Source organism: Scleropages formosus, chromosome 25 (genome assembly GCF_900964775.1).
Source record: "Scleropages formosus chromosome 25, fSclFor1.1, whole genome shotgun sequence".
Classification (NCBI taxonomy): domain Eukaryota; kingdom Metazoa; phylum Chordata; class Actinopteri; order Osteoglossiformes; family Osteoglossidae; genus Scleropages; species Scleropages formosus.
In genome coordinates, this window is record NC_041830.1 from 13909240 (window position 1) to 14018568 (window position 109329).

The following is a 109329-nucleotide window of genomic DNA, read 5'->3' on the forward strand; positions in this document are numbered from 1 at the left end:
ATTGTACTACAGTACTCCATTGTGGTTAAACCATATTTAGATTTGAACATGCAAACCAGAGCTAAGGACAGTTCTAAACTGTGGTAATACTCCATTGAAGGGCACACTGTATATTTCTGCAGTAACTTTTCTCCTGAAAAAGCACCTCAAGTGCATTGTATAGTTACTTGAATTTATTTTTAATGTTTTAAAATCTGATTTCTGTTTGGTAGAGTTATGATATGATAGCTGTGGACACAATTGTGTTCCCATTTCTCATATTTCACTGTTTTAGATTGTTGGCCTTGTCTCGTTGCTCTAATTTTTTAACCCTTAGGTAGGTTTGACTCTTTTTTTTTTTTTTTTTTTTTTTTTTGTATACACTAGTTTTGCTTTAGAGCTTTTTTGAGGAAATGACTCGGGCCACACGCCTGTGGTATTGAAAGCAGTTACATGTTTTGAAAATGTAAATATTTGACCTCTGGTGTGTTTACATCTGAGATGTCATATTTTTTTTTGTTTATCCCATTCATGCTTCATTCCTGTAAAATACCCTGCTCATCATAAAGGGGGTTTCATTGCCACATGTAAATGCTGACCGCTCCAGCTCCAGGTAGTACACAAAAATAAAATAGAACAGAGTCCATACAGTGTATGAATGCAAATGACATCCGTGGGGCGGTTGACCGCGAGACGACGTGGCCCGGGGATCTCAACCGGACCCGTTTGCCGGCGTTCGCCGAGAAGCTGCGAAAACAGGAAATGAGTCACCGTGTCTGGCAAGTGATGCTAGTGTGATGAGAGGAAGGACGAGCGTCATCTTGGAAGAGCAAGAGGGGCGCAACTGTACGGCCCCGAGTCGAGGGTCATGGGTCGTTCCTTCCGAACAAAATCCACGAACGGTGCGGCGTGTGTGTGCGCGTCTCAGGGCTGCTACTGTCCCAGGCTCGAGGGCACGTGGTAGAAAGCAGACTTACAAGAAGCCGGAAGCAATGTCATTCATTTCATTTCTACAGCAACTGTTTCAGCACCGCTTGATGTCTGTGCCTAGTCCTCTTTGACCTTTGACCTCTGACTTCTAACACATTTATTCATTTAGAGATGCCGTTCTCCAAGGCGACATACATCTCGTAGAAAAAAAATACTGAATACTGAAAAATACTGAAAAAATATTAAGCATTTTGCGATGCACCTGGATGCATCATCAGGGGTGTAAGCGGGGGCTCTTGAGACATTTCGGGTCTTTCGACAGGAGACGCAGCCAGGGTTGATCAGTCTCCGCGTATGATTTACTTGAGCTCCTTGTGAAAGAAAGGCCGCAGACTCCAGGAGAACAACAAAAGGCCCTTGTTGAGTCCCTTAAGTACTATAGTTTGTTTGTACAGTAACAGTACAGAGGCGCTCAGGGCTACAGGATAACATGACAAGTCAAGATTAAATATTGCACTGTAACTACACAAAGTTATGACACGTTGCCTAGACACTTTTTTTGTTCCCATTTCACTTTTTCCTAATTTAACCAATTTAAAAGTCGTACGCGACTTTTAATCTTAATTTACTAAGGACGACATTAGGCACTAATCTAAACCGATCCAGGCTACTATGCTGTTTGATTCCAAAAGCTCCGCCCACATTTTTCTTAACGCGCCTCTCGATTGGTTGTCCCCGTCAGCCGCCTCGCTCGTGATTGGCCCGCGCCATGGCGACAGGCCCCGCCGCCTTGGTGAACGATGACGCGCTGGCGCGTCACGGGCAGGGCTTGAAGATGCGGCGGATGGCGAGAGATCGCCGCGGAGCTACGCGAGGCGTCCGGCGACCTTCCGAGGGCTCCGGTGCGGGACGATGCGGGATCAGAGCGGGGAAACGGAGCTGAAGACCCTCAAGGCGGCTGTAGCCGCGCGCCTCCTCGGCTGATCGCTCCCGCGCCCCGTTTCGCTTTCCTTTCTCCCCGGTTCGCGGCGGCGGCGGCGATGCCGATAATGGAGCAGCCGGAGGACGCGCGTCGCTCCCTGAGCCTCCCCAGGGGCCTCTGCTACGCCGTGGGCCACTTTCTGAACGACCTGTGCGCATCCATGTGGTTCACGTACCTGCTCGTGTACTACCACTCGGTGCTGGGCTTCCCCAACAAGCACGCGGGCGTCCTGCTGCTCGCGGGCCAGGTGGCGGACGGCTTGTGCACGCCGCTCATTGGCTACGAGTCGGACCGCGCGGCCGGGTGCTGCAGGTACGGCAAGAGGAAGAGCTGGCATCTCGTGGGTGAGTGACACGCGCACACGAGCGCGCCGAACAGCGCTCTTCTTCTTGGGCCTCGTCGTTTCCTCTCTCTGTTTGATCGCTGCTGAGTTATGACTCTGCTTCGATTCGAACCCGGCACTAGAACGACCCCCTCGCTGTCCCTCGGGAGGCCGGGCACGCACAAGGTCGCGCGGAGATGCGCCACACCAGACCCACGTGCTTCCTTCCTTCGCCGTGAGATCCGGCGTTAACCCCCACGACGCTGAAAATGTGTCTAGTGGCAACAGGTGACTCGGATGAGTCACGCGACTCGCTCCGCCGATTCGGGAGCAGAACCGAAAGCGGAGGGGACTCGACGGGCAGCGTCGCCCCGCTTCGGTCGGAGCCTCGATTTCCATTTCGGTTCCCATCTGCGGCTTTGCTGTGTTGTTGTTGTTGTTGTTGTTGTTGTGTTTTTTTTTTGTGTGTGTGTGTGTCGTGTCGCCATAGCAACGTCTGGACAGTTTTTTTTTTCTTTTCTTTTTTTTCCTCTTTATTAACGATACTGTGTAACAAAAATAAGTGACCTGTAAAACAAGGAACTAAAACAGATTATCATCATAGTCAAACAGACTGACTCGTGTGTGTGTGTGTGTGTGTGTACTGTCTATTCGGGACCACGTGGTGCTGGAGTGTGCTCTGGGGTTCGCTCACACACCTGGCACACACGGTCTACCTGCACAGCATGTCTTCGGACTGTGGGTGGAAACCAGAGCACCCAGAGGAAACCCAGGCAGACATGTGGAGAACATACAAACGCCACATGGACTGAGCGGGATCGAACCCACGTCCTCTCGCACCACCCAGGTGCCGTGGGACCGTGCCGTCCTCGATCCCACTTCAAAACCGTGATCGACCCCCCCCACGCCACCTTTTCACACATTCCAACATCAAAGGTGCCGAAAGATGATGTTACGGCCTCTCCGAGTTCCGTCCCGTTAATATCGTTCATCGTGTCGCCCTTCCAGGAACCGTCAGCGTGTTGCTGTCCTTCCCGTTCATCTTCAGCCCGTGTCCTGGGTACGGCGAGTCGTCCCCGCCCTGGGTGGGTCTCATCTACTTCATCCCCTTCATCATCATCTTCCAGTTCGGATGGGCCGCCACGCAGATCTCCCACCTGTCCCTCATCCCCGAGCTCGTGTCCAGCGAACAGGCCAAGGTGGAGCTCACCGCCTACAGGTAGGCGCTGCCCACCCGGACGGGATTCGACAGCGCGCAGCAGGAACCCTTGAGCCCGAGCCGATGGAGTGAAAAGTCCCCCGCTGCGCAAACGGGCGAATCGCCGTGACGTTAATTAACGCGCCGGGAGCGACGATAACCGTGGAGGGGCGAGGCGTTCGACGACCGAGGTCGTCCAGCGGGAGGCCCCGCCCCCGGGAACCGCGTGCTGACGAACGAGGACGTGAGGGGGAAGTCCCTCCGTCCACCGAGGACTTTGTCTCTTATTGTGCGAAAGGAGAACGAGGAAATTCCCTCCGCTGCCCTTGTTGTTGTTCTAGATGATTATTTTTGGATTTATGTGTTTGTTTAGTTGACCGTCTTTTTCCCAAGGTGACTCGGTGTGAGTTTTGTGCACCACGCTGCTTGCAGTGATTTACCCTATTACGCACATGAGTAGTTTTTAGTGTCAGTACCTTATGCTTACTGTGATTACTGCTCGAGTGGTGCGACACTTAGGGTAGGGTAAAACAGGGTAAGTCTATGTTGACCAAAGGCACCATGGCATGAGTGAGATTTGAAGGCAGAACCTTCCCATTGAAAGTGCCTTAACTACTGCGCCACCTGGTGGGTGCAGAACCTGTTTGTTTTATTTCCCCCCCCCCCCCTCTTCTCAGAATGGATGAATTGCAGTTCGTGCCACTTGGAAAGAGTGTAAATACAGGGTGAAACACTTGGTTTGTGGGGAGTGACTGTTCTCCGCACGTCTGGTCTCGTGTTCAGCCTTTGCACCGATTCCTGGGCGAGAATCGGTCCTTCGGTGCTCTGGGGGGTCGGGAGGGGGTGACCACTGACCACTTCCCTCTTTTTTTTTTGTGCGAACAAAGCACAGTTTGAGATATTAGGCTGACTATTTAGCACAAGTTTCCTGGGATTTTGGGTCGAGTTGCGTTGCGTTGCGTCGCGTCGCGTCCCTCTGGGGAACCGCTTTCTGTAAATCAAACCCGGTAACCTGAGCCCGGTCTTCGCCGGACCGGTTTGACTGCATTTCCCAAATCCCCCGTTTCTCCGCGTCGCGTTTCCGAGATCCTGCGGACCTTGAGCTGCACCGCCTCTCGCTTCGTACCTTTTATTGTTTGTTCGCTTGGGCCACAAGGTGGCGTAGCGGTTAGAGCCACTGCCTTGCGGTCGAAGGAGCTGTGTTCAAATCCTCCCTGTCGCGGTGGCACCCTTGGTCAAGACGCTTACCCTGGTTGATACGGTAAAAATGACCCTGCTCTATAAATGGGTGAACCGGCGTACGTGGTGTCCAAACCTCACCTTGTTAGTTGCGTTGGAGAGAAGCGTCAGATAGATGATGGATCGGTAACAGTTGCGCTCGCTGTCCGTGCGTCCGAGATGCGTCCGGATGAGGGGCGTGACTTTCGTTGCTCCTCTAAAACGTCGCAGCCCAGGTAGGACTCTTTGCAGAGCACCGTGGTGCCGCCGGAAACTCGCGCGGGGGTCACCGACTCGTCTTTTCGTCTCGGCAGGTACGCCTGCACCGTGATGGCCAACATCACCGTGTACGCCATCACTTGGCTGCTCTTGCACTTCCAGGCGGGACACGCCACCGACAACCTGAGCAGCCTCGACATCCCCGTGTTCCAGGTAAGGCGGTGGGTGGGTGGGGGGGCCGTGTCGCATCGCGTCGCGGCAGCTCGCGGGTGTGCCTCAGGGCCCTGCTCTCGGTTCCTCAAATTGCCACATCTGAGGTTTTTTTTTTTTTTCCCTTTTTTTAAAAGCTGCCTTTCAGTTAGCAATCGCTTGACATCCGGAACACAGAGGGATGTTAGTTCACATACAGTCACTTCCGTTTCACAACGGGCGGCACGGCGGCACAGCGAGTGGCGCTGCTGTCTCACAGCACCTGGATGGTGTGAGAGATGAGGGTTCGATCCCCGCTCAGTCTGTGGAGTTTCCTGTGTCTGCGTGGTCCCCCCCCCCCGGGTGCTCTGGTTTCCTCCCACAGTCCAAAGACATGCTGTTGAGGTTCCCCCATAGTGTGTGAGTGACAGACTGTTTCACTGATGTATGGATGAGTGACCAAGTGTATCTAGCAGTGTAAGTCACCGCGGTGAATAAGGTGTGAGGGCTGATGACGCTACATAGAGTTCATTGGAAGTCTCTCTCACTCTCTCACACACACACACACACACACACACACACACACACACACACACACACACACACACACACACACGTTGTCTGAAACTGCTTGTCCCTTATAGTGTCGCGGGGAGCCAGAGCCTAACCCAGCAACACAGGGTGTAAGGCTGGAGGGGAAGAGAACGCACCCAGGACGGGATGCCAGTCCATCACAAGGCACCCCAAGCGGGACTCGAACCCCAGACCCACGGGAGAGCAGGACCCAGTCCAAGCTGCTGCGCCACTTCGCCCCCCTTTCTGCTTAAATAAATAAATGTAAATGTATGTAAATCAGCAGGAAAAGTAGAGAGCAAACCAGCGCCCCCTGTGGCCACAGGACAGAACCGTGCGGATCAGCGGATTGCGGTCACGTTTCAATATAATTCATCCTAGAAGGATGAGATTAGTGTATATACTGCAGCTGCCATAAATACTATAAATTTTACTGAATTGCACAGCGATTACACAACAAAATTCTTTCAAACTTCTTAGTTACGTCGACTTTTTTTTTTTTTTTTTTTGCGTTGATTATGATTACAGTTTACTGGTTACAAAAATACCGCTTGTTATCCCAGAGCGTCGGTTTTAATTTGGTGCTTCACACCCTTGGAAGATTTTGGAAGGCACCAGAACATTCTAGAAAAGGTACTGGAATAAACTTACCAAAATGTGCTAATTTCAAGAACGTGGAATATTTTTCTAAAAACTGAAATGCAGCATGAAATCGTTCGTAACTGCGGGTCGTACGTAAGTCGGACGTTCGTAACCCGAGGACTGCTTCTCGTCGTTTCTCACTTGAGCCATTTAAGATTTAGTACGTCGCTTACTATGGTTTTTACACTGCTGGCCTCGGACTGATTGACACCCCCGACATGCATCATCGAGAAGAGATTGCGATTTTTAATTCATCTCTTCCTCACCAGCACCTGGCTCTGATTGTGCTGGGCATCGGGGCCGTTTTCTCGCTCATCTTCCACCTGGGCACACGCGAGAAGACCAACTTCCCCGCCAGCGCGGTGGATTCCGCGGGGGAGCGCGAGCCCCTGCTCGCATCTACCCGGGAGGCGCCGCCCGCCCTCTTGCTGCAGTGGAAGCACTGGCTGAAGGAGCCTGCGTTCTACCAGGTGGGGCCCTTTCTCCGACTCGGATGGTTTCCGTGCGGGCGGGACTGCGGTGGACCGGGCGTAGCTGGCATTTAGTCCCGGGCCGCGGGTTCGGACACGGGTTCGAATCCAGCTCGGTCCGCGCCGAGCGTCCGCAGCCTACCCGTGTTCGCATGGACTTCCTCTGGGTGCTCTGGTTTCCTCCCACGGTCCAGAGAAATGTGTTACAGGTGAACCGGTAACTGCAAATTGCCCTGTGTGTGTGTTTGTTTGAGATTGCCTTGTGATGGACTGACGTGCCCTCCAGGGTGTACCTTGCTTCACGTACGCTCTGGACCAGATCAGTCCTGCACCGCACTGCTGGTGCTTGATGGGGAAAAAGTGCTACTAATGTAGTATTTTTACTGCGAAGTACAGCCCCTCGTTTGAAACGTCCACGGTTTGTCTGCTTGGGCTCCAGGTCGCCGTCCTCTACATGTCCACCCGGCTCATAGTGAACCTGTCCCAGACGTACATCTCCATGTACCTGACCAACTCGCTGCTCCTGCCCAAGGTAAGAGCGCGCGCGTCTCGGGAGGTGCGTCTCGGTCCCGTGTTCGCCGCCCGGCGCAGCTCACGCGCGTGTCTCTCTGCAGAACTACATCGCCACCATCCCGCTCGTCATGTACGTCAGCGGCTTCGTCTGCTCCCTGGCCATGAAGCCGCTCAGCAAGCTGATCGGGAGGAGCGTGAGTGTCGCGAATCCCGTCTCGCGGTTCCGCCCCGGTCCGCGTCGAGCGCTTTGGCGACCGGGTGCGTCGCGGTCCGTCGTCGGTAACGGAAGTCGGCTCTCTCCCGGTCAGATGACGTACTTCGTGGGCCTCCTGCTCATCCTGGTCTTCTCCTACTGGGTCATGCTGAGCGAGCGCATGGGGTCCGAGGTGTACGGCGCCGCAGTGCTGCTCGGCTCCGGCTCGGCCACCATCCTGGTCATGTCGCTGTCCATGACCGCCGAGCTCATCGGGGATCAAACGGTAGGAGTTCGCCGACGGGAAGGGCTCGGTGCTCATGGGAATATCGTGCCTGGTCACATTTCTTTGCTTTTTTTTTTTTTTTTAAAAAAACACCTGTAAACTGTGGCTGGAGAGGATTAATAAATACGCTGTTTACACATTGGTAACTCGAGTCGCTTTTACCGCGAGGTCACGGTCAATAAAAGCTACGTGGGAGTCTCCACTTTATTTACAGCTCCGGTTTTTGCACAAGTGCCATTTATACCCGCTATATATTCATTAGTTTTATCTGATGCTTTTCTCCAGAGTAACTTAGAATGTTATGCTACTGACAATTATTTACCCGTTTAAACAGCTAATATACAATTTCAGGGTAAGTTAGTGATTTACCTACTTGTACAGGGTAAGTACACTGATCCAGGCTTCTACAGTTGCAGGGCAGTAGCTCTAACCCCTGACCGTGCCCTGACCGTGCCCTGACCGTGCCCTGACCGTGCCCTGACCGTGCCCTGACCGTGCCCTGACCGTGCCCTGACCGTGCCCTGACCGTGCCCTGACCGTGCCCTGACCGTGCCGTCTGTTTCGCAGCAAAGTGGCGCCTTCGTCTACGGTGCCATGAGCTTCACTGACAAGGTGGCCAACGGATTAGGCGTCATGATCATCCAGGGCCTGCACCCTTGCCAGTAAGTGTTCCTCTCCTCTCCACTTCCTCTTTCCACAGAACAGCCTTCTTTGCTGCCCCTGCAGGAACCTCTATTTAAAGAGCTTTAAGTAAAGCGAAGGGACGGAAAGGCGGGTTCCGGTCGAAGAGTTAACTGGAAACGGTGCCGTTTCGCCCCGCGTGACCACGTTACTGCTGAGGTCCTCTTCGTGTGGAGTGGTTTGAGGTTCCAGTGAGTGAGTGAGTGAGTGAGTGTAAGTGTTGCCACGTGGGTCTGTCACTGAAACATACTGTGGACCTGATGGAGGAAATTGATGGATTGGAATCTTTATTGCGGTGAGGAAACGGATTCGACCGCGGTAAAGTTCAGGGTCGAAAGGAGTTCCTGCGCAGGGTTTTGACGAGACCGACGCAGCGAAGATGGAAGCGCGCAACAGATAAAGTTATCAGCATGGAGACGCCGTTATCCGTGCGGCGCAGCCACTCCGCCTGCTCCTCCCAGCTCTGCGGGGGGGTCTGCCGGTGGTCCTTCGCACCCGACCCCCTCGCTCGCTCGCTCGCTCACCCGTCTCTCCTCTCTCGCCGTCGACAGCACGGCCGTGTGTTGTGACGCCTGCGTCTGGTACTACCACTACGTCATGGTGATCGTCACCGGGGGCGTGGCTTTCGCAGCCGCATTCGCCCTCTGCACCATCCTCATCTGGCCAATCAGGATCCGCAGCCGTGAGTACAAGCGCACCCCCCCCCACACACACACACACACACACACACACACACACACACACACACACACACACGAGCTCGTACCTCATCCATGGGACAAGAAGGCGCACACAGGAGTGAGGCCTGCACGAGAACCGGGCCCGTGTGTGTAAGAGCACGAGACTGTGATGTAAATGTAACTTTATATTGCAGGCTGCAATCCGGCTGTAGACCCTCCTGTCCCCAAACAGACGGATGGTGAGCCCCCCCCCCCCCCCAAAAAAAAAGAAAAAACCGTTTAAAGTGTCACTCAATTACCTCCAATTCCACAACACATTTCTTTTTTTTTTTGACATTTCTCATCCTGGTAAAGCGTGTTCTCTACGGCTGTTCTGATCTGATCCTCCACCCCAATAATCTCCCCGCTCCGGTGCTGATTTATGCCAAAATTCCCGTGATTGGAGCGTATGGTGTTGGAAGTGGAGTTCGGTGCTCTGCCCCCTACTGGCCGTCCTCTGTCCTGCAGCAACTGGCAACTCTTGAACCGTGTCTTTCTCTACCCCCCCACTCAGGTCTGCCCTGCATCGCGGGTCTCATGGGGACGGACGAGCTGGACCGCGGCAGCCTCAACTAGCGCGCGGGCGGACAGGTGGACGGACTACGCGGCGGAGGGGGCGGGCGCCGCTCGTGTCCCGTTTCCCAACTGAAGCGCTTGGACGGTTCCCTCGCCGCCCGGTTCCGGATCGGCTCTCCTTCGGCGAACCCGTATCTTCGTTTAGCCCCCCCCCCCCCCCCCCCCCCCCCCCGTGCGTCAAAGGGTTCGCGCGGGAAACGTGACAAATGTTTTCGCGCACGAGTCAGACGCGCGTCCGTTTGCGAAAGACGTGGAATTTGCGGAGTTCCTGCATCGGCATGGAGCGGCATCCAGGTGGCAGCAGTCGATGGGTTTGCGCTTCTGTCCGATGACCGTTTTTACGCTTCTTACGGAATATTTTTAGTTTTTAGGCTGCGTTACTTTTTACTCTCTTGGATCTGAGAAGGGAAGCGAAGGGGGGGTCCATGGGGGGAGGCCCCCCCCCCCCCCCGTGTTTACGGGAGAAACGCGCTCGTCGGGGGAAGCGGCTCGACGCACAAACGCGACGGCGGCCGGGAGCGGCGCAACGGCCCAGTTTCCCTTCAGGTCCTCCCGGTCCCGGATCCGGGGCAGAGCGGCCCTCGCTGGGCTTTCCTGCCGCCCTCCGACGCTCGCTCCGATTGCCACATTTTCGATGAAAGGAATCGAAATGAGGCGTGTGTGTGTGTGTGTGTGTGTGTGTGTGTGTCCGCTTTCCACTCCAGAAATTGTCCACATCCAACACGGAATTATGGGAAAAGTGCATGTCCCTCCTTTCAGGACCAGTTTGCAATAAATTTCCACTGAGCTGCTGGGAAAAAAAAGTCCAGGTAAAGTGGTCCAGGTGGAGAAACAATGTCTCGATCGCAGGTTTATGTTGTGTAATCGCTGCTTTTATGCAAACTTTTATATAATTTTTTTTTTTTTAATCGAATGATTGTCTGAGACGAACGTGATTTAATGTGACGCTTCTCTCTGGATGCTGCAAAGTCACTTAATTTCCTTTTGATGTTTCTGTTTTAATCCAAAATAAAGTGTCTGCGCCGCAAAAGGAATGCACTGAATGCGTGTCGTACTTCAACGCAGCAGCAGGTGGCGTAGCGGTTAGTGCCGCTGCCTGAGGACGGAGGGGACGCGGGTTCAAATCCTACCATCTGCTGGAGTAAACCTGAGTAAGGTACAGTGGGAATTGCCCAGCTTTATGAGTAAATCAGTGTAAGTATCTCAACACAGTAGTTTTTGCAAAGAGCATCACAAAAGGAATAAACCCCCCCCAGCGAAACCAAACTTAAACTGGACCCACAGGTATCGGGGCCGTGCCTCCTGATGCTCTCGGCTTTAGCTGTACGTGGCCTCGTTACGCAAAAAGGGCCCTTTTGCTGCCCGCTAAACGTCCAGGTGCCAAATCCAGTCGGCTGCGTGTCATTGGTTGACAGCCTATAAGGGCCCCCCCCGGTGAACGTGTCCTGTGCCGCGAAAGGGAAGGTTGTGTTATCCCTCACGGCACGTCTCTTTACGGTATATCTTTGCAGGGCCTCCGATTCCTCAGCTGAGCTCCTGGGACGGGGTACCGCGGTAATCTGGGTAACTGGGAGACGGGGGTCGTGGGGTCGGCGGTGGCCCGTGATGAGGGTGACGCCGGAGACTCTGGGTGGGAAGTGCAGGGAGCCAATCCTGTTAAACTCCAGCACTTCCCACAATTCCCTTTTTGTCAAAAGCCTCCGTCTGTCCGACGTCCGTAACCGCCGGTCCGGTGCGGGTTCACGGTGCTCCAGAGCCTGTCCTGGAAGCACAGGGTGTGACGCCAGTCCGTCGCAGGGAAAGGGCAGCGAGAGTCGATCAAACGACGCGCGGCGGTCCCCGAGTCCCTCGGAGCGCCCGTCGCGAGACCCGAGTCTCGGGGGCGCTTTGGAACGCCATGAATCGCACGGGTTCGGAGCCCCCGCCGGTGCCAGCTGTCGGTGCTTATCGCTCGCTAATTACCTTTTTCGAGCCTCTGCTGGCAGCTGAAAAGAAAAATCAAAGCTGTAGAGCAGATGTGAAGAAGCGGGGACTGGAAAGAGGTCCTAGGAGCGTTTCGTTAACCGTGCCCGCTGAGGCTCCGCCCTCTTAGGCTCCTCTCCCGCAGCCGCTCCTCGACGCCCAAAGCCCTGGGCGGCCCGACGGAAAAAAGCGAGGGCAGCGAAACGGAGCCGGAGGCCGAGGCCGAGGCCGAGCCCGAGCCCGTGTGCTGAGGGACGCTGCGGATCGGGAGGAGGCGCCGCTCGCCGTGTTTGGACAGCACATGTGAGCGACTCGCAGACCCGTCATTATAAGGGCCAAACCGCTCGATGAATGAAACAGGTATTGTTGCTGCAGCCTGACATGTTTACAGCTGCGCAGCCCTGATTGAAAACACACTTGGATGTTTCTGGAACGCGAGCCCCTCCGTCCCTCACGTCCAGGCTGACCATGTCTCTAACCCCCCCCCCCACCTCCCTTCGCTCCTTCCCTGTAAATAAACAGCCTCCCACCTGGGCGACCAAACGGTGATTTACCTGTCAAGAGCGCAGCGGCGACGACTACGCGCGGAGAGCCCTCTTCCGCTCCCCGGGTGCGACGGCGGGTGGGAGAAGGAGCTCCGCCCACCTCGGGTTGCGCGCAGCGACATGGCCAGCCGGCCTCCCGCGGACCCTCTAATTTCCCCGGCGTAAACACAGTGATCAGGCCAGCGAGACAGGGAGGGCTGCAGCAGACAAACTGAATTGCACAGATGGACATAATTTTCCTTAATTCACGTTTTTTTTTTTTCTTTATTTCACCAGCCCCCTGAAGTGAACGTACATGTTGGCCCTTCTTGGCCCGGTGCTCCTGCTGCCAGGCCTCCATTGTTCTGGTCCCGGTGCCTTAGCCGCGTCCCCGCAAAGCCCGTCTCGCGTCGTCACCGCTGTAGGTAACGCGTTCTTATTATACCTTCGCGCCGGAATCTTCCCCGATCCGCGGCCGACTCCGCTGCGACGCGACGGTAAGCCGATTGCCCACGCGAGGCTTTTGACGCGACACCTTAACCGCTACGGGTGGGCTGAACCCGTAGGCTTGTTTTCCCGAGCAAACCGGGTGCGACGCCCCCCCACCCCACCCCGCGGAACGTAAATAATGAAAAACACACAGTACGTTACTTTAAATCCACTTATTGCCAACATTTTGTCCGAGGCTGTTTACGGCGTCCCGTAAGCAGTTTTACAACGATTTACCCGTCGCAGCGTATTTTTGCTGTGTCAGATCAGTGAGCGCCTTTACCGGGGCGCAATAGCGGGAACGAGGGTTCCGATAAGAAACCTCCAGATTGCAAGGCTACGCCCCTAACCACTTGCCCACCTGCTGCTCTGTGTCGTCCTCGCTGCTTTACCCTGTCTGGTGTAAACACTGTAAAGGGGTTGCTGAAGTTGGCCTTAAACGTGGTTTTCCCTCATACAGGTTCCCAGACAGCAGAAACAAACGTAGCTTATAAAAATATACCCTAAATATACCCTTTTTTTCCCATTAGAGCCGTATTACTCAGTACAACAGCATTTTTCCACTTTTTCCTTCCACAACAGCTATTTTATTCTGTACAACAGCTTACATGAGAAGCCTCTTCCAGGCATTTCGGAGCACAGATACGGTTTGGTGTCTCAAACCGAAAACGGTACCGGACCCCCACTGGTGTCGGTCCTGCTTTTTTCTGACCGAATATAGTGCGTCGTCCTCAAAATTACGCTTGAAACAACTTTTAGATATAAATTTTATACATGTACATAGCAGCTCAATTTGATTGATCTTTCATAACATGAATATCCTTACACCAGAGTGAGTAAAGCATTAAAGTCGTGATGCATAGAAGATAAACGGAAAAAAATCTGAAATCAAAACACACGTTGGGATAATAATTGTTACCTGGGAATCGATTATTTTTCCCATCAGGAAATTTTCCTAACAGGGTGGTTTCACTGGACAATTTAACCACGGTAAGCGACCGAACGGCGCGTCCGCTCTCGTCCCGCTCGAGGCGGCGGCCGCTTTTCCCAACATCGGAAAGAAAGGTTAGTAACGTCCAGGTATTAACTGCTGGGCCTCCGACCACGCCCACCGTTGCCATGGAAACGGAGCCCGGTCGAGGCCGATCTCGGGTCCAATTCACGGCGCTGTGCAGGGGAGCGCAAACCGACGCAGAGACGCTTACGTACCCACGGTCCACGTTCGCCCAAAATTTCCCGAAGCTTGCCGAGGCCCGCAATTAAGGCCTGACCTGGTAAAGTACCATTTCGACTGGATTGGAATTAATGTTTGTTTATTGAAATTATTTTAGCCGAGAGCCCGGTTGGCCTGCATGCATTTTTAATGTTCTTTGCTTTGGAAACATGCGTTCCACTTATAGGCAACCTAGTTAGAACTTTCTATTTGGGCCAGAAATGACATATGTCTTAAATAAGATGTGAGAGGATGCTCGACGGAGCTGATTTTTGGGTTAACTCCATTGAGCTGAAATCAGATGGTTGTGTTTGTACGCATTGCAGGAGTTTGAGAGTGTGTGTGTGTGTGTGTGTGTGCGTCTGTTTACATGGGGCATGCTGCTGGTTAGCTGTAAAATTAAAAAAAAAAAAAACCTGACCTGGAGTTAATGGTTCGCCACGGGGGTGATGGTCGGGGGAATCCCTGGGATGGGACCATTGTTCCTGCAAGGGCAGCGCTTTCGGGTGGTGGTTAGGGGCTGGAACTTGTAAACAGAAGTTCGAGTGAAACATCAGAGTCCTTCGTTTTAGAGAAAGAATTAATTGGCCTTCGAGTCGGATTTCAGACCGACCGGCCGCGGGAACAGCCGACTTTTGACGTTTATTCCGGCGCTCTTTTTCAAAGCAGCTTACGATTTTAAGGTACCTCCAGCGGTTCACCCGTTTCTAGGCAATTCTACTGGAATAATTTAGGGTAAGTAACCTTGCTTAAGGATACTACAGCTGGAGAGGGGATTGGAACCTCTCATATTTTGGTCCAAAGGCAGCAACTCTAACCTCTGTGATACCAGTTGCCTTGTGTTTTTATTGGTCTCTAACTAGACATGTGGACATGAAGCTCCTCTGTCTCTCTTGAGGGGCTTTTAAATGAGCAGCAAGGAGGCTCGGTGGGGAGCGCCGGGGCCTCACGGTGCCCAGACAGTGCAAACGGGCATGGGTTCGAGGCCAGCTCGGTCTGTGTGGAGCTCTGATGCTTTCCCTGCATTTGCGTCAAGTTCCTCCGGGTGCTCTGGTTTCCTCCCGCAGTCCAAAGACATTTCTTTCAGTTGAACCGGTCACTCTCAAGTGCCTGTAGCGCATGAACGGGCGTGTGCGGTGACCCTGTGATGGACTGACGTCCCGTCCGGGGTCTACCCTGACTAGCGCCCTGTGCTTCTGGGACGAGCGTTCAGCGATGGTTAGTGAGCGGCGACCAAATCGGAACGTTGTTGCCGAAAGAGACACAACCACAGATATTTATAGCTCTGGTGCATTTGGAAATGGACACACTTTTTATTTGTTTGAAACAACTACACTTATTTTCTGGAAGGGTCAGCTCAGCTTCCCGCATGATCCGCAGTTTCATTTCCCTTCCGAAGGGGTTTGTCACACCGTTCCTTGTGGTTGGGTCGGCCTTCGGAAGGCTCGGTGAGCGTTACCACGGCGTTACCGCGGCGCTGCCGCCCATTTCGGGTCCGAAGAGCAGCCCAGCCGCTCACGACGCCGGGAGAGCGCGTAGCTCATGATTCATTGTGGACGCGTGGGATTTACACGGGACGGAAAGTGCCGGACCGTGGCGCGACCGGCTCCGGACCGCACCAAACTCGGCGCACGCTATAAACTTCCGGTGCTATTTCTGTGCGACACGATTCCAAAATATGCCTTACTGGAGGATGCGGTTGACCCTCAAAGACCGTCCTTGTGGACGCAGCGGTCCTGTTCACGCTCTCCATACTAAGTACCCACAGGCCCATCATCTACATGTGCCGCTGATGGGTATCAGACATGGTAAACCACCCACTTCATTGTGCCGTGTCATTCATCCTTCCTGCAGGCCATCTAGACTGTGCACTTACATTACATTCACATTTATTTATTTAGCAGACGCTTTTCTCCAAAGTGACTTCCAATGAACTCTATGTAGTGTTATCAGCCCACACACCTTGTTCGCCGCAGTGATTTACACTGCTAGATACACTACTTACGCTGGGTCGCTCATCCATACATCAGTGGAACACACACACTCTCTCTGTCACTCACATACTATAGCAAGTACGCTTAGCCTTTACCGGACCCCTCTGAGGTGCCATAACCATGACCATAATAACCATGACGTCATAACTGGTACCAATGTACAACCGTAACAATTAATTTATGCGAACATAAGATGGTGACGATGACAATTTTTCGATTTTTGCATCGTATTTCATTTACATCGGTCTCCTTGGGGAAAGGTTGCAGCTAAATAAAGAATAATAATACTATAGTATGGAATTAAATTGTCAGTACAGAGAAATTAAAGTGTGAAACTTTTCTCTGGGCGTCGCTTGTGAAACCAGCATCCGGCTCAATGAATTATTACAGCAGTTTGGTCGTGTAAAAATTCAGTTGTGTCAACTGAAATGCGGCAGGACATAAACGCTCGGAACGTATGATGGGTTTCTAGTTCTTCGTATGTTCATAAAAAGTGCATTTATGCAGGTTCCTCCGAACTGAAAAAAGGGGGGAGGGGAGAGGACGACGGTGGCGAGAAGTTTCCTCCTCCGCGGAGCTCTGTCCACGCTGCTTCCATTCGTGTGGGCTGTGTCTGCAAGGCCACGGTGGGAGGAGATGCCTCTGAAACATCTCGATTTGCACACGCCGTGGAAGGAAAATAAAGCCGTCGTGAAAAATACCGAAGGATGCGGCGCGAGGAGTGGGTTTCTTTCGCTTGGAGGGAAAGAAAAGAAATCTTCGAAGGGTCGCGTTAACGGACTCCGGCCGTGGCATGCTGGGATAGATTCCCGGGGCGCCTGGAGCTACACGTGTGTTCCTTTGTGAAGCGGAGCAGGTGACCCCCCCCCCCCCCGGTCGGTGAACGCTGTGGTCCAGCTGCGACCGCAGGGGGTCGTTCGCTCCTGAAGGCGACGACGGTCTCGCTCTTGGGCCGGACCCCGACTCCGGGGGTACCGGTGCAGTAACTCTGCGCTCGAGTTCCTTCGTTCTCCCGAACTTGCGGCTCCCCGCAACGTGTGAAAACCACGTGAGCCGCTTTGCCTCCGCGTTCCGCTCCACCGCTTCCCGCAGGCTCTCGGCAACACCGGGACTAGAGCAGAAAGTTGCCGGCGTGGATTCACCGGTGCCAAGTATGTGTGCGTGCGTGCGTGCGTGCGTGTGTGTGTTGGCACAGCTGGGCTGTCTGGCAGCCTCGTGGCGGCTCAGAGGTGCTGCCTCTGCTCTGAAGTGTGTGAGTGTGTGTGGGAGCTGTTGCTGGGAGCTGAACTCCCGCTTCTGCTGCTGTTCTGCTAATCCTCCTGCACCCCCTCGCTCTCCTCCTCTCTCTCTCTCTCCCTCTCTCTCTCTCTCTCTGCGGGCTGCCCAATCTCTCCCCAGCTAGACCCCGGGGAGGCGAGGATGAGAGGGCTAGGTGCAGAGCGGGGCTGGAGGGACTCTGTGCCGCTCTAGACGCCCGTGTCCCACCGCTGTGCCCCAGTGCCCGGCTCTCCATGGATCTCCCCGGCGTCGCGCACCTGGGCGCCAGGGCGGCGGACGGCGCCGTCAAGTGGCAGCTGTGCTATGACATGACGGCCAAGACCTGGTGGATGGTGAGTGTGTTCCCGAGCTCCCCCGCATGCTTCCTGCCAAGCCCCGTGTGTGTTCCGCGGTGGGTGTCTCCGGTGCTTTCCGCGACTCGCGGAGCCGCGTTTGTCCGGGATGTCCGGGAACCTGTGCGCGCGGCGACCGTTGATCGGTCGGGCGAGCGGCGCGGCCCCTCGGCGCCGCCTCATCTTCTCGACAAACTTCTGCAACTATGTAGTCCAGCGAGACGTCTTTAACTGTGTGTTGTACCAGGTCTCCCCCGCCGCAACCGCGACACATGTGCGTCCCACGCTCAACCCGTGCGGTGCCTTTTCCCGTCGACTCGCCCGTTTCTTCCCCCGGGTTCTCCGTGGGTGTGTTTGACGGAGCGAGGCAGCTGTGCGTCCTGCACGAAGGGAAGGGATGAGAGCGGACCTATCGCTCCGAGATGATTTTTCGTTTCTATTCTTCATCCCATCAAGGACGTGTCGCGTTAGACGTCCCGGTTTTTGCCGCTGGAGTGACTTGCCTCCCACGGAGGCTGGGAAAGGGTAGGGAGAATGGAAGGGGGCGATGGAATCGCCGGCCGCGACTCTCCGGAGCCTCCTCCACCTTGTGGGCCTCCGAAGAACCGGTTTCTTCGCCTGTAGGGGGACGGGATCCCACAGTGACATGGACTTCCTGTTTTTTGTTTTCCCTGAGCCCATTTTATTTCAAGGAGAAGCTGGCAACTCGGTCCGAGTCATCGTTACGTTATTTAACCGCTTGGCACAATCTTTCACCCGAATCGCTGAGTTTTACACACCGATTAATCCGAACGTTTGGCAGAGAGAATTCAAGCGGTCAACGGCCGACGTCTCCCTGCCAGGACTTGAAGCCGCAACCTTTTGGTGACGCTGTCTAAGGGAATACGTCCGTGTGTGAACTCCTAGCCAATTATACTGAGGGAACGAGTCCATCTTTTCACGTTACTAAGGCGACGCTTCGGTCGGCGATCCGACACGTACGACCGGAAGGTTGCAGGTTTGAGTTCCCGGTGGCGGTCCGCTCGGAAAGCGGTCCGGCCGCATAAAGCCCGGGACCCCGTGCGAGGGGAGACGGGACCTCGCTTTTGGGTCGGGGCGTTTACTACGGAGCTCGGTGATGGAGTGAGCTGCACGTGGTCCTGAAGAGAGCTGGCGGAGACATCATCTCTGTTTTGGGACCCCGGCTTGTCCTAATCCAGCCTTAAACCGTGGATTTGATCCGGCGCGATTCGGAGGCTCAGGGCAGAGGTTCGGCTGAACGGATTTGGAGTTTTCCCACATCCCGCCGAGGAAACGTCTCGGGCCGCGCCGGCTCCTTCGTCCCATTTCCGCCTCCGAATGCCTTCTTACACAACTCAAGTAACGACCCTGGGAAAAGCCCGGTGCCACAAACGAGCACGTTCTTCTACTTCATTAATATTTAAATGAAGTGATGGGACGCGGGAAGGGTGGGAGCGCAATGGCCGAGGCTGCTGGCCAGTATAGTCACCTTCATCGGGAATGGATCAACACGTGGAGAAAACAGAATGAAATACACGTCGAAGAGCAGCGAACCACGACGGATTCGCGGGAAAAGTCCGCTCGCGCGCTGCGTCCTCACAGCGAGGCGGAAGCGGCACGAGCTTCGCGCTCGCGATCCTGAGAGAAAAAACGGGATCGCTTCGCTTCGGGGAGGGTCGGCAATAAAACACCGCCGCCTTTTGTTCTTCAGACGTGTATATTAAGTATTAATAAAATGTTTAAAACGCGTCCGGCAGCACAGACGCCTGGAATGCACACTTTAACATCATTCTTTTATTCATCATAATTCATTTAAATGACACATACGTGAAATGTGAAGCTAAACGTGTCGGCTTCATTTGACAGACTATAAAAACCACAGGAGATCAAACAATAAAAAAAAAAAAGATGAAAACATATCCCAATATATTATAAAACCACGACAAGCCGCTGTCACCATGTTTAGTGAAATCTGTCTGCACCTTTATCGGTGGACTTTATTTAAAAACATTAAAATGTTTGAACATAAAAACCACTGAAAACAAAAAAAAAAAAAAAAAAAAAAAAAAGACTTGATATCGATATGACAAATCCAGGAAACGTTCAGCAGTTCTTTGTTTCCTCCAGATCTTACATTTACGCATTTCTTCTTACATTTATTTATCCTCTCACTCCTAAGTTCACCAGACACTTTTCTCCAGAGCGACGTACATCGCTGAAAACAAGGTAAAAATGCATTTTACACTTAGGACTCAGCGAGGTTCGGACGCAGACGCGCGATTCTCCAGTAGGTGCAGTCAGTGCGTCACGTACCACGGTATAAAGCACTGTACATTACACGAGTAACTGTCCGTAGGGTTTTTTTAATTGAAATTGTTCAATACAAAGTACACGAGTATTGAGCACATAGAAGATCAGAGGAGAAGTGAGTGTGAAAGAGTTTTGAGACCCTTCTGGAATGTTGAGAGGGATTCAGCAGTTCTGAGGTGCAGAGGGAGATCATTCTACTGCAGCGGGGCCAGAACTGAGAACCTTTTTTGCTTTTCATTTTGGACCTCTTGTGAGTGGGACCACCAAGCAGGGAGGGGTGGAGTAGCAAAACAGTCTGACTAGGGTGTAGCGAGTGATCAGGTCCTGTAGGCATCAGGGAGCAGGTCCATCGATGGTCTTGTTGGCCATAACCAGAGTGTTGAACTTGATATAGACAACTACAAGAAGCTGGAGAGAGACAAGGAGGGGGGGGTGGCTGGTCTCTCACCGCAGGGGACGGAAGGCGTGGAAGGATTCTGTTGTGACGCCACAGCTCTACTTTGGCACCGGCGTGGGGTCAGGTGCCGTTGCCTACGATCACGTGACCGTATCGCACACCGCTCTGATGGGTTTCAGCAAACATGTGCGTCTCCTCGGAGGTGCTGGAAAGGAACGGCAGGGCGCCGCAGTCCCGCGGTTCAGCCGTGCGCCTCCTCGGGAAGGTGTAATGCCTTCCATGCGTTGCTAAGTGATGTTTCTTGGCGGCCGCTGGGTGGGCTTGCGGTCCTCTGACTGTAAACACATGGCGAAGACCGCTGGAGGCCCATGTGGAAGGAGGAGGCGGCGGCCTGTTTACGGCTGGCCCCGGGGGCGAGAGCCCACGCCGGGCCTGGGTGCGCGTTCATGCCGGAAAACCTTCTGGCCCTTGGTGTATTTTCACAGCTTTGAACGGTCTAAAATAAACTGGCTTGAGATGCCGCACGTTTCCCCCTCCGCGCTCGTTCCCCGCAGGCGTGCGTGCGAAAGAGGCTCGGATGGGCGTCCGTGCGCGTCGCTCAGGCTGGCCCGGCGGAGGAAGCGGGGGAGCCGCGTGCGCGTCTCCGTAGGGCGAGGACAGGTGGGACGGGGCGTCGGAAGCGGCGAGATCTGCCGGGGGCAGGATTTCGCGGCACCCCGCCGCGTCACCTCCGCTCGGCCTCTCGCGCTCAGCGCGGCTCTTCTGGACGTCGCCAGGGGGTTTTTCGGAGCCACGCGAGGACGCCGAACTGCGTCATGGAATCGGACCTCCAATACTTGATTATACGGTTGGCTCTAATTGGGCAATTGGGTCGGGGAACGGCAGCGCGTGGGCGTCGTTTGGTTTGGTTCTGCTCGAGGAGCAGTTATCCCGTCTGCTGGCACACGTCAAGCTGCACCAGGCGCTGTCTGAACCCCCAGCCGTACAGCGGAGGTGCGCGTGCACAAGCGGGGGCATAATTGATCGCAGTCCTGGTCCTCTTCTAAACTGCAGGCATTTACTTTATGGAATGACACGGGGGGGACAAAAATCACACCGGCACTGCGGCGCGCTGCGTCTCTTTTAAGGATGCGGCTGGTGGCATAGTTGGTACGAGCCGCCGCCTTTGGCTCGGAAGTTTGCGGGTTCGAAACCGAGGGTCTTGGTTGCTCAGGGGGAAAGTGTCCCCTAAACGAATAAGTGTAACCCGTGGCCCACTTACTACAGCTTTGCATGTGCTGCAAGATGTAAAATCTACCCTGCTTTCCCATGATCTCCTGTTTCTGGCAAGAGGCCTTCGCTGAGCCCCTCTGTGCCTCAATCTGAAGTTGTGCTGAAACCTTCTTAGCGCTAAGTACGGAGAATCTGATTTTCAGAAATCTGCTGGAACGCGCCTTTGCGCTACTTTCTCAGGACATGTCAACACTCGGAGCTGTTAATGTTTTTGGGGCGGGGGGCCTCGAGGGATTAACGCGCCGATCGCGGTTCGACGTCTTACATCATTCTTTTGGAACTCTGATCGGTGGAGATGAGGGGGATGTTCTGCCACTTCATGTCAAATTAAACGTTACGATCTCTCTGATCTCATGTGTCGACGGTCCGGCAGGGGACACACAAGGTCACTTCCAAAGAGCTTTTTAGTGTCGGTCGGTCGATCGATCGATCGATCGAGGTCAACTTTTCTCTTGAATTTTCCCAGTTTTTCCATTTGATCAGCAGCTCGTCGCCACACAAGAAGCACAGATCGCTCAAAAACGACCTAATATTTCAAGTTTTCAATGCGCCTCTGTCACACAGACGTCATCACCCGTTTTTTCCCCCCCGAAGGCCACGGACACTTTACTTCCTCATGTACATCATCTTCGGTTGTATGAGATGCTCTCTGTGCGGTATGTCGGGCTAAAACCTTATTTAAAACCAAAAACGAGCAACGGACACAATAGAACAACGCCGTCGCCGTTCTGCGTTAGAAACGCCGGAACGTCGGACGTGGACGGGGAGAATAAAAACGAAACGTCGTAAAATTATATATTTCTTCATCCTTCAGATGCCTTTGAGGGCTCACGGCGACTCGCCTGCGGTCGCCATAAAAAGCCGGAGCTGTAAAAATCCGAGTCCTTAACGGGATTGGAAAGAAGTGGGCCTGGTGCGTGTTTTAATGGCGCGGAGGGCCGCGACGCACCGGCCGCCCGTTAATTTGCTCGTGCGCGAATTGTGAAAAATAAATAATTTTAAAAAAGCATTTAATTTTTATTGAGCTCTCCAAGGTAGAGCGAGTCGCGTCCGCCAGCGCTCCGCTTCGCGCTCGCTATGTTTCCGAAGGCTGCGTTGTTGCAGCGGCCGCTTTGCGTTCATCCCGCGCTTCGAACCCTGCGGGGTTTGCTGACGGTGGGATGTTCCGAAGTCGCCGGACTGCCCCCGATCGCTGCCGAAGCCCACCGCTGTTGCGCTGATTAAAAAATAGGACAAGAACACAAGGGTAAAATAACTTAATTGTGGATTCTGTGTGTGTGTGTGCGTGCGCGCACATGTCGGCCGAGTGATGCTCGTGTGAGGTTTATTGCTCAAGTAGGGGGGTGTAATAAAAATCTAGAATGTAAAATATAGTATCTAGTTAAATTAAATGAAACACGACAATAGTGGGACATAATGGACCCAAAAATGTCCCATCGGCACAGACGACGATGATGATGATTGAAGATGATGATGATGATGATGATGACGACACTAATAGCATGTATTATGCTCACCCGGGAGTGTCACACCTTGTCAGGGGCCGGGGACCAAAACGGATCGATATCGGTGGTGTTCACCGGGGTGTCCGTTATTTTGTGAGGCCTTTAAAAGGTTTTATGGAACCGACTGGAACAGGGAACAGACTTTTTACCCTGTTTTATTCTGTTTCTACTGAATTCAGCAAATTAATAAAATTGAGCACGAACATGTGCACCAATACAGTACCAGAGTGACGTGTGAGGGTACCTGGGCAGCACCTGTATGGGAGTGACACGGGTGACCTACAGCTCTCGGACCCGAGGCGTTGGGGCAGGGGGGCAGGGGGGCAGGAGGGCCGAGGAGAGACGGATCCTCATGTCCTCCTCAAGTTTCTTCTCCAAACATCTCATGGGGGGCGGGGGGGGGGGATGGTTTCCACCAGGTGGACTCGGGTATTCGACCGATACTAGATTTTAGAACAATTGGTCTTCTCCTGAGGTCCATGGGGGTCTCTGGGTGGACCTCAGGAGCACCATGATGTCTTGGCTCTGAAAACAGCGCTCTTTACTACAGTACGACCTTTATTGAACACTTTTCTGTAGGTGGCTGGGGGGGATGGGGATGGGGATGGGGATGGGGATCCTGGGCTCTCGTCACATTGTTAAAGGGGCCCGGTTCAGAAGCGGTTAAGGAGCCCTCACACGGAGGTTCGGAGAGACGCGCGCTCTGACCGGGGTCGTCCAAACGTTCGCGTACGAACGATTCTCCTTCTGATTATCCTGCGTTTGGCCACGAAAGATCCGGAACGCAGACCCCGACCCCCGTGGGCGCAGACGACCGGAGCCGCTCTTTAATTCGCCTCCCGCACTAGGAGAGCTGGCCGCAGGCGCAGCTCCGTTTGGGCCCGGAGGGAGGCGCCGTGCGCTTTGAACGCCGCGCCGTCTCCCGCTTGGTCTTCCGGTCGGCCCCCCGTGGCCTGGAGGGCTCCCTTTTCCCTGTCGGAGCGTCCGTGTTTATTCAGTTGTTCGTGTGTGTGTGCGTGTGTGTGTGTGTGTGTTTGCGCGCGCTGGGCTCAACCTTTTCCTCTTTCCCTGGCCACCCAGGTTTCTGTCCAACACGCCCTGTGAACGAAGGCGCTCTCTGCCTTTCCGCCGAGCTCTTCCACAAAAACACCAGTCTCAGCCAATCAGGGCTCTCGATTCAGCTAAATATAATATCTGTGCTGTAGCGGCACATTCAGCGATTGTATCGCTGCTCCTTAGTTTAGCCGACGCGTCCCTCCCTCCTAGAGCCGCTACTCCGTCCTTCGGTATTTGTATATTAACGTGCGTCATCTTTCCCCGCGCCGCCCCGGTGATTCCTCACGTCCTAGTTGGCAGAGAGCAGGTAACGGACGCAGCGTCCCGCCATCCTCTGGCGTCCTCCTGCTGGACGTGCGGCGGACACATGCCGCACGGTCAGAGCGAGGAGTGTTTTCCACCGTGGCCGAGACACACACGTCGCGGTGGGGTTGGGGCCCGAGTCCACCGACACGGCCAAAAGGAATGCCGGGTTGCCATGGTAACGCGTAAGCACGTGTCGGCGCGTGTGCGTGACCGGCGGCTTCCTGCTGCACATCTCCGGCAGGGATCATCTGGCGCCGGTGGGCAGGAGACGCGTCTCCCTCTGTGTTGTGGTCGGAGAGTTTCGACTACGGTTTGAAGTTCAGACCGAGGAGAGCGGTGACTTCCGTTTGCCCTCGCTGCCACTCCCCCCCCCCCCCCCCCCCTCCATTCCCCAAGCAGCCAAGTACTGACAAAGCACGGCAAAGTCCCTTCCGTTCTGGCTTTCCTCTCTGAAATCCCACTCGGACCTCATTGTGTCGCTGCTGCAGTGAGGAGGACTCATCCCAAAGGGCTTCGGAAGGAGGATTTCGTCACGCGATGGCGATGGTGACGGCGGCGGCGGCCGAGGGGATTAGTGGCACGTTCTCCCGAACGAGGAGGCGCCGTTTTCCAATTACACGCGTGTCCCCGGTCGCTGGACGTTCCCCTCGACCTCGCCGCCTGCGAGAGACCGGAGACGTGCGGACGCCTCGAGGCCTTTTCACATTTAGCGGTTCCCAGCGCGAGGCGTGAGGTCACTGGAGGCCATGAGGGTCTCTTTCGCGGGCGCCGGAAAAAGGAGAAAATGAGGACCTGAGCAGGCCGTTCAAAGCGAGCCCTCGGCGCACCATGTGTATTTTTCTTATTTTCTCCGGTCGTGAACTAGACCGTGGCGTCTCCGATGGAAGCGACCTTGCCTCCGCCTCAATCTGGGTTCTGGGCCGTCCCGAAGGTTCGAGGAAGGGGGGGATGGGGGATGGGGGTGGGTCGGGCCGCTGCCGCGGCAACGAGACCGAGGCAGTCGTGCTCCTCCGGTCCGGCCGGGGAGGCGAAACGCGGCTCGACGGGGCGTGCGGTTCGCAGGGGGTCGGCGGCACGTTCCTGGACCGCAGGGAAGCGCTCGCCGGATGCGGAGGGGGACCGGCTGCAAACGGCGCAGGGGCCCACGGGTCCCGTTGGGGTGCGAGGCTGGGCTCCCCGGGGCCTCTGCGGTCACAGCCTGTGCCTGCAGACGTCTGCAAAGCGGCGTGAATCATTCCCAGAACCGCGAGCGAGACTAAAATTAGCACACTTGTACGGTCAGCGTGTTCACACGCGGTTGAGAAGCGCTCTGGCACGTCCGTCAGCCCTTTGGACTCCTGGCACCTTTCTCCAGAGCCAAATATACGTTATGTGTTTAAACGCAAAAATGAAAATAAATTTATATCATTTTAAAAAAATGACAGAAATGGTATAATTTGTGAGGAAATGTAAAAATATCAGATTGTTATTATAGTAAAAATAGAGGGAGGAGCCACCGAAGGGTGTGTGTGTGTGTGTGTGTGGGGGCGGGGTTAAGATTCCAGCAGTAAACCTCATTATAGCTGCCATCCTCAGGGAAGCCGCTCATCTAATTAACACAACGCTGGGGCTCTGAAAAGGCCCCCGATCGGCTCCAGAGCTCCGATTATGGAGGGGAGTCTCGTAATCCTCCCTCCTCCATCTGTGCGGCACAGCGCATCCCCACCGCCTGCCGCTCGCTCCGCTCGCCCCCGCGTCCCTCTTCCGTGACGCCGAGCGACTGTCGCCTCCGTTCGTTGCTTCGGTCAGTTTCAGTGACCAGTTGTCCGCTGCGGGGTCTCGGAGGTCCAGAGTCTGTCCCGGAAACGTAGGGTGTGAGAGAGTGCACCCTGGACAGGACTCCTGTCCGTCACGGGGCAATCACACACACACACACACACACACACACACACACACACACACACAGCAATTTGGAGTCACCTGTTCACCCGAAACACGTGTCTATGGACTGTGGGAGGAAACCAGAGCAATGTGTCTGCAGTAAAATTGTGTAGCTCTGCAAATTTTATCTTTTTGTGCTGTATGTGGGGGGCAGGGGGCTGGGGGGGGGGGTGTTGCTTTGTGCAGATCACCTCCTTTAGTTCCTTTAGCTCCTCCTCAAAGCATTTCTGAGAAGAAATATTCGCAGAGCGGAGCTGCTGCTGGTAATGCAGTGTACATTTATGACCTCATTTACTACGGTGCACATACAGTATAGAGGTCACTTCATTTGTGCAAATTCCGATTTCTATTTGTATGTCATCCATTCCTGTTATGGTTCTGATGGGCTGGGATGAGCGGCATGAGAAGCGTCCTTGGAATGGGGAAAGTGCGTTAAACGCTACGCCCCCTGCTGTTCGGATCGCTGCAACTGCGCTTTGGGAATATGCAAATCAGATGGCGTGTTTCCACAGGTTGCGCCGCTGCTCTGTGCTGAGAACATCCTCTGCTGTCCTGCATTAGCTGAGGGTCTGAGCGCAATTAAAAAAAAGGAAGTCCTTATCCGCCGTGATGAGATTGCGGCGAGCCTTCGTCCGTTCTCCCTTCTGACGGACCTCTGGGATTAGCTGAGGGATTTGTCCCCGTCCGGACACGTCACGGAGCGTCCAGCGGCGGGGTGGGAAGGGGCAGGTCTAGGAGGACGCGTCCACATAGCGTGACCCAAAATCCTGTGTGTCCTGCTGGTCTCTCTTTCTCCCCGCTGGAGGAACTTTCCGGAAGCAGTTCCTGGGGCTGTGCGGCGTGTTTCGTTTCGGAGGCCTGATAGGAAGTATATATTCACTTTCTGGTTTTGTTCTGGAAGAAGTATGGTGTGTGTGTGTGTGTGTGTGTGTGTGTGTGTGAGAGAGAGATTGCAGGAGTGGAACATAGTAGAATAGAGGGGTAAGGAACAGAGTAAATAAAATACCTGCGACGGCACTAAAAAGGCAGCATAATGAGCGAAAAATGTAAATAGGGAGTAAGGAGTGTGCTGTATGGAAAAGGATATTATTTTCATAAACCATTGTAGAGGTTTTCTCTTGTACAGTAACCCGTTATATTTGGGCCGAGTTCCAGCCTAACGTGGTAAAGAGTAAAAACAAAATTTGAAAGAAAAAAAAAAAAAGCAGAGTTCTCAGAGGGAGCAGCAGTTAAAAGCCCGGTCAGTCGGTCAGTGACTTTTGCTGCCACTAGATGGCGCGACGGCACCGCGCGGCGCTAATTCATTGTACCGCAGGCGCTGCGCGTTTCCCGCTCTGTTTGCGCTTCGCTTCAAGAGCTTTTACTCGTTCGCTCGTCACTCTGCTTGTTCATTCTAACCTCTGCGGATTAATCACTTTTTTTAATTGTCAAAACTAATTTGGACATTTGCTCAGTTACGGTTAGGGTCGGGGTTATTGTTAGGGTTACAATTATGGTTATAGTTACTGTTATATAGTTCAGATAATAGAGTTATACGGTTAGGGTTATATAGTTAAGGTTATATAGTTAACATAATAGGGTTAGGGTTATATAGTAATATACTTAGGGTTCTATAGTTATATACTTAGGGTTTTAGGCTTAGGGTCCAGCGCTACAGCCTGAGTGGTACGGATGTGGGTGAGGATACCATGGTTTTGCAGGAGCGAGGGAAACCGCGCCGGCCGTGCGAACGGACCCCCCTAAATGGCGTCGTCCGCTTGCGTGTCGACACGGATGTTTCGGCGGCTTGGATTCCGGCTCCCGGCTTCCTGGCGGCACGCGCTCCAGGGCAGAAAATAGGAAAACCTGCACGCAGGAATAATAAGAGGAGCGGAAACGCGGCCCTGTTATTTATGCTGCGTTTTCCTACGTGGTCAAAGGACGAACACGCGGCCGCTCTTTAATTTGTTCTCCTCCGCTGTTTTTCATTTTTATTCTTCAGATGGGATTAATGGTCCCGCATGAAACGCGGTTCGCGCAAATATACTCCAAGTGGCGCTCGAGCGGGCCGCTGTGGAAACGGGAAAAGATGAATTTGCCCGAAGTTCCCTGATCCGTGCAGCTGTTTCACGGGGGGTCACCGCGCTCTGAGTTACGAATGAGCCGAGGAGCCGCAGGAAGCGCCATCACACGCATCACACACGCAACAGGCGAAAGGTGCGGCACGCGTTCGGTACGGCATCATCTCAGACCTTCCGGGACTTTCCGGGTTGCCAAGCGTGCAGCTAAGGCCTCATCCAGACCTGTGTGTGTGTCATTTTCACTAACATAAATGACCCCAGTCAGAGATGAACCTGTGCGCCCTGGACGCTCTCCACTGTGAAAGCCACACCAGCTCGTATTAATATTAACTTTACATTCAGACGGAATATTTAGTCCATGGACTTTATTCCAAGATTTCCCCTTTTCGTCCGGGGCGTGATGAGAAGTGGACGCAACGTAACGCACCCATTGCTAATGAGACCCCTGGATCTGTTTTGCACCAAATGAGCCAAATAAGTGGCTGTTAATTGTTTTCTTACAGCCATTAGTTCAGGGCGACGCCGATTTATGATAAATGAAGCCCCCACATTATGCCGATGCTCCCGGTGCGATCCCGGCCACGACGAGATGACTAAGGCGTTTCCGAGTGGCCGAGGGGAACTTAAATCCGCTCCTTCACGTTTTTATTCACGCTTTCTCTCGCTTCTGTTGAGCGGCAGAAAACACCTTTTTGCAGCGAACTTGCTGGCTCTGTATTACAGATGTGAAAAGTGACCTAACGCCCGGGCCAGCGACCCGTGGGCTCTTTAACCCCCAGCTCGTGTAAAGGCGTCTTCACAGAGCCGTGGAGAATGTGGTGAGATAAAATTAAACCTAGTGCCGTCCACAAAAGACTGTGTTTCGTTTTAGGGCCTCGCACTCGATTTATTACAAGAACAGAAATCGATGAGCTCTTCCCGAAATATCGTCTGCCGGTGAAGTCTCGCAGCGGGGACCTCTGCGTTTTAACCCGCTCTGCACTTGTCCTGTAGGGGGCAGCAGGGAGCGACATCGGCTGTCAACTGTCCTCTCGCGACGGACCCGCTTGGCCCGTCTGCGGAGCCGCACGTCCTCCTGGGTTGGCGCCTGGAGCGTATAAGCGGGACGCTGCCCTCCGGCCCGTTCGTGAGCGCCCGTTTCTGTTGGGGGTTTGACAACACGCTCTTGGCGCAGCTCCTGAACCATGTCTGACGTGCATCTGGCCAGAAGGGATGGCCCCTGGCCCCGGGACGGGATGGGACCGGACGCAGCGGACCGGGTTCCATCGGTGAGCACCGCTGCCAGCAGAGGCTTGGCTCGCACCTGCTGCCCCGCGTCTCGTGTCGGGACGCCGTCCAGAACGTCCAGCTGCCAGCAGTCCGTCCCGGAGCGCCGATCCGAGGGCCTGCGACCATCTGCTGACCCTGGACGGCTCTACTGTGAAGCAGCCCTCCCACGGCGCGGCTCCGCCTCGCACAGAACGGCACCGCGCTGTCGGACTTTTGTCGCGATTCCAGGGGGGACGTCTCCAGAAGTCCCTCTTCCCTTTCTGGAAGGCTCTCGACGCGGCTTCTCTCCTGATCTCCGTCGACTTCCGCTACGTACCGTACTCTCGACCCATTCTGTACACAGCTGCTTGTGCGATGCGCTACAGGACTGATGACCGTACTTCGCCGTTCACGTGTCTGCACCTCTATCTCCGTCCGCCGGTGAAATGCACATTTTTTTCCCCGGCGCTTCAGCAGAAGCCGAGGCCGCTAACCGCACCGTAATCCTCCAGATGCGCTCTTCTTGCGGTCGACGTCCCGTAGCTGTTCGGGCATCCGCTAATTGTGTTTATTTTGCCCCAGTAGCCGCCAGAAAAGAGGAGGGGAGCCTCGCAATTATTTAATCGACGTTTACAGTGGCGTTGGCGAGTGCGTGCACTTTGTTGTTGTTTTTGGGCACGAGAAGATGGTTCCCATTAGCCGCGTGCGCGGCCTGGTTCCGCCCGAATGCCGTCGGGCCAGATCTCCTCCGAAACGACGGCAGGCCGTTGGCGCTCGGGTGACGCCACGCTGAGTGCTCGCCGGCACACACTCTGGCTCTGCAGCGCACGAGCTAAGGTGCTTCTCCTTTTTAGCGACTGCGTAACTGACCATAAAAAGCGTTTAAAGAGATCGAAGGTAATAATGGGGGATGGAAGGGGAGGAAAACGGTCCTGCAGAGACCGAACGGGAGCAAATGCACTTCTTGGGAGCATTTACTCCGATCGCCGCAGGAACCGTACAGGCGTTTGAACACTGCTGCTGTCGGAGGCTCGGACAACTGCTGTCTTGGCGACAGCACGCTGCACGTAGAGTCCTTCCGGAATGTTCCCTCCTCCCTTTGCGTCCTCAGCGTTGAAAGGGGTGTGTCCGCTGTCGGCGATATCGAATCCATTCATGGGGTGACACCCGTCGTTATCGTCTTCCTCTCTTTCCTCACCTCACCTTTACCAAGCGTTGCCGTCTTTTGGCGAGAATCTTCTCTCGATGTGTCTGAAGTCGCCGACCTCATTGTCGCCGCATCGCGAGCCACAAGCGCTACAGTGTAACGCTGATCAGGTTCAGGGGTGTGTTTCCGCTTCTGTTGGGACATGCGGCTGCCCTGGCTGCGGAAACTGGCCATTTTAGCGCCACCCCCCTCTTGCCCAGGGATCCTGGCACCACAAGTCCAAAGTCGCACCTTCCGAGCCCCTTCCAGGCAGCGTTGTTGCGCGGTCGGTGCCAGCTGCCTTGAACCCGAGGGCGCCCGGGCGAGCCTCCGGCTGCTGGGCAGGAATGTTCCCCTTGCGTCAGGAAACAATGGCGCTGCATTCTTGCCCAGAACGCTGTGCTCCTGGCTGCAAAAAGCCGAGTGCGTGCGCGCGCACACACCCCACCCCGGCCCTTGTTCGTAAACGCGGGAGCGAAGACGTGGCCTCGCCACGCTGCAAATGGTTCGAGTTCTTTTTTTCCCGTAGCCTCCCCGTGCCAGGGTTTGGACTGTGTTTTGTTTCTTTTCATTGGTCAATTAGAACATGTTCACAAACACGAAAGCAGATCGTCACAACCGAGATGTAAGCCTCGTTACCTTCTTAGCACCGGCATCACCGCGCTATCAGAAACACTTCCCGAACAATCGTGTACTTTCACCTCTTGTTTACTAAGCTGGTAATGAGTAATCACTAGTAGCTCTTAAATAGCTTTTATGGTCTGTGGCTTAAACAGGCACTTGAAAAGGAGCTGGAAATAAAACAGGAGCTTTTTTCGGGATGCCGACGGCACCGCGAAAGGCCTGTGTTGAACCTTAACCGTATCCTGCGATAAACCTGATTTCCATGGAGACGGGAAAAACAACCACGCAAAACCAGGTGTGTTCTTCACCGGCAGCCCAAGAAGCAGAGCGGCAGCAAATTGACAACCCCCCCCCTCCCCGGGGCCTCTGGAGGGACACCTTACAAAAGGTGACGCGGGGTTACGGGGCCGGACAGCGTGTGCCAAGGTGTCGCCCGTGCCCATTTTACTGAGGGCATCTCCGAGACCCCCCACAGTTCCGAAATCCCACAACAGGGATGTACTTGTGTGCAGGTGCAGTAGCTCTGGGTACACCGGTGCAAAGGAAAACACTTTATTACAAACACAATTTGAACTTTCACAACAATCAACAAATAAAATCACCATTTTTACAGTGTTAATATAACACTTCATGTAGAATTTTTTACAGTGTTATGTCTCCATTTAGGGGGTGCGGTGGCGCAGTGGGTTAGACTGCAGTCCTGCTCTCCGGTGGGTCTGGGGTTCAAGTCCCGCTTGGGGTGCCTTGTGGCGGACTGGCGTCCCGTCCTGGGTGTGTCCCCTTCCCTCTCCGGCCTTACGCCCTGTGTTGCCGGGTAGGCTCCGGTTCCCCGTGACCCCGTAAGGGACAAGCGGTTCAGAAAGTGTGTGTGTGTGTGTGTCTCCATTTACTTCTGCTACAAGTCATATGAAGAACTTAAAATTAAAATCCCTTATAAATTGTGCCATGGCCACTTATAGGTTTCCTTAATCATTTACCCTCTGGAATAGATTGCATTTGAATAACAAATAACTGTCACTTTTTGGTTTGTTATGAAAGGGCCGCGCTGTCGGATGTTTCTGGCCGTGAAAAGGCTTATGAATTCGCATTTTCACATTTAAAACGTGCTCATCTTTGCCAATAACTTGCCTGTGGAAGTCCCTGTTTCTTGGATTTCGTAGAGCTCCTTCCGAGCGTCTCCTTGGCACGCGCTGCGATATTAAACACGCTGAAGGTCCACCTGCTCATCTGAGACACTGTGTGGACACATGAACAGTGCAAACACACCGTATGCGGTGAATCAGCTCCTCGGGTGACTGCGGGGTGTTTGGCCGCAGCGGCTGTGCGGCGACCCCTCGCTCCGTGCCGCTCCAGGCCGCGGCGCAGGGGCCGCGATCCGGCAGCGAGGGGGCACTTCTCCGCCGCTTCCGCCCAAGAGAAAACCGTACGAGAAAATCATGGCAGGTTATTGCCCACACCATTTCTATCCATTGTTTTTTCATTCCATACAGAGAAATTTGCCTGGGTTTCTCTCCTGACTGTTTGAGGTTAACCCTAACTCTCTCATCTCGGTGAAACTCCTGTGAAGTTTAATTCACTAAAACGAACGTTATTGTAATTGATTTTCCAAGCAGGACCCTGCGAGGGGCCCACCCTGTTCCCCGAACACCCCGAATCTGCTGACGTGAATCCACAACGCATCCCGAAACGGGTTCAGTGAAACATTTCCATTTCGATCACACATTTTAGAGGAAGGTGCTGTTTTTCTAAGAGTGTTATTCACTTTTTCCTGTGGCTGATTTAGGCCTCCTTTGAAGACCAGACCTGCCAAAATTAATTTAAATCGAAGAGCTGCATCTGAACCTAAATATTTATTTAGTGGAGAATTAAATAAGTGTGTTGTAACACATCTTACCATTTTTTTCTATTCTAGGTTCTGAATTCGTAATATAAGAGCTAAGGACGGTGCAAAGGGTTAATTTCACAGTTGTAAATAATTATAATTAAATAAATAGTGCCGCTGGACCAAGTGGAAAGCTAACAAGGGGAAGGAAACACTTCTTAATGCAACATTTAGACACACTTAACCCATGAAGACCTTTCTGCAAAGCAGCACTGGGAAGTATGTGTTAAATTGCAAAAACGTTGAAAATGACTTTATAACCTGAGGGATGTTAGTAATGTTACTAAAGTCAGTTTTTTTTTGTTTTGTTTTATTGCATTTTTGACCAATGAAATATGTGCTCGCCGTTTCATTACAAACCGTTGTAATTAATTCTGTTCCTGGATATTAGAGATATTCCATAATAATTCACATTCGGGCGCAAAATATCAGTTGTTTTTTTTTCCACGAATGTTTAGAGTAACAGATTAACCATTAATAAATGAACGTTTGTCGGGAGCTGAGTTTTGGAAGCGATGCGAAGTTTTTACAGTAGTATGTCTTGAATAATGAACGACTATTAGGTAAGATAAAATGAGCCGTTTCTAACGTTACAGTCTTAGCGGATCATGTGCTACTGAGTGACAGCTGTCGGAACGCGTTTATATTCCTTACTTTATTAATGAGGTACAACAGCGGGTGAGGGAAAATAAATCAGACTTTCTTAGACGAAAAAAATGACAGCTAAAAAAAAAATTGTTATTACAGGACACCGCAATTTACTCAAGATTGAGTTCAGTGTTTATGTTCATTGTTTTATATAAAAAGTGCTGTAGCTGTTAAGTTTGAAATATTTAAAATTAAGCTCTATTGGGCGATGTCTCTGACCGCAAGTAGAAATGCTTCTGGACAATGATACTTATTATAGGATATATATTGAAGAAGAAAACTGTTTTTCATTCCATTCCTCTGGGTGAAGTTCCAATGACAGCATTGCTCAACATTATTAAAAAAAACTTTTAAAAACATTATAATTAAACTTTTAAAAACATTGAAAAGCCGGACAGCATTTTGCAGTTTTAAAATTCGCACATTTGGCCTTGGGGTGTAAGAATTTTTTTTAATTATTTGTCACTTTTACTATTAATTTTTTTAAAAATGTCCTGCGCTCATTAAAAATGTGACATTCAATCAATAAAATTAACAAAAGCCAACTGTTTTCACTGCAGTTCGTTCGTATGCCTGAACAGTTTTTTAATATACATTTTTGACGGAGACCTTTAAACTGTTTTTATTAGATCTTGGCAGAAAATGTCTTATGAGATTTCTGGAGCGGACCAACATATTCCAGTATTTTTCGTCAATAATATGTCTGTTTCAAATTGTAGGCCAGTTTATGCAGCCAAATGAACCACATACTTGATCGGGAGAGCAGAAAGAAAGTTTAATGCAAAAAATACATTTAATCTTACTCTCTGCTCTTTGCATGCGCACAGTTTTTTAAATCAACTTGCAATATTCTCTTCCTCCTCCGAGTCCAGCAGAAAAGTCGTCCCAGTGCAGTTACCACCCAACGCAAGTAAAATAACTCGATTTTCACTTTGCATGGAGGACATTTTCTTCAGATAAGTCAGAAAAATCAGAAATAAGTCCTCGAATGACTGTTCTGTTTCGGTGTTTGTTTCGAGTTTGACACATATGTGACATATAAAATATTACAATTATATAATTAAGTAAATTAACCAGTAAAATATAAACTACATCTTATGAGCTACTAGTATTATTTTTGTGCTTACGTAAAGGCTGAAATTTTGTTTTAGTTATCATTCTAAACACTATCAGAGGTGACGCCTTTCTTTTAATCACTTTATTCGGTGGAAAAGGACTACATTTTCAGTTTGTATGTTAAAAAATATAGGTGTGTATCCGGAGGCGAACGTGAACCCGTGTTGTTTTTCCTGTCCGTTTACGATTTCCCACATTGTAACACATGATCTTAAAGTCGGTCTCTTGGGACAGCTATGTTTGCAGAGCGGCCCTCCTTCCGGCCTCGGTGCAGATGGAAATTATAATGTTTAATTAAGCATTAATTAAGGCGTAATTAAGGTTTGGGGCCGGAAGCGCTCTGCGCTCGACGCACACACCCACCACGAACCGCGCAGGTGTCGCAGGACCTGCTTTAAAAAATCCCCCCCGGGGAGGAGAACTGCGTGCAATCGACACGCGATAGGCTATAGGTGGGAGCGCGTGGGGAGGGGTCGGCGCGTGACACTAACAGGTATCGACCGTCTCACCTCGGAGGGATAAAAGAGAAACACTTTCTCTCGCTTTTCCTCGTGTAACAGTCACAGTGTCCCATGGAGCGCGAGCGCCCGGCGTTACCTGGGAGCGACAGACACGTTCATTCACCTCAATGCGAAGTGGATTTAACGCGTTTCCCTCATCGCCTCCGGTCCTCGCTGTTAGTGCCTTTTCGTTGAGGTGAAGCGCACCTTCAAGCGCAACACCAACACGCTCGCATTCACGCACACACACACATACACACAAAAGCACGCGCGCGCACTGGCACGGGCTCACTGACACACACACACGAGCGCGCGCACACACACCTCGGTCTGTGCTTCATCTCCTCCAGACGGTCGCGAGACCCCCGGGGCCGTGCGCGTGGACGTGTAGGAGAGAAAAGGGAAGGAAAGGAAAGGAGAGAAGATAAGAGAAGAGGAGAGGAGAGGAGAGGCGAGCAGCAGAGCGGCACAAGGGGAGGATGACAGAGGGACGAGGGCAGAAGTGAGAGGGAGAGACACGCGCGGGGAGATGACGGATGGACGGACGGGGAGATGAGCTCAGCGGTGCCGGGATGTCGGAGGCCCGAGGATGAGCCGCAGCCTGAGGGACGAAGGGGAGAGAGCGGACCGCGTCAGAGAGCGGCGGAGGACCGTTAGGGCTCCTTGCTCACACTGCCGGCTGGCACACACTCCGCACGACATGAACGTCGTCAGCGCCGTGTGTTTTTATTACTGTTACAGAACCTCCTGGAAGCGGCGGTTCGCCTCAGACTGACTGAGCTCTACTACGTCTCACACCGGACCCGATTCTCTTTCCCCTCTCGCCCGCCGTCCGCATCGCCAAGGATTGTTTCTCGACGAAGATATACGCACAGAAAAAAAAAATGGATTTTATATAAAAGCTGGAGAAACGGGAGCGGATGAGGAGGCGCTGAGCCGCGGGACCCCGCCGCCGTCCGTCCGACAGCTCTCTCCGGACACTGGCGCTCTATTCGCCGCCATGGTACGTGCTCTGCGTGTACACGAGCCGCTTCCATCCCTTCGGTGTCCTTTGTGGCGCGAGAGCGGTCGCGAGAGCCGTCTTTACCCGCGAAAGGAGAGCGGAGCGGCGCGAAACGGTGCGGCTCGAGGAGTTTCCCCCTTCCCCGTCTCGCGCCCCCTACCATGTACCCCCCCCCCTCCCCCCGCCCCGCACTTCGCTTCTCGACGCTGATTCTCGGCCAAAAAGCGCGAGGATGGTGTTGGAAAAAGGGTTAGGAAACATATAAATGGCGAAATCGTCGAGGAGCCAGGGCTGCTTGTTTTGTTTTATTTTTGTTCACACTGTTGTACACGTTCATCAGTGTCCACAAACACGATCAGTTCTCTCGCACATGATCAATAATGTTTATTGAAGTGGCCACGGGACCCTGCAGGCCGGGTTTGGAAGCTGCAACAGCGGGTGCAGCTGCAGCAGAAAATGGCCGCAGCTCCTCCGGTGTGGAGTGGAGCGGGAGGCCGGGAGGGGCGCTCCGTGGAGCGGAGCCGCGCTGCTCGAACCCGGGCCGTCCGCCGCTCGGTGCGTTTCACATTTGGGGGCAGTGGGGCGGTGCACCCCCACCCCCACCCCCCTACAGTGGAGTGCGCGGGAGCTCCTCGCGCCGCGCCGACCACTTTAACCAAGCAGTGAGGAAAAGTGGGACGTAGCAGAGGCAATTAGGGTAAAAACACAGTTCCATACCTTAATAATAAAATATCAATATTTAAAACGTACTCACCAAAACAAAAGGCCATTATCGTCCCAAAGTGATCTCAGATTTCGTCAAGTTGTCAAGTAAAAAGTCTGGTTGTTCTGGGTACAATTATAAATTAACTCAATAAATAAAAATGAATGAAAAAGTCTGACTTTGGTTTCCTAAATTAACTAAAGGAGCTTAAACCCTGTTTCATTTAGAAACTGTTTCCCGGTCGGAAACAAATGAAAAATAACTTTAAAAGAATGTTCATTATGATACAGAAGAAAGGAGAGAGAAAAAGAGGTTTTCTATATGTTTAACAATAGTTTCTGTATTTTTAACTCCTGTATTTATATATATATATTAAACTCCATAAATTTGATTTAGAACAAAACTTATGACTGTACTGTATAATTTTACATTATCAAACCCTAAGTTGAACTTTTCAGTGTAAATGTGGAGTGTGTATTTACTTTCCATACTGAAAATGTTTTGATTATTGAACTTCTTTTTCTCATTTACTTAAGTTATTTAACTTAATATTAGAGCAATAAATATGGAGCTGGAACTTTGGGATACACCTCAAAGTTTTATTTTAGCAGATGCTTTATTCACTTACATTCATTTATTTAAGTGTTTAAATAGACTTTCCACTGGATTCTTGAAGACGCAACACATTTAAAATAATTTCAATATTAAAAGTGATCAACAGCCAGCTTTTGTAGCAGTTTAAACTCTAAAAGTAGGCGAATATTACCTATACAATAATATTCATAATAATAATATAAGGTATAATATTACAACGCATAATGCGTCAATTATAAAATATTGTATCATGGAATTTCAGTTTGTTTTGAAAACCGAGCATATCATTACCATACGTAGATCAGCCGGTTGTCAAATATTATTGTTCATTTAGATATTCTATTTAACAGACTCACATCTGCACTATTCTAATATCATTGGCGCCCCAGTCGACACGTAGAGTCGTCAGTGTCATTTGCCACCACCCCCCCCTCTCTCCCCACCCCACCGCCACCACATTTGCACGCGCTTCCCCGCGCGCTGTGGTGCCGTACAGTAAAACGTCACTGCTCTTCAGCAGCCCACGCGCCTGCAGAGCGGCGCAGGCCGGCGCGAGACTCGCCACTTCCTAAGACTCCCCCGGCGTGGCTGGGGGGCTTCGCGTTCCACGTCCGTGCGTCTCGTGGAATTTGTTTTCTTTTTTTTTTTTGTCTCAGCAGAAGTGTGCAAGAGAGAAGTCGGTTGTCCGTCCCAACCGCACAGAAGAGAGAAAGATCGCGCCCGTGCTCTGGCACGAAGGGAGGGGGAAGTGACCGCATTTTTGTTTTGTTTTTGTTTATTCTCCGCGAAACGGTTGGACGTCGCGCCTGATCTGCGGGTGAAGGAGTCGAGCGCGCAGTTCAACGACTCTCACAGCGGAGACCCCCCCCCAACCCCCCCGCTCGCTGGAATTCGGACATACTGCATCTTTAAGCGTCTTTTTTTTCTGGGACGGGCTATTTTCATAACGTCACTCAATTCCTCCCTCTTTTCCTCTTCTCATTTTCCCATTCTTTCACTCTTTCACTCCCATCCCTTCATCCCTCCGCGCGCCCTTGTCCGAAATGGGCCGCGTTTTCCACCACCTCTCACTCCGAGTCCTGCAGATTTTTTGAAGTGTTCCCCTCTCCATTTGTACTTTTATATTTTTGCATCACCGCTCAGAATTCCACGGACAAGCGAAGCGCCACGCGGGCATGACGATGATGACTTTGACGAAGACGGCGATGATGATGATGATGATGATGCTGGTGGTGCTGCTGGTGGTGGTGATGATGATCCGCCGGGCTGACCGTGATTCAGTAACTTTTTGAGAGTGTTCGAGTCTCCGAATCGTTGAGCTACACCATGATGTATTCTCCTCTCTGTCTCACTCAGGTAACAAGCAGACCGCCTTTATTCTCCTCCTCTCCTCGGTCTTCTTCACCATATTCTTCGCCATCGTCGTCGCCTGTTTGCACATGATCCGCGAGCTCCGTGTGACCCGAAGTTAGCGCTGTGAAAAGGGCGGGACGAGCGGCGGAACAAGAGCCGCAGCAGTCCGCGCGCTTTGCCACGGCTCGAGAAAGTTACCGCGAGGGCACAGACTAGCAGGCAAACGCCTGAGTGACGACGTCGCGTCGAGTGTTTTCGGTTAAAAACTGCGGTAAATGTGCGGCGTCTGGTGACAGAACGCGGCTCAGCGGAGACCTGTAAACACCACGGTCACATGTGTCACATATGTTACATAGTTAGACGTGGAAATTAATCAGGAAATGAACTTAATTGGGACCCAGTTCGGTTCACGTGCGTGCGCGTGCTTCTTCGTGGACGGGGAGGAAGACGAGCTCGTCAGTAAAAATATAATTTTAGGTTTGGAGAAAAAAAGTGGTGTGTGGGGCGAGAATGTGTGTGCCTGTCACCATCCCCATGTGTCTTCGGTTCTCCTCGTGCAAAACTGGTTTAGTCTGATTTGTGGCTCAGTAACTATATTTTGTAATCGCAAAATTCAAAAAAAAAAATCCCGTGCCAAATGTTACAGTGCAAATCAAATGTTTATCAGACTGTCTTTTAGTTTATGTTGTGGCAGTAAAGTGTTCAAGTATCTTCGCAGGGTTAAAGCGGCGGATTTGCCAAATGACTTTTCAAGTCTTTTGGACGAATAAACTTGAGGGAGCGCGGCCGTCCAGCTGCTCTCATTTTAGCAGATAATACAGTAACTAAATCATCTTACAGGCAACGGCTATAATTATGTTTTTTTTTCTGACAGAACCGGGGGTTACAGCTGATGGCCTTTGGGTTTTGTTCTCCTTTGTAAAGAGGTCCTTTCAGACATTTTTATATCAGTTTTGTATTGCAGCACTTTTCAGTTTGAAACTTTTCTTAACTTCTCAGCAGTAGTGCTGTGTGTGTGTGTGTGTGTGTGTGTGTGGTGTGTGTGTGTAAGAGAGAGCTGCAGGAAAGTGTCGCCTCAGAAACACAGTAATTGTACAGGTTTAACGGGTACACATACCCGGTTCACTGTGAAAACTGTAGTATGTTGGTTCGAAGCCCGCCTGTTTTGTCGTGGCCTTGATCAAGGTACTTACCCTGAATTCGTGCAGTAACTCCTTCTGCATAAATAGGTAAAGCATGATTGTAATGTTGCTTATCTGACAACAGATAAAAACTGGGTTCTGGTCCTGTTTAATTCCCAAAAGGTGACATCTTGTGAATACTGAAATTTCAAGTCAATACATTGTACATCCGTTTTTTTCCTGCCATTTCGAAGGTGTGTGTGTGTTTGTGCACGCTGTTATACGCATCCAGCTAGACATTTGGATAACTTTTTTTCTTTGGTGTGAGAGCAGCTTCAAAAAAGTAGTCATTATTAGTGTTTTCTGCTGTTTTTTTTTTTTTTTTTTTTTTTTTTTTTTAAAGTTATTCCTGGCTTTTCGGAGCCTTTCAGAAATCTTTTCTTGCAGCACATGGTTCTGAAAGGGATCGTGGCTAAGTAATCCAGTTCAGTAAACTCCGGGAGACTAAAACACACTTCTTTTTAAATATTATACCATTTTATGTTTTTAGATTAAAGTGTAATTTAATCTACTGTAATTGGAACAGTTTTTTTTTTTTGCTACTGTTGTACATTCTTTGCTTAAACAAAATATTCACCTACAGTTTGTGTTAATTTGGACAGACAGAATTAACATTGTGTTTTGTATTAAATCTGAAAGAAGAAAGTTTTGCTTTGTGTGATTGTAGTTACTCATATGTTCAAAGAAATTTTTAAATGAAATTATTTTATGAATTTAAGTTCCAAGTATACAGTATTTAACTATATCAAGACTTTAGGATTTAGTATTTTCGAATAATAGAGTGGAAAAATACAGAGCAGCATGCGGACAACATATTTTTTATGTTAAAGAAATGACTTGCATTTTTCTCGGTTACTGTAAGATGTTTATTTCCTGATACAAAAACAATCCATAGTTTTTCCTTGTTGCTGAACTTAAGATAATTCAGGGAGAAGGCAAAGTAGACTGCAGCTCTAAGACGGAGGCCCGAAATGTCCTCACTTCAAACAGCCCCTGTGTCCGAACCCGGGTCCAACCTGTTCTTCTGTTTGTGTTTATTTTTACAGTGTGACACGTTCTAGACTGTACAGTGACCTCAGGGCCACGGGCTGCGAATGACTGTCTTTAAGTACAGCTCGTTTGTGCTAAACAGAGGGGAAAAAATCAATTCCCCTAACAGTGTATTTATTACTGACACCCTGCAATTTTGACATGTATTTAAAAATGTTTTGAGTATTTCAGAAGGAAAGCAGTAAAATCCCCAAATTGTTGAACACGGAGTAACAAAGTAATTTATAGTGTTAAAGTAAGTAAAAATGTACAGGAATTGTACAAAAATGGTAAAATTAGGATAAGTTAAATGAGCGTTCTCTTTTGATGTGAGACTCCAGCAGTTGGGCTGCCTAGAGAAAGTGAAAGAAATGTTCTCAGCTGCCCAGCTGCCAGGAGCGTGGGGGGTGGGTGAGGGTGCCGTTAACTCGCTTGGACCCCGCGGTCCTCTTGAAGGTGGCTTTTTAAGAGCCTTTTTTTCAGTCTGATCCAACTTAAACCCAGTGCTAGTCCCAGGGGTTGTGGGGGGACACCTGCGATCTGCCATCGTCCACTTTGGCTGTTTATCCTTCAGCTCCACGCAGGAAGCGGGCCTTAGCGAAACGCACGCAGCGCCACTCGTGTTAAACTCGAGCAGTGGGGGTGTTTTTGAAAGCACTGTGCTTGTTTTTTTTAATGGGGGACTGGTTTGGCAGAGGCCGCTGGGTGTGGGGGTTGTGGGGTAAGAGTGCTCGGGTGTTGGGGCGGACTGTGCTGCTGTACCGGTCTGCGCCTACAGGCGGTCTTGTTCTCTCTATCTCTTCCCCCCCGTAGTGTTCCGAGTGGGACGTAGCTAGAATCCCCCGCTCCTCCTCTTTCCTCTGTTTTCCGGCGTTCCCCTCTCTGCTGTTACAGGGTGGAGGCGAAATGCCGAAGCGATCTCTGAACAGGTCTCTCCGATCTTTAGCACCTGTTTTTGTTTTCTTTTTTTTAAATAGCCTTAGTTGGGAAATGGCCGCATTATGCTGATGGTTCGAGAAGGGCGATACTGCCTCTGCCTCTCTAGTGACTGCTGCAGCCATCCCACAGATGCATGCAGGCCCCTGTCCTGGTGGGACCACATGGGCTTGAGGGAAGCTCTGCTCATCATCAGAGAAGCCCTATAAATGCGGCCGTGCTCCGCCTGGCAGTGCCCGGACTCCACAGGCCTGCTGCTTCACTTCAGCCACATGCCTGGGCTGGTTACGCTTTAAAAGGTTGCATTTGGTAGTAATAGACATGAGTTGTGTTTTAAAGGGGGCAGAACCAAGTCAGACAGGGGCAAGCTGAGGTTAACAGTGCTGATGAGTAATGAATGGAATCAGGTACTCTTTTTGGCCGCTGTTCTGCAGCTTTAGGGCTGCAGTTGGCCAGCAGTCAAATTATGTGGTGTTTTGTGTATGTGCTTGTGAATTCCATATATTAACTTCTTATTTGTGTTAATATAAAATCTAGAAAACAGCAGTTTGCAACCATGCCTTGTTATTGAACTTCATATGCTTTTCTTGTTTAATATGAATGGAACTTGGGACACAGGCAAGGGGCAGATCTGATGTCTGTCCAGGTCCAGTGCAGCCAGGTCCACAGTCAGCGTGCAGCTGTGTGTGTATGTTGTGATGTGTGCTGGAACCTCAGCCGCTCCCGGGCCGCAGCTCGGGGGCAGCAGGCGACTCAGTGATTACAGCCCCTGTCTTGCACTTGAAGGACCCAGGTTCAGATTCCTGCTGCTGTGGAAGCCTTCACCAAAGTACTTTTTCTGTGAAATATGCCACTTAAAATTAGCACGACTGTATAAATGGGTAAATAACTGCAGGTCGCATAGATGCAAACCTAACATTGTCAGTTGCTATAGAGAAACGGGTCAGATTAATGATTATATGATGATGAACTTCTGTGAGGCGGGTGACATGTCTTTTCATGTAAACTTCAGAATTCTTGTCTTTATTCTTCATATTTTTGAAGAGCCCTTTGAAAAACATTCTCTTTAACCATGCAAAAATATGTGTGGTGAAGGCCTTCCCTGCTGGTATTATAAAGACCCCCTTAGAGGCCCTGTGTTAATGCAGCAATGCTCCCTTTGCCTTTCCCTTGTGGGGACTTGAGGGTTCAGTTAGTGGGGAGGGGTGGGTTGGGAGTGTGGGGGCTGCACACACGGCCCACTTTGCCCAGGAAGCTGTGAATGACAGTTTGGTGGTCTTGTCCTCTGTCCCGGATTGCTTCTGTCCTATAATAGCACCTCCCTAGTGTGACTTAGAATATTCATTAATGTGCTTAGTTGATTATTTATTTATTTGGTTGTTTGGCCTCTGAAAGAAGTTCTGGCATCTTATAAACTTTGAGATGTAGTTTATCACTATATCTTTCCTCCCCTCACTGGAGGAAAAAGCGGAAACGTGAAACTGGGACAGGCGTCCTAAGTAGAGCGAGGGTTCCAGTGTTTGCTGCTCTGTCCCTAGAGTATGACGGAGAGTGCCAGTTATTGAGTGGGTGGGTGGGCGGGGAGGGGAGAGATGCGGGACCAGTGGACCTTGATCACAGATATAAAACCCTGACAGCCAGTTGCCACAGTGTCTCTTCACTGAGCTCTATGTCCAGCATTGCAGATGTTTGGTGACAGCTGGCTGTGCTTTGTACCACACCTGGGCTCGCTGGGAGGAAACATGGTGAGACCCTCTGCGTGTTTTTACTTGGCGCCACGGCCCTGGCACCAGCCCGATCCCAGGTGCCTCAGGCACATTGCTTTGTGAGCAGGAAGGGGAACGGGTCTGCTGGTGGAGCGGTTCAGATTTTGGGTCCTGCTCTGGCGCTTCTCAAGGGGGAGCTAACATAGCAGGAGCCAGACTGGCGGAGCTCGTCGTTCCTGGATGCTCACTCAAGAGTGTGTGAAATTGCACGAGCCGCATTGTGACGTGTTAGGATCTTAAGATCTAAACACGCCTTTTCCAGCAAAACTGAGGTAATACCAAGTGATCTGCGAGGTGGTGTCACATCCTGCTTTTTCTGCTTTTTCCCAGATTGTCAAATTGTGACCTTTAACCTGGGATGTGGAGGTTGTCCGTATGTTCCTGGAATTCTTGTTCCTTTGTAGGGCTGCAGGATTTTGGCAGCGGTGCAGAGCCTAAATGAAACATTTTGGATGGCAGTCAATACTGTGTTGTTGTGGCAGCATGCAGTGTTTGATGTAAACATAAAAAAAAACATTTGTCTCATTGTAGCTATTGGCAGTTTCACAAATTTTTTTTTTATTGTCGAATCTGCATTTGTGTTAGTTATAAGTGACAGTACTAGAAATATTAATGGTTAACATGTTTTCCAAACAAGCACTATGAAAGAGACTAAAGCTACTTGGTGCGTTATACTGTTCTGTAGTTTAAGATGTGCTTTAGATTCCTTGGAATATTAATTTTGACCGAATAAAATTGAATGAATGCAGTTTGGCTTTTTAACGTCTGCAGGACGGTGAGAGCGCAGTTGAACTTTCTGTCCCTGCCGTTTGTTGGTTTGCGTTTTTGGTCGTGTCGGCGGCGATGACAGTGGCAAAGGGGGGATGAATTGCCCGTCTGTGGCAAGAGCTGCCAGGCATGCAGCCGCAGAGGTGAGTGGGAGGCACATCAATCTTTGAGCATAACTGACTCGTGAAGGAATTACCCTAGTAAGAGGAGATCCTGGGCTCAGTGGGAAGGGGTTGCCGTGGCTTGCAGTTCAGTTCTGAGTGGTTTGAATTTGTATACCTTAATAAATGTTTACACTGAATTATTTTCACGCACTATTTAACGGAAAGAGCCGTGATCAGGTGCAATTACATGCATGTGCGTGTGCGCTCGCGTGCAGACGAAGGTTCAACCAACACTGTGAACGGGCTCAGCGTTGGCATCTCGAAGAGCTGCGGTGCAGGAGACTTGCTGTAGGTGCTCCAATCTGCTGCATTCATTCTGGAGCAGCAAAGCCGGAAGAACACAGTTGGCAGGGCATGGTTTGGCTGACTCATGCTCGTGCCATGTTGTAGTTGTGTAGCAAAGTCCAGGAACGGGACCGTGCTCCATAGGACCATTGCCATGGTTGGTTGTCTGGGCCTGTCTTGCTGGAGTCAAGCCCCAGTGCTCCTCCGTAACAGCCACCGACACCAGGCTGAATGACACCTTGATGATCCACTCATGGAAGGAGGGCTTGTTGAGTGACACTCGGCCTGCGGTTGGAGAGACAAGGCCAGCTGAGAGCTGTCCAGAATTTGAGCGTAGGGAGTGGCCAAGGCCTTTGTTCCTGTCGAGCTGGGTGCGGCATCAGCGGCCTGCCTGCGCTCCATTCACGTGCTTTTGATGATGCCGCAGTCTGGCTTGGCAGGGGAGCTGTCTCTGATTGTCTGGTGACGACTTGGAGAAGAGCAGCTCTCAGAAAAGACTCTCGCTGGGCTGAAATCGAACTGGAATAAATGACGAGAGCAGATAAAACACGGATTTTAAATGGAGAACTAAAACCGAAAGGATCCGGTGACGCTGCCTTAAGTAATATCACGGTACTTGCAGTTATTAGCCGTGGAATGGGGGGGGTTGATGGAATGAGACGGGGCCGTATGTCCTCTGCTTGCACAAATGTCATTCAATCTTGTTCCCCCACATTTAAAAAAAAAAAAAAAACGAAAAAAAAAATGGAAGAGCACTTGGATGCTCTACCCCGCTTTCATACAATTTGAGGCCTGCTCCCTCGTAGTACTTTTTTTTTTTTTGGTCAGCAAACTAAGCACTGAAAAGCAAACAAATTGGTAGATGGGCTGAAAAGTTCCACATCGCCATTTTTAAAAAGAAGCGATTCAGAGAAAAAGCACATGCTGTGACATTAAATAACATTTGGGTGCAATGTGCAGTAAAGTGGAAAGTCTCCGTTTCTCAGGGATGCTTTTAGATTAATTTTACTGTGCTGAAACCATTGAGTATGGGTGCAAAATGTCCTGTGTAAAGGTTGATGTTGACACATTTTTACATCCAAGATAAATTTTGATACCAGGTTTATGTGCTGCAACTGGATGTTAACTGTCATTACACAGCTCTGCAGTATTTTCCATTCATTTCCATTTTGATCTCAGTGTTACACACAGCCTTCTTTTAGCACCTGTACGTGTGCTTAAAAGTCCTGTAGTGGTGAAAAGTATTAAAAAAAGGGGGAAGGAGAAGGCACATTGACATTGCTTCACTGTGGCTGCGAGTAGCTGGGAGCCACTGTGATGTGTATAAAACAATTTATGGCTGTCGTCGCAGCAGAAGGCAAAAGGCGAAACCTCTTCCATACGCACCAGCTGGGGACCAGGATCCTCTGCTGTTGCAGATCAGCCTGCACTTTGGATTTGCTGAAGTGCAATGAAACTCCCACAAGTATTAAGCTTACCTTCATTTAATTAATTAGTTAATAAAACACTCAGAGTTTTACCTGATGCAACATCTGTGTTTGTCCGGAATCAACTACAGGGACCTGCTGTGATCTGAGGCCCTGTTGCTGCACTTAAGGGATCTTTCTACACTTTTTGCTTGTGAGTGGTTCTGTTTGGAACCGCATGTATCTGTGGCTTAGAAGAATGCTTGTTTTGGTTGCAGAGGAGAGTTGTAGAGAGGTTGGTGGGGCACTGAATGGAAGCCTGGTGTCTTTACTGGGTTTTGATGCAATCATATTAAGAACATCCTTGTGATTCTTCATTTTTAATTTACTCTCTGCCCCCTCTTACTGCTGACCTTTAACCATTCCAGCGTAAGGCTTTATTTTAAAAAGCTCAGGGAATCTGTATCAGATTTTTTCTGCTGCAGCGTGTTCATAAATCCCCACCGGAGGTCTACCGGACCAGACATTTGGGGTTTAGAACAGCAAATTTGTCTGTGTGTTGCGTGTGTGTGTGTTCTCACATGTGGGTATGTGAGCTCTTTTGTGCTCCAAGCTCGGGTTTGGGATCTCCACAACTTGTCAGGATTTGGGCTTTCGCCCAGCGCAATTGCTGTGCCCGAGGCTGCGTTCTGATGAAACGGTGATCTAGAGCTGTTCCTCTGAATGCAGGTCTCTGAACATTGTTTTCTCTTTTTTTTTTTTTTTTTTTTTTTTTTTTTTTTTTTTTACATTTGACTTGTCGTCATCCCCTTTATTTCTTCTCTCCTGTTGCTGCAGAAGTTGGGGCAAAAACTTAATTTGAAACATTGCCTTCTTACAAGCTGCTGCCTTTGGACCTGAAGGTCACAGGTTTGAATTCCTTCTCTGGCTGTAGTATACTTGAGCAACGTACTTACCCTAAATTCCTCCAGTAAAAAATTCCTTCCAGTATAAATGGGTAAATAATTGTAAGTAGTGTAACACAAAAGTCTTCAAAAAATTCTTTAACTAAATCAGTGATTTTTCCATGGCATAGTGTGACGTGCGATGACCTCGCGATCAGAGGAAGCACTAGCCCTGGCAACATGCTAAGTAAATGTTTGAACAACACTTTGCACCAAATCCTGCCCTGAAAATAGGATTTCTTAATAGTCTGCCTCTGTTGCCCAGGAAGTGCTCCTTTCCCTTCTTCTCCTGGGCTCGAACCTACAGCAGGGCTCCATTATTTCCTCATGTCCTGCAGTGCTGCTTTGATGAGATCTTGCTGGATGTTGCACATTCAACAGCACTTTCATTTCTCCTCTCCTATTAATTACTTTACTCAAAGCTGGCGCTCCAGAAAGCGAAACCATATACCTGATATTTGTGGTAAATTAGAAGAGACTTACACCATTTTCCTCCTCCTCCCCCCACCAAGTTCATTTTTATTTTCTTCCTTTGAATGGGTCTTTGCTGAGTCAATGTTTTACTTTTGGGTAAGCGGTGGGTGATTTTATTACTGTGACTGTCAATGTGTTGACTGGACTAGCAAATATAAACCTGTTTGTCTGAACGGTGACCTTCAGCCAGACCTCTGATGCGTTTAAATTGTAATATTCAATCTCGTGGTCAGCGGAGGTGGTCAGAAAATACAACAGTCATGAAGAGTAATACACTGAATCATCAGCTTACAAACACATTTGGGACCAGGAGTTGTTCTTGTATTTGCGATTCTTTGTAAATCCAGAATCAGTTTTAATAAGTTGTTTTTTTTAAACTGGTCCCTTGATTTATTTACGGCTTGTTTTGTAGAAATCTTGAATAATAGCTCTGATAAATGAATGAATGTCTCTGTAAACTCTTGTGCAGTGCGATTGTTGACAGATTTTTCACAAGAAAGCGTGTAACACTCTCTTGTTGTTGCTCACCAGCACTCAGGAACACTATAAGCAATGTGTAAATATTATAGGTGAGCAATTAATTAGATACCACAATCCTCTTCTGTTTGGGTGCTTAATAGTGACACCTGTTGGTGTCAGTGGCAAAAATGGGTAACATTCAGTCTGAGCAGAAATTTTTCGAGAGAGATCCGCAGGAAAGGTGTGATTAAAAGTTAAATTGTTTTGCATTTTCAAAAACTCTCGGCCGTTTCTAACAGGAAGAGCCGATGCAATTGCTGTTTGCCTCTTTGAAGGTCTTTGCCTCCGCATGTACAGTAGTGATCACACTGGTACAATGACAGCAGTTTCCAAATGAAGCAGATGTTAATGCAGATCATCTGCTGTGGTTGTGCTCGTAAAATCACGCCAAGCTTTCAGCGTGTGTTGGTGCTATTTCATGTTTCAAGTGTTATTTCAGCATATGTTGCAGAAAGTGTTGATTTCGTTTCTGGTTGTGTTTTTTTCAAAAAGTCCTGCTTGTCGTTAGAAGCAATATTCTTGGCTTGTGTTGCCATTCTTTTGTCAACTGCTCTGCTATTTTTTGTAAAAGCCTCGCTAGATGCAGCTTGCCATGGCCATAAATCAAGGAGGTCCTGTTGTGTAGAAAAGTAAAAACATTAACATCTAGTTGCCGTGGTGGTTTCCCATTAAGTTAGATGACTTACTTGACATTTGATTATTTCTGCTCTTTGTGACTTAATTCCCAGGCCTTATTTTTCCAGGATTCCAACAGCTTTGCTTTCTTTGAACTTTCTGAATTCAGAGATGTTCATATGACGTAAAGCACACTGCAGATTGCACTGTATGCCTCTGGGTGTCTTTGATAGCTGCTGTTCATATGTATTTTTCATCCCGTTACTTCTGCCCAGTTCTGGAAGAGGTAGCATCAGCACCAGTCTGAAAATGCTGATTAGGCAGTTTGTCAGTATTTGCTTAATATTTTCATGGCAAAATGGAACGGAGAGTAAAGCAGCTGTCCTCCTCTGCATCGCAGCATCTGATCCGTTGTGTTCTCATTGAAGAGGGTGATATATTGGAGCCTCTGCAGAGGGCACATGGAGGCCACTGGTTCCCAGTCTTTGTGGAGGAAGTGTTGGAGGATAAATACATCGGTTTGGAATCCATCCATCCATCCATCCATCCATCCATCCATCCATCCATCCATCCATCAGCAATAACCTCTTGTTCAATCCAGGGTCACAGTGCTTTGCTGCCTATCCCAGAAGCATTAAGCATGAAGCATGCTACACCCTGGACTGGATGCTCTTTCATATTAGGGTTGTTACAGATTCGAAAGCCCACTAACTGTGTGGCACCAGTGTTGCATGCTGTGCTGCTCTGTTATGAGTTAAATATACCACATTTAATATAATGTACTATGTTTTTCTGCTTAAGGATCAATGATGGGTTCCAGTGATGTGCACATTGGAGTCTGTAAATTGAGTTAGTTTACATAAGTGAGGACATATTAGTAACTAATTTACAGTGCAAGGAAGGTATTCTGTATGTTGTAGCCTTGTTATATTGGTGTCCCTGCTGTTATTTTGTGCATATCTTTGTGTTACTTGTTTATCCTAATTGATTTTATTGAGAGAAATCCCAGTTGGATTGAAAGCAAACTGCTTTTGAAATGTGGATCAATCAACTCATGGGTTTTGCCACCCAAAATCTTTTTTTTTTTTCTTTAATAACTTTTACCTCTTAAAAGTTGAAAGCCCACGTTCCTCATTGTTTTGGGCTCATAAATTATTCATCCGGTTTGAATGTAGATTTAATTTGACCTCTTTAGGTCTGTTCCGCACGGTGGGAAGCAGAAATACCAAGTTAATTTTGCCCGGATTCCCCAGGATTAGAGCGTTCGTATTTGGGAGAGCAGGATCCAAATTCAGTTTTTCAAGAGGCGTACTAATTTGATTTTCTCAGCAGAGAGGAGGGGGAAGGGTGTGCTGGTGGGGGCTGGGAAGGGTTCAGCCAAACTGGACGAGGTTGACTGTCAGGTGGTCTTAAAGCGCCCCCATGTCTTCATTCCACATCCTGTCATCAATTTTGTAATGAAGAAAAATGACTAATCGCCTCTTTTTTAATTATTATAAACTGATAGCTAATTAGACTGTTTTCTAGATTTTTTCCCCCCAAAAGGTTTTGGTTTCCTAATTTTTTTTTCCTTGATAGATGGGGTTCAGAGGAATTCCTCATAAACCTGTCCTTTTTTCTTTTTTCTTTTTCAAATGAAGTGGTTTGGCAACTGATCTGGCGAAATGCCTCAGAAAACTTTCCCTCGTAGAAAACGTCGTAATCCCACATCCTAATTTTCTAATCCTGAATTTTGCATCACTTTGCTGCGTTTTTCCAGCCGTTCTAGGCGGCCCGTTTATTTGTTCCACATGCACATGTCGTTTCCAATGAACGTTGAAAAGCTTGGCGAGCTCTTGGCATTGTGTACAGCAGTGACTCGGATTCTCCAAACACTCACCATTTGTGCAGATAATTTCATTTAGGTGATGCTTTTCTTCAGGGTGCTTACAGTGTTAGACTTGTATACTGGTCAACTTCACTATCTTTTTGTGCATTTACATACCCATTTACCCCATTTATTTATGCCTAATGCGTTCACCAGCTACTTTGCTTAATCCGTACATTAGTGACATTGTATCAGGTCAATGGGATGTCAATTTATATTCTCCTTTCCAAATTCAACATCTTTAATTTTGATTACTTGCCAGTTTAGCAGCCAGAAAATCTGCTTTATAATTATTGAGAAAAACATTGTACTGCCCTGTACAGATAGAACTGTTTCAAAATGGTAAAAATGTTAGTTGTCATTAGTTTGTTGAAAGACCAGGTGTTTCATCTCTGCTTTGTGGTCTTTTGCTCTGGTACAAGTGCGGTTGGACCTGATCGGTGCTTTTTCAGCTGTAATTTGTGCCACAGATGAAGTCTTTGGGAAAACAGTAAAATGTGAACAACCAACCTAAGACCTTCAGTGGTCCATTGAGTATTGGTCATTAAACCTCAGGTTCACCTTGAGAGAGATCATGGGTATTATGGATAAATATAAGGAGAAGAATGGTGGTTGTGTGTTGTGTGTGTGTGTGTGTGTGTGTGTGTGTGTCCCTGTGCTTGTACATGCTGGTGAGCCCTGAACTTGACAGTAACCTGATCCCATTTCCCATGGACAGATGTCCAACACTCTTCCTCAAGCAAAGGGGATCTGCTTCCAGTCAACACGCTCTGGTGTGAGTGTGCGTGACCTGAGAATTTTTTTTTGCTGACCTGGAGGCCATGACCTTTGAACTCACCAAAGAACGAGGGCAGAGGGGCCATCAGGTTATTGACCGTGAAAGGTGCAGGGGAGTGGAGGGATGGGGATGCGGAGCCACACCGAATGCGCAGGCCTTTTGGGCAGGACTCCGATCCTTTGGAAGGGGCAGCCATTGTCTCCCAGCCTTTATTCCAAAGGTCAGGGCTCAAGTGTGCCGTCTGAGCACATTCAAAGCAGCCAATTTGTTCCACTTTGTGATGGCTGTAGAATGGAATTAGAGGGCGTATGGCTGGGAAAACACACACTACGGAGCTCAAGTGGCAGAAGTGCCCAGACAGAGCAGTCGACGTAGAAGCAGCACGTGCTTTTCGGCCATCCTTTTAAAAATGCGGAAGTGAAGCTGTTTTGATTTGTTAGCCTCTCTGCTTGACAGCTGAGAGGCCTCGTAGCGGTGCTGTTTGAAGAGAGTGTGCAGGATGGGGTGGTTTGATTATATGGGATGTCTGCGGTGGTGAGACAAGACGGGTTTATGTGGAATGCGTTCTGCTTTTGGGAGGCGCCGGGCTCTGGACGTGGGGAAGGTGCTGTCGCGGCCGGGTAGCACCGCTGTAGGCATGTGGGGCTCTCGGGAGTTATACATGCGTGTCAGGGAGGATGCAGGCTAGGCAGTCTCTCCTTTCTGGGTGTTCCTTGTAGTTATTGCAGCGAGATGTGTGTGGACAGATGGGGATGAATGAGCGCACGTGTTCGGTGCAACCAGGTAGGCCTGCATTGCCGCAGCGCCAGGCACAGGCTGAGTTCATGGAAGGGAGACTTTGTGGAGACAGAGAGCGACGACGACACATGGCTCAAGAAACTGGCTCAGTGACGAATTGCTGAGAATATTAGGAGTGTTTGACGTGTTTCAAGAAAAGTCTGGACTTTTTTTTTTTATTTTTAACAGGGGTAATTGAAATTGCTGTCCATTTTCAACAAACCCAGACCATTGTAACAAATCCTTTTTTCCTTTCCTCTTTCCTAACTGCAGATCGGTCTGTCGGTCATTGCGATTTCACTACCGCTCATTGCCAGCCCTCCCCTTGGTCGCGCTGCTTTGAATGCTCAGTTTTGCAGGGGTTTGACGTTTTGAGCCCCTCCCTCCTATTTCTTTCACACGTTCTGAACGCTTCTCCCACGACGCCCAGAACACAAAGTGACTGGCTCTCCCTCGCACAGCAGTCACTGTCTCAGCCCCCCTGTTGATAGCCAAACTGCTCGCATGCTAAACAGTTCCACAAAAATGATACCAGAGCCCACTGGACCTTGACAGCTCAACTCCCTTCCATGGTGTACCCACCCCACACAAACGACTACCGATATCTACTCATAGTTTCTCGCCTAGATGGCGGGTGGGAATTCTTTGCCCTCGGTGCTTCCTGTCCTTTTGTCCTCCCTGAAGGGCATGTAAATAGATTGTTTGATTAACGTCTTGAGGCCCCTGCTCCTCTTCACAAAGACCCGATATGGGGAAAGAATGTTATCGACTCGGCCCTCGGCCAGCTTGCGCCAGAGAGGAGCGCCGTTTCCGGTCCGCTCTTGTTTGAAATGGTGGAGCGGCGTTACTCCTTAGCGCCCTCGCTTGTCCTGGAGTAGGTTTGTGGTCGCAGCGGATCCAGCAGAAGCAGAAGCCACTGCTCTGTGAAAAGACTTCATCTTTAACGGCGCTGTAACTGCGAGCGGTGAAGGGCATGACGTTAAACTCAGAAGCACGTGATACGATAAGAGGTCCAGCAAGCACGTCCTTGAATGCTAATAGCTTCCTTAGTTACTTTAATTGCTTCTCATAGAGTTTACAGCCAAAGACATTTGGAAAAGTAGATACCATGCTTACCAGTGCCAGCAGGTACTACAAGTTGTAACCTACAGGCTTTGGGTTCCAGCCTCGACTCTGGATGATTCCTTAGCAAGATACTTCAAGGTCCTTGGCCTGAATTGCTTCTGGGAAAATATCTGGCTCTGTAAATAGAATGGATTCTTGTAGGAGCTACTACTGAATGTAAATTAGTAACAGTAATGACCAGTAACGGTAATGAGCGGTAACAGTAAGGATCATAACGGCAAATGAAGGCGTAGCAATGCTCAGTTACAGACCTCTCCCAACCATTGTTTTGATGCGATCTTATGCGATGTTTCATGTTTGGGAATGTGTTAGCAGGGAGCCACACCAGTGCAGACCTTATGTTGTTCCCTCAGTGGTGCAAAAGGGTTTTTTAGGCGACGCGTCGAGCTGAGAAGTGCTGCAGCGGCAGGGACATCTCATGCGTTTGTTGCGGAGAGACCCGTGCAAGTGCTCCTTATCCGCTGTCTCCCACATCCCCTCATTTGTCATACACCTGGCAGCGAGCTGACTCAGCGGGGGTGGGGGTAGGGGGGACATGCTGCTGAAATGGAGCACCGGGCTTCCTCAGACCCACTTTGCCTGAGCAGCCCTACCTTTCATGTCCCACTGAGGGTAAGGCCCTCCATGCATTGGAGTTGCAGAGGTGGGTGGTGTTGTCTCTGTTGTACTTTGACACCCTCCCACCCCTTTTGCCTGCTTTACTGCTCACATGCCATTTTCCCAGTGGAAAAAGTTCTCGCAGCACAGGGGAGGAGTTTGTTTGTACCACCCTACAGAATACTAGATCTCACGTTAAAAATAGAAAAGCCTTAAAGGTATTTGGCTTTATTGAGCAAAGGAATATAGCGGCATGTTTCCTGTTCACCACCTGCTCACACTGTCCGAACCAAGAACGGCACCCCTCCCACGCAGTGTCAGGTGCCGTGACCCAGAACGACCCCATGCGCCGCTCTCTTTCGGGAGGACCGCGGTAAGAACCCTCCCCCTGTTGGTCAGACACGGCGTTGCTCATATCGGTGTCGCACGGCCGAACGCCATTGGCCAGACCCCGAGGGAGGAGCTGACCTTTACTCAGGCGCTTGGGCACAGTAAAGCACTCCTGCAGGAGTGTCGTGCAAAGGGTGGGGGCCACATTTTGAGAACTGAATCCCGAGGCACCAGGAACAGCATTATTGTCACACACTGTAACTGCGGGGGAGAACGATAACACATGGAATTATTCTTTCCTTATTTCATTCTTGCTTTTTGTAGTGCGAGATTCTCTCAGTCGCTCTCAGGGTTCTCACTACGACACTATTCAGGTGTATTTTGTTTGGGTTTCACATCTGGTGCCATTCTTTTCCAGTGTGATTGCAGCCCCCTCCAAACCTCAGCTGCTCTGCCAGAGTAAAAGCAGAGTTAAAAACTGCGGCATTAAAAAGTACAGAATTGGTTTACGTCAAGTCGCAGGCACGGGGTACGGCTGCGGCGTCTTTTTGCATCCGACCGCAAGCCTGTTTCTTTTTCATCCCCTTCCACCCCCACCAGCAGCCTTCTATGACCGTCCCCCCTTTGGTTGGACAAAGACTTGAAAAAAAATCACCTTCCAAGTTTACAAAAAGAGAAACTGTATCCTAGCGACAAAAAAGGAATGAAAACATCTCTTTACTGCAAAAATATCGTGTATTTCCTTTAGCCATTCGATGCCGTCCGACTGGGTTGCTTTCAGGCCATTAATTCCCTTGGCGGCGAAACTTGAGATTACCAAAATTTGGATGCTGTTTGTTGTCTTCCTCACTGTTGCTCTTCGCGCTGTTTGTTTGCAACATCCCATTTCATGTCGTATCTCAGAAGGGCCCAAGGCTACCGTCAAAACCTGTGTTTTCTTTGGGGTTTGTTTGATTTTGACTTGTTAATGACATTTTTGCCATTGGTTTAAACTGATCTTCAGGTCGGGGCAGGTTCTGTATTATTTCTCCTTAACGTTGACTAGAACATTGTGTTGGAACAGATCCAGCTAAAATATGGATGGGAAGACGGGCTTGCTGGAAGCCTGCTGAGGGCTGGGTTCTGCACGGCTTGCTTTTTTAACTATTTAGTTACAGCACTGAAAATATGTTAGAAGAAGAAGAAGATGGGTCTTTGTGTTGAGCACCACATGTTGCCGAACTTTGCGCTGTAGTGGTCGGTGGTGGAGAGGTGGTTGTGCTGGGGTAGCAATGCGGATGGCTGGGTGAGATGGGCACGCAAGCACTGGAGGCAGGAGACACTTTAGGGTGGAGAGCTTTCCTGGAGATCTGGGGGGACTGAGGCACGTAGATGTATGGAACCATCTGAGTGAAGCCTGCAAGCTCTCAGTGGTCATGCTGGTGTCGGTGCTACAAACGCTCCCTGTTTCCTCAGACGAGTCCTCGACTGTTGGCGTAACCGTTACGTAGGAGGCTTTGCAATACACACACACACACACACACACACACACACACACACACACACGCGCACACAGGCAGACAGAAATTCTGGGTTTACCCTTGACTCAGAGGGTGAAGAAAGAGCACAGCTTTGTGCTCAGACTTCCTCCCAGTGCTCCAAGGCTCTTATCACTTTTCTTAGATATACTTCCTTAAATCTGTGACCTCACCCCTGGATTTGGAAATGAGACACCAAATTCGGGTGGGAGGCACATTGGCTTTTCTCAGCATAACTGCACATGTCATGTATGTATACACAGATAATATATGTACATGCATGCGTGCGCTTTCCTAGACTCCCGGAGGCCTCTTTGGAGCGTGTCTCTCGTCCAGGGCGGATCTCTGGTTTTCCTCACCAAAACGGGTTTGTTGCTCCCTGCGTAGGATCTGGAAATACGTGCAGTGACTCTACCGTCGCTTCAAGGCTCCGTCCTTTGGCCGGTCATAGTGTCCGTCACCCGTAGATTCAACACAGCAGCAAGTGCACGTGCGGGAACCTCAGAATTATGGAAAACTTGACCTGTACGTGTCCCGTGTCAGGAAACGGGCTGAGAAAATTGTAGGGGACCCTTCGCACCCCGCTCACTGTCTGTTTACCCTACTTCCCTTGGGCCGGCAATACAGACTAATCAAAACAAGAACTACCAGACACCAAGAAAGCTTTTTTTCCCGGCAGCCATAAAGATGCTAAACACCGTCCTATAACCTCAATCATCATTTGACTTTTTACTACTACTGTACCCTACCTGTTCAGCATTGCACCCATGTGCAGTATGTTCTTACATCTTTTGTGCAATATCTGTGCAATATGTTTCCTTATATCTTTTGTGCAATATCATATCCATGTGCAATATGTTTCTTATATCTTTGAGTAACATCATATCCACATGCAATATTTTCTGCAAACAACTGACAATCACTGCACTATAATGTCACTTTATGATACAGGTCAGCGCGTACTTTTCCTGTGCTTGGTCATTTAGTTGTATTATGTCTGTATGGTTTTATGTTCTTTCTGCGTTATACTATGTTCTTGTCTGCTGCATTATTGGTAATCATGTCTGTATTAATCTATGTCTAGTTCAGTATGTGCTTACGTAGTCTGTATGTGTGAATGTGCACTGTAGTTTTGCTCTAAACCGTCTAAACCGGAAACAAATTCCTTGTATACTCAGGTATACTTGGCCAATGAAGCTGATTCTGATTCTGAACTTTTTAATTTTAGAATGAAGTCAACTGGAAAGAAAAATATATTGCACCTTTTTTTTTTTTAAACCATAAAAATATTTTTAACAACTGTTTCCTTTTTCTTGACCCAGCGGAGGGTTTCGTTGTATGATTCTGGTTTTCCGGAGAGCTGATAAAGCTGTGAAAGAAAAGTCAGGATCACTTGGAACAAGTGACGGAACACAGCAAGTGTGTGTCTCTTTCATAAAAAGTGTTGAAAATGTTAATTGGGCAAACAGCGGTATTAGCTGTATTTTCAGCACTCATTCCCTTCTGTTGGGTTCCTTTTTTGTAAACCTGGTAGTTTTTTTTTTTTTTTTGGTGGAGTAATTGCTTGTTCTCCTCACTCACAATAAATTGCATGGCCCAAGTTTGCGGTAGGGGTGTTTGGGTGTTTCTCTGTGTGTTTGCAATGTGCAGCTGTGTTTGGGGGGCAACTGAGAGCTGTTAAAGTGCTGAGCTGCCATGCAGGTCGGTGCGTCGTTCGCGAGGCACCCCAGCACTCCTCGTTCCATCCGAGGTCAACCGGCGCTTGGCTTTGCATTCACTCAATCCTCACTGCGCCTCCGACCATTTATTGCCGTCACAAAAGCTCACGGCGAACTAATTCGGCAGCCCCCGGAGCAAATGGAAAGCCAGATGCTTGGTTCTTCACTGGAAGCCTGTCTCTTTAATGATAGTGTAGGAATACAGAGGCACAGAGTCAAATTTGTGGGCTGGGGGTTAAGAGTTGAATCCATGGCCTTTGATGTGTGCAGATTTATATAGAGTGCAGTGCACCGTGGATCACCCTTATTGGACAGACTGCAGTCCAGTTTCGACTAGAAACGATTCCCTTAACAATTGGTTTTGAGAAAGAGATTCTCTTTCCCTGCCGCATATCGTATGGCACTCATTAATGGAATAAATGACATTTCTTCACATTTTCTGAACGTAACCGCTGCGTATGCGGCGTAGCGAGGGAGACCGAAACAGGAGATCAGTGACAGCAAATTAATGTCTTTAAATGTTTGACCTCCTGGCTGCCGATCTTGAGGCTTTGTGGCAGGACATTTGTGCTGTTGCTCATGTCCTGCAAAAGACTGGACAGGACTGGGCTCGACTATTCTTGTAGACAAACTAGAAGTACAGTCTAGCCCAGTGTGTTTGGTATGATTTTTCACCCTTGTTGATCACTTTTGTTAATTGATTGATATTCTCGTTCACAGTTATCCATATCTGCAGACTTCCTCGTAGCCTTTCCCCTTACTTCTTCCTTGCTCTTCCTCCTCTGCAGGATGAGTTTCATCCCTTCATCGAGGCCCTGTTGCCCCACGTTCGCGCCTTCGCCTACACCTGGTTCAACCTGCAGGCTCGCAAGCGCAAGTACTTCAAGAAGCACGAGAAGCGCATGACCAAGGATGAGGAGCGCGCTGTCAAGGATGAGCTGCTGGGCGAGAAGCCCGAGGTCAAGCAGAAGTGGGCGTCACGGCTGCTGGCCAAGCTGCGCAAGGACATCCGGCCTGAGTGCCGCGAGGACTTTGTGCTAACCATCACGGGCAAGAAGCCCCCATGCTGCGTGCTCTCCAACCCTGACCAGAAGGGCAAGATGCGCAGGATCGACTGCCTGCGACAGGCAGACAAGGTGTGGCGCCTGGACCTGGTCATGGTCATCCTCTTCAAGGGCATACCGTTGGAGAGCACGGATGGCGAGAGGCTAGTCAAAGCTGGCCAGTGCACCAACCCCATCCTCTGCGTACAGCCACACCACATCAGTGTCTCCGTCAAGGAGCTGGACCTCTACCTGGCCTATTTCGTTCAGGAGAGGGGTGAGTGCAGAATCTTCCTGTTCTTGAACCAGCTAGAAACAGACCTCTTGCTGAAGGTCCTTGTTCTGTCATTGGGATCTTGACCGAATCCGGAAGTTCTCACAGCCTCATTGTTTTCCGGTCCTGTGGGATCTGTTTACAGAGACGTAGAACAGCTCTGGATAAACCACCTTAAGGCTCGAGAACTCCTGATCTCAGCCCCTAGAGACCCGTAACACCTCCAGGTTCTCTTCTGCGCAGGGACGAGGACACCGTGTTGTTCTTTTTTTAGTAGCAGAGTAGAACCAGCACTCTTTCAGCACAATGAAACATGATTGTTTAAAGTGCACCTTTCTTCGGTTCCGGGGACGTTCAGCCGTCACGTGCACCTCCAGGGCTAAAGTTGAGGTGCTGTCACGGAGGTCACCACGTCTACTGACATGGCGTCTTGGCCAGGTTGTCTGCAGCGAGGCTTGGCTCAGGAACAAACAAATTTTGTCTGAGATGAACGGCAGAGCCGAAAACAATCCCAAGAGAACGCTACTTTGAACGCCGGCTGCGGAGACGGGTTCAAACGGCTCACATTTTGTGGATGGCTGATCCCGGTCTGGCGGTCAGTGCTTTGGACTCAGGTCCTTCCTCCTGAAAGTTAGCGCAATTAGCGACGGAGGGAGATTCCCAATAAACAGGACACCGAGCACGTGTGTTTCGCAGGGATGGGGTGGCCAGCAGCAAGTGTGTGTCTGTGTGTGTACAGCCACGTGATGCACACATCCTGCTCCCCTCACATGTGTGGTGACTCTGCATCCCACTAGAAAAACTGTCACTTTTACTGTCACTGCGGGGGTAGGAATCCCGCTTCGCTAATTTATCTGTACTTCACTGTTATTGACAGAACCAGGTTGCTGCAGATCTGTGTGTGTGTGTGTGTGTGTGTGTGTGTGTGTGTGTGTGTGTGTGTGTGAGAGGGAAAGAGAGGGCATCCATCTCCAGTCACATTATTCTTGATGTTTATAGACATAATTATGTCCCAGTCAAGACCCCCATTTGTTTTTATGCTTCAAAAAAGGCTTTTCTTCCCAAAGTATTGATGTGAAATGAGTTTGTACTTTATCATTTCTTTAAATATGCGATGTTGGGAACCACCCCGACCAAGCGCCAAGCTTCTCTACGGCCTGAGCTCACTTAGGAGAAATGCGACACGGCCGACTTCCAGACAGGAAAGAGGAGCATGTTTTATCGGCGCGAGAGAGCAGGAGAGCAGCCAGGGAGGAGAAAATGAGGGAGGACGACTTGAGAGCGAGTTTTGTTTATTTGGTGGAGATTATTTCTGTACCCAGCTGCATTCTCTCTCTCTCTCTCTCTCTTTCTCTTTCTCTGTCTCGCTCTCTGTCTCACCCCCCCCCCCCAGCCACCTGACCCTGCCTAATGGCCAACAAACCGCTGGCTGTAAACACACCGATAAGAAGCTGTGGCTTTTCTACTTTCACCGGGATTCAGAGGGTGGAGGAGCGGGGCGTTGAGGGCAGCCAGTCAGCGTTTATTCTTAAAGGGACAGGCGCACTTTTGCACACAGGGCCGCTCCTCTTCAGCTGTCCGTTCCCCTTGCTAGTTCCCCCTCGCCTCCTCACGGTTGTTTGACAGCGCTCTCTTTGAGGGCCACCGCTCTCGTACCCTTGAAGGAAGCGACCTACTGGAACGACTCCATTAAAAACAAAAACGTACTGTAGCTGTGCTCTTTAAAAAGGGTGATTGTTCTTTGAGTGAACGAATCATCTGCGGTATGAAATGGCGACAGTGGCAGTTATGACAAAAGCAGAGGTCCGTGGCGCTGGGTGAAAAAATGGCAAGTTGCAGATCAAGTGAGGGGACAGCCATGGTCCAGTCTTTTCATTGCCTTATTTGGTCATGTGACTTATGACCCCTCCCCCATACTTGCCCTTCATCCTTTTCGATTCCACTGACCATATGTGAAAATCCCAACGTTGATGTTACATATCAGAATTTTTTGCGCTCGTGGTTCACAGTTGTCATCAGCAGTTACATCACTGGAGGCCTGAAGGCTGTAAATTCTGCTGACTGACCTGTTTTACAGGATGAAGAGTAAAGTTACAGTCATAAGCAAGGGGGTGTGGCCTATGTTTGGCATACCCCCTAACAAAGTTTGCCTTAATTTGGGAAACAACTCTGTTTTTTTCTCCTTTTTCACCTCTGCTGCAAGCGTGACCTTCCGCCGAACTCTCCCTGACATGTCTTGGTCCTCGTTTGCACCGGCGCTGTGCGAGTGTGTGATTACCGCAACAGCTTTCTTAGCAGATGACAGCAGACGAACAATGTGAGACACACGCGCGCACACATACACACACACACATGCACGCACACACAGAGTCAGGAAATGGTGGGCAACACAAAGACAGGAATTCACTCCGCTGCTCTAGCACATAAATTTAGTTAAGGGGGGGCCTGCGGCTGGCGGAGGTAATTTCAGGTCAAGTTCAGTTGAATTATTGAACTTGCAGCAGGGCGTGGTTGGTGTGCTGCCCACGTGCTGCACTCTCCGCCACGTGTTTCCAGCGAGGAAGCTACATGGCCTGTGTGCTAAACACTCCTGCTGCCCCCCCGCAATGTTTTACTGGAGGACTATAGCAAGCTGGTCTTACAGACACAGCAACGTTTGTTACGCTTCGAAACACAGTTTTACTGCTGTGTTAACTAGGGAACCGTCAGGTTTTTTCGAGGACGCTGAGGGCACTTGAGATTCGAAAGACCGATGACACCTTGAAAGTCATCACTAATATGTGACTAATATGCAAATAACATACACACACACAATATCTACAACTGCTTATCCCAAGCAGGGTCACAGCAAACTGGAGCCTAACCTGGCAGCACAGAGCGCAAGGCTGGAGGGGACACACGCAGGATGGGGCACCAGTCTGTTGCAAGGCACCCCAAGCAAGACTCGAACCCCAGATCCACCCGAAAGCAGGCCCCAACCAAACCTCCTGCGCCACCGCGCCCCCTTAATATGCAAATCTCTCAGTAAATTACTAAATAATGTTGTGAGCTAATTGGTCATTTTGTTTGTGACTGTTAGACGACTGTTGATTCAGGAAGGAAAAGCCCTGCTAATGATCTTGTGTTCTTGTAAACATGAGACACCCCCCCATGCCACATGCTGGATGAACCTCTGCTTCTATTTCACGGTGGGGGCAGTGGGGGTTAGCACCTGCTGGGAGCATGACAGGGTCGCTCTTCTCTCTCCCTTCTGATTGCTTTCATGCCAAGTGTCACGTAGTCGCATCTGGGGGGGCGGAGGGGGGCTGTTGGGGGTGGAGTGGCTGTGATGGGCAAGAAGAACAGGAGCAGCGGGGGGAATAGCAATAGCGGTGGTTGGTGTGGCGGGATGGGAGTGGGGGCATGCAGCTTAGCGGTAATCGATTTCCCGGATCGATGCAGTCTGCCCGTACCGTCTAATTGCGGGTGTCGCGCGCATCACATGACCTGTGGCGTGGAGAAAGGAGCACATGGCGGGGCGCGTGAGCCAGGCGCTACATGTGACGGCACAGAGCTGTGCTCCACTGAGGAGGTCTGGGCCCTGCTGTAGCCCAACAGAGAGGGGAGATGTAGCTGTAGATACTGGTACTCTTCCTTCAGTATGAACCGTCCCCTTGTTCATGGAAGATATTTCATACTGTAGGACCACATCATATTACTATTAGTTAGTATTTACCAGACTCACAGTGACAGATTCACTGCACTAAAGTACTTTGTTATTTGTCCATCTGCACAGCAAAGCATGTAACACACTCACGCAGTACACACACTGTGGACTCTTTAGTCACAGTCTACCTGGAACATGTCTTAGTACATGAACATGAGGAGAACATGTAAACTCACCAGTTTGATTTATGTGATCAAACCTGTGTCCGAAACCACTTCCTAGGAACTGCGGACACCAGCAAGAACCGCTGCACCACCATCCATCCAATTTCAGCAGCCGCTTATCCTGAGCACGGTTGCAGTGATCCGGAGCCTATCCCTGGAGCACTGGGTCAAGGCTGGGGGGTATCCCCTGGATGGGATGCCAGTCTATCGCAGGGTAGCCACATGTTGCACACACACACACGCACACGAGCAATCACTCACCCGTTCACGCACGACAGGCAGTTCCCATTGTCAGTCCACCTGAACTGCATGTGTTTGGAATGTGGGAGGAAACCAGAACACCTGTAAAAAATCCACGCAGACAGAGAGAACATGCAAATTCCACACAGACTGAATGAGGGTCCAACTCATGTCCCCTTGCGCCCCCCACATGCTGTGAGGAGGCAGCGCTACTATATGCGCTACAGATACTAAAACACGTCATTCAATTCAGATTTTCTCATAATTAACTATGGATTCAAGATATTTATTGTGAAGTAACAATAGTATTTGTTATTATTATTATTATAAAATATAATTTATTAAAACGGAAGGACCAACATGCTGCAGAACTGGTGTGAAGTTTCAGCTTCTTCTCCGATGAAAAACTGTTTTTGCCTGCAGCTCCTGCTGTCGGTCTCTGTGTCGTTCTGTCTCTGTTTACACATAGCAAGAGGGAAGCCGCTGAGTCCACAGTCCAAGGTATCGGCTGAACCGCGCTGAGCATTTCGGTGCTCACCAGTGTGTTCAGATTTCAAAATGAAGAGCAGCTAATGTGTTAATGTCAACCAAGATTTGTTGAACTGCTGTCAGTCAGAGAGAGTGTGTGTGTGTGTGTGTGTATTTAATGCAGGGAACAGTGCTGGGTAGGCAGAGAGTTGGCCAGCGGGTGAGAACGTGACTCCCTGCACCTTTCCACCCGGGGACTGCTCCGGACCACCCCAAAACTGGACGCTGATAAGGCCGACGTTTTGCACGCAGATGTACCAGTGACTCCCTCAGATAACCAAAACGCCTCACTGGCCGCTCTTCCCTTGTGCGGGTGCTGCCATCTCTATTGGGGGGCTTTGGTGGTGGAACGGCGATCTGGCGGAGACCCCGGAATGCGTGCCGGGCTGTCGTGGGCCTCCCCGTGCGGCGTTCCACAGCGAAGGCGTCCCGTGCTGGTCCGCCTCTGAGTGGGCCGCCGTCCTTCCCGTCAGCCGCCTCGCTAACCGGACAGTGACGAGGGGAACTGACCGTGCTGCTCGGCGCTGCGGTGCAGAACCAAGCCGCGCGACATTATTTATCAAAATAAAACTCTGCTGAGTAATATTAAAGAGGTGATTGAACAACGGCTGATGCATGTTTGCGTTTTCGGTACCTAAATGTGTCACGGGCCGAGCTGGAGAGCGGGTGTTTCTCATCGAATTGCGTCGGCCTGTCGCCTCAACGACGACAGAGGACTGCTTAGTCACCGCTGATCAACGCTCTGAGAGCGCGGTGGAATTTTTTTCGAAAAAAATGTTTTGTTTGCGCATTTCAGGAAACGCGTTGTTTATATTTGAAGTGTTAACCGCTGAGTCCCGGCTGTGTGCGTCAGCTGCTGCTGGTGACTTCATTGTGAAAGCGACATAACCAGATCAAAGGAGGAGCGTCTCTGGTTGCTCGCTTCTGGTCCGGGGTATGAAAGCAGGCTCACTCAACCCTGCCTATTGTGTGGACTGTGTCATGGGGGCGACTGCTAGCGACCTTCCTGCGCGTCCAGTCCATCCCCTCCCCCCAGCACCTCACGCTGCGCCGCTTCCACACTCCGGTGGTGGTAATGCCCCGCAGACTCGCCTGGCTGGAGGAAGCTCAACTTCCTTTGTCCAGAGGGCCACCTGCTGTTCCCAAAGAGCGGTCGCTCTGTTCGTGCACCGCGGGGTCCATCCGAATCCGCTGGGTGGGACGGGGATTCGTGGCTGATCACCAGGAAGAGCAGGGAGTATGGAGGAAAAGGCGGCTAGTGTCACTAGGCTGCCTGATGTTGGGGTGAGAGCCAAAGCCAAGGGGGGACCGGAGTCAGGGGAGAGGTCTGCGTTGGAAAGGTCACACGTTGTGTGTGGAGGGGATGCTGAGCTGTGCAGGGGAAAAACACGACAACCACCACCTGTCACCCGGCTGGGGAGTTTCCAGGTCTCCACTTTATCCCACAAATCTGCACGCTTCCCTGACAACCCCATGGAATTGTGGGAGGGCGTCAAGCAAAGCTCTAGGCACCTGGTTGTGACGTTGGACTGTCCTTCCAGCACTGATTGACGACTAGTGTAATGATACTGCTCTCACACCACCCCTGGGCAGCTTCGCTGGCACCTGTCAGCCAAGGCTCAATGGAGGCCTTCACCTTGACGCTCTGCGGTTCACGCACTCAGCTGGGTTGGTCTCTCGCCACGGAGCAAATCGATCGTTCTGTGGCACGGTGTTCGGGACCTGTCAGTTCCGTTGCCTCCGTTCCACTCGCCTGCAGCTCGGCCGACGACCGCAGGCCCAAAGTGCTGCCCTATTTCCAGAGGTTGTTCTCATACAGCTACTTGTACAGTAAACGCGACAGTAATCTGTGGAATGAAACTCCGGTGAGTCCCCGTCCCCCCCAACACCTTGCCACCCGGCTGCAGACGCCAAAACCGCCGTTTCGTTAGAGACTGTACTTTCGTGTTGCCGGCCGCACTGTCGACATGGAAAAAATGCGTGCGCAGTAATTGTAGCTGCGGCGGTTTCTGCGATGTGTGCAAGTTGAAGCGCGAGGAGTCCACCAGCGGGGCAGGACTCGCAGTTTCCCCCAGCTCTACTTCTGATTTCACTAAGAGTGTCTTTGTTTTTAATGGATTTCGATGTGTGCTGTGTCACTAGCTGGAAATGCGAGAAAAGGGGCTGCCCGGCGGAATGTACTGAGCTTCGATTGCCGTCTAAACAGTCGCCGCCACCACTCTGTGACCCCCCCGCCCCGCGTCACCCCTCCGTACTGCATTGTTACCCCCTTAGGCAACGGACCCACACTTCAGGTCTTGGACACAAGATTGTGTGAAAAGTGTGTGCTGTGCCAGTCAAAAATCAGCGCTTGTGCACTTCAAAGAGTGTTCTTGGCAGAACAGTGTGTGTGTGTGTCTCTGAGAATGAAGGCTTCTGATATTTCTCACGAAAAGGGAAATATTATGGACTTGTCAGGCTTGGGGTGATGTCATCCTGCTGTTGTGCTGTTATGAGTAATAACTTGCATTTAGTATTTAATAGATGGAATCTGTGCAGAATAATGTGTGGGGGGCGTTCTTTAAAAATATTTGGGTGAGCTGCTGTGTCCATTCGGAGAGGAAATTCATTGAACGCTCATTGATTTGTTACCCGAAACTATACAATTTATTAATTTATCTGACACTTTTCTCCAGAATAATTTACAAGGGGAGAAGAGATTTGAACCTGCAACCTTGGGGTCTAAAAGCAGCAGTGCTAACCACTATGCTACCAGCTGTTCCATGGATTCTGGGTGTGGAAGCTGCACATAGAAATATGTACATGAGTAAATGTAAATGTATTTATTTTGCCAAAAGTGTGATTTCTTGTTACCACCGCCTCCTCCCCCCCTTTTATACAATACATGTCAGCGTGAAGGTTGGTGCCGTGGGCTTGTCTGCTCTTTTAGCTCTTGGAAAGACACATTTGACCTGTACTGTTGACACCAGAAGGCAGGGTTTGGATCTCCTCTCGTCTCCTTGTTCAGGAGGAGACACCAGGCACACCTCTCTGGTCCCGCTGGTGCAGGAGGAGATGCTCAGAGATGCAGAGCACCACACCGGCAGCTCTAACGTTCAGCTCATGAAACCGGACCAAAGTGTTAAACTTCACATGTGGTTCTGCGAAGCCAGTCAGTGGCTGGTCAGGTGGTCCAAATCACCATCCGCATCTTACATCTCAGCCACATCAATGTCTGCAGGGCAGCAATCTGAGAAGCTGAGTCACGGGAGTGGCTCCATTACCCATAAGCCACCCATTCCTCTCTTTCCGCGCAGCGAAGGCGTTGGCATCATGGCGCAGATTCTGCGTTCGCACCTGAGTGTTTGCGGCGAGACCAAGAGTTCCTGTCCTTACTGTACATTTTCTACTGTAAACTCAACTGATTTTGCTGGGCGATCCCATAATTGTCTTAATTTGTCCCACCGTGCTGCGAGGTGGGGACCGGGGGGGGGCCCGGGAGAAGTGCTGCAGCCCCCGCTGCTCTTGGTTGATATCTCCTCTCTCATCTATGTGCATCAAACCCTTTGTTGCCCTCAAAGGAAGCAATTAAGATACTTCCTTATAACGGTCGGCGGTCGAAAAGGAGGCTGAAGTGCCGTTTGACAGCCAAATGAACCGTAAGTGGTTGTTTCGCAGACAGGCTGCTGGGTTAAATAGCGGGGTTGTGAGCTGAACTGAGTTAAAGGGGAGGGGCGGCGTGCGGGTGTGCCGCTGATGAGGGGGTGCTTTGCAGTTAAGTTGTGGCTCTTCCTGGCCCTACGTCTCGGAACAGGGCGCAGCTGCAGCTGCTGTTCATTGTTGCTGTCAGCATGTAAATAATCTCTACATGCAGCATGACGTTTAATTTGAGTATCACGCTTGTTCTCCTGTTGCACCCATGCAGCATCACCGTCGGCAACGGCCAATCAAGTGAGTCGACCTCAGCCATCCGTAGCCCAGCAGCATCAGGTGCCGGTTGTCCTGGCTGACGGACAGTGCTGAAATGTGGTACTGGCCTATCAGTAAGGAGACATGGTGGTCCCTCTTCGGTGTGTGTGTGAGTGAGAGATGGGAAGACTACAGTACTGGGGCACTGAAACAGCTGGTACTGTTGTGGTTAGAGCTGCTGCCTTTGGACCCAAAGGATACAGGTTTGATTCCCACCTCCACCTGTAATACTCTTGAGCAATGTACTTACCCTTAATTGCTCCAGTAAAATTACCCAGCTGCACAAATGGGTAAGTAATTATGAAAAGCTTAACACTATAAGTTGCTTTGAAGAAGAGTGTCAGCTAAATGAATAAATGTGAAACAATAATAAATAAAAAAGAATTCAGTCCAGTTTCCTTTCATCTGGAAAATTATATCCAAAATGTGTTGATAGCTCATCAGTGTATCAGTCCCATGTCTCGAGGTGGGTATTGCAGTATGTCTTTTTTTTTTTTTTTTTTTTTATACCCAAAAACAGCACAGCTACCCTGTTGTGTAACGGTGCAGGTTCTCGCCGCAGGCATTCGCTGGGATTGACTGCTGGAAGCGATCACCCCTTCATTTACACTCTTCCCTTCCCCCTTTCCCCACTGTGATGTCATTGTCACAGCTGTGTTGACTGTGCGGTGTTAACTGTACGGTGGCCACTATGGGATGCAGTTCAACACACCATAGTGTGTGTGTGTATATGTCAAGTGACAGTAACAAGACAGGCTGAGAGCCTCTGTGTTGTCACTGGCAGCCGAAAGGAAGGAACTGTTTGGATATCAGTTTGCTAAGAATCCTGATGACTAATTCCAGCAGATTTAATTTGTTTTCCATATTTTAGTATTTTATATTTCTTGCCCCTTTTTTTAAGCTTCCCTTGGGTGTTGGACACAGGAAGTTGAATGGATTTGGATGTTATGTGACACTTGCTGTTAGGGCTGCAGTCTCAATAAACCCTTTGTTATTGGTCCATTTGCCTAATGTTTGCACACTAAACGGTGCAAGGTTGTTTGATTTATACGTCTGGGTAACATTTACTGTATCAGTTTAGGATAAGAACCTCGATTAAGGGTGTAAGAGGATTTATAATTTACTCGTTTATCTGACGCTTTTCTCCAAAGCGACTTGTAGTGCTTTTGTACCTACAGTGATCTACCCATTTATACAGCTAGGTAACTTTACAGTAAGTACCTTGTTCAAGGATATGACGTCCGGAGGTGGGATTCAAACCTGCGACCTTTGGGTTCCAAGATAGCAGCTCCAACCATCGTATCACCTCATGTCTCTTAGAACACAGTTGACTCACTGTGTGAAAGTGGCCCAGGTTTTTTGCTGTATGGTGGGGGGGTGATCAGGTCACTCATCAAGGGTGACTGATGTCACGGTCTACACACACACATACAGAGCTGTGTGACCTACGGAAGCTCGTTCCTCTGTTTGGTGCTGGGAGGCTGGGGTTCTCCGTGTGGCAGCAGGTTTGCCCAGTTTAACATAACTTGGACCGCATGCTTGGGTGGAGCCCATCGCTCCGCACAGGTTCCCGCACTTTGCGTCCTGCTTTTACTACGGTGAAACCATCCTGATAAACCCGTGTCCTCCACAGAGCTGCGGCACATGTAGTCACTCAGGAGGCACGCAAACATATTCTATTCATTTAAATGAAGAATAGAAATAAGGCAAAGGGTTATTTTGCACCAGCAAGCTTGCAGGTTCAAGTCCAAGCATGTGCTGTGCGGTGTCTTTTGAGTAAATGCTTGGTCGGTTACATTTACATTTATTCATTTAGCAGATTTTTTTCTCCAAAGCGGTTTACAGCTCATAGAAAATACAATTTGTGCAATACGGTTGCCACGGTAAAAATATCCAGCTTCGTCAAAAGGGTATGCCAGAAAAATACAGACAATGCTAATTTTGCGGAAAAAGCAGCTGAATGACACAAACTCCGACTCGGACGTTTCTCCCAAACTACTGCTGCGGAGCCTTGACTTCTATGCTGCTCTTCCATGCCCTTACTTGAGTTGCGTGGCAGTCGGTGACCACGGCTCGGGTCACGTGACGATAGAAGGGTCAGCATGAGGTCACTGCACTTGTCCCTAACCTGCAGGAGCCACTCGCTGAGAACTCGTGCAGGAATTCGTAAACAGCCATCAGCCATGGAAGGCAGTCAGCTACGTGGTGCACTTTTCGGTCCCTCAAACTGAACGGCGGGCAAGCCGAAGAATGAGTGTGGGCTTAGTTTCACATGGCCCGGGTTTTTGTAGTGCCTCACACCTACGCCTTGCAGACCTCGCCAGCTAACACAGGCCGAGGTCAGGAGTCACGCGCTGTTAGCTGTGCTCCTCTGCGCTGGTCACCTTGTTCCGCTACTTCTGTGTAAAGCGGCAAGCTGTTTGCAGATGGTGTATGAATAACTATGGAGTTGTCAATGATGCCACAAAGCTGAGAAGTCTAAGGCCTGCCGAACGTATGTTGTTATTTAAAAGCGTGGATTGTCCTCAGTAAGGTGCCTAGGACTCAGTGTTGTAGCTTGCAAGGTTTGGGGGAGACGCTTAAAAGTATGCGTCCTCCAGAGTGGACAAAAATGAATTTCTGGTTCTCCAGATGATATGGGTTATGGTTTAAAAAACCTACATGGTTACGCAAAGTGTTCATGGAAAACCAATATAAGGTCTCTAAAACCAGATGGGGACCATGTATACGGCCTGTAAATGCACAGGGAAAACACAGATATGACATGTAAAACCATATGTGCGGTGAAGAGACACGGTCTCCAGAAGCCTACGGGAAAGCGACGCAGTCCTAACCGTGCCCGCTCATCTGTCGTCCATTAGGACCTCGTCTCGACACGGTGATGGAAAGCGTCTGGAGCCAAGCAGGAATTATGTTATTATGACTCCTGGCAGAATGTGTCTTTCGCAGTGTGTTCTCCTGCAGCCCAAATTTAGTTATCTTTCCCCATCAAAACCCATTAATAAGTGCGTGTGTTTCCCACACGCCTCCCGTGTTTTTCACTCCGTGGGGGGAGGGGCGGCTGGAGGGCGTTTCGCCAAACTTGAGGTCAGCAGGGTGAGCGAGTCGAGGATTCCTGCTTTGTGTTGCTGTGTTGACTTGTTTATACCGCGTTGTGTCCCCCTCAGCAGTGTTGGGTCACAGCTCGCCATCTTGTTGCCGCTCCATAGCATTCGCAGCTTGATGGAGCCTCCGAACAGCCGCTGCAAGCCGAAACGAGTCGAAGGTATCGTTCTCTTGGGGTGTGGCATCCCTGGGCCGTGGAATGCAACGGCGGGAATTACACAAAGTACCAAGATCTAACGGAGCCGATTTACTTTGTTCACTAGGTGACATTCACGCTCTCCCGTGTCTCGGCTGACTGGCTGCGAGCACGTGGAAAGCTAACGTTCATTTGTTTCAGTAATGTGGGCCAACACGTAGCACGTCGGTGACAGTGGCTTTCGCATCCGAAGATTGCGGTATCGAATCCCACCTAGTGTGCAGTGTCCTGGAGCAAATACTTAACCCTCAATTGCTGCAGTAAAAATTACCCAGCAGAGTGAATGGGTAAATCACTATAAGTAGGTTAACACTGTACGTTGCTTTGTTGGAAAGAGTCAGTGAAGTCCCTTGTTTTTAAGGCAGTGCTTCCCACTGTCTGATTCTGATGTAGTAAATAAGTATTACCTGGCTAGATAAATTACATTTCATATTTTTGTCGTGTTTAGCCTTTCTCCAAGTTGTCTTACAGTCACAGGTTTGAACATGAAGCTCCTTGCAATTATTCACCTAATTATACAGCTGGGTAATTTTTAATGTGTCATTTCAGGGTAAGTATCTCGATCAAGGGTGTTCCAGTACAAGTTTTCGCTTACGAAGTGACTCTTTCCACTACTGCACTGTTTCAGTGTCATTTTTCCAAGTTCCAGCTTTAAAGTGAGCTTATACTGCGCTACAGGTTTTCAGTGGCCTGTAAAAATGCTCGGCATGTTTGCCTTTGAGGAGGAGTAAAGATGGGTTCAAAATGTACCGTTGGGTATATCGAACGATCTGATAATAATGCAGCATACCGTCATCTTATGGTTTACATTTGTGTACTCTATTACTGTTTCTGGTGCAAAATTCAGCCCTGCTCCTCAGCATCCGGGTTTCCTTAATTTTGCGGGACAGACCCCCCGGAGAGCTTCTGCGAAAGCCGCCATTTGCCACACGCCGCTCTCTCGGGGTCGGCATAGGGCACGGCCACAGGCTTTCACTATCACAGCATTGTGTGGAGAATCGAGCCTTGTAACAAAAAACTGGTTGCTCGGGGAGAACTGCTCGTGAGTCAACGTTCGGTGTTTTGTGGTTGAGTTAGCTCTCCTCCGAGTCGTGTTCTACATGTAAGTGCACAACACGCCCACCAGTTGTTTGTAATTGTCTCATGAAACTCAACATAAGTGGTCAATGCGCTGAGGAGCTGCGTGACTCGACGATTGATTTATCAAACCAAACCAAGTGATTGAGACAGTTTCCGTGATGAGTGTCTTGCTCTTTTCTTGTCCCTAACAGGAAATGACTGTCGAGATTGCAGATTTAACAGTTAAATTTGATGCAACGGTTAGAGGGGCTGATGGAAGTTGGATGTCCTGACGTGGAGGGTGGGGAAGCTCCGGTGATTTGCACCTATCAGTCAGGGACAGGAGCTGGACAGCGAAGAACGTGCTGGAGGTGGTTCATCTCCATAACCTCTCTGTACAGCAGCATGTCTGGCATCCAGGGTACTCTAGGAAGACGTGCTCAATGGCTGTAGGTTCAGGAACAGCATCTGCCACACACACTCATCCTCTCCCCACCCACTGACTTATATATAATTAAACGTCCTTGTGAAAAGGCATTTCCAATCGATAACTCCTGTGCGTGTGAGAAAATCTCCTAGTTTTCCTGCACAGTTGCCTGAATCACTCATAAAAAAGATCTCCGTGAACAAACTATGAAGACGTGGAGGTTTTTCACTGTACCGCACTCACCTGGCTGCACTGGAAAGACAGTTTTGAAGATCAGAGGACATGGAATGTGCTGTTTACAGTGAGTAGAACTGCATGGAGCAGAAATGGTTCTGGGGTTGGTCTCTTCCACCATCGGAGTCCACAGAGCGCTGGGGCACTAGTAGCAGGTCCCTGGAGTCCACTCTATGTTCGCCCTCTATGTATTCCACGTAAAATGCTTCTCGGAGCCCAAACTGGAGCCAGGTGAATGGGAGAGCACTGACTGTCATCATACTTTGACTTCACGTGCTAAAATATTTACTATATAAGTGAAAAGTCGGAGTACCAGACCGGCCCGGGGGCAAAAAAAGAGAGAAATTAGGTGTTCGAAGAGTGCAAGTCCTTCTAATGGACCTGGTGAGCTTAAATATGAAATGCTGGGTTTAAGCTGTACTGTCCTGGTGTGCTTCCCAATGTCCAGCATGGAACTAACATACTCTCATAGCAGACTGTAGAGGCTTGTCATTCTGTCAGGGTTACAGCTAGTGGGGCGATCCTTCATCCGTCAGCATGATATCAACCTGAAGGACACCTGAGTTGTGCTCTCGAGAACTCTCGGAGGTGGGAGAAAGTGAAAGGCAACTCAGTCGAAGGATCTGGATGTAAAACTCTCTTAATAATAAAATAATGTTCGCTTCCTGGAAGTGTAGTGCAGGAACGTTTGACTGCTCCCGTAAAACTGTCTGGGGGAATCAAGGAGAGCGATGAGCATATGAAGCATGTAGAACCGCCTCTTGTGCACTTATCCTGGCACGGTCGTACTCCCAGTGGTGGCTCATATGATGAAGGGAAGTGCTACAACGAAAAGGAGCCTTGCGGGAATTCACATGAACCGAGGTTCTTACCCTCAGCTGATACAGTAAAAATGACCCAGCTGTGTCAATGGGCGAATAACCGTAAAGAAGGTAGTGCACAAACCTGATGTTGTAAGGCACCTTAGAAAAAAGTGGATCAATAATGGTTAAAAATAATAATAATCATCGGTTGGAATTTGCACGGTTGAGGTCGACAGCTGATGGCTGCAAACAGAAACCAATCAAAGAGCTTAATGGGTTAAAAAAAGACCTCATTCACAGCGACTTTTCAAAGATTAAAGTATGGATGGAGACCCAGGAAGGCACTGTTCCATTCCCATTCCCATACTGGCTGCTCTGCACCGCACTAAAATCAGGATACTAAGTGTTACTGGGAGCTGCAAGGAAGTTCTGTGTTGTTCAGCTTTTTCTCTCTTCCTTTTCACTCACTCCATTCTGTGTGGTTATACTGTCATCCTGTTTTTCTTGTTCCTTCAACAGGATGTGTGTGTAGTCTAGGAGCTCAGCCTCGTGTATGTGTTTTGTGTTGGTGAACGAACCTCGTTTCATCATCACCATTCCACCCCTGCAGTCCCCAGGACCACCGGACGCTGTCCAGTACTAGAGGGGTTTCTCCCAACTACCCCAACAACTGACCTGCAAAGAGGGATGTATAAAATCTCCCAAAAAACTGTGCCGAACTGGAACCTGCTTCTAGCACTTTCCTTTGAGGATGCTTCTTCCTGCGAGTATTTCGGTTATTTTGGTTTACGGTTGGATTATCAGACGCAGCGATATCAGGAGTGGCGTGGGCGGGGTACTGGCAGTTCAGAGGTAATGAGCCAGAATTGTGGTTAAGTTTCTCGGTGACTTGAAGTTTGATACCAAGAAAAATTGCCATCTGCCTTCTGAGAGCTTTCGTCTGGGTTGAGGAGAGGAAGCTACTAACTGTCGCTGGAAGAGGACGTCCCTCGACGAGAGCCATCCTGAGAAGAGACTATAACGGGCCCACGAACCAGGTTACGACACCGGTCACCCTGCTTCTCGTTCGGCTCCTCTGAGCGTCATCCGATCTCGTGGTCATGCTGCAGTCTGAATCGCTCCTTATGGGGCAACCGGAGGAGGGAGAACTCCAACAGGCCTCCAGTGCAGAACCCACACACTCTGTTCAGGTGGCGGGGAGTGTACCCGATGTCGCCCCCGCTTAACCACTGCCCCCTTATGCCTACAGAATATTTGACCAGCGCTTGTATTTGGGGCGAGAAGCACATGGAACCACATGGAAAAAGGGGTGGCAAGTCGAGTTATGCAGTGGTGCTCTTTCGTGAGGCTTCGGAACCCAACTAGGTCTTGATCTCTGTCATTCAACCCACGGCTGCCTTGTGCAGAGAGGCTGGGGGCACATGGGTGCCGGATTGGAACATCGGGAGCCGAAACGGTGTTGGCAGCGGATCACGGTGCGGGGGATTCTGGGTAATGACACTGTTGCCGCTTTACCTGGGACTGAAGAAGGTCTCCTTTGCTGTGTTTAAAAAAAACAATCCCTGGGTAACGAGGATAAATCCCTGGATTTACTGCCTCAAAGTCAGCCAAGTCAGCGTTAACCTCAGAGGATCAGGCGGCGCTGGCACTCGGGTGCGAGTGGTGCTATGCTTGCCTGCATAATTGATTTAGTGTTGACGCCTGTCAAACGATTGCTTAATCAAAACGCAAGGCCCTGCCCCCCTCGCAATGCTCCGCCCATCCTTGAATGGCAGGCATACGGGCCAATGAAACGGCTCGCACCGAGCCAGCTTTTGACCCCCCAGGGTCTCTGCTCGGCGCGGCACGCACTGTTCTCTTGTGCAATGTGGAGCTGCCATCGATTTCATCAATCGGCAAATGTGTTTGGAGTTTGCCCTTACAGCAAATTTCGAGGATTTGTGTAGGCCTGCCCCCGCCCCCACACACACCATAATTAGGAGTGGAAAAAACCCTGATAATTTCCCTGACACCATTAAATACAGGAGACACGGTGTTCTGATTTCTCTTTAATATGCGTGACCTTTTTTGCTTTTTCAGATATACAGCTGGCTTATTCAGCTTTCTCTGTTTTTGAAATTGAAGAGATGAGTTTTTTCGAGTGGACAGGTGTGCTCGTATACCTGTGTCGTATTTACCGCACACCCCACTCCCAGTACCACGAGGCTGGAACTGATTGGAGTCCCATCAATAACAGATGACTTTGAAAGGTATTACAGGTCATGACTCTGGTCGAGCAGTGATATTTGGCTTCAGATGGGATAAATCTGTCACTGCCCCTTTTATCTGGTTGATTCTGCTAGTTTGCTGTGGTAAATATCTAGCTGAGCAAGTGGGAGATGTGTTAAAATGTGTAGGGTGCGTGCCTATGCTTGGAGACTGCATAGGAGCGGGGAATACTTAATGTGATAATGTTACATAATGGATGTTGAGACTGCAGCTCTCTCTCCCACACACACACACACACACACTCAGACAGCATTCTCTGTTCCCTCTGTGGATGGCAGGGGTGAATTAAAGGCTCAGTATCACACAAGTGGATGGTTGAAATAGATATTGAAATCTGTGGAATTGCCTTATTACCTTTCAGCATCACTGTATCTGGGCTAGACAATGATGGACCGCTACAGGACCCAGTCAAACAAGACCAGCTGATCACAGGAGCCGAGATTCCTGATCGTGCCTCTCCCCTCATGCCTCCTGCTTGTCAGTTATCCCACTCTTATTTAGAAATAATCTATGGTGCCAAACCACCATCCTCGGGTATGGTTCCAGATTGCCTTACCAGCTGCCCTTTTGAGTGACTGCATTGTGGAGCAGCTGGTGGTATAGTGGTTGGAGCCATCGCCTTGGTTCAGTATCTCAGCTTTGCTGTCATAGCTTTGACCAAGGTGCTTAAGATGCATTGATGCAGTAAAAATTACCAAAGCTGTATAAATGGATAAAAAAAAAAATGTGAGTAGCTTAGTTTACAAACCTCCCATTGTGGTTGCTTTGAAGAAAAGTGTCGGAGAAATGAATAAGCGTAAACGGTCATTTGTTACCTAGTTTAATGTATCCAATTGCCATGACAACAGGCACCTGAGTGGCGTAAAGAGGGGCTGCTGAGAACCGGTGTAAATTACGGGCAGCGCAGGCCGGTGTCTGTTTCAGCCAGTCCTCAGAAAGGAAGGAGAAGTGGGTCACGATCTGCACAGCATTACGGCCCGTTCCCGGGGACTTATTTTTAATATTCATTTCAGTCATTTTTATTTAATCCCCATCTGTTGCTTTGCTTGCTTGGAGAGACTCCAGGAAACTGACAATCCAGGTCAATATGGCTGCGCTAAAAAGGCAGTGGGGGAAAGGTGGAGGGGCAGGAAAATGGAACGGCTGCTTTCTTTGATGAGGAGTCCATATGGTGCGGAGCTCCTTTTAATGTCGGCCGCATTGCTGAGCTGTTGCAGAAGACGTACTATGAAAGACGGGCAAAGAGTGAATGAGCAACGGAGCGGAGGTGGGGTGGGCACGTACTGAGTGAAGGGCGTCTCAGGACAAACGCGCTCTCTCTCTCTCTCTCTCTCTCTCTCTCTCTCTCTCTCTCTCTCTCTCTCTCTCTCTCTCTCTCCCCTCCCTCCCTCCCTCCAGCCTGGACACAGTTTGTTGTTGATTACATATATCAAACAAGTCTTTGTGTTCCTTTCCCTCCTTCTGGTGGCCGATGTTTTCCTACCGCAGGTCAGACTCAGTTCAGGATGTGGACATTAAAGCTGCAGGGACGCCACACTGGCAAAGACGGACGTTCTTGACACTGAACTTGGTCCTCGGCCTGTACGTGGCAAGGTGGCGCTTCTTCGTACTGTGGGCCTGCTCCCAGTTTTTCAGGCAGGAGGTGGGCCACCAACGTCGCCTGTAATCTCGGCCAGCAGCTTCCCAACGTGTGTCTGTACGTCCAGATAATCACTATCCCCCTGGCTACAGGTCGCCCCCCCCACTTGTTGGCCCCGTCTCGGCCCTGGCAGGGATTCCCTCTCCCTAGCTGGAGCAGCTGTTGGTGTGACCCGTGGGTGGACCTCCTCGGCAGCAGAACGGCAGTCTGGAGTCCAGTTTGGGCATAGGATTGCTTCATACTTGGTCCAGAGAAATCTACCCAACCATGTGTGTGAGGATGGGTTAATTTGTGGGGCCTAACCCCCTGCCCCCCAGATCCACATACCCCACCGGTGCACTGATACTCCTCACAATGTAGCATGGTTTACAGTGGATGGTTTATATGGTTTACTGCTCCTCACGCCCTGGTGACTGCTAATCGCAGCTTTGAGGGACACTACAATGAAAGAACCTCGACCCCCACCGCTTAACCCACAAAAAACGGATCTTATTTCTACTGGAGAAAGGGTTCGGACGAAAGAGAGGTGCATCTTGGCCCTCCGCAGGTTTGGCTGCGGTGCCCGTCGTCTCAGAGACCACACACGGAGGCTGTGGAGGGGAGAAGGAGCTGACTCCCATCGCTGGAGACCCGCTGTTTCGCAGCTCTGCAAATGAACACGGTCGGTTACCCCGGGAGCTGCTGTCTGACATTAACACTCTGGCAAACAGTTTTGTCATTCCAGTAAATTCTGCAGAAACTTAAGGTGAAATGTAGATGAAGGGCTGGGGGCAGCGGAAGCTTCCAGCCGCAGGAAGACAGGGATGTTGTGTTTTACTGAGGCCTTTTGAAACACATGTGGAGGTCATCCAGGACGTGGTTAAAGGGAAGGCATCCCATCTAGGTACATACAGTACATTCGGGTCCTGCCACTGGGCATGCAGTGTACTGCCTTTCATAAAATAATAATTTTTATTACTGTAGCACAGCACCATTTCGGGTGGGAGGGCTGAACACAGATAGCGCCACACGTACCGCAACGGTCTGGTCTTCTTGTAAGTACCTTAGTGTACGACTCCAACGCCGGAAGTCAGTTTGGAGGAGGAGGATGATGATGATGATGGTTGGGCACCTGGTAGTGTAGTGATTAGATATGCTACCTTTGGACCCAAAAGTCATAGGTTTGAGTCTCATCTCCAGCTGTAGTACCCTTGAGCACTGTACTTACCCTAAATTGCTCCAGTGAAATTACCCAGCTGTAAAAATAGGAAAATAGTGTAAGTACCTTAACAGTGTAAGTCACTTTTGAGAAAGGCATCAGATAAATGTAAAATAATGATGATGGTCTCTTGTCCTACCCCAGTGATTCTGTGATGCTGTTTTTTGGGATGATGTCAGTAGCAATGCCATGGGGGTCTAGGGGTCTCCCGCGCTGGAGGAGACCTCACGTACGCGTTGCCCTCACGAGGCCCTGCCCGGGACGCCCGGTGGGTGGCTTCAAACCGTTTTCTATAAATATATATTTTAGCTAGTTTATGAAATGGGTCCAAAAGAAACGTAAAAGGAACACTGCATTCGCATCTGGTATTTATATTGTGGTTTGCGGAAAAGCAGGAGAATAGCTCGAGTAGCTGGAGCGCGGGACTGGATGGGAGAGGCTACCCCTCGTGACAAAGCTCCGAGCTCTCTGTGTCTCTGACCAGCTTCACCTGGAAGTGGAAGGGTTTGCATGCGACCGGTGCTGTGAAATATTCTTTTATCCATAAGGCTGTGGGTTCGAATCGGGGCCCTGAGCTGTCTGCTTACCAGGCCCCAATTTTTGTGTGTCTCTCGTTACCCTGCTAGAGGTTGTGGTTTTTACTCTCCCCTGATCCAAGGGATGCTTGAGGGGGTAAATACTGCCCCTGCTCTGCATCCACCAAATGAGGGTCCCGTGTCATTAAAGTGCAGTGTGATGATTGGTGTGCCCCCCCCCCGTTATCGGCTGTCATCCCGCTGTCGCTTGGGTCGCGAGTCCGAATCCTCTTGTCTCTTTTCCCTCTTTGCCGTCTCGATCCACCTTGCCATTTTTCCCTCCCTCTGCCTCGTTCCCTGGGTTCGAGAACAACAGTATGCGGCATTCTCTGAGCTCTTCTGTGGCAGCGCTCTGTGGCCGTCGCTCTCTTAATTTATGGTTGCTGCTGCAGTTTTTCTCCTACTGTTCTTCCCGTGTTCAGCAGATTTTTAAGCAGTTCTGCCCGGATACAAGCTTTTTCTAAAAAAATTCTTATTATTATTATTATTATTATTATTATGTCTTTTGTCCATTTTTTAATTCAGAAGCTACTTAGCGCTTAAAAGGTTGCAAGTTTGAATCCCACCTCCAGCTGCAGTACCCTTGGGTAAGGTTCTTACCCTAAATTGCTCTGCTAGAATTGCCCTGCTGTATAAATGGGTAAATCATTGTAAGTGGCTTTGGAGAAAAGCATCACGTAAATGTAAAGTAGTCACTGGTAAAGCCAATGACGGCTCTGTCTCCTTTACTTTCTTTAATAAACGCACTGGCCTCTGTTTTGTTGAGGTCGTTGCACAAAGTTTAGCTCCACGAGGATCCTTTCCAGAACTTTGCGCCACTGCGAGCCTCTGCGCCTCTGTTTATTTCTGAGAGCTGTGTGATTGATGGCTGAACGGCACCCCCCCAGGACCTACCCTGCCAGCATCGCCTTTCTCTCCTTTCTAAATGGTAATGAGCGCTGTCCGCACATCTGCAGGGCCGTCGGGGATTCGGGGATCGATGACGCTCCTCGTCAGTCTGCGCACTGAGTGTGCGTCAGCAGGAGAGACGGCGCGGGCCAGGTGGTCGTGTTCTGCAGTCTGAACGTGTGTTCGGCGGAACGAGACCCGAATGAGCGCAATGCAGGGCGCAAGCAGCCGCCCTCCCGTTGCATGCAACATAGGGATCGATGAGCCCGGCGGCATGCTAGGAAGGAGACGCCGAAGCAAGGGGGAGGGGGGGGGCGCACTCCGTGTCCATGCGCTGTCTCTACATGTCAATGTAAAGCGAACGAAGAAGCGTCTCCCAGAATTCACAGCAGTGCCATGGCCTCCCTGCTTGCTGTAACAGCAAAAACACCCCCCCCCCCCCCCCCCCACCTCCCCCTGTAGCAGCTTCCTGCCAGCATGTCTCTTGGTCAGGAGGCAGAAATGTGTTGGGAAGAAGTGGCAGAATGTTTGTCCTGAAATAGCTGGACGCGAGCGCAACAGAGGAGGGAAGCCAGGTGCACTCTGGGACAGCGAATCGTTCGGAACGGTTCCGGCCAATAGGACCACAGAGGGTGCAATGTGAACCGTCCAGTACCCTGGCGTTCGGGTCAGGCCGAACCGCCTTTGGCAGGAAGTGCCACGGTGCGTGAATGTTGCCACGTTCCTGCTACGGGTCAAACATGCACAGGAAGAGTGCGTGTTCTTACACAGGATATTCCCTTGAGTGCGTTACGGGCCGGTGTGAAATCCGCTCACTGCCCCTGCACCTTTAAACACTTCCTCTGTTGTTGTTCAGCTATTAGTCAGCGAGCCGCTCCAGAGGAATGCCTTCCTCGCCAGGTCACTCTCGCTGCGAAGTTTCACCCTCGCGCCCGTTCTCCCTCCCAGTCATCCCATTAGCTGGCACCCTCCTGCCTCGCTCTTCCGCCTCCTTTTTTGTCTGTTGTCTCACTTGGCACCAAGACGGGGGCTGGCACTCCTGCGCGGGGTTAGCTGCACTTTGTGCTTCCCTGATCGTAGGGGAGAGGGAGATGGGGAGGGAGGGAGGGAGGGAGGGAGGGAGAGAGAGCGAGAGAGAGAGAGCGATCTAAAATGGCTGCCAACTGCAGACTCCTCCGTGAAATGTCTGCCAAAAGAAAAAACTTTGTGCTGTGGCGAGCGGCAAAACTCGGGCCAGAAACGTCTCACGTTCAATGGAAAGAGCAGCGACGACGACAGCAGGATCTGCGGAAATAAACGTGTTTACTTAAACGGGAGCAATGGGAAAAGTGAGAGTTTGGGAGGCTAAAAAAAAGAAAGCGGGTGGAAAAGGGGGGAGAAGAGTCAGGATTTTCTTTTCCGTTCCTTCTCTGAAATGGAGAGCGGAAACGGATGACTTAGCTTGAGTGGAGGTAGGGCAGATGGAGTCTGAGAGGACTGTGGGGATCAAGAGGGAGGGATGACTGATTATCTGTGCGAATGGATCGAAATGGAGGGAAAGCAGGGCCGAGCGAGACACATTTCTGACTCGATGAAACTGGCAATGTTATCCCCGCCAGGCCTGAAGTCTGACATTGACGCAAAGAGAGCCACAAGGGTTGTAGCATCCTCTTGTTCCCATGTTGTAATAACATGATGTAATAAGCAAGCAAAATATGGAAAGGGGGGATTTTTAAGGGAACTTTCTGGGTAATGTCGCTGCTGGACAAAATGGCCGCCCCCTCCCTCCCCCGGTTTAGAAAATGGCTGATCACGCGGAGCATCTGCTCTCTCCGTTTGGCAGAATTGTTCCATCCGCGTGCTTCTTCTTCACCTCTTCGTACCTCTGCTTTTCCAGATGTGTTACCCGTTCGTTCGCGGCGAAGCGAACTGGCGGCGGAAAGACCGGGAGGACAGCCTTGCCTTCCCTTGACGCGTGTGTTCGTCCCCTCGCTACTTTCGCTGTGAGAAGCGGTGCCCTTGGCAGCGCGGGAGGAGCCGTGCGCCAGCAGTTCTTCCCTTCGCTGCTTTTTCCCTCCTTTTCTGGACGGGGGCAGCGAGAGCGGAGGAACAAAAGCAGCGACTCACCTAAGATGGCTGCCAGCGCCCCACCCCGGCCGGGCTGATATTACTCCACCACCCCGAGAGTCTTTCTTATTTTTTTTTTAATTTTTTAATTTTTTTGTGGCTTCGGATTTTGGCAGTGTCCCTTGAAACCAAACCACAGTTAGCCCTCGCTGCCATCCCTTCCAAAAACAGTGACAGCTTACCATCATTTACCATTTATTAGACCTCGACAGCATGAGCCGCCACATTTTTTTTGTCTAGCTGCAAGTTGAACGCTTTATATATTCACAAAAACATATTTAATTAGTCATGTATGGTGACAGTGCCATCTTTCAGCATAGGGTCAGTGCAGCTGGTAGCGTAATGGTTAGAACTGCTGGCTTTGGCCTCAAAGGCTGCAGGTTCAGCTCTTACTTACTCTAAATTAGTCCAATAAGTTACCCAGCTGTATAAATAGGTAAATATCTCTAGGTAGATCAACATTGTAAGTTGCTTTGGAGAAAAGCATCAGCTAACTAAATAAATCTTAAGAACCTTGCCCAAGGGTACTACAGCTGGAGGTAGGGTTCAAACCTGCAACCTTTGGTTCCAAAGGCAGCAGCTCAAAACGCTTTGTAGTATTTCTATGTCATGTAATTGTATGCGAAGGTAATGAGGTTTCAGTGAAATTAATTCAGTGTAGTATTTCCTCCGAGTTTGTTTGTGGATGCTTTGAAGGTGGGCTTCTGGGCTCATCAGATTGTCGAAGGGGTCCGTGACCTAGAGAAGGTGAAGAAACCTTCGGTCGGAGCCCCCGGGGCTGCAGGCGGACCCTCGGCAATTGGGTAGAACTGAAAAATGCACAAAGGCCTAGTGTAATAAATGCAGTCAACAGTCCAATGACACAGATGGTAGAAGTGGTGGTATATGAACTGCTTTAGTCGGTGCTCTTGAAGCTGATGAGCCCCAACTCCGTGGTACTCTGACCTTTGTGTCCTGGAGATCACAGCGCTGGCTTCTTGGGGACTGTGACATTTGCAATGAGCCGTTCCTCCATAGAGCTCTGCTCTGCAAACACTTGCGGCAATATGGTTTTTCTTTGGCTACCCTCACGCTGGTGGAATCAAAGTTGCGCCCTTTTAAACCAAGACAGACTCACTGTGGTGCAACACCTTTGTTTTCAGGAGCTGCTGCTAGGTATGGTCCTGCGTTTTATTTATTCACTCGATTTATCGGTGAAGAGCAGGTGCCGCAGGTGATGAATGGATGCAAAACGAATGATGCTCACGGTCGACTTGGGCCGGTGTGTGTCATCGAGGTTCCGCACTACTGCTCTTTAAGCACTTTCACTGTATAGTCACACCTCCTCGGTAATAAAACACGTTTGTCGTTTGCGGTTCTGGCCGCCAGCAGGCAGCGGGAATGCGATGCAGGCCGCTGGAATCCCCATGTTTTTCCGCTTTCCTTTTTTCCTGTGCCGGCCGAGCTGGAGGACGCAGTGTTGATCGAGCGTCCGGGTGGCCTCGTGCAGCTGGAGAGAATGAAAGAGGAAGAGGGAAGAGATGATCAATATTGAAGTTGTGATGAGCAGATCGTACGCGCTCACTGATCAGAAAGACCAAACGCATGTCGTACAAACAATTGTTTTCCTGGTCCATGTATTGAAGCGACGGCTAGGGGTGGTTTTACTGTGAGCAGGTCCAAAAGGCTCCGCGCTGAACCACGGGTGCGAACGTTGCACCGCGAATGGGGCAGATGCTCACTGGCTGCTGGCATAGGGAGTGAAACTTTGAAGCTTGATCTGTCTGTTAAACTCTCTCCCCTTCACCCTTTCTCTCTCCCTCCCTCCCTCAGAATCGGAGCAGAGCAGCAGTCCACGCACCGCGATCGGCTCGGACCAGGAGGACAGCAGAGCGGCCACCTTGGGTAAAGTGGTATTTTAAACCGTTGCTTTCCGGACCACCGCTTTCACCCAACGTCCCGAGTTCTGACGCCTTGACAGTTTCGGAAGCACGGCGGCCACCTGCCGATGTCCTTCCGAACATGTCTGCATATGGGGCGGCAGTGGAGGTGCAACTGCTTCCCAGTGGTCACTGAGGAATGTGTTTTTGGAGAGGCGCTTCCCGGTGCTCATGGTCATATTTCTAGTTCAAGCGTCAATGACTTTTCAGCTGGACATGTTGACGCATCAGCTGTAGCGTTGACTTGTGTACGTTGAGACAGCCCAACCCCCACCTGCCATTTTTCAGCCACAAAACCAGTTGTACCGTGCGGCGTTGCGATGGATGTTGCCGGAAGTTTTTTTTTGCTTTGTGGCTGCAGAACTGGGCTGACACTCTACACTTGTGGAATGAGTTACCCTCTGCAAGAAGGGTGTGAGGCATAGCGAGGTCTTTCTTGACCTACTTACCCACCAAATAGCAGCAGGAGACTGCATCCCCTGTTAACAGTAGTACATTCTGTAGTGCTGATTTCATGTAAGGTAAATGATGCTCAACTGAGGACAGCTTTCCACGGTGAAAGTGGTTATTGCTGTGTTCTGTAATATAAAATTAACGAGAGAGATCATTTCTCACACTGTCTTTTGTGTCCCTGTGGCTCCGTGCAAAGCAGACAACGTTGTCTCGTAGGAGCGGGTCTGCCGCAGGGAATGGGATCCCCCCGCCAGTTCATCGAACCTTCTAGACGTCCCACCATGCAGACCCCTGTTCGCCACTCTGAGATGCTCTCACATGCCCCTCATGGGTTTGGTCTTTTTGGTCTGTTTTTTCCTCCCTCTTTTCCAGTAACCACCCCACCCGCCCAACATAGCGCTGCCCCGTTGCCAAGTTCTGCTGCAGATGGGATGGAAAGGGGGCTGACATCATGTGGCAAGCCTCAGATGAGCTCAGAACGCCTTAATTCATTCCGCACCCCCTCTTTCTAACGTTTACAGCTCCCCAGTGGCTTTGCGACAAATTCTCTTCCTTTTGCGGACCGGTGCCGGACGCACGTTGTCTTAGACGTGCCGGGCTTACGTCCACCCGTCCATCCCTCCCCATAGCTGCGGTTGATTTTGATCAGCACCTTGCGGCCGCCCCCCCAGCCCCCGGTCACCGCGGCAAAATAGGGAGTATCTGGTGGCACCCTGACGGAAAGGGTAGCTGGCTTTGATGAGGCCCCCTGATGGAAAGAGCTGTAGCAAAATAGTGCGCGGCCCGGGAACCGGCGGTGGAAGCTGAAGGTCCGCTCCTCCATCCCTCCTCCATCAAGCCATCCCTCCATACGCCTTGGATTCTGTGTCTGTGAGCGCGTTGCACGTTGGAGTGTGTGCTACCACTCCACCGCTGCTCTCTCTGCATGTTGTTTGTTCACTGACCTGTGTTGTGGTTCTGGTCCCCTTACCTGTCTTGGCTCTTTAATGTTTGGCGTCTATGTCCTGTGACGTCTGTTCCCCATGTCCATCAAAAGCTTATGAGGTATCTCTCATGCCTGTCTACAGGTAAAATTCCTGCTGCTGTGTTTTTTTTCCCTCTAAAATTTACTCATAACCAATTACCCAAATCCAAGGCCTCTGGAGGAAGGACGGCCACACCGAATATTCTATTCTATTTTATTCTATTCTGTTTATTTTTACAGAGCGCTCTTCTCACACAGTGACATGGGGCGCTGAACAAAGTTTTAAGGCAAATGAATAAGATAGGTGACTATACACTAAATTACTACAGTACCTATGCAGTTATTAAAGCTATACATATGACTTGTGGCCACGGAGGAAAGGAACAAAAAATTCTCAACTGAAATTCAAAGGAGGAAAAAAAAACCTTGGGGGGTCCAAGTGCCAGGGGCTGCCCACCCTCCTGGGCATTCTAGATTAAAAAAGACCTTTAAGTCAATTTACAACTAATAACATTGTAGATGAGTGTGAAAACATGACATTGGCACAGAAACGGGAGTCCTGTCGAGTCACCATTTCCTTCCAACCCAACGGTGTCCTGGTGCGAGTTGAAAACCAACTGTGGCGTCATCTCTGTCTCTTACAGATAGCCCCGAGTTTCAGGAGAGCTTCGTGACGTCGGGAGTCTTCAGCGTAACGGAACTCGTGCAAGTTTCCAGAAGTAAGAGCAGCCCCGTAAATGTGCGCACAGCATGTGTGAGTGGTGGAGCAGTCGTGTCGGTGCAGTCCTCGCGAGTGTGTGGTGCAGAGGCCTTGCACGTTCTGAGAAGGAAATGCCTGCAAATGGTGTTTTTCGATGCTGCAAACAAATTGTTTACGCGTTACGGTGCAGTCGGTACGTCTTGGACGCATGCACACATGCACACACACGCAACCGCAGTGTCTTATGTCTCGCTAATTCTAATCCCAGCTGTTGGCAGTCTCTGTGCCCAAAGGCCTGAGTGTGGCTGACTCCAAAGTGTCGTTCGAGGACGACTGCAGCGGCTGCTTTTCGTTTGCACGCCAACCCCATCCCGCAGCGACAGAGTTGACAGAAAGGAGCCGACACCTTGGGGTCACAGTTTGCCGCGCTGACAGTTTTCTCTTTGGGGTGTAACACAGTTTATTAGTTCTGTAGGGACAGCTGGTAGTGTAGTGGTTGGAGCTTCTGTCTTTGGACCCAAAGGGCAGAGGTTCAAGTCTCATCTTCAGCTGTAGTACCCTTGAGAAAGGTACTTACCCATAATTGCTCTAGTAAAATTTCCCATGTGTATAAATGGGTAAATAATTGTAATAACATTATGAGTGGCTTTGGAGAAAAGCATCAGCTAAATGAATTAGAGTGATGTTTTACTCTACTGGAACCACATTATTAGCCATTTGTGTCATTTCATTTACATTTATTCATTTTGCAGACACTTTTCTCTAAAGCAACTTACAACAGATACTATTTAGTGTTACTAGCCTACACACCTTATTTACCAGGGTGACTTACACTTGGTCACTCATCCATACATGAATGAAACACACAGTCTCTGTGTCACTCACACACTAAGGGGAAACCTGAACAGCATGTCTTTGGAATGTGGAGCACCTGGAGGAAACCCACCCAGAGAGAACATGCAAACTCCACACAAACCGAGCAGGGATCGAACCCATGTCCTCTCGCACCCCCCAGGCGCTATGAGACAGCAGCACTACTCCCTATGTCACCGTGCCACCCCCATTACCTCTGTCACCCATTAATACAACAGTTCAGGGTAAGTTCTGTGACAAAAGTACTATAATGCTAGTTTGCAGTAGGACTTAGAGTGGCACCCCTCCAGTTATAAGTCCATGACCTTAACTGCTGCACCACCTGCTGTCCTTATTAGTTCCCTGGCAACTGTGATCCTGGCCTTCCGCTGCGACTGTCATCTGTAGTAGTGAATCAGCTACCCTGCGAGCACAGTGTTACCACAGTGGAGATTACACTTTCCTTTCACAGGGTCTGTTACCATGCAGAGGAGAGTATTTAATAGATGCCCTGGGCCACGCTACACAATTAAAATCTTGCTGGAAATAGAAATGCTCAGATGTGAGTGAGCGACGTACCTCTTTAATCTCAAGCAACGTTTAGAGGAAACCTTTGCCCTCGGTGGGCTGCACTCATTAAAAACAAAACGACCGCTCATCTCAAATAAAGTCCTGAGTGTTTGTCCGCCTGGTTTTGTTCGGCAACGGGATGGGGGGGGCATGACGGAGGCCTCGGCTGCACTTTCTCAGTGCTGCTGGAAGAGCCTGCGCAGGGGTTCACGCTCATCTCTCAACACACACCAGTCCCCCACATTCACACAGCTCATGGTGGGCCCACCATGGGCCTTTCCGTTCATTCGTCGGCCCGCTCAACTTCTCCACGACCTCCATGCTGCTCCATGTGACGAAGTCAATACGATATGTACGCAAGGAAGGTCCTGCTGTCATCGCCAAGATCTGCAGTGTGAAACAAGCTCACAAGCAAATGGGTCGGACGTGCCTCACCTTCCCAAACGTACGTTCCTCTTACAGTGCCAGAATTCTCTGGTACCTTGGGGGAGGGATTATGGTTTGTGGTTATGAATTCCCCTTTTGTCTTCGGTGAAGGCGCAATAAACAAAGAAGAGTAGGCAGATTGATCATCTCAACATCTTCCCCCTCCAACGTCTTCTGGCATTAATGTCCATACCTGTCCTGACAAACAGGCCTTTGTTTTGGCTCTGCTGCTTGGCACTGGGTGAATGTTGGCAGGAAATGAGGTTGGGCTTCACAACGGCATAGGGTTTACTCACACACACACACACACACACACACACCTGCACTTAGGGACGTTGCACTTCTGTGTGACCTGAGCAGCGTGTGTGGCCTGTGTTTGGATGTCGATTGTTGTTGGGGGAGGGAAAAGCGTCACAATTAGAACTAGTCTGGTGTGTTTGGGGTGGTGTCCCATGATGAACGGCCCACTGTATGTTCCCCTGCCCTTGTGCCCACCCAAACAGCTCCCGTGGTTACTAGCGCCGGGCCCAACTTCTCTCTCGGAGAGCTCCAAGGACACCTGGCCTACGACCTGAACCCCACAGGGGTGGGCCTGAGACGCACCCTGCCCAGCACATCCTCCAGCGGGTCAGTATTATTCTTACTATCCTCATTATTATTATTACTCTTAGTGATGTGTGTTACCAGCCAGCGGGCGAAAATTCAGTAATAGCCCTTTTCACCTGTGACGATCACAGATCATATAAGGAGCAGCCTTAGTTTATGTCAGTATTGAGAGGGGCATCTGCTAAATAATTAATTACAGAACAACTCATAATAGACACAGAGCTTGGCCAAGTAAATTAAGGTAAGTTTTAATCCATTTGGTTTCTTCAATTAAAAATGAAGGAGCAAATCCATGGAAACAACGTGTGATTGATTATGAAAATCCAACAGCAGTCCCGGGTACTGCAGTGACCCCCATCCACCTCCCCCGAACAGCTGCTGGCCACCTTTAAATATTGTCGCCCTCCACAAAAATTGCAGGAGCAAGAGACACAAGTCCGGCTCCATGGAGGACGACGTTGACACCAGCCCAGGCGGGGAGTACTACGCCTCCCCCAACTCCCCGGGGAGCAGCTCCCGGAACTGGCAGGAGGAGATGGAGGGAGGTGAGTGTCACTGCCACCCCACAATGCACTTCTCATCTCCCATTGAGCTGGAAGCTACTCTTAGTCTTCTCTTTGCTTGGGTTAACACTCTGCAGTACGCACTTCGGTTCCCAAATAACCGACTAACACCTGATCCGGCTGTTTGACTTAACGCTCCGTGTCGTAGAGTCGGTTACACAAGGAAGACTTGGACAGAGTGCCATTGTCCCATCAGATTAACTAAGAACTTTTCCTTGTACTTACCTGTAACATGGAGTTATCCTGTATTGTCTGCTCAGTCTGGTAAGGAAGCACCGTAATAATAATACTCATAGTTGATGTGCCAAGATATGAAGCAATGACCTCACCTGGAATCTTGTGTTCCGAGAATGGAGTTTCAGTTTGTGTGTGTGTGTGTCTTGATGATCACTTTGTGTTTCGGTTGTTTAGGAGTTTGAAGTTCTGTCTCTTCACATGTCGTTGAGACTCACAGTTAACCAGAGAGCAGTGATGGCAGTGCAGTGTTTCCCACATTGTTGGTCTCGCAAGTTCAGCCTGTGCTCATGTCCATCTAACAGGATTTGATTTCTTTCTCCATGTCTGGACACACCAGCGTTCATTCAAACATATTCAAGTTGGCATTGCCTTTGAGTGGGTTCTCAGTGGAGGGTTTATCGATTCCTTACACATTTATCGGCCACTTATATCGAAGGGAGTGTTTGACATCGTCAGGAAGGAGTGATTTTGCAGTTAAAATGAAAGTCGCATTACAAAGTGTTGCTGGAATTGGCCCCAGGCTAAATCGAGTTTGTTTCAGTACACATCGTATGCATAGCTGTTTGTTTTTCTTTTTTCATTTAAAGAAAGTCTGAAAAAATGCCTCTGATGTGCCTGCGAAGAAGGGCTTGCACTGCTTCCATAACCAGGACACTTGAGGGCTCTCTGCCTTTCAGACGAGTTTTATTTATTCTTCCAGTTGTTTCTCTTTCCAGGAGTCCTGTCTGCACACTGAGTCTATTTGCTGGCACTGGAATACTATTACTGTATATAAATATGTGTGTGAGCATTTTTTTTCCCCCCATTTCATCACACATTTCAAAGGAAATGTGAAAGACCTCAATCCAAATAAAGAACTTAGTTTTGGGAAATGTTGCAGACTTCTGTCGCATATTTCACATTGTTCTGTCGCAAGATTAAGGTATTGTGTAGTGTGTGACATCGAACCCTCGTCGTATTTACTTGGCTCACTTTCCCAGATTTAGAGGCAGTGAATCTTGTCCAGGACAGCAGATTTGCATCTTGGTGACTGCGCACTTGTGCACAGCTTTCCTGAGTGCGTACGAGCAGAGGAGTGAAATACGGAGTGTGAAGCTTGGCAGCAGCCGCTAATGGGTTGCACCGCAGGCTGGTATGCTGCCATCTGGGTGGTGGACCCATGGTGGGCTTTCCTCCAGTTCAGGGGTGGCCGTCTTGTCACACATCTCACCAATATGTGAAGGAGGAGCGGTGTGTGAGCTCACACTGGGGGGGGCTGTCCCCCCGTGTGACTCCTGTCTCAAGCGCAGCAGCTGGGCCAGCTCTCAGCCTGGACCTTCTCTCCCTTTCCACTTTGTTGCCATGACCCGTTGTGCTTAGAAAAAGGCCAGTTGTTGAACGATAACGGCTGGGAAGATGGTCATCTGTCTGCGTGAAAGTGAGCAGCACGCTCCTCTGGCCTGCGGCAGCAACGGTGGCTCCCGTATGTGGTTGTGGGCCCAAATGAGATTGAGGCAGCTGTGGAAGGCGTGGGGGGGGGGGTTAAGTTGTACAGCACTAAGAGCACGACCCATGGTGCGCATTTTTTATTTAAATGACCGACTTGTCACTCCAAGCTGTAGTGTAATGAATCCCAAGAAGCCTCCGTTCAGCGGAGATGATTTTCCCGTGTGTGGTGGAGCGAAGGCTGTCTGTGCAAAACGAGGGCGTAACGGAGGTGCAGCCGCACGCACGCTCTGAGTGAACCGCCAGGTGGTCTTCCTGCCGCTTTCTGTGGTACTGTGAGTAGGCGTCGCCCTGTGCCCTCCTCACGTTCCTGCTCTCTTCCTGTCTAGACGGTTCCTAACGAGATCCCGTTTCGCCTGATTGCCCGAGGATGAGGAGAGTGTTGGGTTTCACGGTTTGAGGGGCACCCCGCACGGTCCCTGAAGGCCCAGTCCATGTTGAGCACAAACGCGGGTTCTTGGGCAGGGGCTGAGGGTGGCAAACGGCAGACATTTAGCCTGGAAGCACTCTAGATCAGTACCGAAATTGTGGCAACAGAAGAAGGTGGGCAGAAACGCATCGGTACGTGCCGCCAGGCTGGTGATGAGGGTGACGTGAGGAAATGATGATGCCCTCTGCGCTCTGCTGTTCACTGCAGCATAGTATGAGTCTTTCGAACCCCTGCTCACTTCCCCCTGGTGGCCTCATAGCACCACTGCAGCTAGATTTCTCTTTCTCTGCATCCACTCTGAATGTTTGCCCGTTACTGTAACTGCGGAAGAAATACAGTTGGAGAAAGATGTGAGAAGGTTGTAATTTTATGCCTGTAGTTTGAATGTAAATGGCAAGATGAAGGTATGTAAATAGGCTGGAACAGTACTGTGGTGACTGCCGAAGCACCAAACTGTCGTTCGCGCTTGGCATTTAATCCCACAAGTGTTTGAGAGGCGGCAGTATCTCGAATGAGGCGGAGCCAGCCAGCGGTAACACCTGGGTACCACCCACTTTCCTTCCCCTTTCGCTCTCTATGTCCAGGGATGTCCCCTGCGGTGAAGAAAACTGAGATGGACAGCCCGTCTCCCCAGGACAGCTCCCCGCGCCTCAGCTTTACACAGCACCACCGGCCGGTCATCGCAGTCCACAGCGGTGAGCCTGGTTCAACCCCAGCACACACACACACACACACACACACACACACAGAGTGCAGGGTTTGGCCTTTAAGAGCTGGAGGGTGTGCCGCTTATTGAGCTGTCTTTCAGAGAGCCATTTGATTTACACTTGGAGCAACAGGTGAGCTCCATTCCCATGCAGATAATGACTTCCATTAAAGCTATTAAGAGGGGTGGAACAAAGTCGGCACAGCCTGTAGCCCTGGGGGGCCAGTGCTTCCCCCACCTACCCACCACCGTAATCCATGCTCACAAAATACTCTTTAGCCTGTTTCTGACCTCATCAAGGATGCGAAATGCTCTGAAAGGTGGGATCTGTGTGAAAGGTTACTCTTTACTTCAGTGATTTGGGACTTTGGTTTTGAGTTACACAGCTCACAAGCAGGGCAGCGTAAACAAATCATCAAGTATGGGCACAGAATGGGAGGGTGAGTGTCAGGATGGGAGGGGGATGAATCATTGTCCGGGGAAATTCTTTTTCTCGACGAATGAAAGGTGATGTGTGTCTACCCTACACACCGACACACTTCTCGTGGTGCAGCACACCCCTACCCGTTAGTAGTATCCTACCACATGCAGGGTGTGAGTGTATATATTTTTCTTTTCTGACTGGATTATCGCACATTGGTTCAAGGATTGGAGCTTTTTGCCATAAGTGACCCAACAGACCAATTCTTTACCTTCATGGCCAAGGCAGCAAGTGGCTCTCGTAACTAAATAGGCCCAGGTGCTAGACTTCTGTGAGAGCAAACAAGGCGTCACTCTCTTCCGACACATTTCTCCACGTGAAGAAAATCGGAAATCTGACGAGGACTGCTGCTCTGTGGCTGATCATCACAAGAGTGCTGCTCTACCGGTTGAAGTGCCCTTTAAGATGGATTGCCCTGGGGATGGTGTTCACCAGAGAGTGACACTAAACAGCATCTGTTCTCGGCTGCAGATTCCATAACGACTCGAGCGAAGCGTAGAGTACAGCACACCTCAGTTTCGTGCTTTACCATTTATCAGTTGAATTTCCATCTGTGGTGTCCTCTAACTGTGGTGTGTATTCTTTATAAGTGACACATTTCAGCTTGTTAGAAGCTGGCAGTTCTGTTTACTCTAACAGCATTATTCCTGCTGTTTTACACGCTACCTACCGTTCACCTATGTTTGGTTAGTTTCGCGAGACTCTGGGGTGTCGGATAAAGTAACAGATGTAGCGGCACGTGTGTGACTGCCTTTTGCGTTGCACTCACCTTCCTTTCTGCTTAATATGAATGATAACATAACTGTTTTCACACCTCTTATGCATGGTTAATGTTCATTTGTAGCTCTGCTGATGTTTTAACCTGAAGCACCGTACAGCGTTTGAGCCGTGGACACAGCAGTGCAGCTTTACTTCAGTGATTCAGTCTTAAATACCCTCCTCAAGGGTTCTGTAGCTCAAGTAAGCTGGTAACCTTCAGGCTCAGAGTTCATAGCCTTAACCACTACACTGTCTGCTGCTCCTCTTATGAGAGTCCACATTTCTTTTCATATAGATTGTCTTCTTCAAATGCCTATGGTGATCTACTGAAATACTTATTTTTAGGGATAATAAATGTGTGAATTGTGTATCACGGACTATATTTACATTTACATGTATTCATTTAGCTGACGCTTATCTCCAAAGCGACTTAGTGTTAAGGCTAAAGCCTTAAGGACTAAAGCTGTAGTCATGGGCACACGTTAGTCGCATGTAGTAATAGTGAACGGCACAGTTGCACACACAAACTCATTGCATTTGTCCTCTGTCCCTCCTGCAGGCCTCTCGAGGAGTCCGCACCCCTCTTCATCTTTGCACTTCCCTGGGGCCCCCATCCTGCCCCAGGCGGCCTCCACCTACTTCCCGCATACGGCTATCCGCTACCCGCCACACCTAGCGTCGCAGGACCCCCTGAAGGACCTGGTGTCCCTGGCGTGTGACCCTTCCAGCCAGCAGCCCGGCCCGGTGAGCGTGTGTATGCGTGTGTGACGGCGTGCTTGCTGCTCTTCGTCGCCTAGCTCCTGAGACTGCTACCTGTGTCATAACACAGCATCCCAGTTACCCAGTGACACCCCCCCCCCACCCACCCATACCCCTCCAACTCTCAGAACACAGTTTTGAGCCAACCATAACTCTGTGAGCTGACCATAGTGGTTTTGCTTCGATTTAACTTTTTGTCCTTTGAATTAAAAACACCGTGAAGTCTGTGGAAAGTTTTGTCTGCATGTGCAGAACAGCTTTAATTGTCACGTTCCAGCCTTTTCCTCAAGTGGGTACTTTGCTGCTGTCTCTCCTACACCTTGTGGGCAGAGCTCGAGTATCGAGTATGGGCTCTTCTGCTGTTTGCCTGATGAATGATTTGTAGGGGCGGATTATATATTTTCTACAGCGCTGACTTTTCCTTCTGTTGGATGGCCTGGGGCACACACACACGCAGAGCTGCAATATGCAAATGTTAATGTACTGTTATGACTGATTTTTATTTAATAAAAAGAAAAAAACTGGCTTCATCTGCAGGCACACCAGTGTTATCGCTGTGACCAGACGTGCTACATTTGAGGGACACTCCCCCATTGTACTCTTATTTACCGCATCTAATCAGTGTATAAAGCTTCAGGGAAAAGTGATTGAGTATGAACCAAAGAGTGTAATTCGTGGTAAAGGAAGCAAATCGTTAGTTTCTGTTTGAAGTCGGCGTACGGTACGTCGACGCCCTCCACGCTGTTCGGACCAGGCGACTAACTTCGAATGTTGGTGTCTGTTGTCACACACTGGTGCAGGTACGTGGCTGATACATGTGTTTCTGTTCCTCCCAACTTGGCGCAGTGTTTCCACTGTGTTTTGGGGAGCGGGTGCAGATTGGTGCTGCTGCTGTCGCCGTAATATGTGAAACTGTTTTCAGCCTGGCTCTGCGCATTTGCCGCCTCGTGTGTGTATGTGTATAGGTGTGAATGCAAGCCCATAAATTCAACTAAGCATTAATGTGTGTCTGTGCTTAGGGATTTGCTTCCCCTCTGCCTGTGTGTGAGAGTGTAAGGAGAGTGATAATTGTATTGCGTTGAGACATCAGCTTTGCCCAAACACACTGACTTCAAAGTCCAATGTGACAGAGGATGTGCACGCATCATCGAAACACAGTGACGTCATAGTGCCGTCATAGCAACCAAATCTGTTTTTGCGAGGTCTCTTAACCCTCCAGCTGTGCGGATAGTAAAAGGCTGCGCGCTGTTGTTGGCCTTGCTGGTCATGGACACACAAACGCACACGGAGCGGAGTTTTAGCCTTGAGCCTCGACCAACTTGTGTAGCTGGAGCGGAGAGGACCTTTCGGAAAGACTTTGCAAAGGGACGCCAGTGACGTCACTGTGGGCGTTTCACCACGGTGTGCTGTGGCTCCTTTTGCATATTTTTTATACTCCAGTCTCCTGAACATCTGCCACTTCATACGGCCAGAGGTTTGCACCTTTGTTCTCGAGTCGCCGTTGGCCAAGACCCACCTGGCCGCTGCACCATTTCCGACTTTGTGAAGGGGTTTCAGATCTGTACTCCTCTACAGGTTCGGCGTCCCTCCGTCACCAAACACATGCGTTATACTGAAATCGCCACGGTAAATGTCCTTTCACCTGCGAATCCAGCGAACAACAACCCAGTCATTGAATATCAGCTATCTTGAAGAGTGAAGCCAGTGTCCTCAGACAGGATCAGTGGTGGAGCCACCTGAATTCCTCCCTTTTGGCGACGACTGCAGCGGCACATGGCCGCCAGCCAAGCTCGCGTAGCGCACCAGGGCGAGACAGGTGGCAGGCGGGTCCTTCGAATTGAAGAAGACCTCCCAAGAGTGCATCTCTACTGATCCCGTGCCCACCGGCGCTCCTTGCTTCCGTCTCCCCAGCGAACGCTGCTGCCCCCTTCAGTCAGTCAGAGGAAAGGCCTTCGTCGAGCTGACTCAGCAAGTGCCCACGCCCCGCCCACACTGCACCTGTTCTGCAAAGTCATTGAAAATCCCTCCTGGCCATCCTGCATTGCGACGGCAGACCATCAGTCTCGTGGGACTGTCACAAAGCGGGGGGGCGCCACAGCATGAGCGAGCCGTACCAGGATTCTGCGTCCCATACATCCCCCAGTCGCTGTCATGGGACAGACGTACAGTGTGGCAAACAGCCAAAGTGAGGGCCAAATTGAACTCCCGCACCCCCAGTGGAGGAGTGAGGGTGAGGAGAGAGAGGGAAAGAGAGAGAGAAGCAGCCCTATGGTGGAGGGGGGAGGCCAACTGGGGGGAGGGCAAGTCCAGCACCAACGACCACCCACCCACCCACATACCGTCACATCCCGCGCTGCCCCCACACCCCCACCAACCCCCTGCGGCTGAACTGTGCTCTCTGTCTGGTTTGCAGTTGAACGGCAGTGGTCAAGTGAAGCTTCCCAGCCACTTCATCTCCTCCCAGATGCTGGGGGCCCCACCGCACCCAGGCGTGCCCCGCCTCACGCTGCCGCCCGACTCCAAATCTGCCACCGCCACCACCTCAGAGGGAGGGGCCAGCTCTCCTACATCACCCAGTAAGTGCAGCCCCGAAGCCCACCCTCGCAGCCCCCGCGTTAAGGGGAGCCGGCTGGACGCCCACACTTTCCGTGCGTGCGGAGACCCTGAAATTCATGTCCTCTTCTGCAGGCTTCAGGGGTGCCGAGCAAATGTGGCGAGAATGACGTCAGCTTGAAACCCTTCAAAAGAAAAAAAACCTGCAAATTAACCATGTTTAGTCATGTATAGTATAGTGCTACAGGAAAGAGCAGTGTGTGTGAGTGTGGGCATCTTTGTGGAAAAGTGTACTGGACGGGGGGGAAAAGATGTCTAAAGTACCCGCTGGCTGCACAGGAAAGAAAGTACAACTAGAGTGGCTTTGCATCTGGTTGGCTCACAGCATGTGGTCGGCTCAAAACGTGTTCTTGGCCTGTGTCACAGAAGATCGTTGTCTCTGGTGTGAGGACGTGTGTGGGTGTGTGTGTGTGTGTGTGTGTCCGTCCATGTGTACGTGGCTGGGCGGGGCCAAATTTGGGGAAAACCATCTTGACCATCACCATTCACAAGCTATCAGCGTTTACCCTAGATACCATCCCCTAGGTACTTCCCTCCTTTGTGTTCTGCAGCCAACTAACAACCGAGGAGCAGACGCACCGCGACACGGACGCTGGGGAGGCAAGGCTGCGAGGAGGCTCCCGTTTGAGCCAGACCGAGCAGCCAGATGTTGCCCTGCTTCTCCAGCTGCCCGCGTTCCATTAATCATGCTAATTGAATTAGCAGGCGCACATGACGGCTCAATATGCTCCCGACAGCCGCGGAGATCCAGTTACAATTACGCTACTCGAATGAGACACAACACTGTTGCTGCGCAGAACCTCCGGCTAAATTCAGAGGAAAGGACCAGAATCGAAGATGATGGATAAGATTATGGCTCCGCTCTGTCAGATGTGAGTCATCAGGAGTGTTTGCGTTTAGGATTCGTTTCTTCACCATACACTCACATCCAGAGTCCTAAATACGCTCTGTGAGGCGAAGATGATCTCATTCGGTGAAGCAGCGGCGGACCTCATCTGCAAACAGACGCTGAGTGTTTGTGTCAAGTGGCATCTCAATTTTGTTTTTCGGAGCTGTGGGCTCTAGTTGTAGCGGAGACGAGGTAAAGTCGAGCACACTGTAGAGATGGGTGAACAGATACTGTATGTAGAAAACAAGGATCGGAAAGGAAATTGCACCAGGGTGGAGCAGAGACACAACAATGGCTTAGTGATGGACACTCTGAAGTCACACTGCAAGTAAATATCACATTTAGATGACTATATAAGATTAAATAAAAAGTAGAACTGACAGTTCAGTACATCTTCCTCAGTAAGAGATTAGTAATGTGTGTAATGGGATTCTGTACAGTGCAAAACTGCTGCACTTTCTGACAATCTGATGTTTTTCATACGGTGGCCTTATTTCGAACAGCGGAATTCTTTCCCAGTAATGCAGGAATTTTACGTCCACAACAGATATTTTATTCACCGCCTACTAAGGTGTTTCACTCTGCAAAGCATGTGGACGCAGCCCTTCTTCCCTAGCGAAGCAAAGGGGTGTGTTTCCAACTCTCTCCTTCCCATCGACAGTGTCCACCAGTCAAATCGATTGATAAATCCGGCTGAGCTGAAAGCGGATTCAACTCTAACGTTTAGAAATAAATTATATAGCTATGTAAATATAGGCTCAGTTATTTAAATCATATGAATAGCTTTTATGACATGAACACTGTTGCGCTGTCATGAAGTGTTTCTCTCATGGTTTACCACTGCGAAGGTAACACTGACGGTCCAAAAATTACTCGCCTGTCTGCACAATTTTGATAATGACTGATAAATTCAGTAGCTTTTGTTACAGATATAAAATATTTGGGAGCCAATATTGTCGCACGTGATGAATGCTTTCCAGGTCTGCTGCCGAAGGTGTTACTCTGTGCAGCCGCGGTGGGGGGCCTCGTTGTCCCTGACTTCTCGGGGTTTGAGTGCGTCTTCACTCTTAGAAGGACAATTGAATGGACTGTCGAGTGGAAGTCCCCTCGTTTACATTTACTCCTTTAGCCGATGCTTTTCTCCAAAAGGACTCACGGCATTAACGTACCAACATTTACACAGCTGGGTCTTTTTTTGAATTTTTTTTTTTTTACTGGAACAATTTAGGGTAAGTACCTTGCTCATAAGTATTAGAGCTAGAGGTGGGAATCAAACCTGCAACCTTTGGCTCCAAAAGCAGCGGTATTAACCACTATGCTACCAGCCATCCCTCGCCTGGCTATGCTCTGGGTCTCCGGGTTTTGTGGCTGGAGAATCCCCATGATTATAGGTCCACTTCAACTGGCAAAGGCAGTCACCCGCAGTACCGTTATTTATGTACCAAAGGACCAGGTTCGGCTCTCTCTCACACCCTGCATTGTTTGGTCGCTCTCTCTCCTCCGTCTGCCTTGTTTGCATGATTTATATGTGTATTTTACCACAGCTGCTAGTCTTCGGCTGAGGGTAAAACAGAGAGCTATCACCCTTCCATCGCAGGGAGCGCAGGCTCATAGTTAAGGTGCATGGCGGCACAAAGGGTTGCTTGAGCGCTCGCTCAACAGGGAAACGCTGCGGTTTAACATCCTGGATGAAAGGCCCCGCCCAGCAACTGTCAGCAGAAGAGCAGTGGAAATATGACTAAAATGACACTCAATCTCTCTCCCTCTCTCCCCCCAGCCTACTCAGCCCCCAGGACGCCACCTACCAACCGTTCCTTTGTAGGCATCGCACCGCGGGACCCTAGCGGACTTTATCAGGCACAAGTAGGAGTCACGTCTGTTCTCGAGTGTGTCAGAACCCCCTCTCCCGTGTGTGTGTCCATGTCACTCTTCCGTGTCACACGCCGTCCGCCCGAGTGGTGCACGTGAAAGCGCACTCGGCGAGGACCGTTTCCACGTCCGCACAGGAGGGGCTGCGCTCCCCCATTATTTATTCACACGGCATTAGCAGACACTTAGCAAGCGCTCTGATCTTAAAGGACGGACCCCCATGGCTCCCTTCGCTGTCTTTACCTCTTTGTTCAGCTCACTCTTTACTGGGTCGACGTGGCTCCCCCGCTCAGCGGGACCTCCCCGAAACACTCGTCCTCCTCCGGCCATCAGTCACAAACCGGGAGGGCGTGCTCATCGGTCAATCCCCGCGTGCTCTCGTTGTCCACGCAATAATGCACATAACGAAATGTTACAACGTAAACACTGCAGGGCACAGTGTGTGGGACTGAGAGCTTAGTTCATATTTCGTAGCTTACAGGCAACTGGAACTGTTAGATCACCCAGACTGCCAGATTTAGGCTTTAGAGGGAAGCTGCTAAATCCATGTGAGGGATTCCCAGGTTGTGGAAAGCAGCGCTACGGTGTGAAGCCGGGGCCTAAGAGGAGGCCGAGGAACGACACAAACTTTGTGTGGGGGGGTGGAGTGTTTGCTGGAGTCTTGCTGCATTGCAGTGCTCCTCTCTGCCGCTTCTCACTCTTTTACAAGGAGAGGTGGACCACCGTAAAGTGTCTGACGCTGCCGGAGGAAAAGAGCTGAATAGGGCGATGAGCAGAGAGCAGCGGTGTGTGTGTGTGTGTGTGTGTGTGTGTGAGAGAAAGCAGAAACTGCTTAGCACAAGCCCTGAGAATCATAATAGAGACCCGGTGCAGTGCAATGCACTTGCTTAGTGAAGCAGAAGATGCCTGAGAAACATTGTTAAGTGGGCATCAGTTCTTCTCTCTCTCTCTCACACTCTCACACACACAAACACACACACACACACACACGGACATAATGCTGTTATCTCTTACATCCTCATTTACTTCTTCCATTATGTACTTAGTGCTGTGGAATCGCTCTCAGCCTCGGTGGTTGCTGGGACTTTGGGTCGGTTACAACCGACAACTGAGATGCTCTGGTTCTTCAGTGGAGCTCGGTTGCCCCAGGAAGAACATGGTAAAAGAGGTGTGCAAGCTGGACAGTGCACAACCTGAACCTGAAAGTCACTTCTGTAACTGTCTGGTCACCTGGGGGGGGGAGCCAGACAGGATGTATCAGGGTCCAAATTCAGATTCGAACCAGTGAAAGTTGTGGAAGATAAAAAGCGTGGCGGCCGCCTACTTGGAACTTGTTGACCATCTCAGCTGTTCCTCCTGGAATCTCCTCGGTGTTTCAAGATCTTTCTATAGATTGAGGATCGGTATGATGTTTTTCGTGCAGCTTTCGGAATGTGTTTATTTGTTCGGGACCTGCGGAACCTTCGGACTCACTCAGCTTTGTGATCGTCTTCAGACGGGGTAAAGAATCAACAGCAGTAACAGTCGGTAACGGCGTCCATGCGAGCCGCCCCGGTGGCCTGCGGCATGCACAAACTGAGAGAGTGCAGCTGGCCACATGCCGCATGGTTACCGCGTTCCATACCGTACTTTTCGCAAACACGCTTGGGGAATTCTCAGCTCATGCTTTACTGTGCCTCGCTCAGTTTTACTTTCGCATTCTTTGCTCATGTTGAAAACGGCTGAGAACAAAATTCATTGTGTTTCCGAAAAAGCGAAACTGATTCGGCTGCAAGATTTTATTTTGGGCAGCGCTGCTCCGTAATGTAGCGTTGGCCTGTGTTTTCAAAGAGGAATCGCGACGGAATAAAGGCTCATTGCAGCGAACGTTGCGTTCCTTCAACAAGACCCTCCGGATTTTTCCAAAATCCGCACTTCCTTGCCCTCTGTGTTGTGAGACAGATTCACCTGACTGGAGGAGTTATTTGGAGAAGACATAGTGTGGCTACGCAGTCAGCCGACCGCCTGCACACCGTTCCCGGTCACCAGAAGTTCAGCGGGAGGCGAAAAGGCCAGCGAGTACGTCTCACTCCCCCACCCCACCCCCGGTCCACCTCTGATTCTTGTGGGAAACGCAACGCGAAGCAAATCAATCAGCGAAAACGGGACAAAGAATGGCGCTGTTTCTTTTTTGCCCTTCATTAAGGGTGGAGGTGGGGGGGTTTCTGTGTCGGAACAGATAGATGGTCCAGGAAACAAGAGCAGTGGGCAAATGAAGCGCAGATTACCGCGCTCATTAGAGGAGCTCGGCTGACTGCAAACGGCTTTCTGAAACGTCTTAAAAATAAGGGAATAGTGTTGACCGCCGAGCCATTTCCTCTCCAGTCTGGTGATCAGAGGAGCAGGACCCCCCCCCCCCCCCCCCCCCCGGACCCCTGTGGCCTCTAGCTCTTTGACTCCCTCTAGTGGTGAGGTCCCTGAGTGCAGGATATGCCCCCCGTGGAGCAGCAGGAGGAGTGTGATGGTCAAGGTTTCTGCTTTTTCACTCCTCACTGTAAGAAAAAAACAGCAGATGGCTAATTTCCCCCAGTTTTACAGGACCGGTGCAGTTGGGTCCAGTTAGACAGCAGCTGGAAAGCTGTTAAAAGTACTTAGGCCCAGTCGGCAAGGAAAAAAGAAAAGTGAAATGGGGGAAGAGGCTGTAATATATATATCTATTATATTTAATTTAAATTTTGTTCTTTTGAATTTCAAAAAGATTAGAGATTTCTAAGCGAAAGCCAAAATCTTATTAGGACATATTTTTAAGAAGACTAGGGCTGATTCCTGCTGGGAGCTCTTGCTGGCAGTAATAGCTCTGTTATTTTTAATGCCTTTTTTTAATTTCTGGGACTTGATTGCCGCTGAACTTTTGGAGGCCATTAGGGAAGACGACTAATATTTGCTGCCTGCCTGGACTGCACACACATCTTTGCTGTCGCGTTGCGGCGGGGGGGAGGGCTGGAGTCCGTCGGGGAGAGCTTCGTCGCCTGTCTCTGGGAATCAGGCCCAGCTGGCGGGGCAGGGCGGGGCAGGGCGGGACAGGGTGGGATGGAGGGCCACAGGCAGGGAGGGGGCAGCGCGGCCAGGCTGGAGCGTGGTTTTCAAGTGGTAACAGCTACTGCTACGTGTGAACTGCTAATGCCGTGCTAAGACTCAGCAGCAAGGCCACGAGGTGCGATCCTCCTGTGTTTGCTGTGCCCATTTTTCTCCCTCCCTTTCACTCACATTCACTCTAGGTGACATTTATTTATGGGACAGCAGGTGGTGTAGTGGTTAGAGGTGCCACCCAGCACTCTAAGGATCTGGGCTCAAATCCCACCTCCTGCTGCAATACCATTGAGCAAGGTACTTACCCTTAATTGCTCCGAGAAAAAAAGCAACCTGTCTGTTTGTCATTGACCCTCCCTCTCTCTGTTGGGTGTTACCTCTTACTTGTTTCTAGCTGTTGTTTCACCCCCTTTTCCCACTCTCTTGTCGAGTCTGTTGGATTTATATCCTTCCGGGAAGTTTGGATTGCATTTACAGTTAAGGGGGCACACCTCGTAGTTGTTGAATATTGTAGGTTTGATCAGTATCGCCATTATTTTTCCATTTAACTGCTAGTGTCTTAGTGTTAAAGCTACTTAGAATGATTTACCCATTTATACAGCTGGGTAATTTTTTCCTGGAGTAACTTAGGGGAAGTACCTTGCTCGAAGGTACTGCACTGGGAGGTTCGGTTTCGAACCTGGAATCCCCTAGTCCAGAGGTGGCAGCTCCAAGCACGATGGTTCCTGCAGCCGGTGGGTGTTTTTAGCACAGTTAGTTCAGTTAGCAGATGATGAGTGAACTAACTGTGCAGTGAGTGAGAACAGAAAAGATTGATTAAGGAGCTGCGGTTCAGAGCAGGTCAGCTGTCCATGACCAGAGCTGTGTGCCCCCCAGCTGTCCCCAACAAACATGTCAACATTTAAACCGCAGCGTAAAGGAAGCAAAACTGACCAGTGTTTTCTGTGTGTGTGTGTTTTATCTTTCAGTCCTGGTATCTGGGGAACTGAAGAACTCTTAAGGATGGGTGAAAGGACACGTGGATATGAGATTCTTCTAGTTTTTCTGGAATTGTGAACATGATGCGAGAGGGAAACTCCAAATCTATATACACAAACAACATATATATATATGTTCATATATATATATGTTTATATATATATATATATGTTTATATATCATGGTATAATACAATTCAACTGGCCTTTTGAAGGAAGATTGAGAAGAGAGACTGGTCAAGGACACAGCAAAAGAGACAGAGAAGAGGATATTTGGGGTGGCGAGGATGACTGGGTCACAAACTCTTCAACGCCCCCTTTGCACGGGAAGCTGAGCTTCAACACCCCCACCCCCCACCACCTCAGCTCACAAGGTGCTGCTTCCTCATATATGCAAAATAAGTACCTTTTATTTACATAACCAACGAGAATGCGAAAGCCGAGATGTTCCAGCGCTAATACTTTTCTTAATGTTTTGCGGGGTCCCCGTTTCTAAAACTGGGTGCCCAGCGAGCCAGAATGTTGCGATCGAGACCCACTTTGTACGCAGTGACAGAAAGGCGTTTGTTCTTCATTGAGTTTCTTTGACAATCATTTATGCCTGTCGTTTTGTTTTCCTTCCTTTGCTCGAAGGGAGAGTGGACTTTCTGTGAGCAGTCAGTGGTGCCGCAGGATTTGAGGCTTGATTTGTTGTGTTGTTCTCGCCGATGGGTGTCGAGTCCCTTGGCACAGCGGGCTCCTGGTACCGGACAAGTGCGCACGAACACAGCATGATACACAGGGACAATGAGGGGAAGAGAAGTGTGGGAAGCACGAAGTAAAAATGAGGTAAATAATCTGCTCTCTGGGTGCGAAGGGCTATCGGTAAGAGATTGAGACCCGAAGGAAAGGGGAAAGTGTCCCGAAGGCACCGGAACACCTCGCGCGCCCTCTTCGGTAACGGACAGCACACACAGTTGAGCGTGGTCCCCGACACATTCTTCCCGTTCCTCTTTGACATGGATGCCCTGCCGCCAGGAGGCACTACAGTACATGCTGATCTCCAGTCAGAAAAAGGTTTACTGGAAATCCAGCAAAGACTTCTTCCCCTTCTTTCAGAAATAAAATTAAACTTCTATTTAGTCACCGGCTGAAAGTCAGACTGGTCCCCGCACTGCAGACAGCGCAACATGGGGCGGTTTACTTTAGCTGGGGAGCCGTGTGGGAAGCACCCTGTCGCCGCTGCAGCAGCATTGGCCGTAGACGAGCGTTATTTCTCTTTGTGTATTTAGTTTAAATGTCATTGGAAATTAAAGGCGTTGCACTACTATAAAGTTAATTTTCTTCTTTAGCAGCTATTTTTTAACTTTTTGGCATAATCATTTGAAATGCTGCATTTTTATTATAGGCAGTAGAGTTTTGTTTCTTTTTTTTTTGGTAGCAGGGTACATGAATTGTGAGTGTTGACTTTCTTACGCTGTCAGTATGATTGGAACTGTTAATCCAACCCTTATCGTCACTTAAATTTTAATGTTAAATTTGGAGAATGTTTCCTCCTGTATATGTTTGTGTGTGTGTGTGTGTACGAGTTCAGGGGAATGGACATGTGGAATGGCATTACCTACCATTTATGTTCCATGTTCCTGCTGTTACTAGTTGTTTCTGTTTTTTTTTCTTTTGTTTTTGTTTTCCCCCCAGCCCTATTTCATTTTGTGTTGCTTTATAGACGCAAGGATGTGTTTCAAAGAGGATGGGAAATCCACGTGCACATGGTGGTGTCAAGGCCTCTAACCCGATCTTTTAAGGTGTGTCTATAAACAAGTTCTGTGTTGGTTGCTGCTGTTCTAAGCGACTGTGTGTGTGTGTGTGTGTGTGTGTGTTGGCTGACGCGGCTGGACTCTGGCACTTTGGTCCTGTTCCCTGAGAACAAGTGTAGGATTTTGGGCTGACTGTTTCCTCTGGTTGGTGCCAGCAAGGAGAGCGAGCGCCCCGAGGGCGATAACTAAACGTCAGGAACAAAACCGATGTCAGGATTCACGACTTAACCAAACCCAAATCATAAAGCCATGAAAAGTGCCTAAGAACATGTAGAACTTCTGTTTGTCTCTTTTTTTTCTTTTCATTTTTTGATGAGGAGCAACTGTCACACAGCTCCACGGAGGCCGTGTGTGTGCGCGCGCAGGTGAGGTGGAGTGGGGCAGGTGTGAAGCACTGCGACAAGACCCCAGGATGAATTTGCTGCGAACCCCGAACCTCCTGCTCATCACAGAAAAGTGTTTCTGCACACAGCTCCCCAGCTGGGGGCAAAATGATGAAAAATAAACCTAGAACAAAGCAGCTTTAAAAAAAAAAAAAGAAAAAAAATCAATTTTTTAAAAAAAATTTTAAATCCCTGTCCGTTCTTACATAGCAACACTGACACATATCAAAGCTATACATATAGCACTCATATAGCTCATACATGAGCAATGTGTGCATATATGGTGCAAGAAGGGACAACCTTGATGCACGCTGGTTATGTGGTGGTGCTCTTGGGTGCCACTTTGCATCTTCAAACTTAATCAGTTTTCACTTGTAATTAATGAGCAGAATACGGCAACTTGTATTTAAGGTGCTGATGTGAAATCCGACATAATATGCATGGTGCTTCCGGACAAGAAACTCTCATGTGAATTTAGCTGTGCTGAGCAGCATCGGCGCCGAGATGAGTGCATGGCAGAATGTTCTTAGTTCAAACCCTGGACGGATGGGTTCCCCACTTCCCGAAAAGCCTCTGGAGTAAAGACATCCCAACCAAGGGGTTCCTTCCAACGTACGTTCGGCTTCGGCTTTTAATTCTGCCCCTCCCCCCCTCCGTAAATCTTATACTTTGCACGAGATTTTATATACCACATTATGTGCCTTGCCTTTGGTTAACGGAAAAAGGAATACCGAGTATTGGTTTTGTTTTTATGTAGACGACATCTGCGCACAAAGAAAAAGACAAAAAAAATAATAAGCTGCATGGTGAATGCTTACCTTTATCCAGTTAAAGAGGATTAATTCGTTTAAGGTTGACATTTGTACAGAGAAACTTTTTTTTTTTTTTTTTTTGGAAGAGCTTAGCAAAATGTGAATAAGAAACTAGTATCGCAGGACTGGGACTTTCTCCTGGGCTTTGGTTTTTCTAAGTAGGTGTCTTGTTGTACAGAATCTTGTGCTGCATTGTGGAAACTCCGGACTGATTTCCCCGACTGAATTAGGAGCCTCCTCGTCCCATAATCCGTCTTCCAGCTACAACTACCGTAATAATAATCATACGGAAATATGCAATACTGGTTTTGTCCAAGTTAAAAGCGTTTGGCCCGAAGTGAATATTGTTTCCTTCCTTCCGTTGACTTCTTTTTTGTATGATACATGTTGTGCAGAATCATATGACAATAAGTCTTTGTATGTTGTCTTTTTTTTTTTTTTTTTAAAGTCTGTTGACCAAAGGTGGTTCTGTGCACAGTGTCCACTACACAGTCGAGCGAGGGGCAGTTGAGTGGAGTCGCGTCCGTCTGAGAGTGGACACTGGACACTGGGCAGAGCTGTGACTGACGTTGAAACTGAAAATGTTACACCCCAGGTTTTATTAACATCTTATTTCTTTGGAAAAAAGTGTCTAAGTGGAAAAAATTGTTTTATTATGTTTTATATATCAGCTGGTAGTGCAGTGGTCAGAGCTGGTGCCTTTGGACCAAAAGGTCACAGGTTTGATTCCCACCTCCAGCTGTAGTTAGTATCCTTGAGCAAAGTATTTACCCTACATTGCTCCAATACAATTAAGCAGCTGTATAAATGGGTAAATAATTTTGGAGAGAAGCGTTAGTTAAATTAATGAATGTACTAGGATGGAACTATTTAAAAAATGCCCGATTCATCAGCATCTTTCCATGTCATATTTCCATGCTAGAATAAGAGCACAATCATAGTACATGACAAATCAAGTTTCGAAATTCCTTTGCATGCCGAACGAAGACTTTCTCCCCAATCTGTATGAATAGTTACTGTCGGTGTCTCGGTTTGCTCTCCTGCCTCATGTGGTGTGATGTTCAGAGGCTCTTCAAAGCAACCATCCTCCTCCGACACCTACTTAGTCCCCTTCTAGTCCAGAAGGAGCCAGTCCCTCACAGCTCTGACCCTTCGCACCTGCAGCGAGTGCCGTGTTCCGTGCAAGGCCCTTCATGGCTCCTCGTGCACGCACACACACGCACACACGCACACACACACACACACACACACACACACAGGATGGAAGTGAGATGTAAGAAAAGGCAGCATGTACCAGCGCAGCAAGGTTCTGAAACGCTAATGTGGAGCAGGAGCAAAGTGCATCGTGGGCCAAGCCGTAAGCTCCGAATTGAGTGGAGGCAGGAAGCAGAGAAATTCTCGGGCGCCGCTCAGAAATGAGGGCCCTCGGGGGCCATAAACAGCATGACACGAATTTGGCGCAACCCCAGACTCATTCCTACCTTGTGAAGTAAGCTGCCTTGCTGGGATGGGGGTATCGGGAAAGTGTGTGTGTGGGGGGGGGTGTTTGGTAGTTTATTTGAAGATGTGTAGTTGCTTGCATTGTCCTGTTTGTAAAATTAATTTTGAAAATGGCGAAAAGCATACAAAATGTTCCGTCACACTGGGTTCGATCGAATGTGCGGCGTCGAAGCATCCGCAGATTCCCGTCGCTTTGATTTCGCTCTCCGCGTGCAGCTCTCTGGAAATACGAGTAACAGCTGTAACAGTGTAAGTGGAGTCGGACTAAACGAATAAATTATGACAATAATGACAATAATATACAGATGGGGGGAAAAAGAAACTTGGTGGAAAAGGGAAAAAAATGAACTGATGAATTTTCAACGACACGAAGAAGCGCTGGTGTTTTTAAATTCGACAGCCTGCGATGAGCTGACATTTGTTACTTTGTTGAGATGAGAATATTATTCCTAAGGACGTATGTTGTGCGTTTTTATTTAGCGGCGGCGCGTGGCGTACAGTATTGGTCGTGCAAGTTGAAGCTGGCGATGGAGTCGGTGGACGGCGCGTTGTGGTCTGGGGCGTAGCCCCCCCCCACCCACCCCCACCCCCCGGCTGAAGTGTTCGCTTACATCCAGATTCACACAGATCGCAGAATGGCGCCGCAGCTCGGCGAAGCCACCATCACATTGGTTTGAAACAGGGCGTGGCGTGAGGCTCGGGGGATCTGGCCCACAAGGCCCTCCACACTCGTCTGCAGCATTGGAAGTTTTATCCAGAACTTTCTCACAGCCGGGGAAGCATCCTCGTAGGTCAGACACGAGGGCGAGTTGCAAATAGGCCACCTCCTTCCTCATGGGTTCGTTGACAGGTCACCAGAAGTGAAGTTCGGTGGACCTCCCCAGTGTTCCCGCACTGACTCCGCCTCTTGTTTACTTGGGTTCTTCCCCACTTGTAAGGCTCCGGAGGGTTCCGTGCTGCGTTCGGGGGTCAGACCCCCAGTGCCTCACCTCATGCCCTGTGAAGATTTGCACTGTTCCACTCGCACCTCTCAAAGACACAGTCGAGCCACGTACACGGTGGCAGGGGGACGTGGGGATAGGTATCAGAAACTCCGCCTCCTCGGTAGCAGCCCAGCCAATAGGACGGCAGCACTGTCGCTTTGTTTTT

At 49.9% G+C, this 109329-nt stretch overlaps 2 protein-coding genes across 7 annotated transcripts; both read left to right on the top strand.

The window, feature by feature from the left end:
• Positions 1-1692: 1692 nt before the first annotated feature.
• LOC108921453 (major facilitator superfamily domain-containing protein 12-like) lies at positions 1693-10711 on the top strand. The gene is made up of 10 exons (XM_029249090.1): positions 1693-2235; positions 3222-3432; positions 4944-5061; positions 6522-6722; positions 7162-7254; positions 7337-7429; positions 7544-7714; positions 8282-8376; positions 8947-9077; positions 9629-10711. Exons 1-10 carry the CDS (start codon positions 1950-1952, stop codon positions 9688-9690), a joined length of 1461 nt encoding a protein of 486 aa, XP_029104923.1. The 5' UTR covers positions 1693-1949; the 3' UTR covers positions 9691-10711.
• A 24408-nt stretch (positions 10712-35119) lies between these two features.
• nfic (nuclear factor I/C) lies at positions 35120-104784 on the top strand. Of its 6 annotated transcripts, XM_018731199.2 has the most exons (11): positions 38194-39168; positions 58750-59281; positions 84175-84246; positions 86343-86417; positions 88750-88873; positions 89273-89397; positions 92152-92262; positions 94073-94257; positions 96686-96848; positions 99552-99637; positions 103681-104784. In XM_018731199.2, the coding sequence occupies exons 1-11, from the start codon at positions 39139-39141 to the stop codon at positions 103699-103701; spliced, it is 1524 nt and encodes a 507-aa protein (XP_018586715.1). In that variant the 5' UTR covers positions 38194-39138; the 3' UTR covers positions 103702-104784. The 6 variants fall into 6 exon arrangements, with proteins under 6 accessions (XP_018586714.1, XP_018586716.1, XP_018586713.1 ...); XM_018731198.2 differs by lacking the exons at positions 38194-39168; positions 103681-104784 and adding an exon at positions 35120-36515 and having other exon boundaries at positions 99552-100295; XM_018731197.2 differs by lacking the exon at positions 103681-104784 and having other exon boundaries at positions 38193-39168; positions 99552-100294.
• Positions 104785-109329: the final 4545 nt, after the last annotated feature.

Bases quoted from the DNA above. Each gene is read 5' to 3' on its own strand.
- LOC108921453 (XM_029249090.1), top strand. From the start codon at position 1,950: ATGCCGATAATGGAGCAGCCGGAGGACGCGCGTCGCTCCCTGAGCCTC. The intron at 2,236-3,221 runs GTGAGTGACACG...TCGCCCTTCCAG, and splicing joins GAAGAGCTGGCATCTCGTGG to GAACCGTCAGCGTGTTGCTG. The intron at 7,715-8,281 runs GTAGGAGTTCGC...TCTGTTTCGCAG, and splicing joins AGCTCATCGGGGATCAAACG to CAAAGTGGCGCCTTCGTCTA.
- nfic (XM_018731197.2), top strand. From the start codon at position 39,139: ATGATGTATTCTCCTCTCTGTCTCACTCAG. The intron at 94,258-96,685 runs GTGAGCGTGTGT...TCTGGTTTGCAG, and splicing joins CCAGCCAGCAGCCCGGCCCG to TTGAACGGCAGTGGTCAAGT. The intron at 96,849-99,551 runs GTAAGTGCAGCC...CTCTCCCCCCAG, and splicing joins CAGCTCTCCTACATCACCCA to CCTACTCAGCCCCCAGGACG.